Below are 139,795 nucleotides of genomic sequence, written 5' to 3' on the forward strand. Positions count from 1 at the left end.
CTATTACATTAATTAGATAGGCCTATAAGTGATGGGCATAGGTCACCAATCCCATCCCTGGACAGCCAAAGTGTGCAGGTTTTTGTTACTACCTAGCACTAAAACACCTAAATCAACTACTGGAGATATAACACAAGTAATAAATTAGTTCACTCAGGTGTTCCAGCGCTGTGCCGGAATACACCCCAGCAGCAGGGGTATCCCTAAGTACGCACGCACGCACACACGCACGCACGCACGCACGCACACACACACAGAGAGTGCTGTACAGGACCATAAGGGAGCACCAACCCCTCTCCCTGAACTCTAATATCAGACTTTCCTTCTACTCTACATCCCTGAATGTTCCTTTCTGCCCCCTTTCCCTTTACCCCTTAACCTCAGTTTAACACCCCAGTAGTTTCTCACTCCATCCCTCACTCCATCCCTCCCTCCCCTCCACTTTCGGGATTTATTTGCCTCCGTTCCAATATTTGTCGCCAGTGTGTTTTCTTCCCCTTGTCTAAATGTCACCCCTTCTTCTAAGACAATATAGAGAGGCAGAGAAAGAGCGAAGGAGAAGGCAAGATAGAGGAGGGGAGGGGGGGAACTCGTAAAAAGAGCAACAAAGTTTGGGAAGATTAAACATTAGGTAAGACACTTTCTCACATACATATATACACAAAAAGCTTAGTGTCGCAATTCCTGGACGAGGGTGGGTATAGTCATCTCTATTTCAAATCAAATGTTATTAGTCACATGTACCGAATACAACAGGTGCCTCTCTATAACCTTACAGTGAAATGCTGAATACAACAGGTGCCTCTCTATAACCTTACAGTGAAATGCTGAATACAACAGGTGCCTCTCTATAACCTTACAGTGAAATGCTGAATACAACAGGTGTCTCTCTATAACCTTACAGTGAAATGCTTACTTACAACCCCTTAACTAACAATGCCATTTTAAGAAAATACCCCCAAAAGTAAGAGATAAAAATAACAAATAATTAAGAAAGCAGAAAATAACAATAGGGGGCTATTTACAGGGGGTACCGGTACAGAGTCAATGTGGAGGCTATATACAGGGGGTACTGGTACAGAGTGTGCGGGGGCACCGGTGTCGAGGTAATTGAGGTAATTATGTACATGTAGGTAGAGTTATTAAAGTTGCTATGCATAGATAATAATAGAGAGACGCAGTAGCGTGGGGGGGGGGGCAATGCAAATAGTCTGGGTAGCCATTTCATTAGCTGTTGAGGAGTCTTATGGCTTGGGGGTAGAAGCAGTTTAGAAGCCTCTTGGACCTAGACTTGGCGCTCCGGTACTGCTTGCCTTGTGGTAGCAGAGAGAACAGTCTATGACTAGGGTGGATGGAGTCTTTCACAATTTTTAGGGCTTTCCTCTGACACCGCTTGGTATAGAAGTCCTGGATGGCAGGAAGCTTGGCCCCGATGATGTACTGGGCCGTATGCACTACCCTCTGTAGTGCCTTGCGGTCGGAGGCCGAGCAGTTGCCAAACCAGGCAGTGATGCAAACCGTCAGGATGCTCTCGATGGTGCAGCTGTAAAATCTTTTCAGTCTCCTGAGGGGGAATAGGTTTTATCGTGCCCTCTTCACGACTCTCTTTGTGTGCTTGGACCATGTTAGTTTGTTTGTGATGTGGACACCAAGTTGAAGCTCTCAACCTGCTCCACTACAGCCCCATCGATGAGAATGGGGGCGTGCTTGTTCCTCCTTTTCCTGTATTCCACAATCATCTCCTTTGTCTTGATCACGTTGAGGGAGAGGTTGTTGTCCTTGCACCACACGGCCAGGTCTCTGACCTCCTCCATATAGGGTGTCTCATCGTTGTCGGTGATCAGGCCTACCACTGTTGTGTCATCAGCAAACTTAATGAATATGGTGCTGGAGTCGGGCCTGGCCATGCAGTCATGAGTGAACAGGGAGTACAGGAGGGGACTGAGCACGCACCCCTGAGGGGCCCCCGTGTTGAGGATCAGCGTGGTGGATGTGTTGTTACCTACCATTACCACCTGGGGGCAGCCTGTCTGGAAGTCCAGGATCCAGTTGCAGAGGGAGGTGTTTAGTCCCAGGGTCCTTCATCTTCTGCTGGGTATTTCATACAGGCCACAGTAACCACTGCACGTTTCAGTCAAACACACAATGTGGCATCAGTGAGAACCTGTAGCTAGGGCCACTGAATGAACAGAGACATATTCTGACAGGTGCTTTTAAAGTTCTTGGAAACTGGTGCGCACGCACACGCGTACACACACACACGCACACGCGTACACACACACACACGCACATGCGTACACACACACACGCACATGCGTACACACACACACACACACACACACACCGCGCTCTAAATGAACCATTCAGCAGAATTCTGTTTAGCTCTCCCTCTCTCCGGTCTGGGTCACATATTATGTCTTGTGCTTAACATGCACAATGGAGCCCATGCCATTCATCAGTGTCAATGTTAATGTACTGTAGTGTAACCATTACACAGTGTCCCCTCCCTCTGACTCCCACCCTGCATCTCTTCTCTCTCTCTCTCTCTCCCTCTCTCTCCCTCACTCCCTCCCTCGCTCTCTCCCTCCTTTATAACCCATCACTCCCATCTCACCATTCTCACTCTTTCTTTCGGTCTTTTACGGGACTAGACACACATTCGTTTTCTTAACGAGGGGAAGCAACCAAAGGACAAACAGCAAAGAGGGAAAATGCTTTTTTACATATTTACCTATCAAAATTTTAGGGGCTTTTTTGGATGTTGAGTTTCCCTCACTTTTGTTCTTTGTGTTATAATATTAGTCTCTTTCTCTCTCTCAAACATTTTCTAGAGAGAGAGAGATAGAAAGAGAGAGAGAGAGAGAGAGAGAGAGAGATAGAAAGAAAGATAGAGGGGAATCAGACAAACAAAAAGTGTCATAATTTTGTGTCATAATTTTGAGTTTTATTTGGTCAAGAACTATACTATTTGGATATGACAATTTTATTTTTCTAATTTAGCTTTTTTAGACGTGTACCTGGATAACTTTACATGACAAGACCTTCCTATAGGCATGTTTCTGCTATCACACAGGTGGAAATTGTTCATATATAAGATTGATACCATTCACTGAGAAATTTGATTTGATTTTCAATCTGGTCAGACACATTTCCAAAGAGAAAAACTACTGGACAGTGCTGGACATGAACTGGTAAGAACCCACCTTTATTACTAAGCTGTACTCATCCAGAGAACTTGTTATGTATTATATATAGCATTTTTCATAGAAAATGAAATAGCACCCTGATCTACAGTCTTGATCACAGACCTGATGGTTGTGAATAAGTTGTAAGAGGGAGAGATGAGCTTCTCCGACAGAACACATTACTGAACTAACCAGGTCGACCTTCTCCTATCTGCAGATATGAGGGGATCATCCCCAAGCTCGGAACCAGAAACATAGAACTAACTGACACACTGACGGACAACGAGGCATAACCGTGGAAACGGGCAGACTGCCGCCCAAGGACACTCACTGACCCACGGAGACGGACAGACAGACAGTCTGATGCCAACTGTCTCCGCTGTCAATCTCACGGCACAACTCCTCCTGCTGTTGCTATGGGCAACCCACCCGACCATGGCAACCAACTGGCTGTAAGTCTGGCGTTCCAGGAGGGAGAGAAAGAGAGAGTTTGTTTGTCATGCTATAACTTTTAAAAGATGGTGACGTGCCTCTAAATCTCTTTCTGTCGCTCCCCTTTCTCTCTTTGTCTCTCCCTTGCTGACCTTTTCTCTCTTGTCCTCTCTCTCCCTCTCTCTCTCCCTCCCTCCCTTCACTGTGTCTTCTCTGTCCCTTTGGTCTGCTGGTCTTTCTCCATCCTTCTCTTTCTCTCTCTGAAACCCTGTCCCCTGTGTTCACTCCTCTTTCACCCATCATTCGCTCTTTCGCCCCTTCTCTTCCTCTCCCTCTATCCTTAATCTCACCCCTTCTCGCCATTTACCCCCTCGCTCTCCCTCAATCCCCATCTCCCCCACTTTCTCTTCCTCTATCTCCCCCTCTGCCCCTCCCCTCTCTCTCCTGCATCTTCATCTCTCCCTCTCTTTCTCTCTCTCAGCTCCCTGGCGAGGATGCCGCGCTCGCGGCCCGTGTCGGGTGCTGCCCCCTGTGGGCGGCTGAGGGGACTGTCCGTGGGGCAGGTGGGGGTGTGCAGGGCGCGGGGAGAGGTCATGGAGTCTGTGCGCAAGGCAGCCGAGATGGTCATAGAGGAGGTATGAGCCTGGGGCAGAACTGTCATCGGTTGTGTTACAAAAGTAGTGAAGTCCATGTGGAAGAGTCATCTTCCACACGATCTTCAATCAGCATCATCAGCGCTGTTGTTACAGTCATCTTCAACATCCTCATCACCAAAATAATCTTCTTCAACCGACATCCATATCAATCAGTGTGGAGAAGTGTCATCATTAACCTCCTCAATCATCCTCCTCATTTGTATTTATTATTATTATTATGATCATTTTCTTCTTCCTCTTTAACCAGCCTCATTAACATCCCCTCATCTGTACTCAGTAAAGTATTAAACAATTGCACCAGTTTTACCAAAGTTCACTCTCCTCAGCACCTATGTAAAATGTCTATCTGCCTGTCTATATGAACCCCGAACCCTTGGTCCCATTGGCTTGGCTGTTGGTCTGATCAGTGCCAGCACCAGTTTCGTAATCGCCGTTGGAACTGCTCCACCACCCCGCGTGGAGTCAACGTGTTCGGTAGAGTCATGAGCCAAGGTGAGGACAGCAGGGCCTCTCTAGTTACCACTGGAAATCTGGGGTTGTACCACAGTCATTAACATGCTGGTAACAGAGAAGCCGTTGATTCCACATGTGATGACATGGTAAATGACTCAATTGCTGTCTTGAACTCTTCTAAAAACCAGGCACGCGTGAGGCAGCCTTTGTGCACGCCCTGTCCTCGGCGGCGGTAGCGGTTGCAGTGACGCGAGGCTGCAGCCGGGGGGAGCTAGAGCGGTGTGGCTGCGACAGGAAGGTCAGAGGGGTCAGTCCCGAGGGTGAGTCTGGGGTGTGGGCCTCTGATCCTCTGTCTACGCTTGTGTCTAGACATCGGTCTATATGTCTGTCTCTCTTGCTGTCTGCACATAATTGGAAATGTGCAGATGCTGTCAACATCTTTCTGTCTGTCCTGCAGGATTCCAGTGGTCTGGGTGCAGTGATAACCTTTCATATGGTGTGGCCTTCTCCCAAACCTTCGTGGATGAGACAGAGCGTGCCAAGGGGATGTCGGCAGGGAGACCCCTCATGAATGTCCATAACAATGAGGCTGGACGGAAGGTTGGTGGCGGTGGGGCACTCTGATGACATCATCAATCTTCACTTCTATCATCTTTTTTCGTTGTTTCCTTTGACTTCCTGATTGTTCTTTTACATTCCTCCATCCCCAGGCTATCCTCCATAACATGCAGGTGGAGTGTAAGTGTCATGGTGTCTCGGGATCCTGTGAGCTGAGGACCTGCTGGAAAGTCATGCCCCCATTTCGGCGCGTCGGCGCGGTGCTGAAGGAACGCTTTGATGGAGCCACAGAGGTACAGCCATATATTTGGGATATAATCTTCATTATTCATTTAATAGGTGACAAACCATTGGAAATTTGTGTTTTTTACTGCTTCCAGTCTTTTCAAAATCTCTAACATTCAACAAATACCCCCACTCACCCAGGTGCGTCTGTCCCGTATCGGCTCCAGGACAGCCCTGCTGCCCCGGGACCCCCAGGTCAAACCTCCCGCCGCCAGGGACCTGGTGTACCTCGCTGTCTCTCCAGACTTCTGCCGTCTCGACCCCGACAATGGGATCCCCGGGACGGCGGGCCGACGCTGTAACGGTGAGATTCAGTAACATCAGCAGCACTGGGATAAAGCATTTACGTTTTATTAGGTGATCAGGCTGTTTTGTATGTTCACATCCTTATTTCCTTTCCTCTACCTCGTCTACATCCTCCCCTCCCAGGCACCTCCCGGCTGGCCCCAGATGGCTGTGAGCTGGTGTGTTGTGGGCCAGGGTACCGGGCAGGCCGGGCCGAGGTGGTGCAGCGCTGCTCCTGTAAGTTCTCCTGGTGCTGCTCGGTCCGCTGCCAGCAGTGCAAGAATACAGTGATGATCCACACCTGCCGAGAGTGAACCCAGTCTATGCAGAACCCAGAGCACTGAGCAGACACACAAGAACCTTACACCTGTCCAGACACTCTAGAACACAGCCCAGACACTCCAGAACACTACCCAGACACTCTAGAACACTACCCAGACACTCTAGAACACAGCCCAGACACTCCAGAACACTACCCAGACACTCCAGAACACTACCCAGACACTCCAGAACACTACCCAGACACAACACAGTCCAGACACTCTAGAACACAACACTACCCAGACATTCTGGAACACTACAACAACCAGACCAGTGGAGGCTGCTGAGGGGAGGACGGCTCATAATAACAGCTGGAACGAAGTAAATGGAATGGCATGTGTTTGATACTATTCCACTAATTCCGCTCCAGCCATTACCACGGGCCCGTCTTCCCCAATTAAGGTGCCAGCAACCTCCTGTGGACCAGACACTCTAGAACCAGGGTTCCCAACCTAGGAGGCGCCAATGTTTCTTTTGGGGGGGGGGGGGGGGGGGGGGGGGGGGGGGCAGGACCTTCCTTGACTTGAGGGGTATATTTTTTTTAATTGTTTATACCTATCTAAAACAACGCATAAATCTGTGAAGCTTTAGGCTAGAAACAAGCGGTAAAATGCCCGAGGAAGATGCGACTCTGAGAATATCTTTGGTTTGTCTCCATGACATTCAGAATCTGAGCTACGACCTAAAGTCAAGGAGTCAAAGAAATTGGACTTTGCTTGGGAAGTAATCTTATACAATGTGTGACTCTGTCGCTATCAATTGATCTATTCACTTTCTGTAAAATATAATATGTAGAATTAAATTGAGGTTGATATACATTTTAATAAAACATATTTGGTAGCAGAATAACATTGTGGGAAATCGGGTCAAGGCTTTATTTTCCTTATAGATTATTATTATAATCATTAAATAGCCCACCTAAAATCCTAGGTCCCTGAAATTAAACAAAGTTACATTTTTCAAATGTGAGAAGTGGGGCCCTGGGGGAAAGGTTGGGAACCCCTGCTGTGGAGCCCTGTACAGACATTGTAGAACAACACTTTGATGACATGTTCTACAAACTGACCTGATATACACTTTAAGACTCTGGCAAGAACCGTGTGGATAGTATAAGCCAGTGCATTCTGAGAGTGAGGACCTACGCATGACAGAAACCTCTGCAAGGGAAGGCAGAAAGAGTGGAATGACCTCTCCCATTACCTCTAATGCCAGAAAGTAGAGAGATATACTAACAAGCATGGAGAAAGGAAACTCACTGCACAGAGCAATATTAACACTCCCATGGAACATATTACACTCATGATGTACTCTTTCAACCTAAAAGGAACTATAATGCAGCATTGCAAGTCAGCGTCCTACACTGTGTAGGTGATTGTCTAGATCACAATGGCACACAGCCTACAGCGAGCACACACACATAATTAACTTAAACTGACAAAGCGTTTAAAGCCGAAATTAACCACAACTAACAGGGAAATTATTACAGCCCTTTTCTTAAATGCGTTTGACTTCAGTATAGTAGGTAGTTGCAATCTTTATACATTTACTGTATTTATGATTCTTGATTTCAGTGGCTGGTAGTTGGTCTTTATACATTTGCTGTATTTATGAGTCTTTTGATTTCAGTGTAGTAGGTAGCTGCAGTCTTTATACATTTACTGTATTTATGAGTATTTTGCCACTATTCTGTCTTTTATTTATTTGTACATCAATTATCCTGTGGCCCCTCCTCCTACCCCTCCTCAGATTCCACCAGTAAGAATACCTGTCCTCTCCCCCTAGTCCGTCTGCATCCATGTTGCTTTAGTCCAATGCTGATAAAACAATTGTGATGCATGTTGCTAGTGTTCTGCACAGTTGACTTGGTCAAATAAACTTGTTTTGACTACAGTTTCTTCTATGATGTGTGCTGTATACGTCACGTGAAACATGTATAGAAAAATAACAATTACACACCAACTATGTGTCAGTTAAACAATTTTATTACAAACATTCTGCAATTACAAACATCCAGAAGTTGACTAGGAAAAGGTTATAATCTCACCATCATTGTTATTATGAAGATTAAGATCAGCTATTCAAAATACTACAGCTTAATGTGTTATACTATCAACCAATCACAATCAAGTAGGTAGTCAAGCAAAAAAATAATGTTTTTTTAATTACTCCCAAAAGAATATAATATACGCTAAGAATTTCCCAAAAGAAAATCATAAAATTACTACATCATACATGACACAAAAAGAGATAAAAAATAATATAAATTCAGTTCTGTGTCGCCTTCAGAAGGCAGTAAAATCTGAGGCGAAAATGCACTTGGTCTGTCCCAAAAGGAAAAGTGACCATTCAAGCATGCTAGCCTGGTCGGGAGTGGAAACAAATCTTGTGTTCTCCCCCTCCCTCCTCAAAGTAGCAACAAAAGAAAACAATGTCAATTAAGTGTTTCCCCAAGGTATTTATTTCATTTAAGCTAGGCACAAAGGCAACATGACGGGCAGGTAGGAGAGCCCGCCCCACCGAAGTAATGTTAGGGTAAACACTGCAGATGTCTAAAGTGTATCTGGAGAAGGAGACTAGATGAAAGTTCTGTTGATTCCTTCCCCTCTTGTATTCTTTACTTGAAAGACCAAATTGCTTTCGCTCTCCTCTCCTTTTTTCAATACATATTAAGAAGGCACAGTGCATGAATGTATTGGAGTCTCGATGCCATTTCATCTTCCTTTTCACTCTTTTTTGTCCTTTTTCAAGCTGTTGATCTGCTTCTCTTATTTGTAACCAACTCGCCCATTCTGGACCCTGCCTCTCTACGGCTCCCTCTCTCCTCCTCCCTTTATAGCAGGACACAGCGTTTCTTGGGTTTAGTCTCAGGAGGTTCCAAAGCTGCCAGGATGGCCTCGTCAAACACGTTCTTCAGCCCCCTCTGAGAGAGAGAGAGAGAGGAGAGAGGGAGAGTTGGCATTGACTTTTCATTGTTTATAAATGTATTCTAACCTATTTTGTGAAGTAGAGCAATGTTTCAGCCACCATAGGTCCTTATCAGCCCCTTTTCCCTCTAACCATGAAACATTATCATAATCCTTGGCCCCTTACCTGTGTGAGGGCGGAGCACTCCACATATTTGACAGCCCGGAGGTCACGGGCCAGCTTGTCTCCGCTCTCAGGGGACAGGGGCCGCTGTTTGTTCTTGGCCAGCTTCTCCACAGTGTTGCTGTCGTCCCTCAGATCCACCTGGGTGCCCACCAACAGGAAGGGTGTACGAGGACAGTGATGGGAGATCTCTGGAACCCACTACAGGGGTCAAAGGATACACAGAGGTCAGAGTGTGTACAGAATCAGTTCATATGCTCAATTCAAAATCATTTTTACATTTTAGTTATTCAGCAGATGCTCTTATCCAGAGCGAGTTGCAGTTAGTGCATTCATCTTAAGAAAGCTAGGTGAGACAACCACATACCTCAGTCGTAGTAAGTACATTTTTCAGCAAAGTGAGGGCTAGTAGGAAAAGACAAGTGCAATGCTCTTTCTTTTTTCATATTTTTTTTTTAACCCTGAGCTAGCCCCTAGCCATTCTGTTTGCAGATATCAACAGAGATAGATGTAAGCCAGGAATGGGCAACTGGAGGGCCGCGGATCAATTTCCCAAAATTAGTTAAAAAATGATTTTTTAGGAACTCATTCGGGGTCTCAACTTACTGTTGAGAGTTACAATAGTATAATACAATTTGCAATTTTGAAACGTGGTTGTGAATCAGAAGTTTGTTGTGTTATGTTAGTCACTGAATTAGCTAAGAATTTTTAGATTGGTAAATTAGTCTAGGCATCTAAACTTGTAGTAATCATGGTCGAATTACCGACCAGGGGGCCCCCATTAAATTTTGTCACGCTCACTCACATATCATATTAAAAACTGCAAACATTTCTCGCCACACTATGCAGTGTGTAGAATTTAAGAACATTTGCTGTAAAACTACACGTTCTTCTCTCCACCCCATGGCAAAATTAGTAGAATTGCATGAAATGAGTTCTAAAATTATAAAATCTTCTCTCCGCCCCATGGCAAAATGTATAGAATTGAAGCAAACTTACTTTAAAACTGCAACATTTTCTCTACACTCCATAGCAAAATGTGTAGAATTGCAGGAAATTAACTAAAACTTCAATGTTTTGCTCGCAAGACAACTTAGGGCCCCCGAAAGGCTATGGCCGGCTCTGACTGCATGTGTGGGAATGGATGTGGGTACACAGATCCGTGTGCCACTGCAACCCAATCAAAGTTGCCCATTCCTGATGTAAGCAATATGAGGATGACTTCACATAGCCTTCCAATGGGCTTTGGGATATCTTCTGCCATAACAGAAGGTGAAGTGGCTAAGGAAAGTGTTCAGATCCATCCTCTATAAGTTTCTCTATGGGTAATAATACAAGGTAAAAAGTTGAGTTGTGGCGACTCAGAGACCAACACTGACCTTCTCGCGGACATTCTCAAAGGATGAGGGTGATACGCAGGAGAAACAGACGAGGAAGACGTCCGTCTGTGGGTAGCTGAGAGGTCGCAGCCTATCGTAATCCTCCTGACCTGAGACGACCAATCAGAGGAAGAGAACGCTGTGACAATGAAACTAATGTGATATTGAACAATTCAACTGGTTGAGTTGCATTTACAAGACATCATATGTTCTCAAAAATGAACAAAGGCAGACTAGGATTGAGTTGTAGTACACAGACTGCTTAACAGAAGGATGTACAGACATAAAAGCATAAATTGACAGGACAGACAGACAGAGACAGATTACCTGCTGTGTCAAAAAGCCCAAGTGTGTAGGGTTCCCCTCCGATCATCACCGTCACTGCATAATTATCAAACACCTGCACACGAGACACACAAAAGAATGAGTAAAAAAGTTCAAGGGATGTTACCCATCTTTAATTATTTAATGAAGCAAATGTAAATCAATAAGCTAAACGTTAAAAAAAGGTTCAAATCAAACATTACCCCAACTGGCAGGCTGGTTATGGTGTTCAAGCCCATTCTACCCTCCTACTCAGCTCTCTGGACATCCCCCCACTGACCTCCACAGTGTTTAGGGTGTGACTTGTCTTCCCCTACTTACCTTCTCCCCTGCCCACCTCTTACCGTAGGCACGTATTCTGAGGGGAACTTGTTGGTTGTGTAGGAGATAAGTAGACAGGTCTTTCCTACAGCTCCGTCCCCCACCACTACACACTTTATTGTCTGCATCTACTCAGAGAGAGACAGACACAGATAGACAGACAGGACACACATACACCAGTCATAACATAGTAGAGTTAATATCTTATGAAGGACATAATTGAGACCTTGCTTGTGACCTTGCTTGTAACTCCACACAATAACAATAACTGGGGAACTAAAAACAACATAACCAGAAAGAGTGGAGATGACAACAGCACCGCGATTAGCAATAACACTGTCTGCCTTGCCTGCAGTCTATTGATGTACAGACAGGTGATGTTCATGGTGTGTTAGGCTAATGCTCAAAACATGGGCATCTATTGATCATCAAACCACAAACGATGCTTGACCACATTGGAAACATGTTGATTGTCACTAATGGATCCTTTATGGGGGGCGGAACTTTAATAGTCAATGGAAGGAGGTAGAGACAGACAGGTAAACAGACAGGGGTCCAGGCAAATCAAAATATGCCTGGACTACACAAAAAAACTGTGTCTCTGTGACAAACTTGGTGTTATGTAATAAAAAAGCTATTTCCAGTTACTGCTAGACAGCGTTAACTTCCGCATACTTGCATTGCAAAGACATTGCAGGGAATGGGAAGCGATATGATGTACTCATTACGACTTCTTGCGTTTTGCCTGATTTAAGATTCTAATTTCAAATCGTTGCTTCTGCTGAATAAGTAGATTAACACATTAGAAACGGGTAGTCTATACCTAGCTGCTTTTAGCAACGCTAGTATTTCCACACTAGTGATGCTAGGAATTATCTTGCAAAAAAACGCTATAGTTTCCGGTCACAACTTGTAGACTAGTTTACGTGCGGTTTGTTGCTAACGTTTCTTTGCTACCTGCCAAATTTATGGCTTTTACTTTTTAATTATCGTTTTATATTTTTTCCTCGTTCAACTTTTTTCATTCAACTTTTTCACCCCGGACATGGTTCGTCAGGACCTCCAGCCGAAGCTAAGTAGTAACATTAACATGATGCCTTCTAATTGCAGTCGCTGTACTATTAATATACAGGAGAACAATCGCCTTATGGCGAGGATAGCTGTGCTGCAAGCCCAGCTTCAGACGCAACGTTAGGCAAGGGTCATTTAAGTGTAGGAAAGGATGAAACATCGTCTGTACCACCAATAAGTACAGATAGTTGTATAAATCCCCTCAAACAGTCCCCGCAGCCGGACAAATTTCTCATGGCTTCTGAAAGGAAATGCTGTAGGAATGTTCAACCGGTGTCTCTCATTCAGCCGACAGAAACGTTCAACCGGTTCTCCCCATTAAGCAACGGGTCAGAGGCCGAGCCTTCTCTGGTCTCTCCTCCTCCCGTTACGGGGTCTGAGCCGCCAAAGGCTCCCACCATTAGCTCTGACAAATTGAACACCCTAGTCATTGGCGACTCCATTACCCGCAGTATTAGACTTAATAAGTATCATCCAGCGATCGATCATACACTGTTTACCAGGGGGCAGGGCTACCGACGTAAAGGCTAATCTGAATCCTATAGAGCTCTAAAATGGTGCTGGCTAAGGCTTGAACTGGCGAGTGTATAGGGATATTGTTATCCACGTCGGCACCAACGATGTTAGGATGAAACAGTCAGAGGTCACCAAGCGCAATATAGCTTCAGCATGTAAATCAGCTAGAAAGATGTCGGCATCGAGTAATTGTCTCTGCCCCCCACCCAGTTAGGGGGAGTGATGAGCTCTATAGCAGCGTCTCAACTCAATCGCTGGTTGAAACCGTTTTCTGCCCCTCCCAAAATATAGAATTTGTAGATAATTGGCCCTCAATCTGGGACTCACCCACAAACAGGACCAAGCCTAGCCTGCTGAGGAGTTACGGACTCCATCCTAGCTGGAGGGGTGCTCTCATCTTATCTATGAACATAGACAGGGCTCTAACTCCACAATGAGATAGGGTGCAGGCCAGGCAGCAGGCTAGGCAGCAGGCTGTTTGCCACCCTGCCAGCTTACTGGAGTCTGCCACTAGCATAGTCAGTGTAGTAAGCTCAGCTATCCCCATTGAGACCGTGTCTGTGCCTTGATCTAGGGGGGGTTGGGCAAAACTAAACATGGCGGTGTTCACTTTAGCAATCTCACTGGAATAAACAACTCCTCCGTTCCTGTCATTATTGAAAGAGATTGTGATATCTCACATCTCAAAATAGGGCAACTTAATGTTAGATCACTCACTTCCAAGGCAGTTATAGTCAATGAACTAATCACTGATCATAATCTTGATGTGATTGGCCTGACTGAAACATGTCTCAAGCCTGATGAATTTACTGTGTTAAATGAGGCCTCTCCTCCTGGTTACACTAGTGACCATATCTGCCTTCCTGAAGACAAACAATGTATACGAAACGCTTCAGTCTGGTTTTAGACCCCATCATAGCATTGAGACTGCACAATTACTTTTTAATGGCGTCAGACCAAGGCTCTGCATCTGTCCTCGTGCTCCTAGACCTTAGTGCTGCTTTTGATACCATCAATCACCACATTCTTTTGAAGAGATTGGAAACCCAAATTGGTCTACACGGACAAGTTCTGACCTGGTTTAGATCTTATCTGTCGGAAAGATATCAATTTGTCTCTGTGGATGGTTTGTCTTCTGACAAATCAACTGTAAATTCCACTGTTCCTCAAGGTTCTGTTTTAGGACCACTTGTTTTCACTAATATATTAGAACACAAATTTACAGTTGATTTGTCAGAAGACAAACCATCCACAGATACATATATATATATATTTATTTTACCTCTTGGTGATGTCATTCGGAAACATAATATTAGCTTTCATTGCTATGCGGACGATACACAGCTGTACATTTCGATAAAACATGGTGAAGCCCCAAAATTGCCTTCCATGGAAGCCTGTGTTTCAGACATAAGGAAGTGGATGGCGGCAAATGTTTTACTTTTAAACTCGGACAAAACAGAGATGCTAGTTCTAGGTCCCAAGAAACAAAGAGATCTTCTTTTGGATCTGACAATTAATCTCGATGGTTCTACAGTCATCTCAAATAAAACCGTGAAGGACCTCGGCGTTAATCTGGACCCCGATCTCGCTTTTGACGAACATAAAGAATATTTAAAAGGACAGCTTTTCTCCATCTTCGTAACATTGCAAAAATCTGAAACTTTGTCAAAAAATGATGCAGAAAAATGTATCCATGCTTTTGTCACTTCTAGATTAGACTACTGCAATGCTCTACTTTCCGGCTACCCGGATAAAACACTAAATCAATGTAGTACTACACACGGCTGCTAGAATCTTGACAAGAACCAAAACATTTTATCATATTACTCCAGTGCTAGCCTCTCTACACTGGCTTCCTGTTAAGGCTAAGGCTGATTTCAAGATTTTACTGCTAACCTACAAAGCATTACATGGGCTTGCTCCTACCCATCTTTCCGATTTGGTCCTGCCGTACATACCTACACGTACGCTACAGTCACAAGACGCAGGCCTCCTTACTGTCCCTAGAATTTCTAAGCAAACAGCTGGAGGCAAGGCTTTCTCCTATAGAGCTCAATTTTTATGGAATGTGAGAGACGCAGACTCGGTCTCGACCTTTAAGTCTTACTGAAGACTCATCTCTTCAGTGGGTCCTATGATTGAGTGTAGTCTAGCCCAGGGGTGTAAAGGTGAACGGAAAGGCACTGGAGCGACGAACCGCCCTTGCTGTCTCTGCCTGGCCAGTTCCCCTCTCTCCATTGGGATTCTCTGCCTCTAACCCTATTACAGGGGGTCACTGGCTTACTGGTGCTCTTCCATGCCATCCCTAGGAGGGGTGCATCATTGACGTGATCTTCCTGTCCGGGTTGGCACCCCCCTCAGGTTCGTGGGCTATACTCGGCCTTGTCTCAGGGTAGTAGGTTGGTGGTTGAAGATATCCCTCTAGTGGTGTGGCGGCTGTGCCTTGGCAAAGTGGGTGGGGTTATATCCTGGCTGTTTGGCCCTGTCCGGGGGTATCGTCGTACAGGGCCACAGTGTCTCCCGACCCCTCCTGTCTCAGCCTCCAGTATTTATGCTGCAATAGTTTGTGTCGGGGGCCTAGGGTCAGACTGTTATATCTGGAGTATTTCTCATGTCTTATCCGGTGTACTGTGTGAATTTAAATGTGCTCCCTCTAATTCTCTCCTCTCGGAGGACCTGAGCCCGAGGACCATGCCTCAGGACTACCTGGCCTTTTGACTCCTTGCTGTCCCCAGTCCACCTGGTCATTCTGCTGCTCCAGTTTCAACTGTTCTGCCTGTGGCTATGGAACCCTGACCTGTTCACTGGACGTGCTACCTTGTCCCGGACCTGCTGTTTTGGACTCTCTCTCTACCGCACCTGCTGTCTCTACCTCTGAATGCTCTGCTATGAAAAGCCAACTGACATTTACTCCTGAGGTGCTGACCTGTTGCACTGTGATTATGATTATCTGACCCTGCTGGTCATCTATTAACATTTTAACATCTTGGCCATGTTCTGTTATATTCTCCACCTGGCACAGCCAGAAGAGGACTGGCCACTCCTCGGAGCCTGGTTCCTCTAGGTTTCTTCCTAGGTTCTGGCCTTTCTAGGGAGTTTTTCCGAGCCACCGTGCTTCTACATCTGCATTGCTTGCTGTTTGGGGTTTTAGGCTGGGTTTCTGTACAGCACTTTGTGACATCAGCTGATGTAAAAAGGGCTTTATAAATACATTTGATTGATAGTCCGCTGGCAGCCAGAGGTTAAATAAAATTATATTTAAACTTACACTGCCGATAGTCCTTAGGGTTAAACCTTATGCTGGGGGAAATTGAGAAAAAACATCTAACAGAACAAATTAAACATACTTTCCAAAAGTGGGCCTGTTGTAGACCCACTTTCTCTGTGGTTACTTCATCCTCTGCGCTTAATTCATGTCAAAATAAAAGTCCTGCACATGTGCCATACATGCACAAAAAAACAAGATCTTGTTGGGGATTTTTATTTTGACATGTAAGCAGAGAGTAACTGACCTCGCTGAGGAACTGCATGGGTCTATAACAGACCCACGTTTGGAAATGCTGGTTAATTATACGTTGCAATAGATGTTTTTTTCTCTTTCACAAATTCACCCCCTGCATAAGGACCAAGACTACAGACAATCGACAGAGTAAATTGAAATTAATTGTACTTATCTTCTGGTGGACTAGTCAGGTTTTTTGCAAGCTAGTTGCTAAAAGCAGCTAGTCTATACCTAAACATGTGAAATGAAATGGCATCGCTTATGAATAAACAATCGGCTCTACAGTTATGGCTTAACTAAATTCGGCAGACAGCAAGTGAACTGGAATGGGGGGCACCGGACATAGGCTGCGCTTAGACAGGCTGACTAATTCTGTTATTTTGATCAATCAGATTAGCTAAGAAGAAAAAAAAATCTGATATGATTTGTCAAACGACCAATTAGTAGAGGAAAAAGTGGACCTGCTTGTCTAAATGCACTCATTTTTCAGATAAATGCAAGCATGCCATTGCATAGCTACAGATTGTTACACCAGATAATGTGATTTAACCAGATTTTGGGGATCCATTACTGGGAGTTACAGGTTAGGTACTGTTTGGCGTAGCACAGAGAATTTTCGACCAACCTTAATTTGGCAACACTAAGATGGCGCCATACACATTATTTTAATAACTGAGCATTTTCTAAATTCAAACGCACCATCTGCAACTGGACACAGGCATTTTAGAATTTACATGTTTGGCCGAATTGACAACGAAGTTTGTAAAGATTATATCATTAAGGTTGGTCAAATGCTCTGTGCTAACGTTACATCATACAGTAACCTGTAACTCCCAGAAATGGATACCAACAATATTTGGTTTCACACATTATCTGGTGTAACAATCTGTAGCTAGCCATTAAAGTCTCAGTCAGTCTAAAAATGAATGTGAAAGTTAAACCTTACAATTTGCTCTACACTATGAAGTGTCAGGCAAAAATGTAACAATACTTTCACGTGAGCTACCGGCTATTCGGGAGACACTAACGTGAAGCATATAGCTAGCCAAATAATTTTGGGTAAAGTTAGATTGTCATAAAACATTGCCGATAGTTGGTTATTTTGTACAGTCCAAAACATTCGAGACTGGCCGCATATCATGAAACTTTTCAAAGTTATGACAATGTGGGTTGGTGGCAAGCATTGCCCCTCAGTTAGCCTGTGATTGCTAATTTCCTGAAAAGTCGCTTATGGTCGTTAACGACAATATAACAATTCAACGTCTCTTACGTGAGTAGGCACTAATATATAACGATGGGCGAATCTATACTACAACTGTCTTCACATTTATTCAACTAAAACAAATTCATTATGCTCGTTTTCAGAAAAGTACTCACCGTTTTTCTCCGGCAATTAGGCGTTGGTTACATCCGGGTTTAACTAGACCACTTCTGCGCAACTGCGAGCGAGGATTTTTTTCTTCGGTTTTTTCCCCAGGTCCTTGTGACAGTACTGCCATCTACCGACACAATATAGTAATACATACAATAAAATCTAATTGTATGGTCGCATACACATATTTAGCAGGTGTTATTGCAGGTATAGTGAAATGCTTATGTTCCTAGCTCCAACAGTGAAGTAGTGTCTAACAATTCACAACAATACACACAAATCTAAAAGTAAAATAATGGAATTATATAAATACTAGGACGAGCAATGTCGGAGTGACATTGACTAGAAAACAGTACAAAACAATATATACATATGAAATGAGTAGAACAATATTCTAAACATATGTCTATGTACATAAGGCAGCAGCCTCTAAGGTGCAGGATTGAGTGACCGGGTGGTAGCCGGCATCTAGCCAGTAGTATGTATGACAGTGACTTGTACACATAATATCAACAACAAATAAATCAACTTCATAAACGTGACTTAATCCAATGGGTGGAATGGACTGGAGTGAAAACTGAACCACGTGAGGATAGGAGTACAGTGGAAATGCACACCATCTAAAACCACAAAAAAGTACTACAGCTGCACCATTGAGAGCATCTTGACTGGCTGCATCACCGCTTGGTATGGCAACAGCACCACCCTCGATCGCATGGTGCTACAGAGGGTGGTGCGGACAGCCCAGTACATCACTGGGTCCGAGCTCTATATCATCCGGTGTGAAAGGAAGGCCCGGGAAATCGTTAGACTCCAGCCACATAAGCCATAGACCTTTCTCTCTGCTTCCGCACGGCAAGTGGTACCAGTGCATCACGGCTGACACCAACAGGCTCCTGAACAGCTTCTATCTCCAAGCCATAAGACTACTAAATAGCTAACAGAATGGCTGCACGGACTATCTGAGTTGAACCTTGTATTTAAAAAAATAGTTTTGCACTGTCTCTATGCACAGTCACAGTATTCTACACGCTAACTGACACTCCAACACACACACAACATGCACACACATTTATACTGACTTTAGACAGTCTTGATACCTATTCACCTTACCCCAATTCATACAGTGCATTCGGAAAGTATTCAGACCCCTTCACTTTTTGCCCATTATGTTACGTTACAGCCTTATTCTAAAATGGATAAATAAAACATCTTCCTCATCAATCTACACACAATACCCCATAATGAAAAAAACGAAAATAGGTTTTGATGAAAAATGAAAATGTAAATACCTTATTTACATAAGTATTCAGACCCTTTGCTATGAGACTCAAAATTGAGCTCAGGTGCCTCCTGTTTCCATTGATCATCTTTGAGATGTTTCTACAACTTGTAGTAAATTCAGTTGATTGGACATGAATTGTAAAGGCACACACCTGTCTATATAAGGTCCCACAGTTGACAGTGCATCTCAGAGCAAAAACCAAGCCATGAGGTTGAAGGAATTGTCAGTAGAGGTCTAAGACAGGATTGTGTCGAGGCTCAGATCTGGGGAAGGGTACCAAAACATTTCTGCAGCATTGAAGATCCCCAAGAACACAGTGGCCTCCATCTTTCTTAAATGGAAGAAGTTTGGAACCACCAAGACTCTTCTTAGAGCTGGCCGCCCGGCAAAACAGAGCAATCGGGGGATAAGGGCCTTGGTCTTGGAGGTGACCAAGAACCCGATGGTCACTCTGACAGAGCTCCAGAATTCCTCTTTGGAGATGGGAGAACCTTCTAGAAGGACAACCATCTCTGCAGCACTCCACAAAGGCCTTTATGGTTGTATTGCTAGACAGAAACCAATCCTTTGTAAAAGGCACATGACGGCCCGCTTGGAGTTTGCCAAAAGGCACCCAAAAGAACTCTCAGACCATGAGAAACAAGATGCTCTGGTCTGATGAAACCAAGATTGAACTCTTTGGCCTGAATGGCAAGCGTCACGTCTGGAGGAAACCTGGCACCATCCCTACGGTGACGCATGCTGGTGGCAGCATCATGCTGTGGGGATGTTTTTCAGCAGCAGGGACTAGAAGACTAGTGAAGATTTATTATTCAGATTTTTTTATCCATATTAGAATAAGGCTGTAATGTAACAAAATGTTGAAAAAGTCAAGGGGTCTGAATACTTTCCGAATGTACTGTGTCTACCTCTATCACTCCAGTATCCCTGCACATTGTAAATATGGTATTGGAACTGACCCTGTGTATAGCTTATTACCTTGTGTTCTTATTTTTATTTCTCATGTGTTTTTGTTCTAGCTTGTGTTATCTTTAGTGCTACTTTGATATTGATCACTGCATTGTTGGGTTTGGAGCTGCAAGAAGGCATTTCACTATACTTGTGCATGTGACATTAAAACGTAACTTCAAAAACATATTTGACCGTTGGCACAACGTTTGAGCATGCATGCATGCATGCAATAGCAGTTTGATCCTCAAAAGCAAGGCCTGTAGAGAGCAGTGTTCTCACATTTCTGTAACTTCTGGCAATATTTTGATTCCTAAAGTTGTTTCTGAGTCTTGTTTTAAAATGTTCTGTTTTACAGTCATATCAAGACAAAGCTATAGAAAAAAAGATAGTTGATTATGATTTTAAGCTCTATATAACTTATGTCACCCAGTGACATAATGACACTCTGTCACCAGCTATTTTTAGTGTCATTAAATACAAAAAAATATTTTTTATGTAAATAGATACCAAAGAAGTGATATTGGTTGACAGATATTACACATTAGCAAGGGTAAGGCATGTTGCCCCTTCTGCATTCTATCCTCATTGACGACGAGCCTGCGTCATTTCCGGATGTTGCCTCCCCCCCCCCTTTTTTTATTGACATTTCGCTTAATTCTAGCTTGCGGGCTACAGGCGTTTTGCAGGGTCATTTGTTTTTTATTCGGTGACATTTAGCACCACGGCTTCTTAACGGATAGGTGCATGTTTTGCACAAAACATAGGCGTTTGTAGGTGTCAGGTTGTTGGAAAATTGTGGAGACATCAATATCTTTCTTCCTTTGGATTCCTGACGTTTTGGCTTCCTTTGTCAGCTTGACTTCCGTTTTCATGTGCAATCAACAGTGGAAAAATAGCTAGCTAGCTATCTTGCTAGGAAAACCCTAGCCAATGTTTTACGTTGTACTTAGGCGTGAGCAATATAATACTTTCTATCTGCAAATAAGTCTGTTTTAAGGGGCTAATTTCCTACGTTGGTTTGCAAGCTAGTTTTCAGGCTAGTTTCCTTACACGGATGCTAGGTGGCTAGCAAGTATAGCTAGCTTGCTAACAATACTGCTGCACATTTCTCACTGTTGTCCATCGGTACGCTGTGCTTGTGCTAGAAGTGTCGAAATACCTGAATGAGAGGTCGTACATTTACTGTCCTCTTACATTATTTTTTGTATTGAGGCCCCAAGAAACTACGTGTTTAGCTAGCCCCAGCTAGCATAATTAGCTAACCAAAACACCATGTTTCGATATTTAAATGACGTGGATGACAACCCTTACATGATGTGAGTATCGCATTGCCTTTTATCCAAGCGAACTGCATGTCTTGCCTTTATACCCACTTGAATGAATAAACCCAGTCGTTGTCGTTTGTTCTGAGATTTAAAGGCCCAATCTCCTGCCACCATGTGTAGGCAGGCTGCCAGAATATATTAGATAACTACATACACCACATAGTTAACCATGATCCATCCAAGCCGTGATATAGTTCTCTAGCTTATTCTTTTTTTTTTTTTTTTACATAAGTATGTGGTTACCCCTTATTCTCATTCCATGATGTGTAACCATGGTCAAGAGTACACCTGGAAACAGGTGGATTTCTCACCTGAGTTTGCATAATGTCAGCAATCCCTTTCCTTATTCACTGCTGTGTGTTTTTTTTCATGGTCTGTATCCTGAGATAAATTGTTTCTGTTTTGCAGGGATCCATTTGCAGCCCAGAGGCAACAGATGAGGAGTCTGTTTGGGTCGTTTGGTTACGAACCTTTCCCCCTCAGCCCTCAGATTCAACCTCCCCGTGCACCCCACCTTCAGGTGTGTGTGTGTGTATGAATGAGAGAGAGAGTGTCACTACTCTGAGTATCTCTAGTAAGTGTGTGATGTTGGGTTCAATTCCATTTCAAATTTAGGAAGTACACTACAATTCAAATTCTCTTCAATGAGTAAACATTGGAATTTGAATTGGATAACTTTTGAATTGACTAATAAAAATGGAATCGACCCAACCCTGGTATGTATACAGCACAACACACCATAGCTATTTCCCCTTTGATTATATTTAGTGTAGACTCTAATTTTATAGTACTTCATGCCACACTGCATTGTTACTGCATATTTGTTGTCTGTTGTTAAATAACCTCCTCCTGCTTTTCAGGCTGGAGCCCTGCAGCCGTTTGGAATGATGGGAATGGTGAGTCCTTGTCCCTGCGTGTTAAGATGTTATCTCTGCCTCTTAGAGCACAGAAAAGCACCCAAGGCCCTGTTCCAATACGTTCAAAACTAATTCTCAATTCCAGAATCAGATAACTGACTTCCTCATGTGTTCCTTCCCCAGGGGGGAGGCTTCATGGACATGTTTGGGATGATGGGAGGAATGATGGAGAACATGGTGAGTATTTCCAGAGATATTCCTGGTATTCCCTCACCTGTTTTCCCAAATCCAGATCAAACATGTTTCTGAGCTAAAAAACACCCTCAATGGAGATTCTCTGCGTCCAGAAAAAAACACATTTTAGAGTTAACGTTTTGTGACCCAGCAACAACTCTGTCTTAAGCAAAGACCCAACATGAGTTCAGTGATTGAAACTTAACACATCTTGTCTAGCTGGATTATGTTTATCTTCTTTCCCTTTAGGACAGAATGTCGGGTTCGCCAAACTGTCAGACGTTTTCTTCCTCCACAGTCATCTCCTACTCCTCCTCAGACATGGGAGCCCCTAAAGTCTACCAGCAGACCAGCGAACTGAGGACTGCACCTGGAGGGGTAAGAGAGCAGGCCAAATTACATTTACTGCTGTGATTGCATGTACATTTTTCAGTAGGGGTTTACAATGCCAATCCTCCAGAGCTACTGGCCTCTACTACCAGCTCCCTGCTGAACACTACCTCCTCCCCTCAGATTCGTGAGACGCGCCAATCGATGCGTGACAGCGAGAGCGGCTTGGAGCGCCTGGCCATTGGCCACCACATCTGGGACCGCGGTCATGTGATGGAACGCTCCCGAAACCGCCACACCGGCGACCGCGAAGAACGGCAGGACTACATCAACCTGGAGGAGAGTAAGTCATGGAGCTACATGTGCTACTCACTACGGTTCTCCAGAATCAGTATGACCATACCCACCTTCCTAACCCCCAAGTAATAATAAACCATTTGCCTTGGGTAAAAAAAGCACATGGATGCTTAATGGCTGTATTTGCAACTGTTTGTTTCCATTGCTAGACTTGCCTGGTTAGAGTTAGGTCTGGCCAGGTTTCTGACCCACCCCCTCCCTTGTCCCTCTCAGGTGAGGCTGCTGCCTTCGATGAGGAGTGGAGGAGCACAGCCGGAAGGTACCCTCCCCCAAACGCACGGGGGATAGACTACGGCCGGGACAGGAGGGCAGGGGGCCAACAGCTGGCCCTTGCCGCCCCACCCAGCTCCTCGTCTCCGCCCGCCCCTCGCCATGAGTCTCCCAGACACCTCCCACCCGCAACTCGCCCCCGCTACGACTGGTGAGAGGTAGGAGGAGCATGACCTGTGTATGTCTGTGTGTTTGTAAAAGTGTGTGTACTGTGGACAGCACGACACAGTTCCAAATCAATTCCTGTACCCTTTGTTGATCTGAAAGTAGTGGATAGGCATCAACCCTGATATAGGGTCTTTGCTTACGCCAATCCCGATCCAGTCCTTTCAAATCCACTAGGTGAGTCAATAAGGTCCAGGGAACAGAGATCAGTCTGGAACTGGGCCTGTCCCAGTTGTTAGCCTGTCTGGGGTCAATGGGTGTATCTCAATAGTCTACAGTGGTTTACGTTACACCACTCCTCCATCTGCTCTGACATTAAACAAGTGGACATGCAAAAACTCAGTCCCAGTAAGAGTCCTCCATATTGCTTTTGACATAGCCAGTGTTTTCAGATCAGTGTAGGAGAGGAGACAAGAAGCTACTATGACAGTCGAGATCCACATCACCCACTGAGGATGTCATGTTCTCTCCTGCCAGGGGTCAAGGGTGAAAGGTGAGCAGAAGGATGGAGGAGAGGATACCGAGGGGATCTGCCTGATGCTGTGAACGAAGAAGGGAGGAGAGGGTCACGACTGACCGTGAAGATATTTGATATGATGGGACTGTCTATATATAAACTATACATTTAACACACACACACACACACACATCAGAACCCAAGACACTCAATACCCGCAATTATGGTTCAACCTCTCTGCTGTTACCGTTCACATACACACATGCGGACACACTTGTACACACATGATTACACACACTCAAGTTGTAAATAGAGCCACCCTCCAACTTTACATGCGTTAATTGCCCACCTCACTATATAAATATATATAAATTGCCACACTACATACTACACGTGCTGTACAGTCCATATATGTTTGTGTAGACACTAGTGTGTCTGTGAATTGAATTGTATACTGTTGACTAATTAAACAAATTAATGAAAACAAACATTAAATATTGTTAGATAATTGCACACTGTGTTGTGGTTTGTTATGGAATAGTGAGTGGATAGGTTATGTTTTTAGAACAGGTTTTGACCTGACAAGGACTGACATTACTAAAGGTGGTACAGGAGAAATGGAGTTTGCTGGTGTTTTTCTGTCTTTATACAGTCACTTCTCTGACATCCCATTTCCATGTAGGGAAGTAAACTGACATTCCAATACACATTGTTGTTGTTGAAAAGCCATGAGGATTGGAATTTCAGTTTACTTCCTGAATTGGCACAATTGAAGTGGAATTGATCCCAACCCTGGTGCATGTGAAAATGTTACTTAGTTGTATTTTTGTTTTGCTGTTGAATCTGTTTAATATTCATCATGCCTTTCCATCCCAACACTTTGTTGATATTATAAATGCTACAGTAAATAGTGTGTCCTATGGCACAGTCCATCCCTTCATACATACTCCCTCACAAATAAACACATTCACATCCCTACACACTCACTCTCTCGTGTGTGTAAACTCGTGCTCTCACTATCTAGTGTCAGAATAGCTGCAGATGGTCATATGACATCCAGCTGGAACACACCAGAGAAGAAGCCAATCAAAATCCTCCCTGCCCTCTGCCCATTCCCGTGGCACATTCCCTCTGGATATCTCTCCCCCCTCTCTCCCATAATTGTCACCTTCATCGCTGAGGTTCCCTCTGTATTTTATAGCTGACTTGTGTGATTTATTGTTCGTTCTCTATCTTTCATCTCTGTATTCTGTTAAATGCTACCCATCACTAGTTAGCTGGCCCTGGCCTTCATTCACATACAGTGCCTTGCAAAATTATTCAGAGCTTTTGGATTGCTTCACATTTTATTGTTACAAAGTGGAATTAGAATTGATTGATTTAATTGTCTTTTTTTTGTCAATCTACTCAAAATACTCTGTAATGTCAAAGTGGAAGAAAAATTCAAACATTTTTTAAAGATTAATAAAAATGTGATAACTAAAATATGTCCGTTGCGTAAGTATTCAGCCTATTTGTTTAGGCAAGCCTAAATTAGTTCAGGAGTAAAATGTTGCTTAATGAATCACATAAGTTACATGGACTCACTCTGTGTGAAATACTATTGGTTGACATGATTTTTTAATGACTAACCCTTCTGTTCCCCGTGCATACAATATCTGTAAGGTCCCTCAATCAAATATTGAATTACAAGCACAGATTCAACTACAAAGACCAGGGATCTTTTTGAAAGCCTCAATGAAGGGTAGTGATTGGTTGATGGATAACAATAACAAATCAGACATTGAATATCTCTTTAAGCATGGTCAAGTTAATAATTATGCTGTGGATTATGTATTAAACCACCCAGACAAGATAGACATCCTTCTGAACTGAGGTGCAGGAGAGGAATTAAACTTCTCACTGATGTAACCATGAGGCCATTGTTGATTTTAAAGCAGTTACAGAGTTCAATGGATGTGATGGGAGAAAACTGAGGATGGATCAACAACATTGTAGTGACTCCACAATAATGACTTTAAGTGAAAAGAAGAATACAAATACACAGAATAAAAATATTCCAAAACATCCATCTTGTATGCAACAAGGCACTAAAGTAATACACTTTTTGGCCTAAATGCAAAGTCTTATGTTTCAGACAAATCCAACATAACACTTCACTGAGTAACTGCCTCCTTATTTTCATGCATGGTGGTGGCTGCATCAAGGTATGGGTATGCTTGACATCTGAGCATACTGGGGAGTTTTTCAGGATAAAAAGAAACAGGATGGAGCTAATCACAGGCAAAAGGAAAACCTGGTTCAGTCTATTTTCCAACAGACACTGGGAGAGGAATTCACCTTTCAGCAGGACAATAACCTATAACACAAGGCCAAATCTACACTGGAGTTGCTTACCAATAAGACAATGAATGTTTCTGAGTGGCCAAGTCACAGTTTTGACTTAAATCTGCTTGAAAATGTATGGCAAGAAAATTGCTGTCTAGCCATGACCCCCAACATCTTGACAGAGCTTGAAGAATTATGAAATTCAATATTGCACAATCCAGGTGTGAAAAGCCCTTAGAGACTTATCCAAGAAGGCTCACAGGTGTAATCACTGCCAAATGTGTTTCTAACATGTCTTGACTCAGGGAGCTGAATATTTATGCAACAACTATATTATTCCATTTCTAACAATCTTCAATTTTAAATTTTTTTTATTCTTCCACTTTGACATTACAGAGTATTTTGTGTAGATTGTTGACAAAAAAAAGTACAATTAAATCCAGTTTAATGCCACTTTGTAGCACAATAAAATGTGAAGGAATCCAAGGGGTATGAATACTTTTGAAAGGCACTGTATCTATTCCATATGGCCATCTAACCTGGAATACAGGGAGTTCAATGTCTCCCCTCCTATACTGTGCATGCTAAGGCTAAGCCAAATACAACCTACAGTTTGGTCACAACAGTCTATACAAGGCCAATCCACATGCTGTATCTATACAAAGCTGATAGCCATACTAACAGATTTCTGCAGCCAGCAGTATGTCTTAGAAGATTAATGCCAATGCTAACTAAGTGAATGCATCCTCCAGTATGTTCTAGCTCGCAGATACACACAGCAAGCTAAGCCCATGCATCCCACAATATGTCCCAGTATACACTCCTGCCAAACATGCCGTCTGTTTCTGCCTGTTCTCTGTGTATGTGAGCTTATCAGGGCTTACATCACTACTGACTAGTACTCATGACATATGCGGAAATATTGTTCCAGCAAATGTATGCATAAATGAATGTGTAATTGTTGTGTTTGCCAATATACTGAGCGTCAGTGCCTGGGGCTGTAGCTCTGTTGCTGTGGTGCAGTGTGTTGACTGTGTCATCATGGGATGGGACAGGGGGGTTGTGGGGGATTGTGTTTTGTATTCCATGTTGTGTTCTCTCCTATTCTATTTTCTGACGTTTCTCTGGGCTCAAACCAAAAATCAAACACACACAACCCCTCTTCTTCGGTGCCTACTGCTGCTATGCTGAATCCTTCTCTCCTCTCCTCTTTCTGTCTCCTTGACCCAGTCTCGCTCCCTCCCCTTTCCTCTGCATCTTCCAATAACTTGCGCGTTCCCCCTCCCCCGTCTGTCGCACGTTCTCACCCCCTCCTCTTTTTTACCTCCTCCCTGTGCCCCTCTCTCGCTCTCCTCTCTCATTTGCTCACATTCTCTCACTTTCCCTACCAGGCTTCACACACACTGCAGGTAATGGAAAACAATATACATCTATCCCTTCCTTCCTCTCATCCTTCTTAGTCTCCTCTCCTCTGTCTCTCTGCTCTCTTCTCTCACCATTTCATCCCTCCGCCGGCTCATATCTTCTGATTAGTCCTTGACCTCACAGCACAGGTACCATTGCATCAGCTTATGTGTCTAAACTCACTGACGGTGTGTGTGTCAAGGAATGACAGCGCATTGAACGTGTGTCCTACTAGTCCATGGTTCGATGTTGAATGTGTTTGATGGTTGGCCTGTCAATTGCGGTGTGGTGTGTGTGGCTGTATGTGCTTAGAGTGCATCTGCTTCACAGCATTTACTTCCTGACTATGCGTCAGTGTGTGCCAGTTTGCTGTGTGTGTGTGTGTGTGTGTCTGTGTCTGTGTCTGTGTGTGTGTGTGTGTGTGTGTGTGTGTGTGTGTGTGTGTGTGTGTGTGTGTGTGTGTGTGTGTGTGTGTGTGTGTGTGTGTGTGTGTGTGTGTGTGTGTGTGTGTGTGTGTGTGTGAGAGAGAGAGAGAGAGAGTGAGTTGAAGTCTGCCTGTTAGTCTCTATATTTTCTGTTTATGTCTCCGGCAAAGACATTTAAGAGGTCATTTTTATCTCTCACTCTGTGAATATCACTCACCCCATCTCAGAATATTCATCATTTCTGGCCAAAGGGGGATTTAATCATTTTAGAATCTCTACCACCGTTCCCTTGCTCCTCTCATCTTTCACCCCTTCTTCTAAAGCTTGTTTTGATAATGCAGAAATCCCTCTGCTGTGTTAGAACAAGGTTGTGTTAGAACATGGCTGAGTTAGAACATGGCTGTGTTAGAACATGGCTGTGTTAGAACAAGGCTGTGTTAGAACATGGCTGAGTTAGAACATGGCTGTGTTAGAACATGGCTGTGTTAGAACAAGGCTGTGTTAGAACATGGCTGTGTTAAAACAAGGTTGTGTTAGAACATGGCTGAGTTAGAACATGGCTGTGTTAGAACATGGCTGTGTTAGAACAAGGCTGTGTTAGATCATGGCTGTGTTAGAACAAGGCTGTGTTAGAACATGGCTGTGTTAGAACATGGCTGAGTTAGAACATGGCTGTGTTAGACCATGGCTGTGTTAGAACATGGCTGTGTTAGAACATGGCTGAGTTATAACATGGCCGTGTTAGAACAAGGCTGTGTTAGAACATGGTTGTGTTAGAACATGGCTGTGTTAGAACAAGGCTGTGTTAGAACAAGGCTGTGTTAGACCATGGCTGTGTTAAAACATGGCTGAGTTAGAACATGGCTGTGTTAGAACAAGGCTGTGTTAGAACATGGCTGTGTTAGAACATGGCTGTGTTAGAACATGGCTGTGTTAGAACAAGGTTGTGTTAGAACATGGCTGTGTTAGAACATGGCTGTGTTAGAACAAGGCTGTGTTAGAACATGGCCGTGTTAGAACACGGCCATGTTTCTCCTCTGTGTGCTGAGTTAGAACATGGCTGTGTTAGAACGAAGGCTGTGTTAGAACATGGCTGTGTTAGAACATGGCTGTGTTAGAACATGGCTGTGTTAGAACAAGGCCTGTGTTAGAACATGGCTGTGTTAGAACATGGCTGTGTTAGAACATGGCTGAGTTAGAACATGGCTGTGTTAGAACAAGGTTGTGTTAGAACATGGCTGTGTTAGAACAAGGCTGTGTTAGAACATGGCTGTGTTAGAACATGGCTGTGTTAGAACATGGCTGTGTTAGAACAAGGCCTGTGTTAGAACATGGCTGTGTTAGAACATGGCTGTGTTAGAACATGGCTGAGTTAGAACATGGCTGTTTTAGAACAAGGTTGTGTTAGAACATGGCTGTGTTAGAACAAGGCTGTGTTAGAACATGGCTGTGTTAGAACAAGGCTGTGTTAGAACGAAGGCTGTGTTAGAACATGGCTGTGTTAGAACATGGCTGAGTTAGAACAAGGCTGTGTTAGACCATGGCTGTGTTAGAACATGGCTGTGTTAGAACAAGGCTGTGTTAGAAGGAGGGTTGGTGCGTGTACTGTATGTGCTCGAAGAGAGGATGAAAGGTGCTTTGTGTGTGTGTATATGTGTGTGTGTTCGTGTGTGTGTACATTTGTGTGCGTGCCTGTTAGAGGTGAGAATTAATTGTGTCTGTATTATATTTGCCTCTGACTGTGCATGTGTGTATGTGTGTGTGTGTGTGTGTTCCCCACAGGATGTCGATAGTGATCATTGTTGCCAGGGAGATCCTGGACTCCAGGGGAAACCCCACAGTGGAAGTGGACCTGCACACTGACAAAGGTGAGAGACTGGTATTTTTCATCATCACTACATGGTGTAATTATTTGAGATATTCCATTATCAACTGGTTAATGGGTATTTTCCTTTCTCCTCTATCCTTCACCACTCCATTCCCTCAAATCTCTCCCTCCTCCTTCCAGGTGTCTTCAGGGCAGCTGTGCCTAGCGGAGCGTCTACAGGCATCTATGAAGCCCTGGAGCTGAGAGACGGAGACAAGAGCCGCTACAAGGGCAAAGGTGAGGGCTGAGGAAGGTGTGTGTGTGTGTGTGTGTGTGTGTGTGTGTGTGTGTGTGTGTGTGTGTGTGTGTGTGTGTGTGTGTGTGTGTGTGTGTGTGTGTGTGTGTGATCGTTTGTGAGTGTGTGTCTGTGAGTGGGGGGGGGGGGGGGGGTAGAGAAATGTGCTAGGAGATGGATGGGTACTAGGGGAGGTATGAGCAGTAAGCCATATTGACTTATGGTATCACTATGATGAGGAAAATGAAGATGACTACACTGAGTGAGGTGCAGAATGAACTACTTTTCTGTGTCCTTTTCTTCATTCTTATGTCCTGTCTCTGTATCGTCCTCCTCCTCCACCACCTCTTCTTCATCCTGTTTCTTCTCATCCTTCGCTACATCCCTCCTTCTCCTAGGTGTGCTTAAGGCTGTTGGTCACATCAATGACACCATCGGTCCTGCCCTCATCCAGTCGGTGAGTACGGTCGTGAGCGTGTGTGTGCGTGTGTGTGGGTTGTGTCCTGTGTTGCAGTGTGTTTGTTTGGGCGTATGTGTAACTGAGAGAAAGAGAGAAAGACGTCTCATCAGCTCTCTAAGATGTGTTGTGTTGCAGGGGGTCAGTGTGGTGGAACAGGAGAAACTGGACAAGATGATGATAGAGATGGACGGCACTGAGAACAAGTGTAAGTAACAACCTGTATGAATCACATATGAGACACCAGCTTGGACCAGTCCTGGTCTCAAGAGCTGGCGTGTGAACGTTTTATTCTAACCAGTGCTTTTTCAATTTGATCTTTCCCTTAATTCATACCTATTCGTTCTGCTCCCTTCAGCTCAGTTCGGGGCCAATGCTATTCTGGGTGTGTCCTTGGCCATATGCAAAGCTGGTGCCGCAGAGAAAGGTTTCCCCCTGTACCGTCACATTGCAGACCTGGCAGGAAACACAGAGCTAGTGCTTCCAGTTCCTGTGAGTTCATTACCGTTACATTTTCACCTGTATTCAGTTGACTGTCATAGAATACATTTGACCAAAAACCATAACCTACTCTGTACAAAAGATAAGATGAAGGCTTCAGACAGTTATCTCTGTCATTGAATGAATGAATGAATGAATGAATGAATAAAGGAATGAAGGAACAACTAGATGAAGGAATGAAGGAACAACTGGATAAAGGAATGAAGGAACTACTGGATAAAGGAATGAAGGAACAACTGGATAAAGGAATGAAGGAACAACTGGATGAAGGAACTAAGGAACAACTGGATAAAGGAATGAAGGAACAACTGGATAAAGGAATGAAGGAACAACTGGATAAAGGAATGAAGGAACAACTGGATAAAGGAATGAAGGAACTACTGGATAAAGGAATGAAGGAACAACTGGATAAAGGAATGAAGGAACAACTGGATAAAGGAATGAAGGAACAACTGGATAAAGGAATGAAGGAACAACTGGATAAAGGAACAACTGGATAAAGGAATGAAGGAACAACTGGATAAAGGAATGAAGGAACAACTGGATAAAGGAATGAAGGAACAACTGGATAAAGGAATGAAGGAACAACTGGGATAAAAGGAATGAAGGAACAACTGGATAAGGAATGAAGGAACAACTGGATGAAGGAATGAAGGAACAACTGGATAAAGGAATGAAGGAACAACTGGATAAAGGAATGAAGGAACAACTGGATAAAGGAATGAAGGAACAACTGGATAAAGGAATGAAGGAACAACTGGATGAAGGAACTAAGGAACAACTGGATAAAGGAATGAAGGAACAACTGGATAAAGGAATGAAGGAACAACTGGATAAAGGAATGAAGGAACAACTGGATAAAGGAATGAAGGAACAACTAGATAAAGGAATGAAGGAACAACTGGATAAAGGAATGAAGGAACAACTGGATAAAGGAATGAAGGAACTACTGGATAAAGGAATGAAGGAACAACTGGATAAAGGAATGAAGGAACAACTGGATGAAGGAACTAAGGAACAACTGGATAAAGGAATGAAGGAACAACTGGATAAAGGAATGAAGGAACAACTGGATAAAGGAATGAAGGAACAACTGGATAAAGGAATGAAGGGACAACTGGATAAAGGAATGAAGGAACAACTGGATAAAGGAATGAAGGAACAACTGGATAAAGGAATGAAGGAACAACTGGATAAAGGAATGAAGGAACAACTGGATAAAGGAATGAAGGAACAACTGGATAAAGGAATGAAGGAAACTACTGGATAAGGAACTAAGGAACAACTGGATAAAGGAATGAGGACACTATAGATGAGACACGGAATAGAACTAAGGAACAACTGGATAAAGGAATGAAGGAACAACTGGATTAAAGGAATGAAGGACAACTGGATAAAGGAATGAAGGAACAACTGGATAAAGGAATGAAGGAACAACTGGATAAAGGAATGAAGGAACAACTGGATAAAGGAATGAAGGAACAACTGGATAAAGGAATGAAGGAACAACTGGATAAAGGAATGAAGGAACAACTGGATAAAGGAATGAAGGAACAACTGGATAAAGGAATGAAGGAACAACTAGATAAAGGAATGAAGGAACAACTGGATAAAGGAATGAAGGAACAACTGGATAAAGGAATGAAGGAACAACTGGATAAAGGAATGAAGGAACAACTGGATAAAGGAATGAAGGAACAACTGGATAAAGGAATGAAGGAACTACTGGATGAAGGAACTAAGGAACAACTGGATAAAGGAATGAAGGAACAACTAGATAAAGGAATGAAGGAACAACTGGATAAAGGAATGAAGGAACAACTGGATAAAGGAATGAAGGAACTACTGGATAAAGGAATGAAGGAACAACTGGATAAAGGAATGAAGGAACAACTAGATAAAGGAATGAAGGAACAACTGGATAAAGGAATGAAGGAACAACTGGATAAAGGAATGAAGGAACTACTGGATAAAGGAATGAAGGAACAACTGGATAAAGGAATGAAGGAACAACTAGATAAAGGAATGAATAAATACTGTAAATTGACAAATACTGATGTATGTCTCCCTCTCCTCTCCTCCCCTGGTCCCCCTCTCCCTCAGGCCTTTAACGTTATCAACGGGGGCTCTCATGCGGGCAACAAGCTGGCCATGCAGGAGTTCATGGTACTTCCTGTAGGGGCGGAGTCTTTCAGGGACGCTGTGCGTGTGGGGGCGGAGCTGTACCAGACGCTAAGGGAAGTGATCAAGGAGAAGTATGGCCAAGACGCCACCAACGTGGGGGACGAGGGGGGGTTCGCCCCAAACATACTGGAGAACACTGAAGGTGAGAGACAGGAGGAAAGACATATCAAAGACACTACTGCATAGTCCGAAAACAACTTCTGTAGACCCTCAGCTTTCTGGGTTTTCAGATGTGAAGGAAACAGCCTTCCAATGGGTTTATATTGCCTTCAGAAAGTATTCACACCCCTTGACTTTTTCCACATTTTATTGTGTTACATCCTGGCCTACACACAATACCCCATAATGTCAAAGTTTTTAGAAATGTTAACATGTCTTGAGTCAACAAGTATTCAACCCCTTTGTTATGGCAAGCCTAAATTAGTTCAGGAGTAAACATTTGCTTAACAAGTCACATAATAAGTTGCATGGACTCAATCTGTCTGCAATAAGGCACTAAAGTAAAACTGCAAAAAATGTGGCAAAGAAATGAACTTGAATACAAAGCATTATGTTTGGGGCAAATCCAACACAACACATCACTGAGTATCACTCTTCATATTTTCAAGCATGGTGGTGGCTGCATCATGTTATGGGTATGATTGTCGTTGGCAAGGACTAGGGAGTTAATTATATAAAAAATAAACGAAATAGAGCTAAGCACAGGCAAAATCCTCGAGGAAACCTGGTTCAGTCTGCTTTTCCACCAGACACTGGGAGACAAATGTACCTTCCAGCAGGACAATAACCTAAAACACAAGGCCAAATATACACTGGAGTTGCTTACCAAGACAACATTGAAGTTACAGTTTTGACTTAATCGGCTTGAAAATCTATGGCAAGACTTGAAAATGGCTGTCTAGCAATGATCAACAACCAACCTGATGGAGCTTGAATAGCTTAAAAAGAATAAAGTGCAAATATTGTACAATCCAGGTGTGCAAAGCTCTTAGAGACTTACCCAGAAAGACTCTGTAATTGCTGCGAAAGGTGCGAAAGGTGATTCTAACATGTATTGACTCAATACATTTGCAAAAATGTTTAAAAACATGTTTTCACTTTGTCGTTCTGGGGGTATTGTGTGCCGATGAATGTGAACAAAAATCTATTTAATCCATTTTGAATTCAGGCTGTAATATAACAAAATGAGGAATAAGTCAAGGGGTATGAATACTTTCTGAATGCACTGTAGGCAAGATTCACGAATATTGCTGCAAATACAGAAGGGGTGGGAGCCCGTGGTTGTTTTTGAACTGGGTTCATAAATAAACACAGCACATTGTCTTTCAGAGACAAAGCAAGACAAGCACAATACCCCGCATTGGATTTATCACTCACTGTTTTATAACAACCCCCTCTCCCTGCTCACCTTTCTTGTCACTCCCTTTCCCTGTCCCTCTGTCCTGTCCCTCTGTCTTGTGCAGCCCTGGAGCTGATCAAGACAGCCATTGAGAAGGCAGGTTTCACAGACAAGGTGGTGATCGGGATGGACGTGGCAGCCTCTGAGTTCTACAAAGAGGGCAAGTACGACCTGGACTTCAAGTCTCCACCCAACGCAGACCGCCACATCAGCGCCCAAGAGCTCTGCGACATGTACAAGGGCTTCATCAATGACTACCCAGGTGTGTGTGTGTGTGTGTGTGTGTGTGTGTGTGTGTGTGTGTGTGTGTGTGTGTGTGTGTGTGTGTGTGTGTGTGTGTGTGTGTGTGTGTGTGTGTGTGTGTGTGTGTGTGTGTGTGTGTGTGTATATACCTGTCACCCTAACATGGTTAACTGTTCCATGATATGATTGATTAGGCTACTCCCCTCCCGACGATAACCCTCTCTCTCTCTCTCTCTCTCACACACACACACACACACACACACACACACACACACACACACACACACACACACACACACACACACACACACACACACACACACACAGCCATAGAGACATGGATAAGCACCAGTAATGGGAGGCAGGGCTACATCAGTGCAGCTCCCACCTTGCCAAATGTGCACTGTAGCGCATAATTAAAACCTCCTTAACTGGTGTCAGGAAATGAGGGGAGGCTGTCCAAGCTCTCTCTCTCTCTCTCCCCCCTCTCTCTCTCTCTCTCGCTCTCTCTCTCGCTCTCTCTCTCTCTCTCTCTCTCTCTCTCTCTCTCTCTCTCTCTCTCTCTCTCTCTCTCTCTCTCTCTTTCTCTTTCTCTCACTTGCAGTGCATGCTGGGAGTTTTTTGGAGTTTGAGTGTTTGGTGTGGAGGGCTCTGTCCTAACTTATTTTCTTGATTCTGTCCTTGGTCTTTTCTTTCAATTTTTATTTTCTATGGTGAAGGGTTAATGCACTATATGTTTTAGCGGTATCCACAGGTTTTTCAAAGTTAGGGTGGAAGAGGACAGAGTAAGTTTCCTGGGGTTTGGAAGGTGTGGTGTGCGCGATGGCTTCTCAGCCTAGCGCAGAGGAGACGCTGTCGATATGGCATGGATTCAGGTGTGTTCCTGAGAATGGAGTTAAAGTGGAGGGGGATCTGTTTGCAGTCGGTGAACAGGTAGGAGCTAAATTTATACATTCTGCTTCCAGAATGAACAAAGCTGTGGTTGTGTTCATGAAAATAGCAAATTTGGTTGGTAGGCTAATTGCTAGTGGAATATTTGTAAGGGGTGTGTTGGTACCAATTTCGCCTCTTTCTACCCCTTCGACAAGGGTGGTAGTTGCAAATTTGCCTCCGTTTATTACGGATGATCAAATCAGGAAAGAGCTGAGTCATTTTGGTAAGTTTGCTAGCGGTTTTCGTGTACTGTTGGCAGGTTTTCAGGCAGAGATCAATGTGCAGGGGGCAATGAGACACAGACAGCAGAGGCTGGGCCTAGTCATACTATGGAGGGTGGTGTAGATGAGGCTGGGCCTAGTCAGGCTAGAGATGGTGGGGTAGATGAGGCTGGGCCTAGTCATACTATGGAGGGTGGTGTAGATGAGGCTGGGTCTAGTCAGGTTATGCTAGTGGATGAGGGAAGTGTAAGAGACTAGGGTGGGAGGAGGAGGGTGTCAAGTGGAAAAGGGAAAAGGGGAGAAGAAATGAGGTGGGAGGGTCTAAGGCACCAAGGAACCTTTGCCTGGTGCTGGGGGGAGACCCTGACCAGAGAGGAAGGGCAGGTGGTCAGGATGGGAGATGGAGATGAGGAGGAAAGTGAGTCTGAGGTAGACGTTTTTTCAGAATCCACTTCAATGGGTCCGGAAAGTTTGTAAGATCAGTACAACATGCTATGAAAAATGAGGGGCATGGTGTCCTCTCACACAGGAAACAGTTTAGGTTGAGGAAGTGGGTCACAACAGTGCGTAAGGGTTTACCTTCAGACGCTGTTTAGATGTATCGTTTTTTTCTGGCACTGGGGCTTTTTGAGCTTTGCTATTGGTCTCTTTCTTTTTGCTGGCTTTTCTCCCATTTCTTATGGAGACTCTTTGGGTAGGCTCGCTTAATATAAATGGCACCAGAAATGCAGGAAAGAGGAGTGTGTTGGGTGAATATGTAAAACAAAAAAAAAGTACAGGTGTTGTTTCTGCAGGAGATGCATAGTGATGTGGTGAATGAAGTTGATTGGGGGCTCTGGTGGAAAGGGGCAAGTGTGTTGAGCCATGGGACAAATCTTAGTGCAGGGGTGGCATTCCTTTTTGCACCGGGTCTGTCTGTAAAAATTTGCTCCTCAAATGAGGTGTGTAGGGGGAGGCTGCTTGTTGTAAAAGGCAGAAATGAACAACATGGGTTTTGTCTTCATAAATGTTTATGTGCCTAACACAGGGAGAGAGAGGGGGGTGCTATTTGGGTATCTTAGACAGGAACTCTCAGGTAGCGCCTGAGGAGATGCTGGTGGTCAGCGGGGACTGGAACTGTACAATGGATCTTACGAAAGACAGCAATGGGGAAGAGCCTCATTCAGTGTCAGTAGGAGTGTTAAGGGACATCATTAATCAGTTCGACCTAGTGGATATTTGGAGAACTAAACATCCCAACACAAGGCAGTATATATGGGTGAAGGTTTTTGGGGATAGGGTGAGTGCAGCACGACTGGATCGGTTTTACATGTCTAGGAATCGGAGCAATAGGCTGTTGGGCGCTACCATTCTCCCGGTGGGGTTTTCCGATCATCACATAACCATGGCTCGGCAGTCTATTTCACCAGGGCCCCGGCAGGCATCCTATTGGAAGTTCAATGTAAAGCTCTTATAAGATGCCACTTTTTGCTCAGGTTTCCAGATTTTTTTGGGAAAGGTGGAGGCAACAAAGAGAGGAATATGAGTCTCTGAGTCAATGGTGGGATGTGGGGAAAGTCCAAATTTGGCTTTTCTGTCAACAGTACACAGCTCTCTCATCCTCAAAGGCTAGGAGAGTACTGGGGGAACTCAAGCGTAGTATTAGTGAGATGGAGGTAGAGATGGTGGGGCAAGGCAATGTAGGCCTCCAGGCTAATTTAGCTGAATTACGGAGGGACCTGGGTAGTTTTTTCCAGGTTAAAGCAAAGGGAGCACTTGTAAGAGCTAGGTTCTCCATGCTCAAGGAGATGGATGCTCCCAGCTCCTCCTTCTTTGGTTTGGAAAGACAGAGCGGTGAAGCCAAGGGTATGCATTTGTCTATGGCTGTCTGATGGGCAGGTGACCTCTGTGGTGGGGGAGATGCGGGAGCGAAATGTGGAGTTTTATACTGAATTGTATAGGGCAGAAGTGTGTGATCCTATGTGTGCTCAGGTCTTGTTCGCAGGACTCCCTAAGCTCTCTCTGGCACAGAGGGATGAAATGGACATTCCTCTGTTGTCCCATGAACTGGCAGAGGCCGTAACCCAGATGTCCCCCGGTTGTGCACCGGGGGTTGATGGACTCCCAGTGGAGTTTTATAAATAAATTCTGGGGAATAATTGGACAGGACTTCTTTTGCATGTTGCGTGAATGCGTTGGGGTAGGAGAGTTGCCGATGAGCTGCCGTCTGGCGGCTCTGACTCTCCTGCCCAGAAAAGGGGACTTGTGTGAACTTAAGAACTGGAGGCCTGTGGCATTGCTCTGTGCGGACTTCAAGATATTTGCCAAGGACCTCTCTAACAGACTGAAGTCCCATTTGGACTCGATAGTACATAAGAACCAAACATATTGTGTACCGGGACGCTCAATCATGGACAACTTGTTCTTAATCAGGGACATGCTGGACTTGTCGAGAGGTTCTAATGTGAACTTTGGACTGGTCTCTTTAGATCAAGAGAAGGCTTTTGATAGAGTGGACCATGAGTACCTGTTTAATGTGATGTCTGTGTTTGGGTTTGGGGAAAGGCTTTTGGCCTGTGTGAAGATGATGTATGCTGGGGCGTCATGTATGGTCAAGGTGGGAGGGGGGCTCAGTAGAACAGTCTGAGTGAGACGAGGAATTAGACAAAGATGCCCTCTATCGGGGCAGTTATATACACTAGCCATTGAGCATTTTTTAGGCCTGCTACACAGGAGACTGCAGGGAGTGTGTGGACAGACATGGGTGTGGTGAAAGGCATGGCAGTGTCAGCGTATGCAGATGACGTTTCTGTGATGGTCAGGGATGGTCAGGATATGCAGGCACTAGAGACCAGTCTGAAGGTGTAGGAGGGAGCTTCGTCAGCTAAGGTAAACTGGGGCAAGAGCAAAGCTCTGTTATGTGGGGCATGGGGGGATATGGCCCCTCTGCTTCCAGTGGGTTTGCAGTAGGGTTGTGAAGGGATTAAAATGTTGGGGGTGTACCCGGGCCAGGAAGAACTGGGAGGGGCTGTCACAGGCAGTGGTGTCAAGACTGGCCAGGTGGAGGTGGCTCCTGTCCCAAGTGTCATATAGACGGATGGTGCTGATAATCAACAACCTGGTGGCATCTTCCCTGTGGCATAAACTGGCTGTCCTCAACAGATTTTTGCTCTGCAGTGCTATGAGCCTGGCAGCTGCTAAGGCCCACACGAGAAGGGGGTGTGGAGCCTGGGCTGTGGGTGTGGGAGGAGCCCATCTTCAACAACCCAGCCATCCCTTTGAGATCGGTTCAGTCGGCCAAAGGCTGGGTGACCTGAGACTGCTGGGAGAGGAGGGGTAGAAAAGCCCGGAAGTCCTGGCACAACAAACAGGAATAATATCTCTTGGGGGGGGGGGGGGGGTGCTGTTTGTATAGCCGGGGAAGATGTTTTGGATATACGGTTATAGTTTGGTTATTGTGATGTTTTGTATCGTGGGGTACAGGGCATTGTGAGTATGGTACATTTATGCAGTACAGGATATATTTTGGGGTTTTATTTTAAGGGGGGGGGGTTAATGAAATGAGAATGTTTCATAAAAGAAAGACCAAAAGTGTCTCTCTGTCTCTCTGAGGAGTATGGAGTGTAATGGGAGATAGTATAGCGTGTCCAGTCAGAGGCAGTAATTGAAATCCCCATTAAGACTGACAGTCTGTACCTATGAGCCCATCCACGTTGGGCCATGAGTGGGTCTTGAGTTAATCAACCAACTCCCATCACACACCCCTTAATACGCTAGAGTAGGCACACACATATACACACACATACACACTCCTTAACATGCTAGAGTAGGCACACACATATACACACACATACACACTCCTTAACATGCTAGAGTAGGCACACACATATACACACTCCTTAACATGCAGAGTAGGCACACACATATACACACACATACACACCCCTTAATACGCTAGAGTAGGCACACACATATACACACACATACACACTCCTTAACACGCTAGAGTAGGCACACACACATACACACTCCTTAATACGCTAGAGTAGGCACACACATATACACACACATACACACTCCTTAACATGCTAGAGTAGGCACACACATATACACACACATACACACATACACACATACACACCCCTTAATACGCTAGAGTAGGCACACACATAGACACACACATACACACTCCTTAACATGGTAGAGTCATTTCCTTCACTCTAGGTAGATATTTCCTTTAGGGACAGATCTAGGAATATCTACTGCTCAGAAATGGTAACATTAACCATTAGGGGTTTAAATACAAAACTGTCCTTAGATCAGTGTCTAGAGGCATGGCCCCAGGTCACCCTTAGCCTACCCTCATTCTCCCCCTGTCCTTATTCTCAATTATGGCTGCAGCACACACAAACACTCACTAACATTCCTCCTGGCCCTCTCTCCTCCAGTGGTGTCCATTGAGGATCCGTTTGACCAGGATGACTGGCCGGCCTGGTCCCAGATGACAGCCTCTGTGGGGATCCAGGTGGTGGGGGACGACCTGACCGTCACCAACCCCAAGAGGATAGAGCGCGCCCTGGAGGAGAGGGCCTGCAACTGCCTGCTGCTCAAAGTCAACCAGATCGGCTCTGTCACCGAAGCCATCCAGGCGTGAGTCAGGGAGGGGAGTGTGGAGCTGATTCGCATTTTAGACTGTGTCCAAAATGGCACCCTTTTCCTGATATAGTACTATATGGGCCCTGTACAAAAGTAGTGCACTATAGGTGAGAACTCACCTCATCCACCAGGCTCCCTCTCTCTCTCTCTCTCTCTCTCTCCCCCCCCGCTCTCTCTCTCTCGCTCTCTCTCTCTCGCTCTCTCTCTCTGTCTGCCTCTCTGTGTATCTCTCCCTCTCTCTCTCTTTGTGTATCTCTCCCTCTCTCCATCTCTGTATCTGTCACTGTCTCTCTCTCCCTCTCTGTCTGTCTCTCTGTGTATGTCTCTCTGTCTGTCCTCCAGGTGTAAGTTGGCTCAGGAGAATGGCTGGGGGGTGATGGTGAGCCACCGCTCAGGTGAGACAGAGGACACCTTCATTGCTGATCTGGTGGTGGGCCTCTGCACTGGACAAATCAAGACTGGAGCTCCCTGTCGATCAGAGCGGCTGGCCAAATACAATCAACTCATGAGGTTGGTACCCTACTCACGGTGTGGTTGTTGCTGTATGACTCTGTATAACTGTCTGTCTGTCTGGTCTGGTCTTGTCTGTCCCTCTCTGAATTATTCTCTTTTGTTCACTTTCTCTTTTTGTCTTTATCCTCTCTTAGGATTGAGGAGGAGTTAGGGGACCAGGCTCGCTTCGCAGGGCACAACTTCCGGAACCCCGCCGCCCTCTAAGACTCCTCTGGGCTGACGGACACTGACACAGAATCACAGACACACATTACTGCAGGGCACAGACGGACTGACAGATGTCCACAGACAGATATACATAACTACCTACAATGAATCCTTCAGACAGATAGGTCAGACAGACATATGTTTGGAAGGACAGAGAGACAGACAGACTGAATAAGACTTTATTTTTCATCCCTCTCTTTTCTCCTCCCCTTTACCTCAAAGAGTTTTCTCATCTCAATTTCCTCAATTGCCCAAACCTTCCCCTTTCCTCCCGTCCTTCCATGTTAGGCAACCTTTCAGTTACCACTTCATCTAAAAGCCTGCCACATAATTGTCTGTTAACACCTACATGTAAAGGCTTACCACAGAAACCCTCCAATCAATAAAGATATGAACACTTATGATGTAAACATCCGCCACAATTGTGTCTGCGTGTTTTGTATGGGATATATTTTTAAAATGTTTAATTGATTTCACCTTTATTTAACCAGGTAGGCAAGTTGAGAACAAGTTCTCATTTACAATTGCGACCTGGCCAAGATGAAGCAAAGCAGTTTGACACATACAACAACACAGAGTTACACATGGAGTAAAACAAACATACAGTCAATAATATAGTAGAAAAATAAGTCTATATACAAAGTGAGCAAATGAGGTGAGAATAGAGGATATATGTATATTGTTTTAATCATTCAAATGAAAGCTCCACTTTAGGCTGGCTATATTGGCTACTGCATCTTCTCTATGTCACTACTTTTACATGGGGCACATTCAATGGGATGGAAGGTTTAGAACTTTGCAGGTAGAAATGCATTGGGCTGCCACATTTACCCATTCTTAATTAAATATATAATTTTGTTCAATATCTGAAAGCTCTGTAAAATTGCATCCTCCGAAATAAGCCCCTGGCGTGGCTGACATGTGTAATGCGCACTGTATGCAGTGACAAGCTGCATCACATTAACAATGTATCAACTGTAACTACATTGTTATATAAATTGTTGCAGGTATATCCATTGCATGTTCTAAATGTAGCAGCAGAGGGAGCGCGAGACGTGGCCTTTTTATGTGAAGGTAAAAGGCGCGCAAGCGCAGTAGATCGCTCCTCCACATGGTTACTATGGTTACTACACAATAGGAGACGGGACAGGGGGCTGTGTGAAGGGGGGAAGAAAAAACGAAAGGAGAGAGTAGGGAGGTGGTTTGCAGAACCGCTTGACTGGACACACTGTAGCTCCCCCGACACTGTGCAGAGTAAAAGAGAGAGGTAGACCGAGAGAGGGAGAGGGAGAGGGAGAGAGAGGTGGAAGGAGAAGAAACGGGGTAGGCCTAGGTTTTAGGGGAAAGGTTTATACACTCAAAGAAGAACCCCGTTCTAGGCATGAATAGCAAGGACACGGAAACTTTGAGAATGCACTATTATCTAGGCTATAATGGCATGATGCAGTTCGATGCTGTTTGACTACACGTTGGGCTGCATGCTGTAGCCATGTGCCTATCAATACAATGATGGGGAGAAGTTTTAGAACAAAGGGAGAAAAGGTAAGATTCTGTAAGTTTAGAAATTGTGTGTATAAAGGATCCATGCAAAGTAGCCTATAGTGGGCTAATGCACAGTTAAAAGGTGGAAAAGTAGCCTATAGTAGGCGAATGCACAGTTAAGGTGATCCTACATTGGAGTGGGGGATGAGAAAACTGAAAAAGGGACTTCTCTCCTTCCCTCCCCTCCCTCTGAGTGTTGGCCCTCTCTGCGCCTCTTCGTTCTCCCTGCCTCCCTTTCTTCTTGCTCCCCCATTCCTTAAGAATATGCAAATCACGCCCTCTCCCTCTCTTTCTCTTCCTCGAAGTGCATCCCTTGCTCGCCCTCAGTAGATTTTGTGACTACCGACGGCAAAAAGTGCAAGTCGTCTTGACGGAGGAAGGGGGAGAAAGAGAAGGGGGTGGGGAAGAGGCAAACGTACGCATCAATACAGTCTTCAGCGGCACCCCGTTTTTTCCTGCAACGATTTGGGAAGGAGAGAGAAAATTCTGCATTATTTGCGGAACCGTTGCAATATGATCCAGCAGCCTCTGTTTATAGGTGCGCGTGCTGCTCCTATGTGTGCATGTCAACGTACAGTATAAACCGAGAGAGACGGTTAAAGAAAGGGAGAGTGAAAGGGGACACGCATCGCTGGATATCATAGGTAAGGAGAAGGGAAAATGGATGCTTATATATTTTTGCTATTCTTGTTGGCCACGTTTGTGTCTTCCCTCCCCTTTCTTTGTGCGTTAACGATCATGCGTTATGTGTAATTCATGCCCGGGTAAAATGTGTGTTAGGTTACAACGCACAACAGACGCACTCACATTCCAACGATAAAAGGCGTCTCGGTGAAGAATGCCATTCGCCATTCTATTCCGAATTATTTTTTCAAGACATGAAGAAAAAAAACCAGTACGCTATGGGAGAAACACAACAGGCATAGACACAGGACCCATTCTATTCTGCATTATCAGTGTTAGTCAATATGTGCTATTACACATAGCGTCTACATCGTCGGTCTAGTCTATTCTGATGTAGCTCGCTTGTTGTACAGAATAGCAGAGCCGGTCGCGCATCTGCATGTGTATCAATAACAGTAGCGGGAGAAGAAAGAAAGAGAACCGTTGCGGTGCCTGCTTGTCGGTGCCTGCTTGTCGGTGTCTGTCGGTGATGTGAGCTGTGTAACTGCATACTTACACGGGCTGCGATGCATCACATATTTCATTTTAATGCATTCATGTGTGTGAGAGAGAAACAGTTCATGTGCACATATGTGTGTGTCTGTGTTTGACCATTGCTGTACATTGTGTGATTATTATAAGCTATGGTAAATGCTGTGTTTGCTTTTAGTGTTGATGGACCACAGCCAGGGACCAGCAAATGAATCCATGAATAGTAGCAGCCCAGCCACCTGTGACTAAGATATACACTGACTGTATACAGTATCTGTGTGTCATTGGGATCCATAGACTCCCTCCTCTGCTTTACATTGGGCCCATAGGCCTACACTCCCCAAATATTGATTCTATAGCACAAGTGATGGCTCAATGTTTATCATTGAGTGTGTGTGGAATTGTGAATTCTTTAACTACTGCAATATAGTAGACAACAAGTCTATGGGAAAAGTCACTATAGCGCTATGCACATTGCACATGTAAAGGAGGTGGTTCTGTGAACCAAGATAGCTTGATGACTGACCAGTAGCCTAGTCTGAGACTTGGACTTGTGTTCGCTCTCCTAGGCCTAATGCCTAGGCTTTAGCTCAGCAGGATAACACAGTCTTGTGGAGCTTAGTCCAGGTTCAAAGCCAGTTGGTGACACACACTCGCCGATGTTGAATTCATGCCAAGTGACTATACACTACTATACACTGTGTGTGTGTGTGTGTGAATCTGTAACTAACAGCTGTAACTGTTAGTATACAGTGTGTGAGTGTATGAATAAGTCAACATATGCCGTATGCACTAATAATTAATATATATAGTAGTGGTGCCACCATCAGATTTACTGTACCTGTGATAATTCAAACACACACACACACACACACACACACACACACTGAATCGGTGTGTTTACTGCTCGATGGGTTGAACACAAGGGCCTCCATTGGCAGTGCTAACTACCTGGATAAATATATCCCTTCATTTCACCCAGTGTGTCACTATTTATACCCTCATTCAGTATACATGAGCTTGACTGGGTGAATGGGTGAATGAGTTGGACATGTAAAACCTGTGTCATATTTCATAGTCTACTACCCTAATGAATGAAGGGGTGAATGAGTTGGACATGTAAAACCTGTGTCATATTTCATAGTCTACTACCCTAATGAATGAAGGGGTGAATGAGTTGGACTTGTAAAACCTGTGTCATATTTCATAGTCTACTACCCTAATGAATGAAGGGGTGAATGAGTTGGACGTGTAAAACCTGTGTCATATTTCATAGTCTACTACCCTAATGAATGAAGGGGTGAATGAGTTGGACTTGTAAAACCTGTGTCATATTTCATAGTCTACTACCCTAATGAATGAAGGGGTGAATGAGTTGGACTTGTAAAACCTGTGTCATATTTCATAGTCTACTACCCTAATGAATGAAGGGGTGAATGAGTTGGACGTGTAAAACCTGTGTCATATTTCATAGTCTACTACCCTAATGAATGAAGGGGTGAATGAGTTGGACGTGTAAAACCTGTGTCATATTTCATAGTCTACTACCCTAATGAATGAAGGGGTGAATGAGTTGGACGTGTAAAACCTGTGTCATATTTCATAGTCTACTACCCTAATGAATGAAGGGGTGAATGAGTTGGACGTGTAAAACCTGTGTCATATTTCATAGTCTACTACCCTAATGAATGAAGGGGTGAATGAGTTGGACGTGTAAAACCTGTGTCATATTTCATAGTCTACTACCCTAATGAATGAAGGGGTGAATGAGTTGGACGTGTAAAACCTGTGTCATATTTCATAGTCTACTACCCTAATGAATGAATGGGTGAATGAGTTGGACATATATGTTGCATGTCATGGTCAATTACCTGTATCTATTAGTGATGGGGGGGAAATCAGTTACATATTGGGATATTATTTTTGATGATATATTGTATCACATCGTTTTGACAATATTGCAATATTATTTTCCCATGACGGGTCAAAAGTCGTTTTCTCATGCTCTCTTGTCTCTTTGCAGTAGAGATATGGTGAGCAATATTTTCTGAACATCAAATCGCAATAAAATCACAGTATCAATACACAAAACATAGAATTGTGAGAATCCCAATACATATTGTATTGGCACATAAGTATCATGATAATATTGTATAGTGAGGTCCCTGGCAATTCCCAGCCCTAGATCTATGTTTGAATGAATTATCAGACTGTTAACCCCATGCAGGTTTGGGTCTGGGCTCTTTTTAACCCCATGCAGGTTTGGGGCTGGGCTCTTTTTAACCCCGTGCAGGTTTGGGTCTGGGGCTGGGCTCTTTTTAACCCCATGCAGGTTTGGGTCTGGGGCTGGGCTCTTTTTAACCCCATGCAGGTTTGGGTGTGGGGCTGGGCTCTTTTTAACCCCATGCAGGTTTGGGTGTGGGGCTGGGCTCTTTTTAACCCCGTGCAGGTTTGGGTCTGGGGCTGGGCTCTTTTTAACCCTGTGCAGGTTTGGGTCTGGGGCTGGGCTCTTTTTAACCCCATGCAGGTTTGGGTGTGGGGCTGGGCTCCTGTAGGGTAGGTAAGGGGCTAATGTGGCTCTGGTATAGCCCCGGAGATGGCTATAACAGCTTAAACTCTTTCTGACCCAGGTTTAAACAACACCTTAGTGGATTCTGATAGGCTGATAAAGACTAGAACACATACATGCATCCAATTGCTTTGGGAAGGTGCAGTACAGTATCCAATGTTCATCAGCATAAGGGAATAATCTGTGCACACAATATTTTCTTCCAAATGTGTTTATTGTCATACACAACAGTATCTATACATCTGTGTACAGATTCCATGTCCTTAAAGGAAAACTCCACCCAAAACTATATTTTGGTATTTTTTTCAGTAGTCCATTGTTGAATTGGCGGTATGAAACAAAATGGGACTATATCAACAATGGACTGATGAAACAAATACCAAAATATCGTTTTCGGGTGGAGTTGACCTTTAACCATGATTCTTCTGAATGAACTGAACTGCAGTTTATTACTCATCAATTCATCCATTCAGTATTGAAGTGTGATATGAGTCAGATATCGGTTTTCCTGTAGCATCGCTGTGTTGAGGATCCTCGACTTGTACCTGCACTCAACGCCATGCCTAGTTAATCAGTCCACCATTGCAATGAAATCCCTAGAACTGTAGTTGTAATGTTGATGTTATTGTTCGATATTGATTGTTCAATATTTATCCTTCAATATGTGTACAGCATTTGTTATTATGATTGATGGTGCACTGTAATGTGTCCTGTAAAGTAATGTGTTGTTTTATGGTTGTTGTATCGTTGTATTTTATTTGTATGGGGTTTTCTGATGCTACCTAATTCAATGGGACTGGCCTGGTTAGGTAGAGAATTCATCATTGTGGTGTTTCTTCCAGGTTGTAGAAGCTCAGATGGTGGTGAGGTGATTTTCAGTCCTACAGAGAAAGACAAGGACACCACTTCATTCACCGCTATGGCCTGTGGGGAGGGGTGGACATCATAAAGGAGTAACGATGAAAACTCGAACTCACAAAGAATCGGTATGAAGTGTTTCAATGGCTTCCTTCATCTCAACCTTGTTCAGCTGTGTAGCTGAGTGTGCATGTGTGGGTCAGATTGCAGATGTGTTTATTGTTAATATGTTGTATTATATTGCACAGAGATGGATTGTGATGTTATATTTGACATCATTTAAGATGAATAAGACTTTTGAAGTTAAGATATTCTGTGTGTATATTCGGTGTGTATATTCTGTGTGTATATTCTGTGTGTATATTCTGTGTGTGTATTCTGTGTGGGCATTGATGTCATAATTATTCCTCTCTCTGTTCTCTTCTCACCTCCTCGTTCTTTCCGCTTTCTACCCTCCCAATTCCTCTTCTCTCTCCTTTCCCTCCTCATGCTCTTACCCACCCCCACCCATCACTGATCCTCTCTCCTTTCCCTCCTCATGCTCTTACCCACCCCCCACCCATCACTGATCCTCTCTCCTTTCCCTCCTCATGCTCTTACCCACCCCCACCCATCACTGATCCTCTCTCCTTTCCCTCCTCATGCTCTTACCCACCCCCACCCATCACTGATCCTCTCTCCTTTCCCTCCTCATGCTCTTACCCACCCCCACCCATCACTGATCCTCTCTCCTTTCCCTCCTCATGCTCTTACCCACCTCCACCCATCACTGATCCTCTCTCCTTTCCCTCCTCATGCTCTTACCCACCCCCACCCATCACTGATCCTCTCTCCTTTCCCTCCTCATGCTCTTACCCACCCCCACCCATCACTGATCCTCTCTCCTTTCCCTCCTCATGCTCTTACCCACCCCCACCCATCACTGATCCTCTCTCCTTTCCCTCCTCATGCTCTTACCCACCCCCACCCATCACTGATCCTCTCTCCTTTCCCTCCTCATGCTCTTACCCACCCCCACCCATCACTGATCCTCTCTCCTTTCCCTCCTCATGCTCTTACCCACCCCCACCCATCACTGATCCTCTCTCCTTTCTCCCTCATTCCTGCCCCCTCCATATTTCATCATCCTTCGTTCCCCCTTACCCTTCCCTGATCCCCTCTCCCCTCCTTTCTGCCCCCTCTATCCCTCACTTTTTTCTTTCCCCCTCTCCCCTCCTCCTCCTTGGTTTTGTCCTCTACTGTTCTCTTTACTTATTGTTTTGACCCCTTTACCTCCCTCTACACCCCTCAACACCCCTTTACCTCCCTCTACCCATCTTTACCCACCTCTACCCCCTTTACCCACCTCTACCCCTTTTACCCCCTTCATACCACATTTCCCCTTCTCTCTCTTCATTTGTTCCTCCTCTCTCCTCTTCTCCGCCTCCTTCTTGCCCCTTCCACCCCTGGCGGTTCAGATGCCAATGCGCAGTGGGCGGAGGCGGGGGGGAAGCAACGAGGAGAGGAGGGGTAGACGCCCGCATCCCAGCCCTTCTCGTGCAGAACGAAACGACAGGCAGACGGTGAGAGCCTATCATGTTTTATGTCTGTTCTTTCCCGTGTTCTCCCTAAGTAACTCTTGTTATGTTGACCCTCTCCGTCTCTAGTAATGGCAGTCTCTGTCTCCTTATGGCTTTGTTTGTCATGTGGTCTTTCCATCTATATTTGTCTATAGGAAAGTGTGTGTGTGTGTGTGGATGTGTTTAACTATTCTTCTGGGGACCAACTGAGGACAAATGCTATTTCTAGGGGGTTTAGGGTTAAGGTTAGAATTATTGTTAGGGTTAGAATTACGTTAAGGGTTAGGAGCTAGGTTTAGGGTTAAGGTTAGGTTTTTGGGTTAAGGTTAGGGTTAAGGGTAGGGTAAGAGTACGGGTCAGGGTTTAGGGAAAATAGGATTTTGAAGGTTACTGAATTGTGTGGCCCCACAAGGTTAGCTGTACAGTTGTGGCCAAAAGTTTTGAGAATGATACAAATATTAATTTTCACAAAGTCTGCTGCCTCAGTGTCTATAGATATTTTTGTCAGATGTTACTATGGAATACTGAAGTATAATTATAAGCATTTTATACGTGTCAAAGGCTTTTATTGACAATTACATGAAGTTGATGCAAAGAGTCAATATTTGCAGTGTTGACCCTTCTTTTTCAAGACCTCTGCAATCTGCCCTGGCATGCTGTCAATTAACTTCTGGGCCACATCCTGACTGATGGCAGCCCATTCTTGCATAATCAATGCTTGGAGTTTGTCAGAATTTGTGGGTTTTTGTTTGTCCACCCGCCTCTTGAGGATTGACCACAAGTTCTCAATGGGATTAAGGTCTGGGGAGTTTCCTGGCCATGGACCCAAAATATTGATGTTTTGTTCCACGAGCCACTTAGTTATCACTTTTTCCTTATGGCAAGGTGCTCCATCATGCTGGAAAAGGCATTGTTCATCACCAAACTGTTCCTGGATGGTTTGGAGAAGTTTCTCTCGGAGGATGTGTTGGTACCATTCCTTATTCATGGCTGTGTTCTTAGGCAAAATTGTGAGTGAGCCCACTCCCTTGGCTGAGAAGCAACCCCACACATGAATGGTCTCAGGATGCTTTACTGTTGGCATGACACAGGACTGATGGTAGCGCTCACCTTGTCTTCTCCGGACAAACTTTTTTCCAGATGCCCCAAACAATCGGAAAGGGGATTCATCAGAGAAAATGACTTTACCCCAGTCCTCAGCAGTCCAATCCCTGTACCTTTTGCAGAATATCAGTCTGTCCCTGGTGTTTTTCCTGGAGAGAAGTGGCTTCTTTGCTGCCCTTCTTGACACCAGGCCATCCTCGAAAAGTCTTCGCCTCACTGTGCGTGCAGATGCACTCACACCTGCCTGCTGCCATTCCTGAGCAAGCTCTGTACTGGTGGTGCCCCGATCCCGCAGCTGAATCAACTTTAGGAGATGGTCCTGGCGCTTGCTGGACTTTCTTGGGCACCCTGAAGTCTTCTTCACAACAATTGAACCGCTCTCCTTGAAGTTCTTGATGATCCGATAAATGGTTGATTTAGGTGCAATCTTACTGGCAGCAGTATCCTTGCCTGTGAAGCCCTTTTTGTGCAAAGCAATGATGACGGCACCTGTTTCCTTGCAGGTAACCATGGTTGAAAGAGGAAGAACAATGATTCCAAGCACCACCCTCCTTTTGAAGCTTCCAGTCTGTTATTTGAACTCTATCAGCATGATCGAGTGATCTCCAGCCTTGTCTTCGTCAACACACACCTGTGTTAACGAGAGAATCACTGACATGATGTCAGCTATTCCTTTTGTGGCAGGGCTGAAATGCAGTGGAAATGTTTTTTGGGGGATTCAGTTCATTTACATGGCAAAGAGGGACTTTGCAATTAATTGCAATTCATCTGATCACTCTTCATAACATTCTGGAGTATATGCAAATTGCCATCATACAAACTGAGGCAGCAGACTTTGTGAAAATTTGTATTTGTTTTCATTCTCAAAACTTTTGGCCACGACTGTACAAGAGTGGAGTGTGTGTGTGTGTGTGTGAGTGTGTGTGTGAGTGAGTGAGAGAAGAGGCTGTCAGTTATTAGATATTGATCTACATGTAAGCCTTAATGAAGCCATGTGTGTGCGTACCTGTATGAGTCATCACCACCACGATTGCCTTATATGTACAATTGTAGTGCCAATGTGGTGTATTTTATACTGCTTTACCTGCAGTGTTATCTCTCTGTGCGTTTGTCTTTCTTACTTAAAAAAATGATATACATGGCATATTCTGTATCGTAGCAAAGAGCTGCTGGCGAGGAATTGGCTGTCAGTCGCTTCAATCACAGATCGCAAGGCCATGATTCGTCAGAGAGTGAAGGGGAGGAACTTGTGCCTCCACCAAAGAGGCAGAAAGTCCAGGTTAGTGTAACGTGATGTTGAACTGCACCACTAGGTTGAATTAGGATGTTAAAATGTCAACATTTAATTAATATATATTTTCCTCATATTCACCTTATGTCATCAGGATTCTTCCTCTGCCACCAACCCACCGACTTCAACTCATTCAACTGACAGTACTCCCCCCACTATACCGCCCCCACCCTCGGCTCCCAGACAGTCACGTGACAGTGACAACGAGGATGGCCAATCCCAGGGCAGCAGGAGCTCAGTTGTAGGGAGCTTGGCCAATAGTCTGAGCAGTGGGCGGGACATCGACCAGGACAATCGATCTTCCTCCCCGAGTCTCTCTGCCTCCCCTCCAGCCAGTTTAGACTCTGACTCTGATGGTCCAGACTCACCAAAGCAAGGAGAGGGGGAACGGGAGAAAAGGAAAGAGGGAGGAGTGGGGAAGACAGGAGGAGAGGAAAGGAGAGCAGCCAGAGAGGGGAGAGGGGATGAGTCTTGCGGAGATGGAGAAAGGAAGGATGGAGGAATGGAGGACAGCCCTTCTCTGAAGCTGCCATCCTCCTCCATCTCTTCCTCTGCTCCTGTTCCCTCTCTCAGCGGAGCAGGGGATTCAGCCAATGACAGCAATAGTGGCAGGAAGTCCTATTTCTCACAGGACTCAAAGCTGGTGAGCAAGATGGAGTATGGACCGGCCAGCGCTGACACTGTGCACAGTGGCAATCGAATGAACTCCAAAGCTAAAGCGCAGTGCGTGACCAAGGCAACTGTCGCCGGGGGAGACTATCCCCACGGCAACCCCAACATTCCACACCCCCCTCCACCGCCCCTTCCTCCTCCACCAGCGCTGAAACCCTTAGAACTAGGGGGGCAGAACCTACCCTCAGAAGTCAAGGTAGAGAGAGAGAAAATGGAGAAAGGTGAGAAACTGATGGACAACAAGACGGGTCCTCCCTCTCTGTTACCCCAAACCAGCCCCTTACCCCCCTCCCAGCCCCCGCCCCACCCCCACCACTACAGCCCCACCGGATGGCAGGGAGGCACAGCAACCGGTTGCCAGGGGAGCTGGGGCTACACCCGTTACTCTGGTAACCACCACGCTCACCAGCCGCAGCACCAACCCCCAGTGCAGCAGCAGCAACTGCCATCCGTCTACAACCCCCCTTCCTCCCGTCATTCATCCTCCTCCCACCCCCCTTACCTCCCCCACCCCCACAAGGAGTACCTCCCCAGGTACGCTTCCGGGGGAGGGGAAAGGGAGAGGGGGGCGGCCGGCGAGAGGGAGAGGGGGGGAGTGAGGGTGGAGTATGGGGGGAGGGAGATAGGTAGAGATTTCTCAGCTAGTAGTGGTGGTAACAGCAGCACTTCTGGTGGGATGGGGGGTCCTAATGGGGTCCAAGGGAGGGAGTTTGGGGGTCAGAACCGGGAGTACCCAGGCCTGGGACCTCAGGGCTCTGTGAGAGACCCCCCCATGGGTCCTGGGGGAAGAGAATTTGGACAAGGGGGGTTCAGAGAAAGAGAAAGGGATAGAGAGAGGGAGAGGGAGGGAGAGAGGGATGTAGGAGGAAGTGGGTTCCCTTTACTGAATCGTAATGAGAATCAGAACAGAGAGTTTGGACCCACCGGTGCTGGGGGAGGAAGGGGGCACCCCAGAGACAAAGAGCGGGGGCGGTGGGGCGAGTTTGGGGGTCAGATGAGAGAGGTGGGAGGCAATGGTAACCCCAATAATAACCCCCTCCCTCTAGGAAACCCCCCAAGCTCGACCAGTGGGTTACCTGCAGCCCCCATGCTAAACCGCGACCCCCCTTCCTCACCCCAAAACAACCCCAGCCACCCTACCCTACCCCCCCACCCACATCCTCAAAGCGCCTCCAAACGAGACTACCCCCCATCGATGGACCAGGCACAGACAAGGCACAGTCCCCCCTCTGGACCAGAACACTTCCACAGAGAGTACCCTCCTGGGGCCAAGGACTATCCCCCTGGTGGCCCACCCTCCACTGGCCCGGTCCGTGAGTACCCCAGCCCTCCCGGAATGACTCCAAACCTGGGCCGAGACTACCCAGGTGGACCTCAGATCCCCCACCTGCCCCACCCCCACTTTCCAGCCCAGCAGCCCAGAGACAGGGACCGAGAGAGGGACACCAACCAGCGAGAGTCGTCTCTCTACCAAAACCGTGGCGGTCCCCCCCAAACCCCGTCCCTTTCTCCCTCCTCTTCCTCCTCTACTCCTCATGGACACCCTCCGAATGCTCCTTACCCTCCTCCTCCACCTCCTCCCCCTCTCCCCCCTCCCCAATCCTCCCTCGCTCAGCCCCAACCCCCCTCCGGCCTGGGACCCAATCACGTTCGTCCGGGAAATTATTCTTCCTCCAATCAGACTCCTGCAACACCCCTCTCTCCATTATTAAGCCCCTCGACCAATCAGATGGGAGGGTTTCCTTCCTACCCGCCAGGCTCCTCCTCCGGGGCTAACATGTCACTTCCTGGTTCAGGTGTGTCACCTGGCTGTCGGCCCTCACCTTTTCACAGCACTTTGAACAGCCACGCCCCCTTCAGCGGCCCCTACCACCCCAATGGGAACAGTGGGAACAACCTGGTCCCGACTAACAGCAATAGTAACAGTAGCAGTGGCAGCAGCCATACCAACTCTCTCTCTCAGTCCCTCTCACCTCAAAACGCCTCAAAAGGACCCCCACCTCTTAGTAACCCCGGCAACAACAATGGCACTTCGGCCCCTGGCTGTAGCTCCTCACTTCCTAGAGATGGGCATTCTGATTCGTCCACAGGTCCACCTCCCCCACCTGTCATCAAGGAGGAACCAATAGAGGAGAGGGAGGAGAGTGAAAGCCCACCTCCTGTTTTGAGAAGCCCCTCCCCTGAGCCCAAGCCGGTGGACATTCCGATCCACGCCAGCCAATCAGCACGGTGAGATGGGATAGGCGTCATAGCAACAGAAGGGCTCCATCATATGTCACTCTAACAACAAGTTCTAACAACTGATTTATGTGGTTTTATCTCTGTTTTTGTCACTGGCACTTATCATAATATGTCAGCTATTATTTCTAGATAAAGGGGCTGAGAAATGTATTCCTGTCACAGAAGATGTTTTGTCGATAGGCCTACAGTATATCAAGAAAACAACACCTATCATAGAATATGTTTTGTAGATAGGGAGATACCTAGTCAGTTGTACAACTGAATGCATTCAACTGAAATGTGTCTTCCGCATTTAATCCATAATTGACATACACGGCACAGTGGGTTAACTGCTTTGTTCAGGAGCAGAATGACAGATTTTTACCTTGTCAGCTCGGGGATTCGATCCAGCGACCTTTTGGTTACTGGCCCAACACTCTAACCACTAGGCTACCTGCCGCCAGTATATCAAAGACAACAACACCTATCACAGAAGACATTGCCAGATAATAAAGATAGTATCATCATATGGGAATAAAATCCGATGCATAAATTGGTTATATTTTGCTGATGTGGTTCTAGGTTCCACAGGGTTCTAGATCGGGGCAGTGGAAACTCCTGCGCCCGCAGCGACGTTCTCTTCGTCCCCCTGGACGGCTCCAAACTGTGGAAGAAGAGGAACGAGGTGATCGAGAGAGCCCGGAGAGAGGTGGAGCAGAGGGCCAGAGACCTGAGGGAGAAGGAGCGGGAACGAGAGAGGGAGAGAGAGAGGGAGCGGGACCTGGAGAGGCATCTACAAGTGAGTATAATAGGGCAGGGGGGGAGGCGATGAGGGAGGGAGGGAGGGAGGGGGACACAATGCTCAATTTCCTTCTCCTTTTTGTCTCTTTAAATGCTCCCTCTCTCTCTGCAGCAACAGAAGGACAATAACAATGCAAATATACAACGCCAGGGATCCTCTCTCTTCTTCCCCTCCTCCTCCTCCATCCTCCTCGACCCTAACTCCTCTTCTAACCCTGGGTCTCACCCTCAACCTCACCCCCAGCAGCACCACTCCCACCCACACCCCCACGCTCACCTCCACCCCTCCCACCTCCACCCCTCCCTCTCTCAACACATCCCACACTCCCTCCTCATGCAATCAATGGGGGGTTCAACGGTGGTTGGCCCACAGGGGGCTCTGGGGATCGGGTTAGGAGGGCCGTACCTGGGCCCTGACACCCCCGCACTGCGGACCCTGAGCGAGTATGCCCGGCCCCACGCTATGTCCCCCCTCGGGGCTAGTCGCCAACACCAACACCCGCATGTCCACCATCATGGCCACCCTCATGGCCACCCCCATGTCCACCCCTCCTTCTTCCTCCCCCAGTTCCAGAACCATGCTCTGGCCCACCCACATCACATGCCTGCTGATGCAGCCACAGCGGCAGCCATCTTGGGTTTCCTCTATGGGGGCAGTATGGAGGGAGGGCCAGGGGGGCATGGAGGAGGACATGGGGGGATGGGGGGTGCAGGGTTAGGGGGGATGGGGTTTCCCCATGCAGTGGCAGCCCACCGTGAGCGCATGAAGCCGGGGTTTGAGTTTAAGAGTGAGGACAGGGTGTACCAGCCGGGCTCCTTGGGAGATCCTACGGCTCTCGCCCTCGCCCACTCCCACTCGCATGCCCACGCTCACGCTCATGCACATGCTCACTCCCTACTGCTGGGGGGAGGGGGTGGAGGTGAGGTGTCCATTTACGGCACCCCCCCTCCCCAGGCTCCTCCACCCCCACCACCGCCCCTCCAGAACCCAGCGTTAGCCCCAGTGAGTCGCCTCCCTAACCCTCCTCCCGCCCCTCAGTCCCTCTCCAACCCTCCCCCCTTCTCCCTGCTTCCTCCCTCGCTCCCCTCTCACCCTGCACCTGCACCAGCCCCTCCACCCCCGGCCCCCGCAGCTGCACCTCTGCCCGCTCCTCCTCCACCCTCCTCCAACCCTGTTTCATCCCTCCATCACCCCGCACCGCACTCCTTTCCCAGCTCCCTCCCCCCATCTCACCCCCCACCTGCCCCCGCCTCGGTGACCGCCCCTTCCGAGACCTACCCCCCTCCCACTCGCTCCCCCACCACCTCTGAGAGAGAGAGGAGTGGAGAGAGGGAGAGAGAAAGAGAGCGAGACAGAGCGGGGCTGCCAGCCGGTGGAGAGAGGGGACGAGAGAGGGAGAGGGAGCGAGAGAGAGAAAGAGAAAGAGGGGGAAGCAATGGAAGTGGAGGAAGTGGTGGAAGTGGCGGAGGAGGAACAGGAGGAGGAGAGATTCCGGGGCGTCTTCAGATGTTGAACGTCACGCCTCATCATCACCAGCACTCACACATCCACTCCCACCTGCACCTGCACCAGCAAGACACAGGTACCCACTGCTGCTAACACTACCACAGTTGTGATCTTGTACTATGATCTACACACTACTATTTAGTGCTCTTTTGAGCTGGGCCTGAGAAAGCTCATCCTGTCTGTTACAGATGTTGATGTTAACGTGGTAGTTGATGCTGTGACTCTTATTAAATATCTCCTTGTGTTTCCTGTTACATCATTGGCCCCTAGCGGCGGGCGGGGTGCACCCCCTGATGGACCCGTTGGCGTCGGGGTCTCCCCTGGCCCGCCTGCCCTACCCAGGGGCAACGCTGGGCACCCCCATCCTGGCACACCCCCTCACTGAAAGCGAGGTGCTACGACAACAGCTCTTCGGTGAGGAAAGGCTTGTTTTTTCAGTCTGTTTGTTTATTTTTCTGTCTGTCTGTGTTGTATCATGAATATCATGCCTACTGTAACTATCTTTCTGTCACTGTCTACCCCACCTGTCTCTCCTTTCTCCACTCCTTCTCTCACCTGTCTCTCTCTTCTCCACTCCTCCTCTCACCTGTCTCTCTCTTCTCCACTCCTCCTCTCACCTGTATATCTCCTTCTCCACTCCTCCTCTCACCTCTCTCCTCTTCTCCACTCCTCCTCTCACCTGTATATCTCCTTCTCCACTCACCTGTCTATCTCCTTCTCCACTCCTCCTCTCACCTGTCTCTCCTCTTCTCCACTCCTCCTCTCATCTGTCTATCTCCTTCTCCACTCCTCCTCTCACCTGTCTCTCCCTTCTCCACTCCTCCTCTCACCTGTCTCTCCCTTCTCCACTCCTCCTCTCATCTGTCTCTCCTCTTTTCCACTCCTCCTCTCATCTGTCTCTCCTCTTTTCCACTCCTCCTCTCATCTGTCTATCTCCTTCTCCACTCCTCCTCTCACCTGTCTCTCCCTTCTCCACTCCTTCTCTCACCTGTCTCTCTCTTCTCCACTCCTCCTCTCACCTGTCTCTCTCTTCTCCACTCCTCCTCTCACCTGTATATCTCCTTCTCCACTCCTCCTCTCACCTCTCTCCTCTTCTCCACTCCTCCTCTCACCTGTATATCTCCTTCTCCACTCACCTGTCTATCTCCTTCTCCACTCCTCCTCTCACCTGTCTCTCCTCTTCTCCACTCCTCCTCTCATCTGTCTATCTCCTTCTCCACTCCTCCTCTCACCTGTCTCTCCCTTCTCCACTCCTCTCATCTGTCTCTCCTCTTTTCCACTCCTCCTCTCACCTGTCTCTCCTTTTCTCCACTCCTCCTCTCACCTGTCTCTCCTTTTCTCCACTCCTCCTCTCACCTGTCTCTCCTCTTCTCCCTTTCCTCTTCCCTTTTCCTTCCCCCTCCAGGCGCTCCGTTCCGTGAGCTGCCCCAGCCCTCCTCTCTGACAGGTTCCATGTCAGCGGCCCACCAGCTCCAGGCCATGCAGCAGGCCCAGAGCGCAGAGCTGCAGATCCAGAGACTGGCCCTGGAACAGCAGTGGATCCACCACCACCACTCCCTCACCCAGGACGAGTACTACAGGTAGCCTACTAATGGGACCAGGGGAGTTGGGTGGGGTGTGGGGAGACTGTGTCAGCTGGAGGTGTGGGAGAGAGAGAGAGTGTGTGTGTGTGTGTGTGTGTGTGTGTGTGTGTGTGTGTGTGTGTGTGTGTGTGTGTGTGTGTGTGTGTGTGTGTGTGTGTGCACATCATCCCTGACCCTGTCTCATACAGTCTCTTCTCTCTTCCTCAGCCACTTAAAGAAGGAAAGCGACAAGACCCTGTAAGGGAGGAAAAGAGAGGGGGAACAAGCCCACGGATGACAAACCCAAAGGAGGAAGAAAGGAGAGAAATATCTGCAAAGGAAGAAGAAAACAACAAAACGGAAGCACTAAAAACAATGAAGGAAGAGTCAAATGAAACCATAGACTGGACACACATCATACCATAGGAACCTGAGGAGAAATGAACTGATTGAGAAACCAGATGAAAAAAGGGAGAGATGGATGAGAGGAGTGAAAACGTTGCTCACAGTCTGTGTTGTCTATACTATACCATAGCCCCAGACTCTGTGACAGTCTGTGTTGTCTGTACTATACCATAGCCCCAGACTCTGTGACAGTCTGTGTTGTCTGTACTATACCATAGCCCCAGACTCTGGGCGCATCACAGCGTATGTTGTTCAACTCCAGTCAGTTTTGTATTGTGCCCTGTACAGTATACTAGGTGGGAGCAGCAATATAATACAGTACAGTCTGGTGTAAATGACCTTGTGCCAGGAAGAATGTGTACATGAGGCTCTCTTTTATGTCATTGCATGTAGCTAGGCGCTTATTGTGAACTGGTTGAACTCCTGGTTCTATTTTTAGTAATCGCCCTCTCTTTCCTAACGGATGGGTGGTGTGTGAGTATGCATGAGATCAGCAATTAAGAAGTGTCATATTATGTTAACGATTAATAGTATTGTTATTATTATTCATGTCTGTTTGTTGATAATTCTATAATTCTATATACATATTATTTGTATTGTTATTTTATTACATTTTCATGGTATGGCGGTTTCTTTCGTTTTTTATTGTGAAATGAGATGCAAATGAAGGAAAAAGACGGAAGATAAACTACATCATTTTTGGGGGAAAATATATGGGTCTCTGATGTGGTTGTGTACAGTATGTTCTCTCCTCTCTCTCTCTACACGAACACGTGCATCTCTGTCTTGGTGTTTATATAAAACACACATAAAGCATACAGTACCAGTCAAAAGTTTGGACTCACCTACTCATTCAAGGGTTTTTCTTAATTTTTACTATTTTCTACATTGTAGAAAAGTAGTGAAGACATCAAAACTATGAAATAACACATATGGAATCATGTTTTAACCAAAAAAGTGTTAAACAAATCAAAATATATTTTATATTGGAGATTCTTCAAAGTAGCCACTCTTTGCCTTGATGACAGCTTTGCACACTCTTGGCATTCTCTCAACCAGCTTCATGAGGTAGTTACCTGGAATGCATTTCAATTAACAGGTGTGCCTTGTTAAAAGGTAATTTGTGGAATTTCATTCCTTCTTAATGCATTTGAGCCAATCAGTTGTGTTGTGACAAGGTAGGGAGGGTATACAGAAGATAGCCCTATTTGGTAAAATGCCAAGTCCATATTATAGTAAGAACAGCTCAAATAAGCTAAGAAAAATGACAGTCCATCATTACTTTAAGACATGAAGGTCAGTCAATCCAAAAAATGTCAAGAACTTTGAAAGTTTCTTCAAGTGCAGTCATAAAAACTATCAAGCACTATGATGAAACTGGCTCTCATGAGGACCGCCACAGGAAAGGAAGACCCAGAGTTACCTCTGCTGCAGAGAATAAGTTCATAGAGCTAACTGCACCTTTGATTGCAGCCCAAATAAATGTTTCACAGAGTTCAAGTAAAAGACATCTCAACATGAACTGTTCAGAGACTGCGTGAATCAGGCTGTCATGGTCGAATTGCTGCAAGGAAACTAATACTAAAGGACACCAATAAGAAGAAGAGACTTTCTTGTGCTAAGAAACACGAGCAATTGACATTAGACCAATGGAAATCTTTCCAAACTTGTGATTTTTGGTTTCAACCACTGTGTCTTTGTGAGACGCAGAGTAGGTGAACGGATGATCTCGTGTGGTTTCCACCGTGAAGCATGGAGGAGGTGGTGTAATGGTGCCTTGCTTGTGACACTGTCAGTGATTTATTTAGAATTCAAGGCACACTTAACCAGCATGGCTACCACAGCATTCTGCAGCGATACGCCATCCCATCTGGTTTGCGCTTAGTGGGACTATCATTTGTTTTTCAACAGGACAATGACCCAAAACACACCTCCAGGCTGTGTAAGGGCTATTTCACCAAGAAGGAGAGTGATGGAGTGCTGCATCAGATGACCACTATCACCCGACCTCAACCCAATTGAGATGGTTTGGGGATGAGTTGGACCGCAGAGTGAAGGAAAAGCAGCCAACAAGTGCTCAGCATATATTTTTATTTATTTATTTAATTTATTTATTTCACCTTTATTTAACCAGGTAGGCAAGTTGAGAACAAGTTCTCATTTACAATTGCGACCTGGCCAAGATAAAGCAAAGCAGTTCGACAACATACAACAACACAGAGTTACACATGGAGTAAACAACATACAGTCAATAATACAGTAGAAAAAAATAAGACTATATACAATGTGAGCAAATGATGTGAGATAAGGGAGGTAAAGGCAAAAAAATGCCATGGTGGCAAAGTAAATAAAGTATAGCAAGAAAAACACTGGAATGGTAGATTTGTAGTTTGAAGAAAGTTCAAAGTTCAAATCTAAATAATATGGTGCAAAGGAGCAAAATAAATAAAATAAATAAATACAGTAGGGGAAGAGGTAGTAGTTTGGGCTAAATTATAGATGGGCTATGTACAGGTGCAGTGATCTGTGAGCTGCTCTGACAGCTGGTGCTTAAAGCTAGTGAGGGAGATAAGTGTTTCCAGTTTCAGAGATTTTTGTAGTTCGTTCCAGTCATTGGCAGCAGAGAACTGGAAGGAGAGACGACCAAAGGAGGAGTTGGCTTTAGGGGTGACCAGAGAGATATACCTGCTGGAGCGTGTGCTACAGGTGGGTGCTGCTATGGTGACCAGTGAGCGGAGATAAGGGGGGACTTTACCTAGCAGGGTCTTGTAGATGACCTGGAGCCAATGTGTTTGGCGACGATTATGAAGTGAAGGCCAGCCAACGAGAGCATACAGGTCGCAGTGGTGGGTTGTATATGGGGCTTTGGTGACAAAACGGATGGCACTGTGATAGACTGCATCCAGCTTGTTGAGTAGGGTATTGGAGGCTATTTTGTAAACTTCTTTAAGACTGTTGGCAAAGCATTCCAAATGAAGCTGGTTGAGAGAATGCCAAGAGTGTGTAAAGCAGTCATCAAGGCAAAGGGTGGCTACTTTGTAGAAATCTAAAATATATTTTGATTTGTTTAACACTTTTTTGGTTACTACATGATTCCATATGTGTTATTTCATAGTTTTGATGTCTTCACTATTTTTCGACAGTGTAGAAAATATTTAAAAAATTAAGAAAAAACTCTTGAATGAGTAGGTGTGTTCAAACTTTTGACTGGTACTGTATATCGAATTCCTCTCTTCTCCCTCACCCAACTGTCTCACTCCCTCTCTCTCCCTTCTCTCCCCCTCCCTCTCTCCTTCCCTCTCACCCCACCTTTCCCTCCCTCCCTCTCTCCTTCCCTCTCCTCTCTCCCTCCCTCCTTCCCCTCTCCCCCTCCCTCTCTCCTCCCTTCTTTCCCTCCCCTCTCTCCTTCCTTCTCATCTCTCCTTCCCTCCCCCCTCTCCCCCTCTCCTCCTCTCCTCCTGCCCTCTTCCCCTCTCCCTCTCTCCCCCTCCCTCTCTCTGGGCGAGTGTAGCTAATAGGAGAAATATGTATGGGATGAGTGTGAGACATGAAGGTTGTGTAACACCAGAGAGCACCAGCCCTGTACAGCCAACATTCCAGACCACACTGTAAAAGAAAGAAGGAAACTGATAGGAGGAGCTGGAACCGTGTGATTTACCGATGCTGTTAGAAGCTCAGGGCTGACTGTGTTCTAGGCTAAATGTGACAAATGCCTCTGTGCTGTTAAGAATAAATGCTCCTATAGTTTGTATTAATAATGTTTCAACCACAAAGCGGCAACTTCATCCTCTTCATACAGTACATGTGATGGTGTGACTTAAGATTCCCTCTTTATACCAAGTGAAGTTAAAACCATGCAATATTTACATGGTAATTGCATATGCAGCTGGACTGTATGTTAACATGCTACGGTCTGACTATGAACATAAAACTGTTTTACTTTGATCTCTATTTACAGATAGGAACTGACAGGGTAGGTCTTTGCCTTATATTCTGTTTATAGTGCTGTATAGTCAGCCATGTTACCATTCAGAAAAGCTACTGTACTCTGTATTAACCATAGGAATAACATGCATTCAACAAGAGTTCATTAGTAGTAAAGAAGTAAACAGAGGTATATTAGTGTCACACAGTGTTTAACTGGCAAGTGCTATTAGCCTTCTCCTGCCCTCATGTTGAGCTGAGATATTCCATGGTAAGTTGGTTGTGTGGCGTTTAAAGTCACCTTAGATAAGTATGATGGCAGCATTCCGTATTGTAGCATCTACAGGACGATCCTGACATTCCATTCTGATGACATCAGGGAGATATTCTTAGAGCCATCCTTCACCAGGGCGAGTGAGAAGGATGACGTCAAAGACATAGAAATAGGTTGCATAGAGTAAATAGATGTCATTTTACATGGCCTGTCCATCATTGCAGCTTGGGTAACACACATAAGTTCTGCCAAACAAATTGTTACAGTGTAATTACCATTTTATCACGTCATTTCTAAGAAAATTGTTATTTCTGTACCAGGCTTCCCTCGGCTTTCACTCAGGCAAGACTTTCTGTCAATGGTGCTGTCTGTTCTACCGGTAAGTGAACTACTTCTGTGATCACAGAGCCATGGACTGACTGACAGGCTGCCTTGATTATATACTAATTGGAGTCACAGGCGTTTCAATGTTTCTTGTTTTTGAAGTATTCTCAGTGTCAGTCAAAGGGGGAGGGCTCAGGCTGCACGACACTGAAATCTAATAACTACTCCCTTAGTCGTATGAAAACACACATATAAACCCTCACTCATTAACTCACTCATCCACTCACAAGCTGAGAAATATGCTGACATGGTGCTCCATGTAATTTAGAACACAGACTCACTTGCACGTGCGCACACATAAAAACAAACACACACACAAACACACACACACACACACACACACACACACACACACACACACACACACACACACACACACACACACACACACACACACACACACACACACACACACACACAGAGCCCTTTGTGTCAGAGAACCCGGAAGGCGACCAACACTACCTCCCAGACTAGCGACAGACACACATACCAGCGACAGGCAGACAGACCAGTGACAGACACACATACCAGCGACAGGCAGACAGACCAGTAACAGACACACATACCAGCGACAGGCAGACAGACCAGCGACAGACACACATACCAGCGACAGGCAGACAGCCCAGCGACAGACACACATACCAGCGACAGGCAGACAGACCAGCAACAGACACACATACCAGCGACAGACACACATACCAGCAACAGACACACATACCAGCGACAGGCAGACAGACCAGCGACAGACACACATACCAGCAGCAGGCAGACAAACCAGTGAGCTGTGTTGACAGAGAAACCGCCTCACAGATACCAGTGACAGACACACATACCAGCAACAGGCAAACAGACCAGCGACAAACACACATACCAGTGACAGGCAGACAGACCAGCAACAGACACACATACCAGCAACAGACAGACATACCAGCAACAGACAGACAAACCAGTGAGCTGTGTTGACAGAGAAACCGCCTCACAGATACCAGTGCGCATCCAGGGGCGAAAATCTGATATCAACTTTGGAGGGGACAATTACATGACATTTTCTCAAGAGCAATTCCTGAGGGGGACACCAAAAGTAGTGCTGTAACACATAGCCTACATTGTAATATGATAAATGTATATTGAGGAACCAAAGAAATAAGGTGTTTGCCGTACTCTTAACTACCGGTACCCAAAACTACACAACTAATCACAACAGCAATACCATTGCCTTTAACAAATCTTAGTTCAGTCACCAGTTTAAGTTGAGAGTGGGGGTATCCATGGCATTTTCCAATTATGTTCCTATTTTACAAGTCAAAAAAATGGAGAACCTTTCATAATGTTGCCAAACAAAGACTCAACAAACTTACCTGAGACTCCCTGTCTCTGCCAGTCTGTCCCTGCATATCTGTCCCCAACTCTGCTGTCTGTGTGCCATCTGTTGCCTGCTCTGCCTAATGGCATCATTGTGAAACATTTCCATTAGAATTTCATTTCTTTCTTATGAACATTTTATCAACTAGTCTTTGAGATATTAGGCTACTAGGGTTCTTACTTTGCGTTTTGGTGTACTGAAAAATACTCTGATGTCCGTCTTTTATTTTTCTGCCATTTTTCTACCTGGCTGGCTGGCTACACACACACACAGTGTGTAGGTTATTTACAGTAGGAGATGGGCTTCTATCATCTTATCTTTTATCATTCTATTTGGGCTTCGATCTAAAAGGTAGCTAGCAAATGTGAAACGGATTAAAATGACAAGAGTTGACAGCTGTATGAGTTCACCATTTACACAACATATGCTGCAACCTTTTGTAATTTTAATAGTTTGTTTCATATTGGCTGGCTTCCAACAATAGCTGAATTTGCAAAGCTAGCGAGCATCAATTCCGTTTCAGTGGTGTTTCCCGGGTTAAATAAAGGTGAAATAAAATAAATAAATAAAAGTTCCCTTGCAACAATTTAGCTTTTGCAACGAGACCATTAAATATATTTAAGACAATGGTAGAAGATAGTGTAGTTCTGTTCAGTTTGGACTTTATCGCTAACCTTATCACAGGGACTTTGAAGCACTAACTTACATCATCTGCATGCTGATCTTGGAATAAATTGACGATAGCAAAGATTCCCTCTTTGACGAGGCCACATAAATGGAATAGGTACTAGCTAGCTTAATAGTTAATATTTGCGCGCTAGCTCTGCATATTCAGCTAGTGTGTGTGCGCGATTGACTGGATTAACCTCACGTCAGTTACGTTCATTGAGTGCCTTTCAGACAGTGGATACGACCCCTCTGTTACCTTGCCAACTAAGGAACTGGCAGTGGATCAAATCTTTTGAAACTTAAAAACACGCTATTAAGTGTCTATAATCAGCACAATTGCTTTCATTGCGTATTATTAATATTATTTAAATTACATAGTTATGTTTCAGTGATATATTGGGGGGGACAAATCATATTTTTCCCAGGATAGGGGGGTCGTGTCCCCCCCGGGATTTCCGCCCCTGTGCGCATCGAGTTGACATGGAGCTGTGCCGGAGTCAGACGGAACACACACAGATGTCATCTCTAACACACATCACACACCCTCACAGACTGGCTGTGTCCACAATCAACTGCACCAAGGTAAGAATCCCCCTGCTGCCTCACTCTCCATTGAGTGTTAAGAACAAACATGCTGGGACCTTTTCAAATGTTCTGCTTGTAACCCTGGACTGATGGACATAATGGCACAGTTGCGTTGATCAGTGTGATTTTGACAGTTGTATGAAGGGTATTATCTGTGTTACATCGTTATGCTATGTGAAGGCTATAGTCTTCCATCATAATACATCCTATATGAAGTTATGTATGGTCTATGAAGGCTATATGAAGTCTTTATGTATGGTCTATGAAGGGTATATGAAGTCTTAATGTATGGTCTATGAAGGCTATATGAAGTCCATATGTATGCTCTGTGAAGGCTATAGGAAGTCTGTATGTATGCTCTGTGAGGGCTATATGTAGTGTATTATGTGTATTCTCCTTGCAGGGCTCAGTGGCAGATGGCGCTCCAGTTCTCCTACATTGAGACCAGCTATGGTGATGTGGTGATGTGGTATGCCCTCCTACTGACTGCCATCACAGCCCTGGCTCTCTACTGTTTGCATTACTACAAATCAAAATCAAATCTAAGTTTATTGGTCACATACACAGATTTTAATATGGTATCAAAGGTGCAGCGAAATGCTTGTGTTTCTAGCTCCAACAGTGCAATAATATCTAGCAATTTAAAAAAAAATGTTTGAAACTACATAGGATGCGAGTGTACAAAACATGAATAACACGTGCTCTTTCCATGACAGACTGACCAGGTGAAAGCTACGATCCCCTATTGTCACTTGTTAAATCCACTTCAATCAGCGTAGATGAAGGGGAGGAGACAGGTTAAAGAAGTTTGAGTGTGTCAAGCACTGCAACGCTGCTGGGTTTTTCCCGCTCAACAGTTTCCTGTGTGTATCAAGAATAGTCCATCACCTAATTGACATCGTGCCAACTGTGGGACACATTGGAGTCAACATGGGCCAGCATCCCTGTGAAACGCTTTGACACCTTGTAGAGTCCATGCCCCGACAAATTGAGGCTGTTCTGAGTGCAAAAGTGGGTGCAACTCAATATTGTACACTCAGTGTATATTCAGTGTGTTGGAACAGTTAAGACATAGTCCTGTGTCTTGGTGAGCATTTAGAATTCACATAGAAGGCCAGGATCACGCAACACTGCCAGAGAAGATAGACAATAGCAGGTAAAGACAATAGCAGGTAAAGACACTTTAATAAACATTTTATCAACATTTATTTTTATGACAGTTGGAATGTCTGCAAAGGTGAAATCTTCTAGAATACATTTGGGGGTTTTCTGCAGCTGTATAAAAAGGTAGAGAACTAGGTAGTAGATCTACTGTATGTGGCAAGTTAATGTGCTGACTGACCTGTGTCTTCTTTGCACATAAAAGGGTTATAAGTTAATTGAAATACAATATCAAATCCATTACCTTCACAAAAAGGTACAAAAATATAAAAAGTACACTAAACAAAAATAACCATTGTTTTCAAACCATTCACTCGGCACATAGGAGGTCACTGAAAGTAAAATTCCATCTCATCACTACAGATTTAGGCCAACAGTTAATTTTTCAGCGCTAGCAGCTTGGGCTTCAGCTTTCCATCGTCGAGGTTCAGGAAGACTTTCTGCATGAACTCAGAGGTGCTGCCCAGGGCTTTGGGGTAGTTCAGATGGAGTAGAGTAACCCAAAAACAACCACGAGAGCGTCTGGCCAGGAGCGGGAGTTAGTCATGACGATCTTATCCTCAAGGACAACGGATACATGGGCCGGTCTGATGGGTATACCACCCACCACCTCATGGTGCTGGCCCACCACTGAGAGAATGGAAACTCCATCCAGAATACCAGGGTTGCTGAGTTCTCCCACCTTAATGACAGAAGAAAAAACTAAGTTTAAAAAACACAATATGAAAGAATGCGTTGATAATGGTACAGGCTGTAAAACCAGGTGAGTACCTCACAGATTCTGAAGACATCAGAACTATCCTCTCGTAACAACAAAGGGAGACCAGACAGGACTGCAGAACGGGCCACGGTGATGCTCTTTTCTCCCTGTGAAGTGAACTAAAGAGAGCACATTTCACAATGTCATTTAAATAATCCAGCAAATTGAGCTCAACCCCAACATAGTAGTAATCTAATCTGGTTCCAGTCACAGCTAATAGTTGAAGCACATATCCATATAGGGCATGGGTGGCCAATCTTGGTGGCCAATCTTGTGCACAAAAAGCAGGTGTGGGTGCAGGCTTTTGTTCCAACCAAGCAGTAAACAAAGTCTTGGTTGAAGATTAGTTGATCAAGTTGAATCAGGTGCATCACTGCTTGGTTGAAACAGTCTGCAGCCACACCAAGATTGTCCATCCCTGATCAAGTGAATCCACTGACCTGCTCTTTGTACACTCTCAGGATGCTTGAGAACTTCCCTCCATGGGTGGTGGACTTTCCCTCCTTCTCCCTGAACAGGGTCAGCAGGCGGGGCGTGTGGTGGTCCAAGGCAGTGTAGAACGTCTGCTGCAGGCTCTGGTTGGTGATTCTCTGAAACTCAGCATGTACCTAAAGCAAAAGACAAAGCACACAGAACACACCAATTTATGGCAGTCAGGCAAGTTGAGCCTTCCCTGAGAATTTTGTTACTGATAACCATGATTTGTGAGTACAACCAGAAGCCCATGTGACATGCATCAAAAAAGGTCTGAATTGCAATGGAAATGTAGATTGTTATGAGCACATGAATGGACAAAGACAACTTTTCTTAGTCTGCTTAACCTGGGCTTCAAGGAAGAGTGCTGGCCAGCGTGTTCTGAGATGCTCTACCGAGGGACTGGATTTAACTATTTCTTGGCGTCGGAGAGCAAATGTCTTCTGCATGTGTTGATTGATGAGTGGCAGGTCTTGGTTTTCTTTCGTCATCTCGTGGACAATCTCCAGCCTCTGTTTCTCCAAGCTGGCCTCGTCTTCTCCTTGAGGGAAGTTGGGCAGGAAGTTCACCTCTGCCCGGCGTGCTCGTTTAATGTTGCTCCGAGCGTGCTCATTGTCAGGACGATGCTTGCTCCTCCTCCCCCCGTTCACAGCAACCTCTGGGAACCCAACACGGCGTAACTTCTGCCTGTAGTTTCCCATTTTGAATTTCAGGCTGTTCTTCCAGCCATCACAGCCTGTTTTTGAGCCGGACTCTTTCAAACACGGGTGCTTGGTTACAAGGGCCTCAGCTGCCTTGGCAAAATGCCTGTCACTTGGGTACGCTTTGAAATTGAAGATTGTCCAAGCCATCCTATCAAGAATGTTGTGTTTTTGATTCCTTGTTATTTTCAGCACCATTTCATGGTTTCAGATATGCACAATTGCCCTCTCTCAGAGCAAACTCAACTTCCATCAAGAAAGTGGGTATGACAAATACTTCAGGCCACCTGCCTAACCGCTCTGGTGGAGCATCCTGTAACTCGCTGGCTGAGACTCCGGTTAAACCGAGGTCTGTATCACGTCGTATTCGCAAAACTTTCACCGTAGCCCTAGGAGAAGGCAAGTCTTCAATGGTCTCTAAGTTGAAGAGCTCATTGTTGAAATCAGGGTCTTCATAAAGAAGACGAAAATCTAAATTCAGATGCAGTTTCTCCTTGAGCGTTGATATCAGCTCATTCAGTGAGTCAGGTTGAGAGGGCAGAATCACTTTCTCTATTCTGTTGTCGTTGAGGATAACTTTCAGTTTGATGGCTTCATTTACAGACCCTTCTGTCTCCATTTGGAATGTGAAATCTGTGGAACAGAAAGGACACAGCGTCACCGGGGCTTAAAGCCACAGACTGAACTATTTCCATATAATTTCCACTAATAAAATGCCCCTTGATTTCGAAGAGTATTACCTATAAATACAACTAACAACAACAGCACGACTGTGTTATAATAAATTATTTGCTGAAAGGGATAGCTATATGCCCACTGACCAACGCTATGGCTTGGTGATATGTGTTGAGAGCTGGTCAGTGAACCCACCTTCAGAAGTGGATACTTGGTCTGGATCTTTAGGATCAGACTCCAGCCTTTGAATGTGCTCTTCAACCTCACTGATCCAGTGGGTATCCTCTTCCTGTTTACAATGTGCCACTGTGGGCTCTGGGTCCTCCTGTCTTAGACGGAGGCCCCACTCTTGAGTACATAACTGCTGCTGCTCAGGGGCAACCTGCACCAAAGTGATAGTAGCTTCAGCCTGCTGCTGGCAGTCTGACTCTGGAGGGAAGGAGAAACAGTTGCACATGTAGATCTGTTAAAGTTGGAATCCGTTTTGGTAAAACTGCCACAACAAAGATGTCACTTCACACACCGAACAATGTTTTATTCCCTCAGACATCATTGCATGCATAATAGAACAGCACTCTATGTAGCTACTACAATTTTTTTTTATTACTTTGCTAAGCCTGGTCTCAGACTAGACGTAACATAGTAAAAGTAAATACTGGATGCTCAAATGAGTATCATTTTTATTTCACCTTTATTTAACCAGGTAGGCCAGTTGAGAACAAGTTCTCATTTACATCTGCGACCTGGCCAAGATAAATCAAAGCAGTGCGACGCAAACAACAACACAGAGTTACACATGGAATAAACAAACATACAGTCAATAACACAATAGAAAAGTCTATATACAGTGTGTGCAAATGAAGTAAGATAAAGGAGGTAAGGCAATAAATAGGCCATAGTGGCGAAATAATTACAATTTAGCAATTAAACACTGGAGTGATAGATGTGCTGAAGATCAATGTGCAAGTAGAGATACTGAGGTGCAAAGGAGCAAAAAAATATGGGTCTCCGCTTTAGTGATTTTTGCAATTCGTTCCAGTCATTGGCAGCCGAGAACTGGAAGGCAAGGCGGCCAAAGGAGGAATTGGCTTTGGGGGTGACCAGTGAAATATACCTGCTGGAGCGTGTGCTACGGGTGGGTGCCTCTATGGTGACCAGTGAGCTGACCATATGATTCCAAGATGGCGTAGCAGTCTTTGTCCTCGTCGTGTCCCATGTATATATATTTTTTCTTCGTATATCTTTTTATATTTTTCTAAACCTCAACTTCAAAATACTCTCCTGCAACCCGCCTCACCCAACGTGGTGTGGATTTGCTTTTTTCTAAAGTATTTGTCTTTACTTCGGAATCGGGACCCCCAACAGAAGCTAGCCAGCTGACTAGCTACTAGTCAGCTATCCACTGCTAGCGGTCATCAGCTAACCTTTAGCTCAGAAAACTCTCGCCAGTTTGCACAACGCGATTCTAACCAGAGCATACCGGACCCATTTTCTCTCCATATCCCCGGATTCCCACCACAAGCTCTGAACCTTTTCACCTGGATCATCGCAGCTAGCTAGCTGCAATCCAAGTGTCTACTCCTGGCTAACGTCTCTGTCCCGAAGCAAGCACCAATTAGCCTGGAGCTAGCCCATGCTAGGCCCATCTCCCGGCTAGCTGAAGAGTTCCATCAGCCACTCCTGGGCAACAATACCTATTTTGCCAATTGGCCTGGACCCATTTTACTGCCAGTGCGGAGCCCCGTCGGTCCTTCACGACTGGACTACCAACGTAATCTGCCCGAGGGGGTTATTCAACTGGCCCCTCCGTCGCGACGTCCCCTGAATGACGCAGCCCGCTAGCTGTCTAGAGCATATCAGCTCATAGCTGAATAGGTCCATCGGACAATTTCTTGGGCCACTATACCTATTTTTACCAATTGGACTGGTCCCCTTTATCACACGGAACCTTACTAATCCATCATGACTGGTCTACCGACGTAAACGCACGAGGAGGCTATAAACATACTTCCTCTGTCGCGACGTCCCTCTGAGGCCCTTCTGCTAGCTGTCTGAATCGCAGTGTCTCCAACCAGCCTCACTACTCACTGGACCCGTATGATCACTCGGCTACACATGCCTCTCCTTAATGTCAATATGCCTTGTCCATTGCTGTTCTGGTTAGTGATTGTCTTATTTCACTGTAGAGCCTCTAGCCCTGCTCAATATACCTTATCCAACCCTTTAGTTCCACCTCCCACATGTGATGACATCACCTGGTTTAAATGATGTTTCCAGAGACAATATCTCTCTCATCATCACTCAATGCCTAGTTTCATGCATGTTAACATTAGAAGACTCCTCCCTAAGTTTGTTTTATTCACTGCTTTAGCACACTCTGCCAACCCGGATGTCCTAGCCGTGTCAGAATCATGGCTTAGGAAGACCACCAAAACCCCTGAAATTTCCATCCCTAACTAAAACATTTTCCGACAAGATAGAACTGCCAAAGGGGGCGGTGTTGCAATCTACTGCAGAGATAGCCTTCAAAGTTCTGTCTTAATATCCAGGTCTGTACCCAAACAATTCGAGCTTCTACTTTTAAAAATCCACCTTTCCAGAAACAAGTCTCTCACCGTTGCCTTTTGATATAGACCACCCTCTGCCCCCAGCTGTGCTCTGGACAACATATGTGAACTGATTGCCCCCCCATCTGTCTTCAGAGCTCATGCTGCTAGGTGACCTAAACTGGGACATGCTTAACACCCCAGCCATCCTACATTCTAAGCTTGATGCCCTCAATCTCACACAAATGATCAATGAACCTACCAGGTACAACCCCAAAGCTGTAAACACAGGCACCCTCATAGATATCATCCTAACCAACTTGCCCTCCAAATACACCTCTGCTGTTTTCAACCAAGATCTCAGCGATCACTGCCTCATTGCCTGCATCCGTAAAGGGTCTGCGGCCAAACGACCACCCCTCAGCACTGTCAAACGCTCCCTAAAACACTTCAGCGAGCAGGCCTTTCTAATCGACCTGGCCCGGGTATCCTGGAAGGATATTGACCTCATCCCGTCAGTAGAGGATGCCTGGTTATTCTTTAAAAGTGCCTTCCTCACCATCTTAAATAAGCATGCCCCACTCAAAAAATGTAGAACCAGGAACAGATATAGCCCTTGGTTCTCTCCAGACCTGACTGCCCTTGACCAGCACAAAAACATCCTGTGGCGTTCTGCATTAGCATCGAATAGCCCCTGTGATATGCAACTTTTCAGGGAAGTTAGGAACCAATATACACAGGGAGTTAGTTAGGAAAGCTAAGGCTAGCTTTTCAAGCAGTAATTTGCATCCTGTAGCACAAACTCAAAAGGTTTTGGGACACTAAAGTCCATGGAGAATAAGAGCACCTCCTTCCAGCTGCCCACTGCACTGAGGCTAGGAAACACTGTCACCACCGATCAATCCACTATAATTGAGAATTTCAATAAGCATTTTTCTACGGCTGACCATGTTTTCCACCTGGCTACCCCTACCCCGGTCAACAGCCCTGCAACCCCCACAGCAACTCGCCCAAGCCTCCCCCATTTCTCCTTCACCCAAATCCAGATAGCTGATGTTCTGAAAGAGCTGCAAAATCTGGACCCATACAAATCAGCTGCGCTAGACAATCTGGACCCTCTCTTTCTAAAATTATCTGCCAAAATTGTTGCAACTCCTAATACTAGCCTGTTCAACCTCTTTCGTATCGTCTGAGATTCCCAAAGATTGGAAAGCAGCTGCGGTCATCCCCCTCTTCAAAAGGAGGAGACACTCTAGACCCAAACTGCTACAGACCTATATCTATCCTACCCTGCCTTTCTAAGGTGTTCGAAAGCCAAGTACACAAACACATTACCAACCATTTCGAATCCCACCGTACCTTCTCCGCTATGCAATCTGGTTTCAGAGCTGGTCATGGGTGCACCTCAGCCACACTCAAGGTCCTAAACGATATCATAACCGCCATCGATAAAAGACAATACTGTGCAGTATTTCATCGACCTGGCCAAGGCTTTCGACTCTGTCAATCACCACATTCTTATCGGCAGACTCAACAGCCTTGGTTTCTGAAATGACTGTCTCGCCTAGTTCACCAACTACTTCTCTGATAGAGTTCAGTGTGTCAAATCGGAGGGCCTGTTGTTCGGACCTCTGGCAGTCTCTATGGGGGTGCCACAGGGTTCAATTCTCGGGCCGACTCTCTTCTCTGTGTACATCAATGATGTCGCTCTTGCTGCTGGTGATTCTCTGATCAACCTCTACGCAGACAACACCATTCTGTATACTTCTGGCCCTTCTTTGGACACTGTTAACTAACCTCCAGACGACATACAACTCTCCTTCCGTGGCCTCCAACTGCTCTTAAATGCAAGTAAAACTAAATGCATGCTCTTCAACTGATCGCTGCCCACACCTGCCCGCCCGTCCAGCATCACTGCTCTGGACCTAGGTATTTGTAGTTGTCCACATATTCTAAGTCAGAACCGTCCAGAGTAGTGATGCTGGACGGGCGGGCAGGTGCGGGCAGCGATCAGTTGAAGAGCATGCATTTAGTTTTACTTGCATTTAAGAGCAGTTGGAGGCCACGGAAGGAGAGTTGTATGGCATTGAAGCTCGTCTTGAGGTCAGTGAACACAGTGTCCAAAGAAGGGCCAGAAGTATACAGAATGGTGTTGTCTGGGTAGAGGTTGATCAGAGAATCATCAGCAGCAAGAGCGACATCATTGATGTATACAGGTAAAAAAGTGTCGGCCTGAGAATTGAACCCTGTGGCACCCCCATAGAGACTGCCAGAGGTCCGGACAACAGGCCCTCCGATTTGACACACTGAACTCTGTCTGAGAAGTAGTTGGTGAACCAGGCGAGACAGTCATTTGAGAAACCAAGGCTGTTGAGTCTGCCGATAAGAATACGGTGATTGACAGAGTTGAAAGTCTTGGCCAGGTCGATGAATACAGCTGTACAGTATCACGTCGTATATGTTAAGTTTGGTATGGTTACATAAGACAGAAGGTTACTTAAGGCAACAAATTAAAGGGGGGTGGTTGGTCGGGGTGGATTGATGGGCGTATAATGCGAACATCTAGTAACCCAAAGATAGTGCGTTGTAATCTCATCACAGACAACTTCAGCATTTTAGCAACTTTTCAACTACTTACTACTTTGCAACTACTTAGCTAACACTTCCCCTAACCTTAACCCTTTAGCCTAACTCTTAACCCTAACCCCTATCCTAGCTAATGTTAGCCAGCTAGCTAAAATGTGTTAGCCACCTAGCAACCTAGCTAACTTTAGCCACAACAAATTGTAATTCGTAACGTTTTGCAAATTCCTAACATATTGTACATTTAGCAAATTTCTAACATATCACACAAATTGTAATTCGTGACATATAGAAAATTGATTATGGACATCCACAAATTAATACATACCATATAAATCGGAACATATATTAAATGGAATGTTAGAGTTACGAACAGAATAATACGAAATGTTGAGACCAGGTTGCTTTGCAGGATGCGCGTCTCCTACTTTTCAAAAACAGAAACAAATGCAGTGGCGCTGCTTCACACTGCGGATCTCAGCTTTAAGGCCAGTTCCCCGGGCTTCACTATCAATTAAGGTTTTGTAACTGGCACTTTCAATGAAGATTCGCCATTGACAAACATTTTGAGTCTGGGTAGAAAGCTTGCTAACGTTATTAGATAGACACCCGTGTAGTTACCCCTCCCCGTTTGTATCATAAGGTGAATGCACCAATTTGTAAGTCGCTCTGGATAAGAGCGTCTGCTAAATGACGTAAATGGTTAGACGCTACAAACAATTGACTGTATGAAGCTACATACCTCCTCTATGCAACATCAACAGCCCACGAAGACGTTCGTTCTCCTCTTTCGTACGAAAAACGTCTACCTGGTACTCTGCTATCGTTTTTTCAACGACCCCAAATATCTCCTCTGCAGCCGCTGTTAATTTCTGGTTTAGAAACACTCTCAACAACTCTATTTTAGACATTTTATATTGTTTATTTTCCTCCATGCAAAATTAGCCTGCACTTCTGCAGAAGATAAACACAAAAGAGCATGCCCCTCTGTGTAAGGCATAAGAAATGATGCAGTATCGCCCTCTGCTGGAGTGGAGTGCGACATCGTATTCTTCTTCTATGATATCATGGCGGTCCGCAAACAAACGTTTAAAGTGCATGTCGCCACCTACTGTGCTGGAGAATGCGATAAATCATGGTCTGCCTAATTCTTTACTACCAAGCAAATTAAATAAAACAATAAATCCCTACTAACTTCTACCCCCCCAAAAAAAACTGCCACGCCACCACAACCCATTAAACTTGATCTATATCATGCTGAAACTATCCACCCTTAAGATTATTCAGCATGTCTACAACCATTTCAACAGTAACATCTGTTACCCCCAATAACACTTTTGCCATATCCACAATAACCTTCAATTTGGCATTTCTGCTTTTCACAACCTGAGTCGTGTTGATAACCTTACCAATGAAAGCTATGAAGTGAAATTTATTCACTATCAAAGTGTCCTTTGACACAGCACATTTATGAGCACAAGATTTCTGAACAGGTCTCGAAACCATGCCAGATCCAGTAGAACCAACCCGCCATTAGGTCCACTTAGTACAGTAGCGGCCATGGAAGCTCCACCATGGAAGCTCCACCATGAAAGCCCCATCATGGAAGCTCCACCATGGAAGCTCCACCATGGAAGCGCCATCATTCCGCATTATAGTTCCACCAATCTGTCTTACTGCCTCTGCATACGATACATCATGACTGATTCTATACCTCTGAGCCTCTCTCTGCACCTGGGATCCACCGAATGCTGCACTATGTCCCCCCTTCACATTGCTCTCACGTTTACCCTAATCATGTTCCCCACATCTTTTCTGTCCTTTACACTGAGCAGCTACATGTCTTCTGGATTTAAAACACAGCATTGGGGATGGGACAAATTCTCTGACATTGAAACTGATTAATCATTTCTGTACTTTCACTTCTTTGACCCTCTTTCCTACTGATCAACCTTTTGGCCTCAATCACTCTGCTTCCTGTCACATTTCTGTAATATCATCTATGGACATAGATATTGGGACCCCATTGATGACTCCTCTCTACCTAGCATAAGCACCAGGGATATTACTTCTAGTATTCTTTCCATTAAGCTTTTCCATCAGGCTACCACAAAATATGAGCAATCTACCATTTCCAATGAACTGGGCTAATCTCTTTCTCTAATGCATTGGTTAGTTGGAGCGGCTGTAAATGAGGCCCTGTGGTCTCATCAAACACCATCACCACTTTCCACTCCCACACATTATTACTCTTGCTTCTTACCTTGGCCCTCTTTATGCTTTCTTTACTAGACCATCCACTGCTTTCAGTGTCATTATCTTTATTCTTCCTGTCTTTCCACTACCAACCATTCCTTGACCCTCATCCTCCTGCTCCAGACCATCAGAACTGACACCCATTCTGTTCACATCCAAGAACAGCTGTTGCTTCTCCAACCTTTTCTCCATTTCGTCCACACTACCTCCATTTTGGCTGTCAGACTTCCAAACTTCTCATGCATCAACAACTCATTCACCCAGTTGACTCCACACAGTTCTCCAGGCACGGAGTCATTCAAACAAACCTCAAATCTTGTGCATCACAACACAACCTCCAAGCGAGCGCGTCCTCCTCTAGCTGACCGAACTCCTCTTTGGACGGCCCTACCCCACTCCTCTTCGTGCAACAGGGTCTGTGTCCACACCAGTATAACTCACTAAATGATTAGTGTGTAGATGCAGCCATTTGATAGACAGCTCAGAGATATTTCCACTGCCTTTACAGAGAATTAAAATAGCTTTTATTTAAAGATTGGAGCCTGTGCCCTTTTCCTAACACTTGTAATGATTTCATCAGATAATGGTTGCATGGTTGGTGTTCCCAACATGATTCTGCAACGCTACCAGAGAAGAGCAAAGCTGAAAAAAAGACACTTCAATGAACACATTATCAGCCATTTATTCTGTAGTACTTTATGGATGTCTGGGAATATACAATATCTGGGTTGGTTGAAAGAAGAAGCTCTCATTTCAGGTGGTATATTTAGTTCCCATTGAACATAGTGTAACTGTATCATACCAATTCTCTATACATGTAAATACACATGAAATTATTATTATTTTTTTCTTCCTTCGTGCATTTTGGCATTAGGCTCAGAGGTAAGTACGACATTTGGTGTACGGAAGATCTTGCTACATTAAACAGAAGGGAACAAACATTCTGAAAACTAGGCTGTTTGCAACATCAGGGCAGATGTATTGTGACATATTACTCTCAAGACCAATGCAAGGTTTATATACAGACAGAGAACAGTGGATCACATCATGTCCTCTGATTCTCCTCTCACAAGTCTCTGTCTGCTGTCCGATTCATTCCCCCCACACAGGGAACAGTCATGTGTTCTCCTCCTTGTAAACCCTCTTCATGTGGCTCCGTATGGTCTGAATCCATTGTGGCATTGGCCACATTCATGACACCTATATGTTTGTGAGCTGTCTGATGCTTCTTCAACATACTTGATGTGGTAAAGCATTTTCTACACACAGGACACATGTATGGCTTCTCCCCTGTGTGAGTCCTCATATGCACTATCAGAGACGTATTCTGGCTGAAACATTTGCCACAATCCTGGCATTGATGTGGTTTCTCCCCTGTGTGGCTCCTCATATGTAAGTTTAGGTGTCCGCGCTGAGTAAATCCTTTCCCACAATCTTGACAGTGAAATGGCTTCTCCCCTGTATGACTCCTCAAATGCCTTTTCAGGAAAGTATCCCAAGCAAAATATTTACCACAAATATGACAACACTTTGCTCCGATGTGAGTTTGTAGGTGATCCATCATACTTTCTGTGGACTGACAGAATTTTCCACACACACCACAAATATGTTCTTTATCCTGTGTGTGTGTTTGCACATGATTTAATAAAGAAGCCATGGAGTCAAATTGCTTTCCACATACCTTACAACTAGGAGCAGCATCCCAACTTACACTGGGTCTCGAGTGTGATTTTAGATGGTTCAATTTCCTGTCCTTAACACTATGAGAACTTTGTCCTTTTACTGTCTTTGTTCTCTTTGATTTGAGTGGCTTTAACGTTAGACCTGACAGAGGTCCTCCACTCTCCATCCTGTCAATATGTCCTCTGTTTTCACTCTGAGCTGCAGAAAACACTGTACCTACTGCAGAAAAGGGCTGGGGCTCTCTGGTTGGTTCTGATACACCATAGTCTTCTACATAAGGTTCTGTTTTGATCTGTTCAGTTGAGGTGCTGGGTAGAGAGTATCTCTCTCCATGTGAGGACTGAGTTGGGTTCTGATAATAGCCACTTGATACACAGCCGTAAGAATTGATAAACTCATTGAAATGATTCTCATCCTCCTGACTGGTCCTTGGTTCATTCTGTTCATCTTTAATCTGTGTGGGTTCTTGGTCCTTCTGCCCCAGACTGGGGCTCCACTCCTGCTGCTCAGGGGAAAACACCTCATCAGACACGGTGACAGTGAGCTGCTGGAGGTCTGGAGAGAATGGAGAGAAAAAAACTCAAAAGCTGACTTGAGACGTAGCTAGCCTTACAATAATTACCTTTTTACAGACCTTGGTTTTGTAAATACACTCTACAAAATTAATTAAATTGAAAGCTAATCGTAAGTCATATGAAATTAACGTTATTAAAAACACCTGCTCGTCTATGTAACTTGATCTGTGGCTTAGTGCGGACATCGAGCATGCTCCGTAGACGCCTGTTCTCCTCCTTTGTGTGAGAAACCTCTTCCTGGTACTCTGCTATCGTTTCTTCAACGACACCAAATATCTCTTCAGCTGCCGCTATTAATTTCTGGTTGAGAAACACTCTCAAGAAATCCATTTTAGACATTTTATAAGAAAAAAAGCTGTCTAGCTAGCTAAGTTAGCCAACTAGCTACCAACGTAAACAAAGTCAAGAAGACAAAGAGCGCTGTCAGTCTTTGTGCGTGCACGGCATAGTACATTTTGCATTGTCGCCCCCTACTGGAGCGGAAGACGCAGGTCGTGGCGATCCTGCCGATTGAATAAGTATTTCCCAATCTATTCTTGGAGGTTCTCCAGTGTCTGTATATTTTTATTCTAGCCGAGCACATAGACCATAGACCCTTATTCTAGCCGAGCACATAGACCATAGACCCTTATTCTAGCCGAGCACATAGACCATAGACCCTTATTCTAGCCGAGCACATAGACCATAGACCCTTATTCTAGCCGAGCACATAGACCATAGACCCTTATTCTAGCCGAGCACATAGACCCTTATTCTAGCCGAGCACATAGACCATAGACCCTTATTCTAGCCGAGCACATAGACCTACCTACCTGTATTAGGTTGCTTCTTGTGTAAATATTTTCCGTCTGGATTTTAATGATTTGTATGGAATGGTCTGCCTACCCATGTGAGAGATGCAGACTCAGTCTCAACCTTTAAGTCTTTACTGAAGACTCATCTCTTCAGTGGGTCCTATGATTGAGTGTAGTCTAGCCCAGGAGTGTGAAGGTGAACGGAAAGGCTCTGGAGCAACGAACCGCCCTTGCTGTCTCTGCCTGGCTGGTTCCCCTCTCTCCACTGGGATTCTCTGCCTCTAACCCTATTACAGGGGCTGAGTCACTGGCTTATTGGTGTTCTTCCATGCCGTCCCTAGGAGGGTTGAGTCACTGACGTGGTCTTCCTGTCTGGGTTGGCGCCCCCCCCTTGGGTTGTGCCATGGCGGAGATCTTTGTGGGCTATACTCGGCCTTGTCTCAGGATGGTAAGTTGGTGGTTGAAGAAATCCCTCTCGTGGTGTGGGGGCTGTGCTTTGGCAAAGTGGGTGGGGTTATATCCTTCCTGTTTGGCCCTGTCCGGGGGTATCGTCGGATGGGGCCACAGTGTCTCCTGACCCCTCCTGTCTCAGCCTCCAGTATTTATGCTGCAGCAGTTTATGTGTCGGGGGGGCTAGGGTCAGTCTGTTATATCTGGAGTATTTCTCCTGTCTTATCCGGTGTCCTGTGTGAATTTAAGTATGCTCTCTCTAATTCTCTCTTTCTTTCTTTCTCTCTCTCGGAGGACCTGAGCCCTAGGACCATGCCTCAGGACTACCTGGCATGATGACTCCTTGCTGTCCCCAGTCCACCTGGAAGTGCTGCTGCTCCAGTTTCAACTGTTCTGCCTGCGGCTATGGAACCCTGACCTGTTCACCGGACGTGCTACCTGTCCCAGACCTGCTGTTTTCAACTCTCTAGAGACAGCAGGAGCGGTAGAGATACTCTCAATGATCGGCTATGAAAAGCCAACTGACATTTACTCTTGAGGTGCTGACTTGTTGCACTCTCGACAACTGTGATTATTATTATTTGACCATGCTGGTCATTTATGAACATTTGAACATCTTGGCCATGTTCTGTTACAATCTCCACCCGGCACAGCCAGAAGAGGACTGGCCACCCCTCATAGCCTGGTTCCTCTCTAGGTTTCTTCCTAGGTTTTGGCCTTTCTAGGGAGTTTTTCCTAGTCACCGTGCTTCTACACCTGCATTGCTTGCTGTTTGGGGTTTTAGGCTGGGTTTCTGTACAGCACTTTGAGATATCAGCTGATGTAAGAAGGGCTATATAAATACATTTGATTTGATTTGATTAGTAGACTGCAGAACTGGTGGCGCTGCTACAGCACTACTGGTGCAAATCTGAAGTTTAGATCAATCAATGCCTCCCTAGATCACTAAAGTACACCAAAAATAGAATACACCATACTGCTATCACTAATCCAACATTCTCATGTCTGCAATTAAAGGAAGAGGAGAGTGAGTAGTGATGTACAATGCCTTCAGAAAGTATTCATACCCTTGACTTATTCCACATTTTGTTGTTAGCCTGAATTCAAAATGTATATCTCACCCATCTACACACAGTACCTCATAATGACAAAGTGAAAATGTTTTTAGAAATACATAAATATATAATTTAAATAAGTATTCACACCACTGAGTCAATACTTTGTAGAAGCACCTTTGGAGGCGATTACAGATTTTAGTTGTCTTGGGTATATCTAACAGCTTTGCACATCTGGATTTGGGGATTTTCTCAAGCTCTGTTAAGTTAGATGGGGAGCGGCGATGAACAGCAATCTTCAATTCTTTCCACAGATTTTCAATGGGATTCAAGTTTGGGCTTTGGCTGGGCGACTCAATAACTTATATTGTTCTGAAGCCATTCCTATGTTGTTTTGGCTGTATGCTAAGGGTCACTGTCCTGTTGCAATGCAAATATTCACCCCAGTCCAAGGTCATTTGCACTCTGAAGCAGGTTTTCATTAAGTATTTGCCTCTATTCATTGTTCCCTCTATCCTTACCAGTCTTCCAGTCCCTGCTGCTGAAAAGCATCCCCATAGCATGATGCTGCCTCCACCATGCTTCACGGTAGGGATGGTTTTTGACGGGTGATGAGCTGTGCCTAGTTTTCTCCAGGCAAAGCGCTTTGCATTCAGGCCAAAGTGTTACATTTCTCTCATCAGACCACATAATCTTTTGCCTTATGATCTCAGTCTTTCACATGCCTTTTTGCAAACTCCAGGCATGCCGTCATGTGCCTTTATCTCAGGAGTGGCTTCCGTCTGGCCACTCTCCCATAAATCCCAGATTGGTGAAGTGCTGTAGAGACCGTTGTATTTTTGGCAGGTTCTCCCATCACAGCCAAGGAACTCAGTGTTCATTGCGTTCTTGGTCACCTCCCTGACGAAGGTCCTTCTTGCCCGGTTGCTCAGTTTGGTTGGATGGCAAGCTCTAGGCAGAGGCTGGGTAGTTCCACATTTTTTCAATTTCCCAATGATGGAGGCCACTGAGCTCTCGGAAACTTTCAACACTCTAGACATTGTTTTATACCCTTCCCCAGCTATATGCCTCATCACAATTTTATCTCAGAGATCTAGTGAGTTCCTTGGACTTCATGGTATAGATTCTGCTCTGACATGCACTTCTACTTTAAGTTTTTATTGGCGAATCGCAACCAACTGGCAGGTGCATACACCACCACCTACTGTTCTGGAGTGTGAGGCCGGTCACGACCAAAATATACCACTATATTCTCTCAACTCACCCTGAATTTCTAATAAAATAAAATAATTCCCTACAAACCTCACTACTCCCGTCATCCCCACATAAAATACCACCTACTCCCCATTTCCGTCCAACCTCTCTGACCCTGTTAAACAACATCTCCCTTTCTACATCACACATTTAAAAAAATAATAGCATGTTCCGTTTCCTCTACCATACAGCCATTACACATTCCAGTATCATGTTTCCCTATCAATTTCGACGAGGAATTAAATCCCGTATGCCCTAATCTCATCCTACACAACATAACTTTATCCATTCTGTTCCCATTATAAACACTATTTCCAGTACAGATTTCCTTGTACTATAAAAATGCCTGCCCTTACTAATTTCATCACATTGTCTCTGTCAGCAATCTAACCCATTTTCCAAATCAATGTTTTCATTTCCTCTCTACCCAACTGCACCTGTATATCCACAATATTATTTTTCACAGCTTTTTCTGCTATTATATCTACTATATCATTTCCATTAACTCCTTTATGAGCTGGAATCCAACAGAACTGAATTTCAATACCATTTTTTTGTAAGCCCAACAGCAGCATTTTTCTACCCATAAATCCTCATGTTCTGACTTTCAAAACAAAATCTAATTTTATTTGTCACATGCACGTTTAGCACATGTTACTGCAGGTATAGCGAAATGCTTTTCAGATCTGAAACTACACAAAACTGATGCAGAGTCCGAACATATTGCTATTCTTCCTGGTTGCACCTCCTCTATTCATTGCAATCCAACAATTATCACAACCATTTCTGTTGAATCTACAGATAAATCACTTGTTAGTCTCTTGCATAGATTAACATCGAACTCAGGAATAAATGCACCTGCTGCTGTCTTCCCATTCATGGGATCCTTTGAACCATCTGTATGCACTACAAGACAATAATAAAACTGATTTGTAATATATTGATCCACTATTGTTGCTACATGATCTTGTTCACACCACGGGTTCTTCGATCAGGCTAAAATCGACATGTGGTCTTGTATAAAACCAGTGACACATTTCCTATTTCCACAGATGGACTCAGGGACCTTATAGGACCATCTTCATAAACCCCTCTTCCAAATCTCTCTCTTGATATCTTTCATATTCCCAGCAGTCTTCCAATACTGTCAGTGTAGGATGATCTACCATACTACCCTTCAGTCTTGTCCAGTACGCCAGGGATAGCTTAACTCATCTAAGGGACAGTGGCATTTCTCCAGTATCTACTTGTAAAAGCCCCAACAAATGTAGTTTTAAATGCACCATCGCACATCCTGAGTGCCCTCGCTTGCATCCTATCAAGGGGCAAAAGCGATATAAAAGCCGCAGAACCATATACAAAGCACCCATAATCTATGGACAATCTCATCAAAGTACAATAAATATTCAGTAAAGATTGCCTATCTGCCCCCCCTGACATACACTGTCAACTGTGGGACCTTATATAGACAGGTGTGTTTTTAAATCATGTCTGAACAATTGAATTGGCCACAGGTGGACTCCAATCAAGTCTAGCGTCATCTCAAGGATGATCAAAGGAAATTGGATGCACCTTGTAACGGTTTTGACTTGAGGTTATTGTTTATAGGGATGCCAGGTAGGTTGTGCCTACCAGAGAAAATATTGGTTTCTCCTTTTGGTTTGGGAGGGAATGAGTCCCATCTGGTCCGTCAAGTCTACACCAATACAAAGGACTCATGTAAAAGTCAGGATGGATATACACTTTTCATAAACCCTTAAAACATTGGAAATAACTTGAAAACAACTGTTCTTCTGCGTGGTTGTATTACCAACATAAATGATCACACACATATAATAATATAACAAATAATGAGTTCTGGTTCCTCCAGAAAAGTCCTGTACCTCGGGCCTAAAAGACTCCATCCCGGTAAATGAGTTCAGGGAACTCAAGTGACCTTAGTCACGCAATGTTGGTCCGTTCATACAAGTGTAGCGTAAACCCAGTCTCAATCAATCAAAATAACAATTATTTTACCACACAACAATAAAGCGTATCAAATCTTAATAAGTCCTCAACTACAACTAACTACATAAATCATCACTGTATACATCACACCAAAACAAATGAAATACCGTATACAAAAAGGTTGTAGCCAGTCGGTCAGTCAGAGAAGCCAATCCGCTAACAGATCTCCAGCGGAGGAAGGCCATGTAGAACAACGGAGAAGTGTAGTCCAACGGAAGCAAAGAGTGGATCCGATCCTGGGTAAACTTGCTATTAGGCTACAAAAGCACACTTTTAAAGGCAACAAAAGAAACGGAATAGAGAGCTTCGTAACTGATGGGTGACCACATCCTCGTTCGTGTCTCCATCACAACCCCACTTTTGCACAGCTGAGGCTGGCTATTTAATTGGTAATTAAAGGGGAAGCGCCCTATTGGAAGGAGAAGCACTGAGACGGTTCAGACAAATTCAGGGCCTCACAACCTGAGCTAAGGAGTGTGATTATGTCAATGAGATTTCTCTATTTCATTTTCAATACATTTCTAAAAACATGTTTTCACTTTGTCATTATGGGGTATTGTGTGTAGATGGGTGTGAAAAAATGAATCCATTTTGAGTACAGGCAGTAACACAACAAAATGTGGAATAAGTCCAGGGGTATGAATACTTTCTGAAGGCACAGTATTTTATAGAAATAAAAACAGTAGATTGAGAGAACGACATGTTTTAATGCACCTCTTGTATTGTCTGAAACACTCCCTACACAGGAAACTACTGCCATGTTGTCAGGAGGATTTACATCAGGTTGTCATTATGTTTTGTCCCTCTTGTGAATGTTCTCGTACCTTCTAGGGGACTTCATCCTCTTGAAGCATTTAGCAACAATCAAATCAATTTTCTTTTTGTGACATGTTTTGTAAGCAACAGGTGTAGACTAACAGTGAAACATAATTGCACTGTCTTACCCAGATCAACTTAGTCAGTACATTCAAAACAGGTAAAACAACCACATATCAAGTCACTGCAAGAAAAATATTTTCTCAAAGCGGCTGAGTGAAACATGTATCATAAACAAGGTCTACAGGCAGTATTTTCTACACTAACCTATTCTGTGCATTGTCATTATGTCTTCCCAAACTTCCAGTCTATGCAAAGCCTCTGCCAGTCTTGGCAGTGACGCCTTCTCTTCCATGTGAAATCTCATGCCAGGTTGACTGGGTGCTAGTGCTGAAATACAGGTCACAAAGATGGCAATGATATGGTTTTTCCCATGTGGATCTTCATGTGTAGTTTCCGGTGATAATTCTGCTTGAATTATTGGCCACAACACTGCCCTTATATGGTTTCACCCCTGTATGAGTCCTCATGTGGACTGTCAGATCAGGGTTTCTGCTGAAACATTTGCCACAAACAGGGCAGCGATGTGGTTTCTCCCCAGAGTGGCTCTTCATATGCACAGCCAGGTTTCCACTCTGACTGAATCCTTTGCCACAATCCTGGCATTGATGTGGTTTCTCCCCTGTGTGGCTCCTCATATGTAAGTTTAGGTGTCCGCGCTGAGTAAATCCTTTCCCACAATCTTGACAGTGAAATGGCTTCTCCCCTGTATGACTCCTCAAATGCCTTTTCAGGAAAGTATCCCAAGCAAAATATTTACCACAAATATGACAACACTTTGCTCCGATGTGAGTTTGTAGGTGATCCATCATACTTTCTGTGGACTGACAGAATTTTCCACACACACCACAAATATGTTCTTTATCCTGTGTGTGCGTTTGCACATGATTTAATAAAGAAGCCATGGAGTCAAATTGCTTTCCACATACCTTACAACTAGGAGCAGCATCCCAACTTACACTGGGTCTCGAGTGTGATTTTAGATGGTTCAATTTCCTGTCCTTAACACTATGAGAACTTTGTCCTTTTACTGTCTTTGTTCTCTTTGATTTGAGTGGCTTTAACGTTAGACCTGACAGAGGTCCTCCACTCTCCATCCTGTCAATATGTCCTCTGTTTTCACTCTGAGCTGCAGAAAACACTGTACCTACTGCAGAAAAGGGCTGGGGCTCTCTGGTTGGTTCTGATACACCATAGTCTTCTACATAAGGTTCTGTTTTGATCTGTTCAGTTGAGGTGCTGGGTAGAGAGTATCTCTCTCCATGTGAGGACTGAGTTGGGTTCTGATAATAGCCACTTGATACACAGCCGTAAGAATTGATAAACTCATTGAAATGATTCTCATCCTCCTGACTGGTCCTTGGTTCCTCCTGTTCATCTTTAATCTGTGTGGGTTCTGGGTCCTTCTGCCCCAGACTGGGGCTCCACTCCTGCTGCTCAGGGGAAAACACCTCATCAGACACGGTGACAGTGAGCTGCTGGAGGTCTGGAGAGGAGAGAGGGATGAAATAGAAAACTCATGAGCTGACGACGTAATTAGCGAGGCTTACAATAATAATCTTCTTACAGACACTGGTTTTGTAACTAGCTACACTCTCAAACAGTAAATACAAATTGATAGCTTAACATGTTTCATATTAAATTAATGTTGAAAAAACAAACACACACCTGCTCGACTATGTGACTTGATCTGTGGCTTAGTGCGGACATCGAGCATGCTCCGTAGATGCCTGTTTTCCTCCTTTGTGCGATAAACCTCTTCCTGGTACTCTGCTATCGTTTCTTCGACGACACCAAATATCTCCTCAGCAGCCGCTATCAATTTCTGGTTAAGAAACACTCTCAAGTTCTCTATTTTAGACATTTTTTTATAAGGAAAGCTGTCTAACTAGCTTAGTTAGCCAGCTAGCTACCAACTAAGTCAAGAAGACAAAGAGCGCTGTCAGTCTCTGCGTGGACGGCATAATACATGTTGCACTGTCGCCCCCTGCTGGAGCGGAAGACGCAGGTCGTGGTGATCCTGCAGGTGGCGCCAGAGTCTGCTGCTTTTGAGAAGAGGACACTGATTACTGGGCAAAATGAATTCATATCTCGTCCTTCATACTACTAATTACTGATCAGATTGAATAAGTATTTCCCAATCTATTCTTGGAGGTCCTCCAGTGTCTGTATAGTTGTATTCTAGCACAGAAAATAGACCTAAATGTAATAGACTGCAGAGCTGGTGGCGCTGCTACAGCACTACTGGTGCAAATCTGAAGTTTAGATCAATCAATGCCTCCCTTGATCACTAAAGTACGCAAATAATATAATACACAATACTGCTATCACTAATCCAACATTCTCATGTCTGCAATTAATTAAAGAGGGACATATTTCCTAGAAATAAAGAATGACAGTAGATTTAGGGAATGAGATGTTTTAATGCACTTCTTGTATTTTCTGAAAGACTCCCTAAATGGGATGACTGCCATGTTGCCATGAGGTTTTTTGTCGGGTTGTCATTATGTTTTCTCCCTCTTGTGAATGTTCTTCTCGTATCTTCTAGGGGAGTTCATCCATTTTAAGCATTTAGCAGCAATCATTGCCTTATGTATGTTTTTATAAAACAACGACAAGGTTTCTCTCCTGTGTCAATTGAATTTCTTGCATTTACATTTTGGTCACTTAGTTGACACTCTTACCCAGAGTGACTTACAGTCAGTGGATTCAAAACTGGTAAAACAACCACATATTAACAGTCACTGCAAGTAAAAACTTTCCTCAATAAAGCGGCTAAGTGAAAAATGTATCATAGACAAGGTCTACAGGCAGTATTTTCTACACTGAAGTATTGTGTGCATTGTCATTATGCCTTGCCAAACTTCCAGTCTATGCAAAGCCTCTGCCAGTCTTGGCAGTGACGCCTTCTCTTCCATGTGAAATCTCATGCCAGGTTGACTGGGTGCTAGTGCTGAAATACATGTCACAAAGATGGCAATGATATGGTTTTTCCCATGTGGATCTTCATGTGTAGTTTCCGGTGATAATTCTGCTTGAAGCCTTGGCCACAATATTGGCACTTATATGGTTTCACCCCTGTATGAGTCCTCATGTGGACTGTCAAATCAGGGTTTCTTATGAAACATTTTCTGCATACACGACAGCAAAACGGCCTCTCCCCTGTGTGAATCTTCATGTGTGTGTTCATATAAGATTTACTGCTGAAACATTTCCCACAAACAGGGCAGCAATGTGGTTTCTCCCCAGAGTGGCTCTTCATATGCACAGCCAGGTTTCCACTCTGACTGAATCCTTTGCCACAAAACTGGCAGCGGTACGGTCTCTCCCCTGTATGAATCCTCTTGTGCGCTGTGAGATCTGGATTTTTTCTGAAACATTTGCCACAATCAGGACAGCGAAACGATTTCTCCCCTGGGTGAACCTTCATATGATCATTCAGCTCAGCACTCCCAGGGAAAAATGTACCACAAACATGACAAACTCTAGCTCCAACGTGGGTTTCTAGATGATCTAACATACTTTCTGTGGACTCTAAGTGTATTCCACAAACACCACATAGACATTCTTTGTCCTGTGCATGCTTTCTTGCATGATTCACTAAAGAAGCTAAGTAGGAGAAATACATTCCACAACATTTACAGTGAATATAGGCACTTTGTTTTCTTACTGTCTGTGATCTCTTTGATTTAAGTGGCTTTGAATCTGACAGAGGTCTACTCTCTACCCCTTTGACACATTTCATGTTTTTACTGGGAGCTGCAGAAGACTCTGTATCGTCTGCAAAGAGGGGCTGAGACTCACGGGATGGTTCTGATACTCCATTGTCTTCTGCATTAAGTTCTGGTTTGATCTGTATCATGTTCTGTTCAGTGGAGGTGTTGGGTAGAGAGTAGCTGCTCTGCTCAGTTAAGGTGCTGTGTAGAGAGTAGTTCCTCTGTGCAGCTGAGGTGCTGGGAAGACAGTACGTCTCTTCGTAGTCTTCACTTTGGGTTTCATAAAGTAGCGAGGACTGAGTCAGCGAGGACTGAGTCAGCGAGGACTGAGTCAGCGAGGACTGAGTCAGCGAGGACTGAGTCAGCGAGGACTGAGTCAGGTCCTGGTGGTTGTAGTCATTTTTCAAAGATGACTCTAGTTCCTCCGGTTCCTCTTTTATCTGTATGTAATGTGGGTCTTCCTGCCCCAGACTGGGGCTCCACTCCTGCTCACAGTGTTGCTGCCCAGGGAGAACCTCCTTTTCAGATACAGGGTGAGTGGGCTGTTGGATGTCTGGAGGGAAGGATAGAGAATTAAATAAAACGTCTAAAATGTTGACATGAATAGTATTCTAGTTAGATAGCTAGCTAAGTATTTAGATAGATACTAACATAGCTAGCTAGCTACATTGTCATTGACCACTTGACACATGCAAAGAACGTTTAAAATATAACAGCTAGCAGCCTCAGTCACACACCTATTCTATGTAATAGTATATCTGGTTTAATAACGATATCCAGCATGCTACGTAGACGGCTGTTCTCTTCCTGGTACTCTGCTATCGTTTCTTCAACGACGCCAAATATCTCCTCAGCTGCCATTGTCAATCTCTGGTTGAGAAACACTCTCAATAACTCTATTTTAGACATTTTTAGAGGAGAAAAGTTGAACAGCTTGCTAGCGGATAATCACAGGTACATTTGCAACAACATAGCGTAGACACCGTATGCGGTAAACAAAGGAGGGCGTTCCTTTGAGCACGGCAGCAAACACTATCGCCACCTGCTGGAACGGAACGCGACTTCCGTCTTTCAAATTCTTGTATTTATTTATCGTCCAAAAAGCTTATCTGGGAAGGGGAAACAGTCAGTTGTATGGGGTCAATTTCACACCATATGATTCTAAATAAAATAAAACCTGAACATGAAAAATAAAGTTGAGAATGTAAATATTATATTTTCGAGGACGGGTGATATAATGGATGTTGAAATCAAAAACCAAACAATTGAAAGCAAAATGTATAGAATTGTAAACTAAAATAAGACATCAAAAGCTAAACCCCAAAACGTATAAGCAAATAATTTTAAAGCGAGAGCAAAACTCTATGACAAATGATTAAAAACATTTTTTTAAACGAATGCAAACATCGTTTTTGGTTAAACTTTCCCAGCAACCAATCCTATTGAACATTTTGCCAACGCTCTTGCCTGCATGTACTACCTTTTGGTTACGCTACTCTATATTTGCTTTCGATGTCTGTTTCTTTGATTTCACTGCCAGTCTTTTCGATTGCGAGTTTTGGCATTACTTTCCGTGAAGGGCGGGTTTTAGAGGGAGGCGTAGACAATGAGTCTCCATTGGTCCGTTAGTTTTGGAGTGACGGTTGGTCTTAACCCAATCAATGAACATGATAGACAGGCTTTTTTCTATTGCCCACTTAAGTAGACGGTCTGACGTCACCTCGTTTTAGGGTTTTAGCTAACGTATTTCAAAATTGTCAGTCACGGGTCAATAATGTACGGATATTAGAAGCATGTCTATCTAATACATTTAATAACAACCAGGTAAACATATGAATTACCTGTTGCACAACGTTCGGCGCAGATGTAGGTAACAGGTTCGCCGTAGACCTGCGCCGAACGTTGTCCATGTTCATTGATTGGGTTAAGACGAACCGTCACTCCAAAACTAGCGGACCAATGGAGACTCATTGTCTACGCCTCCCTCTAAAACCCGCCCTTCACGGAAAGTAATGCCAAAACTCGCAAACGAAAAGACTGGCAGTGAAATCAAAGAAACGGACATCGAAAGCAAATATACAGTAGCGTAACCAAAAGGTAGTACATGCAGGCAAGAGCGTTGGCAAAATGTTCAATAGGATTGGTTGCTGGGAAAGTTTAACCAAAAACGATTTTTGCATTCGTTTTCAAATATTATTTTTGTAATCATTTGTCATAGAGTTTTGCTCTCGCTTTACAATTATTTGCTTACAAGTTTTGGGGTTTTGCTTTTGATGTCTTATTTTTGTTTACAATTCTATACATTTTGCTTTCAATTGTTTGGTTTTTGATTTCACCAGTCCTCGAAAGTATAATGTTTACATTCTCAACTTTATTTTTCATGTTCACGATTTATTTTATTTTGAATTCAAAACATATGGCGTGAAATTGACCCCATACAGTTGCACATTTGAATGCATTGAACCGAAATGGGTCTTCCCCATTTAACCCAACCCCTCTGAATCAGAGAGGTGCGAGGGACTGCCTTAATCGACATCCACGTCATCGACACCCGGCCCTTACGAAAAAAGATTGCAGTCAGAGTGCAGTATACTGCAAATACTGCGTCCAAAATAACAGATTTTTTTTACTTCAGAAATGTTGCAGTGTAATTGCAGTTAGAGTGCTGTATAACTACAGTTCAACTGCAGTACACTGCAGTTATTCTGCATCCAAAATACCACAGTGAACTGCAGTTACTGCACTTTAAAAACGGCAATAATTTTTTGTAAATGGGGAGCAGTTGTTGGGGGTTAATTGCCTTTCTCAAGGGCCCGCCACAAGGAGTTGCTAGAGCGCGATGAGCCAAGTAAAGCCCCCCCGGCCAAACCCTCTTCCAACCCGGATGACACTGGGGCAATTGTGCGCCACTCTATGGGATTCCCGATCGAACCCGGGTCTGTAGTGATCCCTCAAGCCCCTGGATACTGCTTGTGTCAATCCTAACCATCTCAGGTCTATGATCACAGGAGGACACAATAGGCATATTCTTCATAACATCCTTATGGGCCTTGGCCACTCCAGAGCCATGTATTTAGAATATCTAAATACATGGCTCTGGGCCACACTATAACCTTAAAGGCAGCATATACTAAAACAATCTGCTATACACTAATTGTTAACACTCACACTTTGTGTCCATCTCACCAGATTACACAGCTTCTCTCAGTTGCACCTTACTGGTGGCATAATTTCAGCTTCTGAGGGACAACTACGACACTGTCCTCACAGCCAAGAACCAGCTCTGGAGCCAAAATTATGCTTTGACTTCAACTCAAGCTGAGCTACAGAAAATGAACAGCTATGTGGCTGTGGTTAAGGACCAACTGGAGAGAGACTACATGTAACTTGTCACGTCCAAGTACCAGTCAGAGAGGCAACACAGAGACCTTGCTGCAAAGAGAGTATGAAGGCCTACTGACATCCAACAACCAATTGCAAAAAAACGATATAGACCTGACGGCATCTAAAAACCAACAACAGAGAGAGATAAAAGATCTCACATTAACCAGGGAATGGTCACAGAGACAACACCTGAACATCAGTGCAGCTTAATGCCTCGATCCCACCGACGCGTCATTGCATTTTGGTACACCAGAAGTACATTCATTTCCAATGGAATGCTGCATTTGCCTTCCAGCATTGCAGAGGCAGTTGCAGTGCGTTCTGTGTGGTACATACGTTGGATTTATCCAATACATGCATCAAACTGTATGCCTAGACGGCTCGACAGAAATGGTAGAAGGTTAATGTTGAACTTTTGTTGCAAACATATCCAGATGATGCTGCATACCATTTTGCACAAAGATGCTGTTGGTGTGAATGTGTCAAAGTGTTATGACCAGTTGAGGTGAGAGCATGTGAGGGTCGCAGATACTAAAAACCAACTTCAGTTAGATCTCATAAGTCTCTCTGAAACTGAGGCGATTTTGAAGAGACTTTGTTGTCACGGTGAGGGATAGGGATTCCCTTCAGAAGATGCCTATAGAGCTGGTCAACTTCCTGCCTGTGGACCGACACTGTCCACTCAGAGACCAGATCACCCAAGGTCAGCAGTGTCTTGATTTATCTGTCCTTCTTCTATATCTATGCACTATATACTGTGTGTTTGTGCAATGTGCATGAATATGTTCTTATGTGTGTATGTGTGTTTCTGTATGTTTGTGCACGTGTGTGTGCAATGTGCATGAATGTGTTCTTATGTGTGTGTGTCTGTGAGTGTTTGTGTACATCATCGCCTCACACACCTTGTCTTAAGGGCTGGAAGATTTTATCCTCCAGGTGTTACTTCTTCTCCACTGAGAGGAGGAGCTGGAGCAGTGGTCGGGTCGACTGTGTTCAACAGGGCGGAGATCTGGTGGTCATTGACAGTCCAGAGGAACAGGTGAGCGACATTGTATTGGAGATGCACCATAGATCTAACCCACCTCTGCGCAAGGTGGTTGGGCCCCAAGACAATCTTTACTCTGGTAGTAATACGGGATATAATACGCATAGATTATGGGCATTGGATGTATAGAAAATCAGTGTATCTCTGTGGACTCCCCCAGTTAGAAAGACTGCTGTGAGTGTGAGGGGAGACAGTGTGTGCCTCCACCCTCAGAGAGACCAACCCTTCTCGGAGCTGGAGAGAAGAGACCTGCAGCATCATGTCCGGATGGATCTGTGAGAGCCTAGCGCTCATACGGTCAGAATTTTTATTTTAGAATTTTTTATTTCACCTTTATTTAACCTGGTAGGCCAGTTGAGAACAAGTTCTCATTTACAACGGCGACCTGGCCAAGTTAAAGCAAAGCAGTGCGACACAAACAACACAGTTACAAATAAACAAACATACAGTCAATAACACAATAGAACAAATCTATATACAGTGTGTGCAAATGAGGTAAGATTAGGGAGGTAAGGCAATAAATAGGCGGTTGTGGCAAAGTAATGTCTATTTAGCAATTAAACACAGGAGTGATAGATGTGCAGAAGATTAATGTGCAAGTAGAGATACTGGTGTGCAAAGGAGCAACAAAGAAAAAAATAACAATATGGGGATGAGGTAGTTGGATGGGCTATTTACAGATGGGCTATCTACAGGTACAATGATCTGTGAGCTGCTCTGACAGCTGATGCTTAAAGTTAGTGAAGGAGATATGAGTCTCCAGCTTTAGTGATTTTTGCAATTTGTTCCAGTCATTGGCAGCAGAGAACTGGAAGGAAAGGCAGCCAAAGGAGGAATAGGCTTTGGGGGTGGCCAGTGAGATATACCTGCTGGAGCGCGTGCTACAGGTGGGTGCTGCTATGGTGACCAGTGAGCTGAGATAAAGCGGGGCTTTACCTAGCAAAGACTTATAGATGACCTGGAGCCAGTGGGTTTGGCCACGAATATGAAGCGAGGGCCAGCCAACGAGAGCATCCAGGTCGCAGTGGTGGGTAGTATATGGGGCTTTGGTGACAAAACGGATGGCACTGTGATAGACTGCATCCAATTTGCTGAGTAGAGTTTTGGAGGCCATGTTATAAATGACATCGCCGAAGTCAAGGATCGGTAGGATAGTCAGTTTTACAAGGGTATGTTTGGCAGCATGAGTGAAGGATGCTTTGTTTGCGAAATAGGAAGCCGATTCTAGATTTAATTTTGGATTAGAGATGCTTAATGTGAGTCTGGAAGGAGAGTTTAGTCTAACCAGACACCTAGGTATTTGTAATTGTCCACATATTCTAAGTCAGAACCGTCCAGAGTAGTGATGCTGGACGGGCGGGCAGGCGCGGGCAGCGATCGGTTGAAGAGCATGCATTTAGTTTTACTTGCATTTAAGAGCAGTTGGAGGCCACGGAAGGAGAGTTGTATGGCATTGAAGCTCATCTGGAGGTTAGTTAACACAGTGTGCAAAGAAGGGCCAGAAGTATACAGAATGGTGTCGTCTGCGTAGAGGTGGATCAGAGAATCACCAGCAGCAAGAGCGACATCATTGATGTATACAGAGAAAAGAGTCGCCCCGAGAATTGAACCCTGTGGCACCCCCATAGAGACTGCCAGAGGTCCGGACAACAGGCCCTCCGATTTGACACACTGAACTCTATCAGAGAAGTAGTTGGTGAACCAGGCGAGACAGTCATTTCAGAAACCAAGGCTGCTGAGTCTGCCGATAAGAATGTGGTGATTGACAGAGTCGAAAGCCTTGGCCAGGTCGATGAAATACTGCACAGTATTGTCTTTTATCGACGGCGGTTATGATATCGTTTAGGACCTTGAGCGTGGCTGAGGTGCACCCATGACCAGCTCGGAAACCAGATTGCATAGCTGAGAAGGTACGGTGGGATTCGAAATGGTCGGTGATCTGTTTGTTAACTTGGCTTTCGAAGACCTTAGAAAGGCAGGGTAGGATATATATAGGTCTGTAACCGTTTGGGTCTAGAGTATCTCCCCCTTTGAAGAGGGGGATGACCGTGGCAAATTTTGCCATATAGACACACAGAACACATTTATATGTAGCCTTAAAATCTTCCAATAAAATAAAACATTAATTCACGATGGGGCGTGATTTCTTGTGGCAATAGCATAGCGGTGATAGTACAAGGTGAAAACAACAGGATATTTATTAGATATTCCGGGAAAAATTATCTGATAGGTCACTATACTGTCATGAATCAGCAATACTGCCTCATTCACATTGTTCGTGTATAAAATGAGTAGGTCTGACTACAACATCTTCGTCTCTTCGCTACCTACCCACTGTTGCCCTCCTCATCATGGCGATAGATCACTGCCAACACGTCTTAAAAAAGTAAGTGGTTGGGCCGTGATTGGTTACTGCCTGTTGTTGTTCTCCTGCCAACTCTGCGTGCGAGACGAGGCGTATTCATTAGTGGATTCAGTTGCAACACGTTTTGCAACGAAAATGAGTTTCTATTGGACACATTTAGGCAGGTCCCTCCCCGCTTCGTTCCTGTTCCATTTTTTCTGTTTGCTTCCGTTTGGTTCCTAGAGTAAACGGTTTCCGTTTTGCAACAGACAAAACGTTTTAGAACCGAATCTGACTAATGAATACACCCCAGCTGTGTTGACAACATTAACCATCTTCGAACAACGAAGGCGAGTTTCACAAAATAACACATTATTTAGCTTGTTGCAACGATTAAAAATATTATATTGACAATGAATTACCGCCTTTAGTCTTTACATGTATTTGAACGTCTTGATTCAGCTTCATGGTTATTGTCAGCTGTTGTTGTTGCTAGCTAGCGATAATTTCGTAGCTAACGCTAGCTATCTAGCTACCCAAATGGTTCCTCCAGCTGCAACTAATTATGTTGATGTTTCCATCTAGCTTGCTATCAAATCGAGACAAATGTAGCTATGTATGAGGAACCATCTCTATTTTGGACCGTTTTCAAGGGTTGTCAATCTAAATTTAAAGTGCAGATTTCTTCTTCCAGTGGAACGTCTGTTACATAACGTAATTTGTTGCACTTTCAACACAGTTTGTACTTGCAAGGTATGGTGGCTCAGCGAGATCTCGAGCTCTGTAACGTTGCCACAACGAAAACGAAGTAGCTTTGTATTTCACACTTCCACATCGTTTATAATTAGACAGTTGCTTGCATTTTAAAGCCTGTAACTGTCCATGCCAATATCGTATGGTCCATTCGCGCTGTGGCTACTATCTGGCTTGTTATTTCATAACCTGATAAACCTAGCCAGTCCTCCTGTTGTTTAGTTTGACATTTTGAGTCGTTACTTCATTGCTACTCACATTGTCTAATTAACTTTATTCTTATCACATAGAAACGTCTGGCCAAGGTGCATTGGGAAAGGATAGCCAACTAGCTTGTTAACAATGGCAACCATGCGTCGACCAAGGTACTCTCTCCGAGACTCTCTGTACTGGGATGAGACTGAGTGCCTGACGTACTATGGGATGCTCTCTCTACACGAGATGTTTGAAGTTGTCGGTTCTCAACTGACCGAGACAGACGTTGAGGTGCTGTCATTCCTCTTGGATGAGACCTATCCGGCTGGAGGGCACCCCTTGGACCCAGCTGGCTGGACCAGCGAGCCCGGTGAGGAGGACCCTGAGGCCAGTAAAGGAGTCTCCCCCAGCCCAGTGCTCCTGGAGGCCTGGCGGCGGTTACAGCCCAAGGGTCCTGCCTTGGCCTGCCCTACCGCTGCCCGCCACAAGCCCAAGAGTGGGCTAGAACTGTTGCTGGAGCTGGAGAGACGTGGGTACCTCAGTGAGGGTAACCTGGAGCCCCTGTTGCAGCTGCTGCGAGTCCTGACGCGACATGACCTCCTGCCTTTGGTGTCCCGCAAGAAAAGGAGGACAGGTAAGGGACTGTAACAGAGTGCTGTTCATAACTGGAAGCCAACACGCAGTAATAGAGATAATGTTGTCATAATCACCTGTAGGCCTACTTCTCCCAGCTGTGTGTTATCTGCCTGTCTGTCTGCACTCTGCTGTGTCAGTGTCTGACTTTAATCTACCTCTCAGTATCACCAGAACGTTTCAGAGTGGACTACGGGACAGAGGACAGAAGACAGGTTTGCACATCTGGACTGACTGACCCCTGTGCACAGACAGAATCACATGACGAACACGCCACACAGCAATGGAGGGGGGGTAAGCTACACTCCGGCACAATCTGTGCATGCCTGAACTTGTCTCTAAGAAATGTCAGTAACTGTTTCTGAAATTGTCTGGATTTGCACCAGTTAAGCATTGCTGATTGGCTGGTTTTTGTGTCTGTCCAATAGGTGTTGACTCTGCCAGGCCAACGCCCGCCCCCCTACGGAAGAAGAGGGGTAAAGGCCGCCGCTGGACCAGCAAGCCCACCGCCCACAGGAGAAGAGTGGGCATCCCCGAAACGCCTCCCCCACCTATACCTGAGAAAGTGACCTGCGGTAAGACCAGCCTCCATGGCTTTCTCTTTTTCTCTAGTTTCCCTTCCATCTCTCTTTCTCTATTTTCTTTCCATCTCTCTCTTTAACCCACTTGCTCATTCACCACACTCTCTCTGGGTTCCTCTCTTGCCATTATACATGTGTCTGAGTCTCTCTCTCTGGCTTACATCCATTTTCTATCTCACTTCTAATGAGAAGCTGTAAGCACCATCACCCCAACAGCCCTTAATAACAGTGATGATACAAAAAATCTCTGCCATATCAGAATGTCCCAGTCACCACCTTGTCTCACCAGTAAGTTTGAACTTAAAATGTCCATATCAAGCAACCTTGAATCCATGTCAGCCAGTGCCGTGTTCATGTCCTCACATAAGATAACGACTTCAGTTTGCTCCCTCTGCTCAGCTTATACCCTGACCATAAGCTGACTGTCCCACCCTTGCTGGTTTGAGAATGGTTTGCATGGGCCTTCTGGGAGATCAATACTACCCTGCAGGCATGTTGGACTGAGTGGGCTGTGCTGTAACAATACTGTGAGAGCAGAGCATGTGTGAATGAGTGACCGCTCATCAGTAAATACAACCCATACTACCTGGCTGTGTTTGACCTGGCTTAACCCCTCAACCTGGTCATCATATGCTCTCTGTGGTGGTAAAACTGTCTCACACTCAAACATTATCCCCAGGGTTTCAGACAGCGTTTTACACACTCCCGGGGTCTTTGATTGTGTGCTCCCTGCCACATTAACATCCTCACAATGGAGGGATTCTGTAGACGTCCACACAAGGATAGTCTGCTTGCACGGCCAAGCAGAAAACAACAACCTGAAACTGAATGAAATGAAATCTATCTGGTCTGTTGTTTTGTGATGACCGTAGCACAGAGGGGAATTGGGTTGGCTCGCCTACAACTCCCATCTATCAAATATACTAGTCCTATGTCAGCGATTATCTTCACCATTACCCTCTCAAACTAAATAAGCATCCAGCCTTAATACTTGCCTTTTACCTATCCTGGCCATTCAGATAATGTGGAGGAAACAATGGAAGGAAGCCTCTTTAGGCTATTGAGATGCACTCTGAGAGGAATTCACATACCCAATGCACAGCTGTGTGAGTCAGCATTTCTGTCTGAGCTCCACATAGCACAGCTGTGTGAGTCAGCGTTTCTGTCTGAGCTCCACACAGCACAGCACAGCAGTGCGAGTCAGCGTTTCTGTCTGAGCTCCACACAGCACAGCAGTGCGAGTCAGCGTTTCTGTCTGAGCTCCACACAGCACAGCAGTGCGAGTCAGCGTTTCTGTCTGAGCTCCACACAGCACAGCTGTGCGAGTCAGCGTTTCTGTCTGAGCTCCACACAGCACAGCAGTGCGAGTCAGCGTTTCTGTCTGAGCTCCACACAGCACAGCTGTGCGAGTCAGCGTTTCTGTCTGAGCTCCACACAGCACAGCTGTGCGAGTCAGCGTTTCTGTCTGAGCTCCACACAGCACAGCAGTGCGAGTCAGCGTTTCTGTCTGAGCTCCGCACAGCACTGCGAGTCAGCGTTTCTGTCTGAGCTCCACACAGCACAGCAGTGCGAGTCAGCGTTTCTGTCTGAGCTCCACACAGCACAGCAGTGCGAGTCAGCGTTTCTGTCTGAGCTCCACACAGCACAGCAGTGCGAGTCAGCGTTTCTGTCTGAGCTCCACACAGCAGGCTTAGTGTAGTAGTAGGACATGGCATTTCAATGTGGCATTCAACCTTAAACTCACAAGCGTGTTATGTTTCAATGGGACATTTCGGCGTCAACCCACAAGCTCGTTAAACGGAACAATTTAGTCTGTTCTGTGCAGACCAACATAATGTTAAGCTGCCAATACTTGTGGGAAAAATGTATGATTTATACCTACATACCATAGCTGCCACACATGGTTGGAATGCTGCCTCGTAATAACTAGCCTGTGGTCCAGACTGAGGCCCAGGGGAAGGACAGTTAGGTGGTTTACGGTCTTCTACACTCGGTCTTTCACTTTATACGTCCACTATACGCTTGTCAGCCGAGCTTGTCTTTCTTCTTCATATAGCATAACTACTAGCCTGGTCCCAGATCTGCTTGTGGGATCATGCCACTCCTTGTCACTCATTTGGCATGACAAGGAGTGGAATGATATCTCAAACCGACTGGTACCCAGGCTACATAACTACTGCTTGTGCTATCCCTTTCTCCATTTCCCTTCTCTCACTTTTCATCTCCCCCGACATATCTCCCTCTCTTACCCAGTTTTTTTCAGCTCCTGTTCTTAAGAACCCTGCCTGGTAGGTCTCCTGTCTCTTATGTTGGTAGTAATGTCTTGTCTTCTCCTATCCCTAACAAAGTTTAGAGAAAGTCCCGCTGAATTTCTGAATGTGTACTGAACATATAAGTTTAATTGATAGCCTCACACTTGCTGACATCTTCCCAGACCAGGGCCCGGTTTCTCAAAAGCATCTTAAAGCTAAGTTTGTTAGAACCTTCGTAGGAGCATTATTACATCTCAGAGCTGTTTCCCAAAACCATCGTTATTAACGTCACACTTGTAATCTAACGCCTGTCTCAGAACACTCATAGAACAGCTAAGTGGTTCGTTAGATGCTTTTCCCCTCCCGCGTCACTTTATACACAGAAGAGCTCTGCTAAACATGGTTAATCCGCCGGTTTATCCGCTGATAACTTCCAAACAAAGTTGACTACAAACACAAAGTTGACAATGTCTTTGCAATTTATACAAACAAGCAGCGTATACAAATTTTGGTGAAATTAAAACCTGAGATGTCTACATTAAAATATATATATATATATCTCATGCCTAATGTGTGCAATGATGTGCCAAATCTTGATTATCAAATGTTTTATGTAACTAGGCAAGTCAGTTAAGAACAAATTCTTATTTACAATGACGGCCTTGTTCAGGGGCAGAACGACAGATTTTTACCTTGTCATTTGTCATCTAGGGGATTCGATCCAGCAACCTTAGTTACTGGCCCAACACTCGAACCACTAGGCTACCTGCCGCCCCTAATGTTAAGGTAAGATTTGAATGGAGAAAGCTGATCTGAGAGCAGCGTTGCCTTTCTTTCAATACTATCAGTATCGACACAAGCCTCAACGACGCACTTGGCGAACGTTCTCTCTGCGCGGTGTTTTTGGAACCACATGTTACATCTTTGGCCGTTATAGGAAATATGCATCGTTAAAACACTCGTAAGCCTAAGTTCAATCGGGAAACTGGGCCCAGGTCAATAGGCCCTTAGCTCTTCCAGTTCTGTTGCTGTACCTAGTCTACCTGACAGCCAACTAACCCCTCGTACTGTGGCTATCCCAGACACAGCCACTCCCACAGCCTGACACTTACTGATGAGTGATACTGCTTATTTATCAACATGATCTGATTTTAACAACTTTTTGCAATCCATGAAGTCTCTTCTTCAGGGAGACAAATATGTTTATGATTTTACACTGGCTTCGTAGTGCTCAAACATAACACTGCAACCCTTTCAAATGTGCCATTTTGTCCCCATCGATCAGAACAGCCTTCTGTAAATCAGCTGCACTAAGTGCCCTGTGATCAAACCCAAAACAATCTACTGAAGGATACCTGCCCCTTGCCCTCTGCAGTAGCCTAGCCCTCACAGTCCCAGCCATGTACCATACACAGTGTTGTTGCTTTGCCTCTGAACATGCTGCTGTCTTGACTCCGCATTTGATCCCCACCAGGTTGACTCAGGATTGTGACTCAGATCGAGTAACCTAGAGAGCGGACCTAGAGAGCGGAGAGAAAGGCTGGACAAAAAAAAAAAGTCTGGTCTGGCCTTTCACTCTGTCCGTATGATCTGCAGTGTGTGCTCACCTCAGTCGCTCGCTCTCTCGTCAGTCTGGCCCGATGCCCAAGGTAAAGAGGCTCTCCCCCTCAGAACGAGGGGGGGCTGCCACTATGCTCTGTGTTCAATGCCTGTGTATTATTCTAGCTATCCTGTTCCTCCTTACCCCATTCAGAAAAAACAGTATGCTCTCCACAAAGTGTTCTGGAATGTTCCATGATTTGTCTATTACTCTAAAGAGGGATGTTGGCCTCAGTGTTTCACAGAACTGACCAAAGAGTCCTTGGAAATATGCGTAGAATATTCCAGAAGTTTCTTAATCACCGTAATGCGACCTTGAACCAGACCCCTCTTCTGAATACCATGCTCTGATTCTCCAAATGACTCAAAGCTCAAACTGACCTGAAAAAAAATGTTCTTGAAGAGGTAGTTCACTTCAAAGCCAAAGTTTGACAGATGTTTTCCTCAAAAGTGATAACTGAGTGCATATTCCACACTGTCTAGTCTAGTGTATATCCCACTACATGCAGAATGAAAACATCTGATTAACTTTAGTTTTGGGGTGAACTACTCTTCTAAAGCAGCCATCAAAATGGAGCCTTTTAACTGAGTCCCAATGGTTCTTGTGGCATCAACTTCAGTAGATACCTCTGGTCAGTGATCACAAATACCTTTCTCAGAATTCAAACAACCCAACTGATTCTGGTTTACTAAAACAAAAAGAGACTAAACCCATTCTGGAATCTCAATTAAAAAATGTCAAACTGGTCTCAGAGATCCATTGATCTCAGTCCTCTTGTCAGTGTGAACTCGAATTATATCCTTATATGAACATAAAATGGCCGCCGACAGCTTCTCTGGAACCTTTGCTCGAGCAGTTCTGAGGAAAATGACCCAACAGTGTTGTGTTAAGGGCTGTGTAACCGCATGCTGTATCTCATCTCTGACCCCTGAATGAGCTCCCAGTGTGGGGAGCAGAGATAGATGGGGCAGTTCAGTCCAATGCTGCCTCACAGCATTCAGACCAAACCCATTATTACCTCTATCTTACCAGTCAGTTTGTTTTCACATAATCAGTTCCTTTTCTCAGTTCAAGCATTTCAGTTACAGTATTTCAGTTATTTGTGGTTACAATTTCTTATACCAAACTGTAACCTACGATTAGAAGCGACGTAAAACTGTCCACCAAAACGGTAATGTTAAACAGTGGACTTGGAGGCTTCAAAAACAATTCAAACTCCAAATGATTGCCTTTGAACCAGTGTTAAGCTTGCCTGCTTGATCTTGAGAAACAACCAAATTGACAGATATCCAATCCAACTGTGCTTGTCTCTTTCTCTCTCTTTCTCTTCTTTCTCTATGTTCGCAGTTCAAAACAGACCGACTCGTGTGTCAGGAAAAAACATCCTCTCACACACACTGAGAGGGAGAGAACGAACACTAAACGCTCAAACCACACAAACCAAAAAAAGAAAGAGAGCTTTGGTCAAAGGGGAATAGAGAGAGGTCTATCTACCTGTCTCTCTCTACCCCGACCTCTCTCTCTCCCTACCTCTCTTGGTCTGTCGTTCAGCAGAAAAACGGATCAATAAAGAGTTGAAGCTCTTCGCACCAAGTGACTCCTCGTAAATGGGTACTTTTCTGTGGGGTGAATGGAGAATCTAACCAACTCCTTGTTTTTAAAGGGAGAAAATGAAAGTTGTGCCTCCTAATGTTCTGTCTAAATGGATCTATCTGTCTCTGATGAAGCGTAAAGTACTCTGTAACCTTAACAAAATCACTGTTCTCATTGTTTTTAAGGGCCTTCCTTTCCTGGTGCTCTCAGCAAGTCCATTTTTCACAAGTAGGTAGGAAGGAGCAGTCATTTAGAAGTATGGGGACATTGTGTAGTAGGTGTTGATGTCACAGTCCCCACACAGTATGTGATCCATGTCGCTAGACTTGTACATTGATTGCAAAAGTGCACAATTGTTACAGTTTTACTCAGTTTATTATTTATCTGACATGTTTTACCATATCGACAATTGACAGGGGTATTATGCAGTCCTGGTAACTTTCAGATGTTATTAGTTTGAAGCTGACTTTCAGTGTCAGTTTCCTCTCAGAGCAGTACTGTGCCTTGTCAGCTGCACATCCTGTTTTAGCTGATTTGACACCTTGCTGGCAGGGAGAGATAAATGTATCCCCTAGAGCAGGGTTTCCCAAACTGGGTCCTGGGGCCCCCCCCTGGGTGCACATTTAGGTTTCTGCCCTAGCACTACACAGCTGATTCTATTAATCAACTAATCATCCAGTTTTGATTATTTGTATCAGCTGTATAGTGCTTGGTCAAAAACCAAAATGTGCACCCCTTAGGGTCCCCTGGATCGAGTTTGGAAACACTGCCTTAGGGACAAGCCATGTATTTTCTGATGCGAAATGCCCCCAAATTGACAATGTATTTCCTGAAATGGTCCATGATTTTACATGCAGAAACATCTCCCCAGAGTAACAATGTGGAGATGTTGGTGAGACATTGGAGTAGTGATGAGGGAAGGCAATCCTTCAACTATTTTTCACAGCATGTCAGATTATGGGGCTGTGTGCATTTAGTCTTATTTTCGGGACTGTATGCGTCTTACTGTTCTCTATCATTGACAAATGTCCTACGAGCTGCTGTATCAATAGAGACAGAAATGTTCCTTGTACCATAACTTTGCCTCCTGGAAGAAAAAAATAATAATTCCAAACACCTTCTGTATCCAATTTCTTTGTGTGCAAACTAACAGTTGAACTTCATGAAATATGATCATGATTATCATATTTGGCCTGATGGGATATAAGACATATTTTAGTGATCTACAAATCTACTTGCAGTTGATCTTAAGATACACTGTGTTTTACATCAGAGCATGTTTTCAATGTTGGCAGTAAATGTAAGAGATCTGTCTAACCTCCCTGATGGTCCAAGTAGTACGTGTTTGTATCGCCTCATTAGAACCTTATAAAGAAAAGAAAGAAGGAACCAGTGTTTGGTTTTCTCTCTTACAAATGTTAAGAAATTCATAATCAATTCAACATTTGCATTTCTAATGTTGGCTTTTTCCAAAGCTGCCCCCTCCAGAGGCTGTCCCCCATGGCCCTGAACAATAATGTGGATGGAGACAAAGAACTCAAATGAATCACATATTCTAAGGCACAGTCATGTCCCTGGTTCATTTGGTACAACATTCCAGTTTAAATTGTCTGGTTCTATTTCTTGTGTCCTCGTTAGAGGAAGCAACTATTTGTCAGTTTCTCCTTTACCCAACCCTGTCTCAGTGTCTTCAGAGACCAAGGTATGGGTAGGTACCCAGTTCTCCTTTACCCAACCCTGTCTCAGTGTCTTCAGAGACCAAGGTATGGGTAGGTACCCAGTTCTCCTTTACCCAACCCTGTCTCAGTGTCTTCAGAGACCAAGGTATGGGTAGGTACCCAGTTCTCCTTTACCCAACCCTGTCTCAGTGTCTTCAGAGACCACGGTATGGGTAGGTACCCAGTTCTCCTTTACCCAACCCTGTCTGTGTCTTCAGAGACCAAGGTATGGGTAGGTACCCAGTTCTCCTTTACCCAAACCTGTCTCAGTGTCTTCAGAGACCACGGTATGGGTAGGTACCCAGTTCTCCTTTACCCAACCCTGTCTCAGTGTCTTCAGAGACCAAGGTATGGGTAGGTACCCAGTTCTCCTTTACCCAACCCTGTCTCAGTGTCTTCAGAGACCAAGGTATGGGTAGGTACCCAGTTCTCCTTTACCCAGCCCTGTCTCAGTGTCTTCAGAGACCAAGGTATGGGTAGGTACCCAGTTCTCCTTTACCCAACCCTGTCTCAGTGTCTTCAGAGACCAAGGTATGGGTAGGTACCCAGTTCCCTGTGTATGGTACTACACATAGCTTTCACTCTTATTCACATCCACAGGTGTTTTGAGATCGAAGACTGGTCAAATTTTCAATGTGAGTTTTTGGACCTCTGGTCCCCCATCCTTTCCTTTCTGTCCTTTCCGTTCCATATTCCTTCTCTCTCACACTTTTTAAATCCAGTTCTACTCTTTATCGTTCCTCCATTTTCTGTTACATGAAGTTTGGGAGGGCAAGATGGGTGGGGTAAATCCAGATACACAGTTTGACAAACTATCCTCCATGTTGGCAACAAACATTCTTTCACAAGAATATTCTAATTTGAATAATTGTTGTCTTGGAACGTTTGTTGCTAACATGTATCTATTTACATCTCTGGTGGGGTAGTGTGGGACTTGGAAGGATTGGATTTTTTGTTGCAGCAAAGTCGGAAGGCCGCTGGTTCTGCTGGGCGCTTGGTGAATAATGGCAGTAGAGGAGGATGAGACAGAGATCTGCTTGCCTTTGCTCAGTACAGTATGTATCTCCTGACCCATCTCACTGTGCTGTTGCTGCATGACCGCTAATTCTCCTGTTGCTGAATCAGAACAAAAACATGTCACTGAAAGGTTGCTATCCATCCCAAGGGCTGTTTACAGTGTTAGAGTGACCTAACAAAATCCTACAACCCTGACAACAAGTAGCATTTTGTCTATGCCTGTTTTGTGCCACCTATAACTCATTATTACTGTAAGTACAGTGTAACAAGCTTTGTAATTACTCAGAGAAATGGATTACATAGTTATAGCTCTAGCTTTCAGTGTGTAGATTACAGTGCCTGGCTGAAATCTCCTGGGTGAATAATGATGGGGGGTGGACTATTAGAACTGCACAGTGTGGTGTGGTAGTGGGCTTCCCTGATGAATATGCTTGTTATCCGTCCTCTGATTTTACTCTAGTACTACAACAACAGCTCTTGGTAGTGGGCGTTGTGAAAAATAGATCTGGTTAGTCATACAGTAAATCCTCAGTGATGCTCTTCTTGACCCGACCAGGTCATTTTTGTTCCCACTGTCAGGTTAGTGATGGTAGACGGCCTGGTTGGTATTACATTCACCTCTGTGCTCCACAGCTGTCTTCAGTTCTGCCTTGCCTCACCTGTATCCCTCTTAAAGACAGACTTTTGTTATCAACTGCAGTTAATGACACAGCAGTGTCCAACACCAAATCAAACTTTATTTGTCACATGTACCAAATACAACAAGTGTAGACTTTACCGTGAAATGCTTACTTACAAAACCGTAACCAACAGTGCAGTTCAAGAAGAGTTAAGAAAATATAATACCAGTAAGTATTTCTATGTGGTATCCTACACTAATCACTAGTTTAATGTCAGATACAGTCCTGTTGAATGTAGTATGCTCCCCTTAAATATTCTTTACTTTGGTACTTGTCTATCAACCCTCCCATAGCCTGTTCTTGACAATTTTTCGGATAATATTCTGTGATTACGGCTTTATTTGAAACGTTTTCTTATCATTTTCTTTTGTGTTTTTGTCCCTCTATCTCTCTCTTCCCTTTGTTCTGACTCAATGATCCCACCCTCCTTCTCCTATTTGATTTTCACTCTCACGTGTACATATATCTCATCCCGCTCAATCTCCTGCTTCTACCATTTCCCTCTGTCCCTTTTTGATTGTTTCACCTCTCCTGTCCCTCCTCTTCTCTCCTCCCCTACACCTTCCCCTCCACCACTCTCCCTCCCTCTTTTACCCGTTCCTCTTCTTTCTCTCGCTCTCCCTCCCCTTTCCTCCCTCCATCTCCTCTCCTCACCCTCCCCCCTCCCTGCAGACATTCGTCTGCGTGTGCGAGCAGAATACTGGGAGCATGAGTCGGCTCTGCGCGGCGGCGTCTCCTCGGACAAGCAGCAGCCCCCGGAGCGGCAGTTTGAGCTGTTCAGTCGTGCCACCTCCGTGCTGCGCGCCCGCGACCTGGGCTCCATCATATGCGACATCAAGTTCTCTGAGCTGGACAACCTGGAGGCCTTCTGGGGGGACTATCTGAGTGGAGCGCTGCTAGAGGCCCTGAAGGGGGTGTTCATCACAGACTCTCTGCGGAGGGCGGCGGGGAGAGAGGGGGTTCGGCTGCTGATCAGTGTGGACCAGGATGACTACGAGGAGGGTCGCAGACTGCTGCTGGACGCACAGGAACAACAGGCCGGCTGCTGGGGACAAGACAGGTGAGCATCACTGCTCTCTCCATTCTGGTTCTGTTATACTGTGTTAGTAAGCTGGTTTCTTAAAGTACTTATCTGTTGTGTGGTATGTACTGGGGCCATGCTGACCGCTACAGGGGGTGGGGGTCATAGATGTGGACTTGACTGGTGGTCATGAATTGGAATGGCTATGTAATGCAACCAATAACCACTAGATGGCAAACTTTGCCCACAGGCATCAGAGCCATATACACTTCCTGGTCTCACTAGTCTCACGTTGTCATACTTCCTAGACCCAACCTGAGAAAGCTGGTTATGGACGTTCGGCTCTGACAGACAGACAGGCAGCTGTGCGAGGTTGTGTTAATCATTTTTGGCTCACGACAGTTCACACAACAGTTCTAGAATCCTCAGAGACAATGAATAATAGTTGTAATTCTAACCACCGTCCTCCACTATGTTCCCTCTGCAGGTCATGAGCCCAAGGATAGAGGAATGAAAAGGAGAATAAAATATGAAGAGGAACATTTTTATTTTTTCTTTCCTTTTTAAGTCTGTCATGCTGAGAACAGAGGATACAGCCACTCCTAGGTCAGGGGAATAGTCCCCAGGGAAAACAGCCAAACTTGAAGTGAAGGCAAACTGGACTAAAAGACTTGACACACTGTTCTATTTGGAATTGATAACACAAGTTGCACTGAGCCTAGATACCCTCGGGGCACTGAGGAAGAGACTGCCTCTGAGAGACACACACACACACACAGAGAGAGAGAAACTAAACTTCCGCTGTAACACACACAAACTACCACTGTATCAAACATATATGCTCTGTAAAATCATCCATACGATAAACCATCAGCACTTCCTGTGAGACTCATTGAAGCCAAGAGACATTTCTTGCTAACAGTGACAGCCCAGATACCAGCTAGACTGTGCGCTAATGTTGAACATCTCTGGTTATGTTTGAGGAGCGTGTGAGATGCCCTGCAAGGCGAACATCACCCGCCTCAATATTAGTTGTCGTTTCCATTGAAATGTATGATTTTGAAAAGATGAGCGAGACTGCAGCTCTCAGACACCGAGGGAGAGATGATGGGGAAATGACTAAAGCATGAGATTATGTTTAGACCTTTTGGGAGAGAATTTGAAATAGATGGCGAAGGGAAGACTACCTGAGGACAGTGTAGTGGACAAATCGCTGGTCCTTCGAGAATTCATCCACACACACACACCATGATCACAAGCCACTGGTAGTCCCATCACTGTGTGTCATGCTAACCCAGGGCCTGATAGCTGTGGTCAGTGGCCATCTCATCTCAGATGCCAGGAGATGATAGGAGTGATTACCTCTCAACCTCAGCCAACCATGGAGAACTCATCACATCCCCACAAGTTGTTGAACAGCAGCTGGGATAACACGACTAGGCTGTGCTCACCCCGGCTTCCAGCAAGGCAAGGCCACTGCCTTTCCCATTGGAACTGAAGCACAGGACAGTGCTTCAGTCAATAAAACTGATGAGGAGGAGATCAAAATCAGAAGGATACATCCTAGTTCCACTCAGCCCTGCCTTGTAGGCCCCACTAGAGTGGCTCACAGAGCGCTGTCTGTCTCTAGTCTAGTCACCCTGGTGGAACTAATGCCTGAACTCCTCTGAGTGTGATCAATAACCCACTCTGTCTCGCCACCACCACCATGGGAGGAGAAGGAGGAAGGGGAAAGAGAGGAGAGGAAGGGGAAAGAGAGGAGAGGAAGGGGAAAGAGAGGAGAGGAAGTAGAAGGGGAAAGAGAGGAGAGGAAGGGGAAGGGGAAAGAGAGGAGAGGTAGTAGAAGGGGAAAGAGAGGAGAGGTAGTAGAAGGGGAAAGAGAGGAGAGGTAGTAGAAGGGGAAAGAGAGGAGGGGAGGAAGGGGAAAGAGAGGAGAGGTAGGAGAAGGGGAAAGAGAGGAGAGGTAGGAGAAGGGGAAAGAGAGGAGAGGAAGGGGAAAGAGAGGAGAGGAAGGGGAAAGAGAGGAGAGGAAGGGGAAAGAGAGGAGGGGAGGAAGGGGAAAGAGAGGAGGGGAAGGGAAAGAGAGGAGGGGAGGAAGGGGAAAGAGAGGAGAGGAAGGGGAAAGAGAGGAGGAGAGGAAGGGGAAAGAGAGGAGAGGAAGGGGAAAGAGAGGAGAGGAAGGGGAAAGAGAGGAGGGGAAGGGGAAAGAGAGGAGGGGAGGAAGGGGAAAGAGAGGAGAGGAAGGGGAAAGAGAGGAGGAGAGGAAGGGGAAAGAGAGGAGGGGAGGAAGGGGAAAGAGAGGAGGGGAGGAAGGGGAAAGAGAGGAGGGGAGGAAGGGGAAAGAGAGGAGGGGAGGAAGGGGAAAAGAGAGGAGGAGAGGAAGGGGAAAGAGAGGAGAGGAAGGGGAAAGAGAGGAGAGGAAGGGGAAAGAGAGGAGAGGAAGGGGAAAGAGAGGAGGGGAAGGGGAAAGAGAGGAGGGGAGGAAGGGGAAAGAGAGGAGAGGAAGGGGAAAGAGAGGAGAGGAAGGAGAGGAAGGGGGAAAGAGAGGAGAGGAAGGGGAAAGAGAGGAGAGGAAGGGGAAAGAGAGGAGGGGAAGGGGAAAGAGAGGAGAGGAAGGGGAAAGAGAGGAGAGGAAGGGGAAAGAGAGGAGGGGAAGGGGAAAGAGAGGAGGGGAGGAAGGGGAAAGAGAGGAGAGGAAGGGGAAAGAGAGGAGAGGAAGGAGAGGAAGGGGAAAGAGAGGAGAGGAAGGGGAAAGAGAGGAGAGGAAGGGGAAAGAGAGGAGGGGAAGGGGAAAGAGAGGAGGGGAAGGGGAAAGAGGAGAGGAAGGGGAAAGAGAGGAGGGGAGGAAGGGGAAAGAGAGGAGGGGAGGAAGGGGAAAGAGAGGAGGGGAGGAAGGGGAAAGAGAGGAGGGGAGGAAGGGGAAAGAGAGGAGGAGAGGAAGGGGAAAGAGAGGAGAGGAAGGGGAAAGAGAGGAGAGGAAGGGGAAAGAGAGGAGAGGAAGGGGAAAGAGAGGAGGGGAAGGGGAAAGAGAGGAGGGGAGGAAGGGGAAAGAGAGGAGAGGAAGGGGAAAGAGAGGAGAGGAAGGAGAGGAAGGGGAAAGAGAGGAGAGGAAGGGGAAAGAGAGGAGAGGAAGGGGAAAGAGAGGAGGGGAAGGGGAAAGAGAGGAGGGGAAGGGGAAAGAGAGGAGGGGAAGGGGAAGGGGAAAGAGAGGAGGGGAAGGGGAAAGAGGAGAGGAAGGGGAAAGAGAGGAGGGGAGGAAGGGGAAAGAGAGGAGAGGAAGGGGAAAGAGAGGAGAGGTAGTAGAAGGGGAAAGAGAGGAGAGGAAGGGGAAAGAGAGGAGAGGTAGGAGAAGGGGAAAGAGAGGAGAGGAAGGGGAAAGAGAGGAGAGGTAGGAGAAGGGGAAAGAGGAGAAGTAGGAGCAGGGGAAAGAGGAGAAGTAGGAGCAGGGGAAAGAGGAGAGGTAGTAGAAGGGGAAAGAGAGGAGAGGTAGTAGAAGGGGAAAGAGAGGAGAGGAAGGAGAAGGGGAAAGAGAGGAGAGGTAGTAGAAGGGGAAAGAGAGGAGAGGTAGTAGAAGGGGAAAGAGAGGAGAGGTAGGAGAAGGGGAAAGAGAGGAGAGGTAGGAGAAGGGGAAAGAGAGGAGAGGTAGGAGAAGGGGAAAGAGAGGAGAGGTAGGAGAAGGGGAAAGAGAGGAGGGGAGGAGAAAGAGAGGAGAGGAAGGGGAAAGAGAGGAGAGGAAGGGGAAAGAGAGGAGAGGAGGAAGGGGAAAGAGAGGAGAGGAAGGGGAAAGAGAGGAGGGGAGGAAGGGGAAAGAGAGGAGGGGAGGAAGGGGAAAGAGAGGAGGAGAGGAAGGGGAAAGAGAGGAGAGGAAGGGGAAAGAGAGGAGAGGAAGGGGAAAGAGAGGAGAGGAAGGGGAAAGAGAGGAGGGGAAGGGGAAAGAGAGGAGGGGAAGGGGAAGGGGAAAGAGAGGAGGGGAAGGGGAAAGAGGAGAGGAAGGGGAAAGAGAGGAGGGGAGGAAGGGGAAAGAGAGGAGAGGAAGGGGAAAGAGAGGAGGGGAGGAAGGGGAAAGAGAGGAGAGGAAGGGGAAAGAGAGGAGAGGTAGGAGAAGGGGAAAGAGAGGAGAGGAAGGGGAAAGAGAGGAGAGGAAGGGGAAAGAGAGGAGAGGTAGGAGAAGGGGAAAGAGGAGAAGTAGGAGCAGGGGAAAGAGGAGAGGTAGTAGAAGGGGAAAGAGAGGAGAGGTAGTAGAAGGGGAAAGAGAGGAGAGGAAGGAGAAGGGGAAAGAGAGGAGAGGTAGTAGAAGGGGAAAGAGAGGAGAGGTAGTAGAAGGGGAAAGAGAGGAGAGGTAGGAGAAGGGGAAAGAGGAGAAGTAGGAGCAGGGGAAAGAGGAGAGGTAGTAGAAGGGGAAAGAGAGGAGAGGTAGTAGAAGGGGAAAGAGAGGAGAGGTAGTAGAAGGGGAAAGAGAGGAGAGGTAGTAGAAGGGGAAAGAGAGGAGAGGTAGTAGAAGGGGAAAGAGAGGAGAGGTAGGAGAAGGGGAAAGAGAGGAGAGGTAGGAGAAGGGGAAAGAGAGGAGAGGTAGGAGAAGGGGAAAGAGAGGAGGGGAGGAGAAAGAGAGGAGAGGAAGGGGAAAGAGAGGAGAGGAAGGGGAAAGAGAGGAGAGGAGGAAGGGGAAAGAGAGGAGGGGAGGAAGGGAAAGAGAGGAGGGGAGGAAGGGGAAAGAGAGGAGGGGAGGAAGGGGAAAGAGAGGAGGAGAGGAAGGGGAAAGAGAGGAGAGGAAGGGGAAAGAGAGGAGGAGAGGAAGGGGAAAGAGAGGAGGGGAGGAAGGGGAAAGAGAGGAGGGGAGGAAGGGGAAAGAGAGGAGAGGAAGGGGAAAGAGAGGAGGAGAGGAAGGGGAAAGAGAGGAGAGGAAGGGGAAAGAGAGGAAGGGGAAAGAGAGGAGAGGTAGGAGCAGGGGCCCTGTGTCTGGTTCACACAGCCCTGCGTCTGGTTCACACAGCCCTGTGTCTGGTTCACACAGCCCTGTATCTGGTTCACACAGCCCTATGTCTGGTTCACACAGCCCTGTGTCTGGTTCACACAGCCTTGTGTCTGGTTCACACAGCCTTGTCTGGTTCACACGGCCTTGTGTCTGGTTCACACGGCCCTGTATCTGGTTCACACAGCCCTGTGTCTGGTTCACACAGCCCTGTGTCTGGTTCACACAGCCCTGTGTCTGGTTCACACAGCCTTGTGTCTGGTTCACACAGCCTTGTCTGGTTCACACGGCCTTGTGTCTGGTTCACACGGCCTTGTGTCTGGTTCACACGGCCTTGTGTCTGGTTCACACGGCCTTGTGTCTGGTTCACACGGCCCTGTGTTCACACGGCCCTGTGTTCACACGGCCCTGTGTGTCTGGTTCACACGGCCCTGTGTGTCTGGTTCACACGGCCCTGTGTGTCTGGTTCACACGGCCCTGTGTGTCTGGTTCACACGGCCCTGTGTGTCTGGTTCACACGGCCCTGTGTGTCTGGTTCACACGGCCCGGTGTGTCTGGTTCACACGGCCCGGTGTGTCTGGTTCACACGGCCCTGTGTGTCTGGTTCACACGGCCCTGTGTGTCTGGTTCACACGGCCCTGTGTGTCTGGTTCACACGGCCCTGTGTGTCTGGTTCACACGGCCCTGTGTGTCTGGTTCACACGGCCCTGTGTGTCTGGTTCACACGGCCCTGTGTGTCTGGTCACACGGCCCTGTGTGTCTGTCACACGGCCCTGTGTGTCTGGTTCACACGGCCCTGTGTGTCACACGGCCCCTGTGTGTCTACACGGCCCTGTGTGTCTACACGGCCCTGTGTGTCTACACGGCCCTGTGTGTCTGGTTCACACGGCCCTGTGTGTCTGGTTCACACGGCCCTGTGTGTCTACACGGCCCTGTGTGTCTGGTTCACACGGCCCTGTGTGTCTACACGGCCCTGTGTGTCTGGTTCACACGGCCCTGTGTGTCTGGTTCACACGGCCCTGTGTGTCTACACGGCCCTGTGTGTCTACACGGCCCTGTGTGTCTACACGGCCCTGTGTGTCTACACGGCCCTGTGTGTCTGGTTCACACGGCCCTGTGTGTCTGGTTCACACGGCCCTGTGTGTCTGGTTCACACGGCTTCAACACAGCCCTATGGGACCAGGGATGGAGGACTAAGGAGGCACTCAGGAAAACCTTAGTGTTTTGCTTTTTCTGTGTTTTGGTAATGGATTCGTTAGTATAGCTTTGTATTGTTCATAAGAGAAAATAACAAAAATACTGTGTGTTCTAGTTCATTAACTTAGGGTGAACTTTTGTTTGAGTAGCTGGATATTTTTATTTAGGCACTGCAAAGGTGCTGTATATTAGTTTAATATATCAGTGGAAAGTTGGAATTATTTCAAATAAAAATAAATGATTTATCAAAGGTTTCTTGTCTATGATGTAACCGTGCCTTCAGAACATATTCACACCCCTTGACTTTTTCCATATGTTGTTGTTACAGCCTGAATGTTGTTGTTACAGCCTGAATATGTTGTTGTTACAGCCTGAATATGTTGTTGTTACAGCCTGAATATGTTGTTGTTACAGCCTGAATATGTTGTTGTTACAGCCTGAATATGTTGTTACAGCCTGAATATGTTGTTGTTACAGCCTGAATATTTTGTTGTTACAGCCTGAATATTTTGTTGTTACAGCCTGAATATTTTGTTGTTACAGCCTGAATTTTAAATGTATTAAATTGAGATGTCACTGGCCTACACACAATACCCCATAATGTCCAAGTGGGATAATGTTTTTACAAATGTATTAAAAATGAAAAGCTGAAATGTCTTGTCCATAAGAATTCAACCCCTTTATTATGGCAGACCTAAATAAGTTCAGGAGTTAAACAATAACAAATTATTGTGAAATGTTACATGTTTAACATGACTGTTGAATGACCACCACACACATACAATTATCTGTAAGGTCCCTCAGTCGAGCAGAGATTCAACCACAAAGACCAGGGAGGTTTCCAATTGGTAGATGGGTAAAAAAGAAAAAAAGCAGACATTGAATATCCCTTTGAGCATGATGAAGTTATTAATTACACTTTGGACAGTGTATCAATACACCCAGTCACTACAAAGATACGTGTCCTTCCTAACTCAGTTGCCAGAGAGGAAGGAAACTGCTCAGGGATTTCACCATGAGGCCAATGGTGACATTGAAACAGTTACATAGTTTAATTGCTGTGATAGAACTGGGGATGGATCAACAACATTGTAGTTACTCCACAATACTAACCTAAATTACAGCGTGTAAAGAAGGAAGCCTGTACAGAATACAAATATTCCAAAACATGCATCCTGTTTGCAATAAGGCACAAGTAAAAATGGCAACAAAATACATTTTGTCCTGAATACAAAGCGTTATATTTGGGGCAAATCCAACACATCACGGAGTACCACTTAACATATTTTCAAGCATGGTGGTGGCTGCATCATGTTATGGGAATGCTTTTCATCAGGAAGAACTAGCAAGTTTTTACTTATAAAAATAAAATGAATAGAGCGAAGCACATGCAAAATGATAGAGGAAAACCTGGTTCGGTCTGCTTTCCAACAAACACTGGGAGACATATTCACCTTTCAGCAGGACAATAACTTTAAACACAAGGCCAAATATACACTGGAGTTGCTTACCAAGACAACATTGAATGATCCTGAGTGGCCTAGTTAGTTTAAACTTAAATCAGCTTGAAAATCTATGGCAAGATTGAAATGGCTGTCTAGCAATGATCAACAATCAACCTAACAGATCTTGAAGAATTTACTAAAGAATAATGTGCAAATATTGTACAATCCACATGTGCAAAGCCCTTAGACTTACCCAGAAAGTCTCACAGCTGTAATCGCTGCCAAAGGTGATTCTAACATGTATTGACTCAGGGGTCTGAATACTTATATAAAATTATTTAACCAGGCAAGTCAGTTAAGAACAACATTTACCCTTTGTCATTATAGGGCATTGTGTGTAGATGGGTGAGAAAAATCGATTTAATACAGTTTGAATTCAGGCTGTAACAACAAAATGTGGAATAAGTCAAGGGGTATGAATACTTTCTGAAGGCACTGTGCATGGTTGTTTTTGGGTTCATCTGTCTTTGTAAGTAGCATTGAAAGATACTGTTTGGACCAGTTATTTGTAAGAACAAGAACTGTAAAGTAATGTACAAAGTGCACACATGTGAAAGAGGCATATTTGTTTTTTAACAATGCATTTAATATGTCAACTTAAACAACATGAGGAAAGGGGCTTTTAAGAAAATGTAGCAAACTTTTAAACTTCCTTTTCTTGCAAAAACACCCACAAAGGAAATATTTCTTATTTAATGCATGTATACCTGAATTCTACTTAAACTATATGAACTAGGAACTGAAAGTGGGCTTTTTTGACCACAATCCACTAACATCTCATGCTGAGGCTCCAGACCCAGATATTTGACAACATTTAAGAAAACAGACTGAAGATGACTTCCTCGTTCCACTTGTGAGTCTTGTGCCAGGCCCTGAAGCAGTTTCTGCCCGGTATGAGACAGAGGGCCACCTGGCAGGCCTCACACTGCCAGATGGTCTTCCTCCGCTCTTTCTCCTGTTTACACCACACACAGGCCTTCCTGCCCTGGGTGGCCCTCTGCGACCGACAGACAGACAAGGGGTTGTTCAGTGGGACAGGGCAGCACCTCGCCCTCTTCTTCATCTTCCTCTCAGGGGGGGTAGGAACGGCCACACCACTGCACCTGGCCCTCTTCCCGTTCTTCTTCCTCATCTTCTTCCTCTCAGGGGATGTGGAAAAGGCTTCACCGCTAGATGGGGATGTGGCTACACCTGACTTCAAGGTAGGGCTTGTCGCTACCTTAGATCTCAAGGTAAATGTAGTTACACCTATCTCACAGGTAGGAGGTGTGGCTGTAGGTGGCCTACGTCTAATCTCCACTAGGTTAGGGGTCCAGGGGCTGGGAGGACATCTGGATCTCTTCACTTGCTGAGTGGCAGGTGGGCCAGGGATTATTTTCTTCTTTGACTTCCTGGTGTCTGGAGGTTCAGAGAGAGGGGGTGGAGCTGGCTCCAACTTCCTGAGGTAGAACATGATAGAACAGACACAAATCTTATAACAAAAAACAATGTGGACAATAGAATCTGAAAAAAAGAAACTGAGATTCAACTGACTACATAATAGTGTGACTATAATATGAGAACTAGAGAGTGACCTGGTCCTCTTCGGTCTCTTTGTGGCAGGTGGACCTGGGATCTCCAATTCCTTTGACTTCATGCTCTCTGCTGGCTCAGAGAGAAGGCCCGGGGCTGGCTCCAACTTTCTGAGGTAGAATTGACACAAAAGAAAATCTTAGAACAGAAAAAAATATTGACAATGTGGAATTAGAAATTGGGATTCAACTAACTAATGGCGTGAATATAGTATGAAATGACTATGACTAAAGTGTAACCTGACCTGGTCCTCTTCAGTCGCTTTGTGGCAGGTGGGTTGAAGATTCCCGCCTTCTGCTGTGGCTCGATGGTCTCTGAGAGAGGGACTGGGTCTGGCTCAGAGAGAGGGACTGGGTCTGGCTCAGAGAGAGGGACTGGGTCTGGCTCAGACTTCCTGAAGGAGGTGGTCAAATGTGCAGTTACACACAAATCATGAATTGTTCATTTCATTGAATCGTGTAACTCTGTTACTCACAGGGTTGGGAAAAGGCACCTTCTCTTTGGGATGGTATTGGAGCTAAAACAATGGAAATGGGTTGAGATGCATGTCAGGTGTGTTAATTCGAGTTTTTATAACAAAAAACGAGAACTGAGCATTTAGAATGTTTGATACTTGCCGACTGGTGTCAGTTGGGCCATCATGAAACTTCTCTGCATCCTGTGTGACAGGTGGTCTGGGGAAAGTCTTCTTCTTTGACATCCTGGTCTCTGGTGGTTCTCTGGTGGAGTCAGACACAGGGACCGGAGCTGCATCCTCCTCCCTGAGAGAGGAAATGTATTACAAAAACTGAGTTAAAGGTAGACTCAGCGATATGACGTAGATGCAGAAAGTAAACAGCATAGTAGGTCAATTTCCACAACAACTAAGCGTTGAAGCGCAAGGCTCAACTTCTTCTGCTGTTTTGGTCCACTGGCTACCACGCTGGAACAGTGTGAAGCAAACCTGTGCACATGCGCAGATACTGTGTGTGACTGTGTGCGTGTGAAGCCAAGTGCTCTGCTGGTCAGCTACTGCATAGCAACCTAGCGGTGCCAAAACCCCTGGTCTGCCTTTGAATGCCTATATAAATTATGATAGCTAGAATGGCCAAATATTTTTTTTTTAAACAGCTGGTTTTCGCTCTAAAATTTGTTTACTATGATCAAGTTCGATCCCACAGTGAATTATTTTAAAATTCGCTACAAATTGATATATGAAATTAAATACTGATCCATTTTGACTACTAGTCCTCACACAGGACCATGTTTAAATAAATAAACAATATTTAACTAGGCAAGTCAGTTAAGAACAAATTATTATTTACAATGACGGCCTACACGAGCCAAACCCGGACGACGCTGTGCCAATTGTGCGCCACCCTATGGGACTCCCAATCACGGCCGGTTGTGATACAGCCTGGATTCAAACCAGGGTGTCTGTAGTGACGCCTCTAATTAGACCGCTGCGCCACTCATGCGTCCTCATGCACGCTCTTTGCACGTGTCTCTCAGGCAGGATGAAAACGACTACATCGAACCAGTGGCAGTTCTAGACTATTTCAACTGGGGGGGCCAAGCTGGGGCCAGTTGTACTGTTAGAAGGGCCAGTTACATTAGACCTTATTGTTGTCATATCGTTTTCTTCACTGCATTGCAGGCATTAGCAGGCAAAACACCATGTTCATAATCATCATCGTTGCCACTGTCTAATAATGGATGTAAAAAAAGAATGATAGCAAAAATTAGTTATGTAAAAGTTATTTCATACTCCACATTTAGGGGGGCCACAAGGGGGTCCAAAATTGTTGTCACAGGGGCATTGCCCCCCCCCCCCCCCCCCCCCCAGCCCCCCAGAACCGCTAGTGCTTCGAACATGATCCTTTGCTAATTTTGGCCACTATCTCGATGATCCTTAGCAATGTTGGTGCCATTCAGCCCAATGGGGCGGCAGGTAGCCTAGTGGTTAGAGTGTTGGGCCAGTAACTGAAAGGTTGCTGGATTGAATCCCTGAGCTGACAAGGTACAAATATGTCGTTCTGCACCTGAACAAGGCAGTTAACCCACTGTTCCCTGGTAGGCCGTCATTGTAAATAAGAATTTGTTCTTAACTGACTTGCCTAGTTAAATAAAGGTTACATATAGGCAGGTCGTGACTAGAAGGGATCCAGCTTTTGACAAATTAACATCAGATTTTACTTCGTTGCAGGTTAGGAAAAATTACAAAGCAGGTTAGGATAATTAACAGCTGGTTAGGATAATTAGGTTAAAGTAAGGTTAGGAAACGGGTTAGAGTTATCTAAAATCCAAAAAGATTCAACTTTTGATGTTAATTTGACAAAAGCTGGATACCATCTAGCCTTGACCAGCAATATGAGGCGTTTCAAATTCAAATATTTCCGACTTCATGAGCCATCGAGATTTTTCCACAGGGATACGAGGATGACGTCGGTGCTATCTAATGGTTTTAATGTCTGTTGTGCTGCTTGTGGCAAGGTCATTTAGCCGAGTCTACCTTTGATATAGAAAACAGTACAGGCACGTGTAGCCTATTCATTCACACTTACTCACAGGTCAAGAGGTGGGAAAAGCCAAAGACACCTTTTCAGTCGTCTGGTGACTTTTGGACTAAAACAAAGTAAATAGATTTAGATGCATGTGTAGAGTATACCTAAAGTTGAAGGTCTTTAATCATAACTCATTTAGTTAAAACAGAAAGTCTTTAGTGCCAAGGCATCCGCTGTTTGATGAGATATCGTCGGCATCGTCAAAGCATCCAGAGCACCTGTGTCCAAACGTCTTCTTAAAAAGCAGATGTGCTTAAAACGTGAATGTTGGCAGCAATTTCCTACAAACACGGCATTTTCTAAGTTCTAATTTCATACCCAACCTTTAACTGAAATGGAAGTGTTGCTCTTTTATTTAATCAGTTCTGGACATGTTTGGTCCGAGCCGAGACGCATGCAAATTGGAGCTAACAGGTTTACAATGCATAAAAAAGGATAAGCTAAACATAAATGTATATTTCATAACTCACCTCTTGGTTTTATTCTGGACATTAAGCTTGGTCTGTCCACCCTGGTCCCTCCTTTTCATCTCCAGAAAGGACGTGGGCTTTTTCAGCCCGCGCTCACAATTGTTGGGGTTAAGGTTTTCGACTGGTGCCAGCAGGAATAATATCAGCTGCTCAACAACTATACCATTAATCCGCCCGCTGACTCACTGATGTTGGTCAATTAGTTCCCCGGCGTTTCTAATGTTCAACATAGGCTAATATCTAAAGTTAGAAAGACTAAAATAATATTGCAGCATTCTTAACTCAAGGTACTGAAATCTTTATTATGCACAGTTCAAATACAAACAACCTAGGTTCAAATATAAACTACCCATCTCTTCCAGGTGGGCCTGTGGTCATTGTGCGAGTGACTAGTGAATTTGAAAAGGTAGGAAGATCCATCCATTTTGTGTGTAAACTTACTGTACAAAAAAATATGTTGTGTAAATTTGGTTACATATAAATAGAGACCCAAAGCTCCTGATTTTGCCTAAAACCACCTTTCTATGTGCCTGTTCCAAAGTAGCATTTAGTTATAGTATGAACCTACGAAAATAGCCTAGTCTACCACATTAACATTTATTCTGTCAATTTGGGTAACAGGTAGGCTATGTTGTGTGTGCTCTGCAGCGGTGAAAACATGAATTATTTTCCTATTCTCTCAATTTCCGCCATGACGGTAAAAGTCTTAGATCCGTGAAACACATTATTACGTGTTTCGCGGTTCAGTTATGATGACTACCTTGATTTAGTGTGGATCACAACGTTGATGTAACAATGTTATGGGTAATAATGTTGCGTTCTGACCACGCCCACCCTTAATAAAGCTTAGGAATTTTCAAATGTCTTCATAGTTTGATCAGCAGACATGGAGAACAGCAAGGGGGACCAACCCCCAGAGAAAAATCTGATTGGGCCTTCACTGCCTTTCTCAGAGGCTGTATTATTCGATGGCCAGCCAGAATGCCAGATGTATCCCTTGATGAACAGAGAGATGTTTGGAGGCCTGTCCTTCTCAACACCAAGCCAGGAACCAGGGACACCCAGGCTCATGCGCACCAACTCTGACTTCTGCAGAGAACGGAAGGGTCAACTGAAAGGCTGCTTTGATGGTCCATCTCTGAGCAGTGACTTCCTCAATGAAGACCCTGTCTCTCTAAAAAATGATTTTTTCAAAGAGTTATGGGATAAAGGCCTGGAGAACTCTGGGGCAACATGTTCAACCATGGAGGAGCCCCAGCCTGCTGTGACCAACACCATGCTCCTGGAGACCATCACCCCAGAGCCTGGCTCTCCAAGCCAACCGCCAACTGTCTTCCCTGTGGACCTGGCCGCTGAGACTGCTCCTTCCCTTCAGGAGCTCTTCCAGCCACAGATGTTCCCTGAAGTGTTCGGACCAGGCTGTGGTATAAGTAGCACTGCCCTGCTGCTGCCTACCAGAACACCCCCTGCTGGTTACTCACCAGCCTGTGGATCCACCCAGGGTGATGATGGACTCAACGGGGGCTCTATGAACAACCTCAGTCTGGACCCGAACTCAGCCCCGACAACACCGCTACTATCCCAGCATGCCCTGCCACAGGTGGAACAGGCTCAGTGCTCTCAGCAATACCGTGACTCCATCTTTGAGCCAGGGTTTAGTCCAGCCCACCCCTGGCCCCAGGTGGTGAAGTTTGATGCTACCCCCCAGGCTCCCACCACCGCGCATCTTTCTGACCCCATGGAACCCACTGACACCACCACTCTGCTCTCCCAGCCCAGCAGCCCTCTGCCAATGAGCACCAGGGACGCCGGCCAGATCCACATCCATGTCACCGGGGTCAATGAGATGGTTGTCAGGGTGACAGAGGGGGAAGGAGAGGAGGTGGAGGAGCTTCAGAGCCTGATGACCATGGCGCCCCAGTCGTCGTGCTGCCATCTGGTGATGGAACAGCCAGAGAATGCAGTGAGAGAGGAAGAGGGGGGTGAGAAGAAGAAGGAGAAGCCTGGACGCTGCTGGAGTGGAGGGTGCTGTTTCTTCTCTTGCATGTCGAGCAAAACAGAGCAATGAATAAAAAGCAGCATTCGTTTTTTAATTACATTTCTATCTGTTGTGTGTTTTTATACTGTATGATTTACACTGAGTGTACAGAATATTAGGAACACCTTCCTAATATTGAGTTGCACCCCCTTTTGCCCTCAGAACAGCCTCAATTCTTCAGGGCATGGACTCTACAAGGTGTTGAAAGCGTTCCACAGGGATGCTGGCCCATGTAGACTCCAATACTTGCCAAACTTGTGTCAAGGTGGCTGGATGTCCTTTGGGTGGTGGACTATTCTTGATACACACAGGAAACTGTTGAGTGGGAAAAACCCAGCAGCGTTGCAGTTGGTGACACAAACCGGTGCATCTGGCACCTACCACCATACCCCGTTCAAAGGCACTTAAATCTTTGTCTTGCCCATTCACCCTCTGAATGGCATACATACACAATCCATGTCTCAGTTGTCTCAAGGCTTAAAAACTATTCGTTAATCTGTCACCTCCCCTTAATCTACACTGATTGAAGTGGATTTAACAGGTGACATCAATAAAGGATCATAGCTTTCATCTGGATTCACCTGGTCAGTAATGTCATGGAATCAGCAGGTGTTCCTAATGTTTTGTACGCTCAATGTACTGAGACAGTTGACTATACTGTATCTCCATGGCCCATGAGATAGAGTTCATTCTTAAAAATATTATTTAGTTATACATTTTTTGTATTGTATTTGTTGACTCATTGATAAATTGGTTGAAAATAATTGTATTTTGTTTGTATATAGTTGTGCAAGTTACAAACAATCACAAAAGGTCTGTTTGATGAGACATTGTCGGCATCATCAAAGGATCCAGAACACCCGAGTCCAAACATCTTCATAAAAAGCAGACATGCTTAAAAACATGAATGTGGGCTACAATTTCCAAAAACTTGGCATTTTCAAAGTTCTATATAATTTCAAATGAGGCAAACTTGAACTGAAATGGAAGCATTGCTCTGTTCTTTCATCAGTTCTGGACATGTTTGATCCGAGCCTAGATGCATGCAAATTGGAGCCAACAGGCCTGGTAGCTACCTCCACCATAGGCTTACAATGCATAAAAAAGGATAAGGATAAGCTAAACATAAACATACATTTATATGCATATTTCACAACTGACCTCTTGGTCTTATTCTGGACATTTTGCTTGGTCTGTCCACCCTGGTCCCTCCTTTTCATCTCTGGAAAGGACAGGTGTGCTTTTTCACACCGCGCTCACAATTGTTGGGGTCTAGGTCTTGGACGGTCTAAAGATAATAGAGCTGGAGCTCTCTGGGGAAGGAATTACACTATGTCCACTTGAAGCAGGCTAGGCCGTCTCCCATCCAGTTTGTGTGGTCAATTCTGCTGTGTCTATGTTCATGCACACAGATGTCTACCATTATTATCAAGGAAAATGTTACACAAAAATAAGTAAATCCACCAAAAACAAGGTTCTTATCCATTCCTTTTTTCTGTTAAATAACGCTGTTTCTGGCCTGCAGATGGCAGCATGAGGTGAATAGTCCATTTGAAGAGAGCTGCATATAGAAAAAGCCCCAATGAATATCCAGAGGTAGGCCTATATGTTCGGTATAGGAACTGTGGATCTAACTTCTGTTCCAGGTCATTGCGTTCTAGGAATTGATAGACCCTGAATATTGACAATTTAATGTTAATTGATTGCTAGGCTATTAATATTATCTATTAATTAATCAGCTTTTAAGCGCCACTGGCCCTTCAAAATGATCTGTGACAACAAATGTGTCACCTCTCATAACATGTCAGGAAACCTGTTATTCTATATGCCGTCTTTATACTGTATGAAATCATACTATTCCGCAGAATACAGAACACAGCCAACACTGATGATTTTACTGGGTGTTATTACCATATTATCAAATGTTCATTTTGAATTAGATTTTTTAGAAATTTGGAAATCTGTCCTCACATTCTCTTAAATGACAATCTCTGCCTCTCTCCCTCTCTCACACACTATCCCTCTTGCTGTCCCGGTCTCACATGCACGCGCCTCTTTCTCCTCAGCAGCAGCACCACAAACACCACGTCGCCATGGAAACCGCTGAGAGACGTCGAGAGTGAAAGATGGGAAGCGAACGCGAGCTGTGGAGAGAGAGCGAGAGAGGAGAGTAGAGGAGAGAGGGAGACACAATTAGGACAGCAAGGGAGACATGAAAGGTTAGGGTGTTACCTACCATACAGGGCGGGCGCGTGCTCCCAACCCCCGCACCCCAAAACCCAGCCTTCACCTCTAACCTTCCCCCAATTTCTAATTCACAGCCCCCACCCCAGATTGTGTTCCCCTTATGCCCTTCCTTCCTTCCTCCCTTTTTCCCTGGCCCCCCATACACACACCTCTCCCCATCTTTGCACTCCATCCCTCTCGTGTTCAGACAGGCAGCTCGCATGGCGGGGATAGAGACGTTCACCGATGGAAGCACTGGTAAATTTTCACCTCCAAAAAAAGATAAAGATTTCATATAAGGGCTCAACTTTGCATAGTGATAACTTATCTTTGCATTCTGCTTCCCATGTTTCCCCTCTGCCTCTTCTCATCCTCTCTAAACCCTCCACCTCCTTCTCAAGTATATTGCTTTTCTGTTTCAATTCACAACCAGAAAGACTTTAGTCCAATTTCGAGGCCAACTTGCCTGTGTCATAGAGAGGGAGAGAGAGAAGGAGATGGACAGAAAAATAACGGCCTTAATGATTTCTTGCGCGGGCAGGGATTTTCTTTTTATTGATTAGAAAATAAATAAATTCATGTGGGCAACCCTTTCCCTCTGTCCCTCTCATACCCCCGCTCTCCTTCTCTCGGTGGGCGAATGGCGCTGTCATTCCCCTGCTCTGCATGCTGTATTTCTGGCTGTGAATCGCGCGAATATTTGATTTTGAATATGAGTTCGCTCTACATTATGTATGCACGCGCATCATGTGCCTGTCTGCGCTTGCATTAGTTGAATGCGAACATTGCACACAGATGAGTCATTTGATTCAGATGTTCAGCCGGAACGTTGCATAACCATGAGTGGTTATTTAAAGTCGTTTTTGAAATAGGCTACAACCCGGATTCCGTGGAATCCCTTGATGCCGCTATGAGCCTTTTGTTGTTTAATTGTGTATAGTCTTCAAATGTCTGTCATGAGAGAAAAGCCGATATGTTCACCCACTCAGTGGACACGAATAGGCTATTATATTTGCCCTTGACTGTGACAGTATAAAGACTATGTGTATTTAGTGTTATTGGGTGGGATTGTTAATCAATGTGGTCGATATTTGTTCGGCAGTTTCCCGATCGCCGCAGATAATAGGCTACCTACCACAATAACACGGCCCCTACACGGCCAGTAGGAGTGGTAGTGCCGTTGTAGGGCAGATAGACCGCAGAAGGGAAATCGATGGACAGAGTGAGTTAATTATGAGAAAATCAATTAAGAGGAGGGGATTGAGCCTTTATAAGGCCGAGCACTGAAACAGAGCACCCGCAGAGGAAGAGAGCTGGGGACGGCGGACACACTCAGCCTGCAGGGCTGGCGGAGGTTCATCCTCTGTCCGCCCGGCTCTGCTCTACCATCTCGCTCCTGACTCTAGCAAACTGAGCGTTCTATGGGATGTAATTGAACAAAGGCAGTGTGATCTTATCTCTTTTAACCGAAATCTATTCATGAAATATAGTGTTGATCACTGTGTTGAAATGATGATTGTCACGTAGGCTAGTTGTGTTTTGTGTTTTTATGTAATGTAATATTAAGAATTGCATCATCCTGGGAGTCGTTGCTATTTGAAACACAGTCTTCTCACACATAACTGCAACTGGGCAGCAGTGTGTGCCTACAACACACACCACACCTCTGCTGCCCGGTTGCTATGTGTGTGCGTGCATGTGCAAGTGTCCATATATTACTGGTGTTGGCCCGCTAACGTTCCGAGAACCTATTGCCATTTAGAGGTCATTATGTGGCTCCACGTGCAGTGGTTGATCCACGGACAACGTGCGGTGTAAATAGAGGGACCAAGGACTTGGAGGGACAGACAGACAGACACGAGAGAAAAAACACACAGGAAGATATGATACACGAAATATTCCCCCCCAAACCGTAGTCCACTGGTTAATGAGCAACAGACACTGGTCAGTGGTCAGAGACGGATGTTTCAGACAGGGTTTGAGCTGAGACAGAGAGAGAAGCGTTATCATATTATTAGTTATGGCCATTGATAGGCCTAATTGTCAACCACGCAAACACACGTTTAATCAGATATTGGGTGATAGTTTGTTAGCTGGAATATAATGTTTAAATATAAACGATCTTGCTTCTATGGGCTATATTTCGGTAAAGTCCACACAATACATAGGTGTACAGTCCAGTGTAGGGTATTATAATATTATGGGCTTATATTGCCTACAGAGGCCTCCAATATTATCTAATAATGTGGTTTAAAATATATAGAATGTTCGTGTGTAGTGCCGTGCGTATTAATTATTTGGAAAAAATGGAGAAAGAATTGTGTGCACCTAAAGTATTCCAATTAGATTTAATACATTCCACATAAAGTAGGCCTAAACTGTATAGCTCTCTCATTTTTTACATCTCAAAGTCGTGATGGTGATGAGCTTTACAAGTATTCAGTTAGCCTGCAGATACAGAGGCTATGTATTCAATAAGCATATGAAGCAAGTCTGGTTCGCGTTATTCCCCGATCTCTTTTAAGTTCGGTAAAGGAAAGCCCGCTCGGCTCTGTTGTTAATCCAGTCAATGGACTAACGATGATCATTTGAGGGTTGGTTGTTTGATTAGGCTATAAATCTCCCTTTAACTAGTAAGAATACAATATGTCAAGTTTAAACGTCAAGCGAAACACGGTGGTGTGTGTGTGTGTGTGTGTGTGTGTGTGTGTGTGTGTGTGTGTGTGTGTGTGTGTGTGTGTGTTAAAGCACTTGAATATGTGCACTAGAATGCAAATAAACACGATTTGCTGAATATGGTTATGTAATAGTATATGCATATTTGCATTCAAAATTCAGTTGATAATTAAAAAAAAACGAAAGGAAAGTCTTACAATTGCACTACCCTATAATAATAATAATAATAATATTTTAATGCAGAATTCCATGCTCTTAATACGATAGGCCTATTTGAACACAAATCAGAGATAAGACAAGGAAAGTCATTGAATGTAATATAGTTTCACTGACTAATTTTCAGAATGTCCATAGTATTGTGGTTTTAGGAAAGTCATAGGAACAAAGTAGGCCTCTCTAAAATGACGACCAGAAAACGTTAGGATTTCCTTATCATGCTTTATAATAGGCTGTATTTCCTAATGCAAACATGTCAAATACCCATGTATCTGTGAATATGGAACGATATTGCGTTTTAAAAAGCCCTCCTTTTCGCTGGAAAACTAAATGTTCCTCATAGCATGTCTTCAAATGCATAGGCAATGTGATTCAATTCCCTGATTCCAACCACAGTATGGCTGTTCTGAGTTTCAGTGTTTTTATGCCTATTTCTGGAATATTTAAAAACCATGAAACAAGGCTTTAACGATGTTATTGCTGTCAGGTGAAATATATATTCCGTAGCATTAGCTATGTAGGCCTATATTCATTTTGTATATGTATGTCTTCTTGTGCACTAGGCTACATTGCGTTTCATTCTGCTTATTCATTTGCGTTGTGTAACTTTGACACTATCTGCAAGAAGGTGTTTGCGCCATGTGTTGGTGTGCATTCTTTCGCACGTGTTCAAAGAGATTGGACTTCTCTTAAAAAAACCAGATTGTTCACATAGGCTACCCTATAATTATAAAGTTTAGCCTGCATGACGTAAATTATCGCATGAAGCCCAGATGCTGCAAAAAGCCTATAACGTGTGAAAAAGCCTATAACGTGTGAAAATAACACGTCGGAAGGAATCTGTATTAGTTTAGCATTATGACACAGGAGAGGTATTTCAAAGAAAATATTTTTGGAGGATGAATGGAGAATTGTTAATACATAATATTCAAATCTACATATATATATTTTTTAAATGCTTTCATTTTATATTGCCCACTTGCAAATTCATGGGGACATTTACAGAGGCTGTACTTATTTATTGTTGCTCGAATATCAAGATATACACCATGCATAACGGAACAACGTTAAAACACTTTGCAATGAAACTTGCATATATAAAATAAAACAAATAAAAAACATTCAGAAGGAATATCAGAGAGTCTTCATTCTCTTAGTCAATCGATCTAAATAAATCTCTGAGATTATGAGGAGTTTTAAATTAAACACAAACTCCGTATACCTCAAATATGAACTAAAATGTGTTGATAAGTCGTTTACAATAGATGCTATCGGACCAAATGTCTTTGAACTTGAACTAATGATCAGAATTAAATAAACTACGATATTATAATTCCAATAAGCAAAAACTGTGTAGCCTACAAGTCGACATGAAATATTCAATAAAACTGATGTGAAACAAACTGTTGTTCATCTATTTTCCTGGACTGTTCTTTTGTAAATTCGTTCTCTAGGCTTACTGTATGTCAGAGAATACTTCGGCTACCTATCCAAATATAGGGTAAACGTAGCCTGTTGTGTTAGAGGTTACTAATGTTTTTAAAACAGTCTTTCCATTGTATAAGTTATTTTTGATGTTGCAAAACGAAACCCTCAATTGATCTAAACCGGTGGTTATGGTTGGTCAGTTGTCTATATAGGATATTTTTATGCAACCGAACAGGCTAAAAGGATTGGGCCATGCAATGTAGCCTAATATCTGAAACCAAGTACTACATCGTTTCTTGGGACCGTATAGATTAGAGCTCAGTTGGCAGGTGTACTTCACAAATCCTCATTGGTTTATTGCGCCAACTATTTTCAGTGTCTCAACTTTACAAGTTATAGGCTAAGATAACTTATAAAACGAGGATACATTGTCTATAGATTTTTCGTTATAGTTCCAATCATGATCAGCACCACAGGCCGTTTAAAATGAATCCGTTTTCTGCGCACGATTCTCCCCCCAAATGGTGTTGGGTCTCTCCGCGGCCCGGAGCACAATGCAGTAATGACCCGCGGGTCAAAGGCCGCTTGGCCAGTCCCTCAATTAAAGCGGACAAATTGCAATTGCACGCTGCAGCCTTTCTGCGACAAGAAGGGACCATATTTCGGGATATGTGCCAATTTGCTGTACGTTTTTTTCCACCATACTTCTCCACATTGTTCGACTTAAAAATGCGTTATAACATGGGTTAAATCAATTAGTTTTGTTGGATTGTATTTAACATATAGAGCCCATATTTTACAATAAAGTAATTTAGCAATATAAAATGTCTGCAGTAGGCCTATTTAGAGAGGCATATATATATATATTAGAAGTTGTAGGCTATGTCTTTAGAAAAGCTGCTACATACCCTAGTCAGTAGGCTATGGTTGTTTTTAGTTGGAAATATTTTTCGGGAAATATTAAATAGGTAAAGTGGATGAATGAATAACAGTGGAAATATTACGCACATTTTTTGGGGGAATGTAAGCTATATGCCTATTGTAATATATGTTAATGTAATTGATCGTGGTGATTTTGTTTTTGTGATAATTTGATGCTGCGGTTGTTCAAGATATCGCTTGTTATTTTCTACTCCACACCACGTGATAGAAATGTCATGAACCCTCCAGCGTCAGTGGCTATTGAATAGTATCCGATTCCTATCTAATTCATGACTAAATCACGATCATTGCTCGATCGATTGGCTTGACAAATCCTTGTAATCACTCGAAATTTTCGCATTGGCAAAAGCGTTGACTTTCTTGCCAAACGAGCTTTTTCTGCCAATAGGTTTTCAGTAAGTGACAGGAAATAAGTGATAAATTGATCAACAATGACCACAATGAAAAGGCTCTTGTGAGGACACACATGCCCTTTCTGTGAGTGTGTCTGTGGTCTGTGTGTGGTTAGAATATGATCAAGCCTGGGGTCAGAGTTCAGGATCATCCCAGACAGACACGACCCTGGGAGATAGAGTGACCTCTGCGTTTAAACTGGGGTGGGGGAGGAGAGAGGAACAGGAGGAGGAGGAAAGGGTAGGAGACCGAGGGACAGGGTGAAGGAGATGAGGAGAGATGGACAGGGGAAGGAGAGATGGACAGGAGGAGGAGGAAAGGGTAGGAGACCGAGGGACAGGGTGAAGGAGATGAGGAGAGAGAGGACAACAGGGAAGGAGAGAGGAACAGGAGGAGGAGGAAAGGGTAGGAGACCGAGGGACAGGGTGAAGGAGATGAGGAGAGATGGGGAAGAAGGAGTGAGATAGGGACTGAAAGGTGGCGAGAGAGGGAGGAAGAAGTGAGATGGGAAGTAGAAGGGGAGAGGTGAGAGAGAGAGAGACAGACAGATCCACCCACAGGGATGATCATTGAATATAACTTGGTTTGTCCATGTATGTTCCAGCAGCGGTCTGGTCTGGATGTGGTCCCTCCTGCTCCTGCTGCTAGATGCAGTGAATTAACTTCTGACCCCACTCCCCTTCCCACTGCTACACACAGCTACCCCCAGCAGCAGCAAATGTGTGTTATCTAGCCTGGACACACACACACACACACACACACACACACACACACACACACACACACACACACACACACACACACACACACACACACACACACACACACACACACACACACACACACACACACACAATGTAGTGAATTATATAGTGAATATATATGAGGAAGTGGATTGAGAAGATGTTCTCTTTACACACAACCCCCCAATCCTGCTTTCTAATCCCACAGTCACAACCCCCCAATCCTGCTTTCTAATCCCACAGTCACAACCTCCCGATCCTGCTTTCTAATCCCACAGTCACAACCTCCCGATCCTGCTTTCTAATCCCACAGTCACAACCTCCCGATCCTGCTTTCTAATCCCACAGTCACAACCCCCCGATCCTGCTTTCTAATCCCACAGTCACAACCTCCCGATCCTGCTTTCTAATCCCACAGTCACAACCTCCCGATCCTGCTTTCTAATCCCACAGTCACAACCTCCCGATCCTACTTTCTAATCCCACAGTCACAACCCCCCGACCCTGCTTTCTAATCCCACAGTCACAACCTCCCGATCCTGCTTTCTAATCCCACAGTCACAACCTCCCGATCCTGCTTTCTAATCCCACAGTCACAACCCCCCAACCCTGCTTTCTAATCCCACAGTCACAACCCCCAGATCCTGCTTTCTAATCCCACAGTCACAACCTCCCGATCCTGCCTTCTAATCCCACAGTCACAACCTCCCGATCCTGCCTTCTAATCCCACAGTCACAACCCCCCAACCCTGCTTTCTAATCCCACAGTCACAACCTCCCGATCCTGCCTTCTAATCCCACAGTCACAACCCCCCGATCCTGCCTTTTAATCCCACAGTCACAACCCCCCAATCCTGCCTTCTAATCCCACAGTCACAACCCCCAATCCTGCTTTCTAATCCCACAGTCACAACCCCCCGATCCTGCTTTCTAATCCCACAGTCACAACCCCCAGATCCTGCTTTCTAATCCCACAGTCACAACCCCCCGATCCTGCTTTCTAATCCCACAGTCACAACCCCCAGATCCTGCTTTCTAATCCCACAGTCACAACCCCCCGATCCTGCCTTCTAATCCCACAGTCACAACCCCCCGATCCTGCCTTCTAATCCCACAGTCACAACCCCCAGATCCTGCTTTCTAATCCCACAGTCACAACCCCCAGATCCTGCTTTCTAATCCCACAGTCACAACCCCCAGATCCTGCTTTCTAATCCCACAGTCACAACCCCCAGATCCTGCCTTCTAATCCCACAGTCACAACCCCCAGATCCTGCCTTCTAATCCCACAGTTACAATCCTGAGAGATCTCAGTCTCAGTGTCACTGTCTTAGACTATAATGACCATGAAATAATAGTCTTATCTCCACGCAACTCCACCAAGTCCCGTTCCTTGCTCTAGCCCTGGGTCCAATATGCCCTTGCTCCAACCCCAGCCCCAGCCCAGTCTCCTAACCTCATTGTCTTCAGTTGGACGGATGGTTACACTGTGTGAGAAACGGTCCAATGGTCCCTCGGTCATTACAAAGTACAGTACCGGCCTCTGGCCTGTGAGTGGCAGTAGAGAGCAGGTGGTCTGGCTCGGTTAGGTTTCCTAACGATCTTCCCAGTTAGACAGAGGAGGAAGGGAGTAAAGAGGTAGGGAGCAGCGCAGAGGAGAGGAAGGAAAACAGATGAAGCAGAACAATACCTATTTTTATCCCTGCCCTCTCCGTCAAAGCTCTTTGTCTGTCTCTTCCTTCACTCCTCCTCTCACTTTGTCCTTCTCTCTCCCACTCCCCTAATCCTCGTCTTTTCCTCGCACTTGTTCCTTAATCCCAAATATATCTCTCTCACCACCCCTCTCTCAATTGTTCTGATTCTACCTCTCTCTACTCCTCCTCTATCACTCCCAAACATGCCACCTCTCAGTAGAACCCCTTTTAAACACTTCAGATATAGTGATGCTGATGATTGGATAGTACAAGTACTGCATATATGTTATTATGATGTTTTTTTGTGTGGTAGTTGTACTAGTAGTGTAGCAGCAGTTAATGTTGCTGTACTAAACTAATTTGTCTATTTTTGACATATTTCTTTATTTTTCTTTCTCTCTCTCTCCTACCGTCTACTCCTTTCAGTCTTTCATTCTTTGTCATCATCCATCCATATTGTTTTGGTCTCTTCTCACCCGCTGCTTACCTCTCGTATTCTTCTGTTTCTCTATGTGTAGTTCATATTACTCTGTTAGGCTGTGACAAATTGCCACAATCACCATTGACTCAGTTGCTATTTAAGTGAATTAAATCAAACCAATTATAACATTTATAAATTATTGTAGAGTTTGTTACCACAGTCTGAACCTCATTCTCTTCAGTGTACCTGCTAGGGGAGAGTGTTCTTGTCTTGGTGTGGCAATATCGAGCTCACACCCATTTTAGACACTGCAGCCATTTTGTAGGATGTGTTCAATTTTCTGTGATTTGGCTGCAGTCGTCAGTCTCTCCAGTTGGCCAGTGTTGCTTTCTATTGTGTTTGGGTTCTGTTGTGGTACAAAGATACATAACTATTGATATTACAGTGTTCTTACCTTTATATAATCAATTATGTGAATGTAAGTGATGTATCATTGGGATTAAATGTCTATACTCTTCTAAATGGCCACTTCAAAAGGGTTAGGGTTATGGTTATGGTTATGGTTAGGGTTATGGTTATGGTTAGGGTTATGGTTAGGGTTAGGGTTATGGTTATGGTTAGGGTTATGGTTAGGGTTATGGTTATGGTTAGGGTTATGGTTAGGGTTATGGTTAGGGTTATGGTTATGGTTATGGTTAGGGTTAGGGTTATGGTTATGGTTATGGTTATGGTTAGGGTTATGGTTAGGGTTATGGTTAGGGTTATGGTTAGGGTTATGGTTATGGTTATGGTTATGGTTATGGTTAGGGTTATGGTTATGGTTAGGGTTATGGTTAGGGTTAGGGTTATGGTTAGGGTTATGGTTAGGGTTATGGTTAGGGTTATGGTTATGGTTATGGTTAGGGTTAGGGTTATGGTTATGGTTATGGTTATGGTTAGGGTTATGGTTAGGGTTATGGTTAGGGTTATGGTAATGGTTAGGGTTAGGGTTAGGGTTAGGGTTATGGTTAGGGTTATGGTTAGGGTTAGGGTTATGGTTAGGGTTATGGTTAGGGTTATGGTTATGGTTAGGGTTAGGGTTATGGTTAGGGTTATGGTTATGGTTAGGGTTAGGGTTAGGGTTATGGTTATGGTTAGTGACAATACACTGTACACCTCAGCTCTTTTTAAATTGATTCGGTGGGATCCGTGGCTCTGTCAGTCGGTTATCAAATCAAATGGAATGTTGTTTTTAAAATCTTTCAATGGTTTCAATAGTGCAGCATTTCATTGTGTAAAGCAAGCAATGAAAGACTCGAGACGAAAGAGCTTCGGAGAAAGACGCTTAAGGGGAATATATCTCTGAGCGGGATGAGAGAGCCAAATACTGAGTCTGGATCATTTCCCCATATCCTCCTACTTTGTATGGTGCAGATATTGGACCTAAAGCGAGAAATTTGGATTCCGTTTCCTTATAATGGCAACATGTGTCTGTCAGACTGAAATAGGTCTGTTATACAGAACCAATGCATCTAGACTACTCTACCCTTCCTCTCAGTAGGCCCTTTTTCCATCTCTCTTTCTCTCCATTTCTCTGCCTCCCCACCCTTTCTCCCTCTCTCCCCTGCCTGTCTCCTTTCTCTCTCCTTCTTCCCTTTTCCCTGACGTCTCCTTCCCCATCATAGCCATGGCAGCGTAGAGGGAAGGGTTATGATTAGGCTGTAAAGCAGAATCATGTTTGCTATGCCCTGGCTGCATGCTGTCCATGATGGACCTATGCTGGATAGACAACAGCATGGAAGTATATCTGACTGGAAAATAAATCCAGTTCAATTCATACGCCTCTCACTTTCATTTTCCCTGTGTGTTAAACGTGTGAAAAGGGATTGGTGAAAAGGATGTCGGAAAGAAAGAGAGAGAGAGTTATGTTGAGTGCTTTGCCTGAGCTGTCACAGAGCAATGTTTATGGATGATTATCAAATTCCAAACACATGCACAGATCCTATTGCGTTTTGGAGATATCATGTTTTAATATGATTTATGTTTGTCTTTATCATGAATATCAATGTTATTTGACGGATCTGTAGAAAATCTATTTCCAAACATGCATGAATCCTACTTAGCTTTGAAGATATGACTTGTATGATGTATATCATGCAGTAGCTTGAAACTAATTCATAAATGAACCCTGTTTATCTGGAGATAGCTAGCCTTTTGAATACCATGCATATGAATATGATTGAGCTTTTTAAATATCATGCACCTCAATATTGAGATTTTTTTAAATATCATGCACCTCAATATTGAGATTTTTTTAAATATCATGCACCTCAATATTGAGATTTTTTTAAATATCATGCACCTCAATATTGAGATTTTTAAATATAATGTATATGAGTATGATTTAGGGCTGTACTGTTAGATGTAGCCTGTAACTGTCTGTCAGAGCGCTCTCACTGATGTACTGCGGCTAGCTGCTGTGTTTGTTATAACTCATCCTATTTTCAGCCTTTCATTTTTTACACAAGGGGAAAATGAGGAAGAGAACAAAAGCAACATATGAAAACTAAAACATGACAGAGAGGAGAGAAAGAGAGAGGGAGGAGAGGAAGGAGAGGAAGAGGAACAGAGGAAGGAGAGGCAATCTATAAAAACAAGAGGGCTTTCAAAGTAAAGGATGAAAGCTAGTCCGGCTGTTCTTTTTGACAAATGATTCTTGTGTGGTGCAGCCCTAAAGAGGTAGTGGTACATAATGTTTTGTTACTTGAGAAGACTCTGGCTAGTTTTGTCTGAAGACTGAATAACACAGTAGTAACACATTTGAAACATGCTATTTTTCCAGTTTTGCAGAGCAATTTGTATGTCATGACCATCATTTCTATCAGTTTGATTAAAATATAGGTCTATGTGGTATGATGGTCAATGGCAATTACATAATTCATGTCTAAATATCTATTTCAGTGGTAAAAGTAGTCTACGTGAATTCCCATTGGTAGAGTTACTACCATAGAACTGTAACCCATGGATATCTATTTATGTTTTGAGAAGACATTTACGCTCCACACTCACTCCCCTTAATGCAGGCCAGTGCACCAATCAGAGACACCTGCATTAGAGTGAAACTGCCATCTACTCACAGCCATTTTGAGTCCCCTCCCTGACCCTGCAGTCTAGCTCCAAAGGTACCATCCATGCTATCCTGTCTCTGACTAGAGAGACAATGAGGCCTGAATACAGAGCACCGCTGTGGGGGGGGGTTGGAGACATACATTAGATTTACTTTAACATCTCAGTCATTTAGCTGACGTTCTTATCCAGAACAACGTGCAGTGGTGAGTGCATACATTTTCTTACTTCCCCCCCATACTGGTCCCCCGTGGGAATCAAACCCACGACACTGGTGTTGCAAACACCATGCTCTACCAACTGAGCCACATGGGACCTGTATTAAAGATGCACTCCAGATATTTTGGAACTTTTCTTGTTGAAAGACACTATCTCACGTGTAACTACTGATGTACACACACCCAGGGGTGAAAAATAGTGTTGAGCAAAGAAAGTGGTAACTTTATGGATTAGGCCATTCAAGGAGTTTGTCTGATGAAGCTCTCTGATGTCATCAGCCTCCCCCCTTTCTTGAGGAATAATAGAGGAACAATAGAGAACAAGAGAGGAAAGCCCCCCCCCACACTTGTACCATGTCATGACTTACCTGGACCACCTATTGAGATGTGCCTTTTGTTAAGTAGATCAGGTGTTAAATGAGCTGAAAAGGAGACTGGAGTGCCACTTTAAACTAAACTATAGTATGAAGTTCTCTTACAGGGAATCAGAGTCTGACAGAATGTCAATCTGTGGTGGAATGTGTGTGTCAGTGTTGGCGCATCCGTGTATTTTCAACTGGCGTCTCCTGGCGTATCAATAGGTTAATAGCCGCGGTGTCAGTTTCACAGACTGCCTGATTAGTTGTGTGTTCACTAATCTAGACCCAGCCTGGGAACTATTGGCTTCCCTATTGATTTTAGCACGGTGAGCAGCCACAAGATAGAGGGAGGCCAGCTCTATTGATTGACCCCAAATTACCCCCCACCCCCCCATCAACGTCTCCTCGCTCAATTCCTGCCTCCTTATTGGACGTCTGGCCTGAAAAACACTCAATCTGATTGGACGGTTCAGTGAGGTAGATTTTCTTGGTTGGATCTTCCAGATTTGTAAAGAGTTGGTTGTTTTTGGAGGTGAGTCAGGTGTTGTTGATGGATTGTGTCATGGGGTTCAGTGTGTTGTTGTGTTGGATTAAAGACAGTGGGAATTTCTGGATTTCCTGGAAGATTGACTCAACAGAATGATGGTCAGATTTGTCTGTATGTCAGAATCCAACCAGGTGTGTGTTGTTGCCTTCCTCCACTCTGACTGTAGTTGATGACTTGGGGGATCAGGTTGTGATCTGATTTAGGAATCAAACCATTTGATAAGAGAATCATCCCATTGATGTCACTGTAGAGCCCTGTGCTTGGTTCTCACTACACCACAGTTGTGGGTTTGTGTCTGACATTGGCCACATACAGTATTCTGGATATTTGCTTTGGATAAAAGCATCAGATTTTATGATCATATTTTTATTTTTAGGTTTCCTCTAGAATTACACGAGAATTAGAAAAATCCAAGAAGATACATTTATCATGAATTCATCGTAAAAGACTGATACTTGATGCATGCCAGAACCCAGTTGTCTGATGTGACCACCTCATCTGTTCCCTGTTGACTTCTGTTTATTCCCATCCCTCACTCCCAGCCTCCCCATCCCTCACTCCTCCAGCCTCGCTCCACCATCCCTCACTCCTCCCAGCCTCGCTCCACCATCCCTCACTCCTCCAGCCTCGCTCCACCATCCCTCACTCCTCCCAGCCTCGCTCCACCCTCCCTCACTCCTCCCAGCCTCGCTCCACCATCCCTCACTCCTCCCAGCCTCGCTCCACCATCCCTCACTCCTCCCAGCCTCGCTCCACCATCCCTCACTCCTCCAGCCTCGCTCCACCATCCCTCACTCCTCCCAGCCTCGCTCCACCATCCCTCACTCCTCCCAGCCTCGCTCCACCATCCCTCACTCCTCCCAGCCTCGCTCCACCATCCCTCACTCCTCCCAGCCTCGCTCCACCATCCCTCACTCCTCCCAGCCTCGCTCCACCATCCCTCACTCCTCCCAGCCTCGCTCCACCATCCCTCACTCCTCCCAGCCTCGCTCCACCATCCTCACTCCTCCCAGCCTCGCTCACCATCCCTCACTCCTCCCAGCCTCGCTCCACCATCCCTCACTCCTCCCAGCCTCGCTCCACCATCCCTCACTCCTCCCAGCCTCGCTCCAACCATCCCTCACTCCTCCCAGCCTCGCTCCACCATCCCTCACTCCTCCCAGCCTCGCTCCACCATCCCTCACTCCTCCCAGCCCTCGCTCCACCATCCCTCACTCCTCCCAGCCTCGCTCCACCATCCCTCACTCCTCCCAGCCTCGCTCCACCATCCCTCACTCCTCCCAGCCTCGCTCCACCATCCCTCACTCCTCCCAGCCTCGCTCCACCATCCCTCACTCCTCCCAGCCTCGCTCCACCATCCCTCACTCCTCCCAGCCTCGCTCCACCATCCCTCACTCCTCCCAGCCTCGCTCCACCATCCCTCACTCCTCCCAGCCTCGCTCCACCATCCCTCACTCCTCCCAGCCTCGCTCCACCATCCCTCACTCCTCCCAGCCTCGCTCCACCATCCCTCACTCCTCCCAGCCTCGCTCCACCATCCCTCACTCCTCCCAGCCTCGCTCCACCATCCCTCACTCCTCCCAGCCTCGCTCCACCATCCCTCACTCCTCCCAGCCTCGCTCCACCATCCCTCACTCCTCCCAGCCTCGCTCCACCATCCCTCACTCCTCCCAGCCTCGCTCCACCATCCTTCACTCCTCCCAGCCTCGCTTCACCATCCCTCACTCCTCCCAGCCTCGCTCCACCATCCCTCACTCCTCCCAGCCTCGCTCCACCATCCCTCACTCCTCCCAGCCTCGCTCCACCATCCCTCACTCCTCCCAGCCTCGCTCCACCATCCCTCACTCCTCCCAGCCTCGCTCCACCATCCCTCTCTTCCCCCAGACTAAGCTTGGGGCTCTCCCTCCTGATCCTTTCCTTCCCATCTATCACTTCATCTCATCCCTCTCTGTCTGCCTCTGATATCCCCTCCCTCCATCCCTCTCTTCCTGCCTCTGTGTGTAAGCAAGAGAGAGGAGGTTGTTAAACATTTTTCTTCCCCCTAATTGTTTTGACTGTGCTGATTGGCATCCCGATTAGTCCCATTGATTTCCTGGCACTAAGTGCATTGATTTTTACATTTCTTATTGATCCCCGCTCTAAATCTCCAGCACACTCACTCACACACAGCCTGG

The 139,795-nt window shown here is 45.1% G+C and overlaps 12 protein-coding genes across 20 annotated transcripts; 6 read left to right on the forward strand and 6 right to left on the reverse strand.

Annotated features, from left to right (window-relative positions):
* The first annotated feature begins 2,642 nt into the window (after positions 1-2,642).
* On the forward strand, positions 2,643-6,637 carry LOC115177195 (protein Wnt-4). The gene is made up of 9 exons (XM_029737760.1): positions 2,643-3,191; positions 3,403-3,637; positions 4,099-4,252; positions 4,681-4,765; positions 4,915-5,046; positions 5,184-5,326; positions 5,437-5,577; positions 5,711-5,873; positions 5,999-6,637. Exons 2-9 carry the CDS (start codon positions 3,549-3,551, stop codon positions 6,166-6,168), a joined length of 1,077 nt encoding a protein of 358 aa, XP_029593620.1. The 5' UTR covers positions 2,643-3,191; positions 3,403-3,548; the 3' UTR covers positions 6,169-6,637.
* A 1,500-nt stretch (positions 6,638-8,137) lies between these two features.
* Positions 8,138-17,849, reverse strand: LOC115177487 (cell division control protein 42 homolog). Its single transcript, XM_029738300.1, has 6 exons — positions 17,756-17,849; positions 11,310-11,414; positions 10,969-11,041; positions 10,642-10,751; positions 9,266-9,463; positions 8,138-9,095 (listed from the first exon to the last, which is right to left on the reverse strand). Exons 2-6 carry the CDS (start codon positions 11,412-11,414, stop codon positions 9,006-9,008), a joined length of 576 nt encoding a protein of 191 aa, XP_029594160.1. The 5' UTR covers positions 17,756-17,849; the 3' UTR covers positions 8,138-9,005.
* A 2,759-nt stretch (positions 17,850-20,608) lies between these two features.
* On the forward strand, positions 20,609-24,494 carry LOC115176549 (myeloid leukemia factor 2-like). Of its 2 annotated transcripts, none has more exons than XM_029736601.1 (8): positions 20,609-21,302; positions 21,720-21,831; positions 22,172-22,207; positions 22,352-22,405; positions 22,652-22,780; positions 22,916-23,075; positions 23,303-23,510; positions 24,002-24,494. In XM_029736601.1, exons 1-8 carry the CDS (start codon positions 21,259-21,261, stop codon positions 24,012-24,014), a joined length of 756 nt encoding a protein of 251 aa, XP_029592461.1. In that variant the 5' UTR covers positions 20,609-21,258; the 3' UTR covers positions 24,015-24,494. The 2 variants fall into 2 exon arrangements, with proteins under 2 accessions (XP_029592461.1, XP_029592462.1); XM_029736602.1 differs by having other exon boundaries at positions 20,610-21,302; positions 23,303-23,517.
* A 3,157-nt stretch (positions 24,495-27,651) lies between these two features.
* Positions 27,652-41,952, forward strand: LOC115176655 (gamma-enolase). Of its 2 annotated transcripts, none has more exons than XM_029736800.1 (11): positions 27,652-27,718; positions 29,921-30,006; positions 30,147-30,242; positions 30,639-30,697; positions 30,836-30,905; positions 31,056-31,189; positions 33,302-33,524; positions 34,846-35,043; positions 40,606-40,807; positions 41,156-41,323; positions 41,461-41,952. In XM_029736800.1, exons 2-11 carry the CDS (start codon positions 29,922-29,924, stop codon positions 41,528-41,530), a joined length of 1,305 nt encoding a protein of 434 aa, XP_029592660.1. In that variant the 5' UTR covers positions 27,652-27,718; position 29,921; the 3' UTR covers positions 41,531-41,952. The 2 variants fall into 2 exon arrangements, with proteins under 2 accessions (XP_029592660.1, XP_029592661.1); XM_029736801.1 differs by lacking the exon at positions 27,652-27,718 and adding an exon at positions 27,841-27,862.
* Positions 41,953-56,013: 14,061 nt separating this feature from the next.
* Positions 56,014-59,611, forward strand: LOC115176656 (atrophin-1). The gene is made up of 4 exons (XM_029736802.1): positions 56,014-56,887; positions 57,082-57,225; positions 58,217-58,391; positions 58,602-59,611. Exons 1-4 carry the CDS (start codon positions 56,029-56,031, stop codon positions 58,633-58,635), a joined length of 1,212 nt encoding a protein of 403 aa, XP_029592662.1. The 5' UTR covers positions 56,014-56,028; the 3' UTR covers positions 58,636-59,611.
* Positions 59,612-67,145: 7,534 nt separating this feature from the next.
* LOC115176898 (uncharacterized) lies at positions 67,146-75,849 on the reverse strand. The gene is made up of 6 exons (XM_029737260.1): positions 75,620-75,849; positions 69,944-70,177; positions 68,720-69,706; positions 68,339-68,506; positions 67,910-68,017; positions 67,146-67,820 (listed from the first exon to the last, which is right to left on the reverse strand). Exons 3-6 carry the CDS (start codon positions 69,269-69,271, stop codon positions 67,620-67,622), a joined length of 1,029 nt encoding a protein of 342 aa, XP_029593120.1. The 5' UTR covers positions 69,272-69,706; positions 69,944-70,177; positions 75,620-75,849; the 3' UTR covers positions 67,146-67,619.
* Positions 75,850-77,795: 1,946 nt separating this feature from the next.
* On the reverse strand, positions 77,796-79,804 carry LOC115176403 (zinc finger protein 33B-like). Its single transcript, XM_029736429.1, has 2 exons — positions 79,535-79,804; positions 77,796-79,371 (listed from the first exon to the last, which is right to left on the reverse strand). Exons 1-2 carry the CDS (start codon positions 79,728-79,730, stop codon positions 78,200-78,202), a joined length of 1,368 nt encoding a protein of 455 aa, XP_029592289.1. The 5' UTR covers positions 79,731-79,804; the 3' UTR covers positions 77,796-78,199.
* Positions 79,805-85,601: 5,797 nt separating this feature from the next.
* LOC115176404 (zinc finger protein 45-like) lies at positions 85,602-87,805 on the reverse strand. Its single transcript, XM_029736430.1, has 2 exons — positions 87,496-87,805; positions 85,602-87,313 (listed from the first exon to the last, which is right to left on the reverse strand). The coding sequence occupies exons 1-2, from the start codon at positions 87,689-87,691 to the stop codon at positions 86,211-86,213; spliced, it is 1,299 nt and encodes a 432-aa protein (XP_029592290.1). The 5' UTR covers positions 87,692-87,805; the 3' UTR covers positions 85,602-86,210.
* A 425-nt stretch (positions 87,806-88,230) lies between these two features.
* On the reverse strand, positions 88,231-90,563 carry LOC115176406 (zinc finger protein 391-like). The gene is made up of 2 exons (XM_029736431.1): positions 90,281-90,563; positions 88,231-90,096 (listed from the first exon to the last, which is right to left on the reverse strand). The coding sequence occupies exons 1-2, from the start codon at positions 90,450-90,452 to the stop codon at positions 88,793-88,795; spliced, it is 1,476 nt and encodes a 491-aa protein (XP_029592291.1). The 5' UTR covers positions 90,453-90,563; the 3' UTR covers positions 88,231-88,792.
* A 1,000-nt stretch (positions 90,564-91,563) lies between these two features.
* LOC115177493 (DNA-binding death effector domain-containing protein 2-like) lies at positions 91,564-109,514 on the forward strand. 5 transcript variants are annotated; one of them, XM_029738312.1, is made up of 10 exons: positions 91,564-91,640; positions 92,733-93,630; positions 93,841-93,966; positions 94,133-94,269; positions 97,360-97,898; positions 98,063-98,191; positions 98,326-98,472; positions 108,011-108,398; positions 108,668-108,731; positions 108,847-109,514. In XM_029738312.1, the coding sequence occupies exons 5-9, from the start codon at positions 97,412-97,414 to the stop codon at positions 108,705-108,707; spliced, it is 1,191 nt and encodes a 396-aa protein (XP_029594172.1). In that variant the 5' UTR covers positions 91,564-91,640; positions 92,733-93,630; positions 93,841-93,966; positions 94,133-94,269; positions 97,360-97,411; the 3' UTR covers positions 108,708-108,731; positions 108,847-109,514. The 5 variants fall into 5 exon arrangements, with proteins under 5 accessions (XP_029594172.1, XP_029594171.1, XP_029594170.1 ...); XM_029738311.1 differs by having other exon boundaries at positions 93,864-93,966; XM_029738310.1 differs by lacking the exons at positions 91,564-91,640; positions 92,733-93,630; positions 93,841-93,966; positions 94,133-94,269 and adding an exon at positions 96,398-96,666.
* On the forward strand, positions 109,334-114,778 carry LOC115176462 (uncharacterized). Its single transcript, XM_029736501.1, has 3 exons — positions 109,334-109,348; positions 113,299-114,058; positions 114,325-114,778. The coding sequence occupies exons 1-3, from the start codon at positions 109,334-109,336 to the stop codon at positions 114,546-114,548; spliced, it is 999 nt and encodes a 332-aa protein (XP_029592361.1). The 3' UTR covers positions 114,549-114,778.
* A 1,816-nt stretch (positions 114,779-116,594) lies between these two features.
* Positions 116,595-120,886, reverse strand: LOC115176869 (pollen-specific leucine-rich repeat extensin-like protein 1). Of its 3 annotated transcripts, XM_029737220.1 has the most exons (7): positions 120,616-120,886; positions 120,150-120,206; positions 118,220-118,363; positions 118,078-118,119; positions 117,847-117,996; positions 117,605-117,712; positions 116,595-117,469 (listed from the first exon to the last, which is right to left on the reverse strand). In XM_029737220.1, the coding sequence occupies exons 1-7, from the start codon at positions 120,672-120,674 to the stop codon at positions 116,845-116,847; spliced, it is 1,185 nt and encodes a 394-aa protein (XP_029593080.1). In that variant the 5' UTR covers positions 120,675-120,886; the 3' UTR covers positions 116,595-116,844. The 3 variants fall into 3 exon arrangements, with proteins under 3 accessions (XP_029593080.1, XP_029593081.1, XP_029593082.1); XM_029737221.1 differs by lacking the exon at positions 120,150-120,206; XM_029737222.1 differs by lacking the exon at positions 120,150-120,206 and having other exon boundaries at positions 118,074-118,119.
* Positions 120,887-139,795: the final 18,909 nt, after the last annotated feature.

This window comes from Salmo trutta, chromosome 37, assembly GCF_901001165.1.
Source record: "Salmo trutta chromosome 37, fSalTru1.1, whole genome shotgun sequence".
NCBI lineage: Eukaryota > Metazoa > Chordata > Actinopteri > Salmoniformes > Salmonidae > Salmo > Salmo trutta.

Bases quoted from the DNA above. Each gene is read 5' to 3' on its own strand.
- LOC115177195 (XM_029737760.1), top strand. From the start codon at position 3,549: ATGCCAACTGTCTCCGCTGTCAATCTCACGGCACAACTCCTCCTGCTG. The intron at 3,638-4,098 runs GTAAGTCTGGCG...TCTCTCTCTCAG, and splicing joins ACCATGGCAACCAACTGGCT to CTCCCTGGCGAGGATGCCGC. The intron at 5,047-5,183 runs GTGAGTCTGGGG...TCTGTCCTGCAG, and splicing joins CAGAGGGGTCAGTCCCGAGG to GATTCCAGTGGTCTGGGTGC.
- LOC115177487 (XM_029738300.1), bottom strand. From the start codon at position 11,414: ATGCAGACAATAAAGTGTGTAGTGGTGGGGGACGGAGCTGTAGGAAAG. The intron at 11,042-11,309 runs GTAAGAGGTGGG...TCTCGTGTGCAG, and splicing joins CCTCAGAATACGTGCCTACG to GTGTTTGATAATTATGCAGT. The intron at 9,464-10,641 runs GTCAGTGTTGGT...TGACCCCTGTAG, and splicing joins TTGAGAATGTCCGCGAGAAG to TGGGTTCCAGAGATCTCCCA.
- LOC115176549 (XM_029736601.1), top strand. From the start codon at position 21,259: ATGTTTCGATATTTAAATGACGTGGATGACAACCCTTACATGAT. The intron at 22,208-22,351 runs GTGAGTCCTTGT...TTCCTTCCCCAG, and splicing joins CGTTTGGAATGATGGGAATG to GGGGGAGGCTTCATGGACAT. The intron at 23,076-23,302 runs GTAAGTCATGGA...TGTCCCTCTCAG, and splicing joins CTACATCAACCTGGAGGAGA to GTGAGGCTGCTGCCTTCGAT.
- LOC115176655 (XM_029736800.1), top strand. From the start codon at position 29,922: ATGTCGATAGTGATCATTGTTGCCAGGGAGATCCTGGACTCCAGGGGA. The intron at 30,698-30,835 runs GTGAGTACGGTC...GTTGTGTTGCAG, and splicing joins GTCCTGCCCTCATCCAGTCG to GGGGTCAGTGTGGTGGAACA. The intron at 33,525-34,845 runs GTGAGAGACAGG...TGTCTTGTGCAG, and splicing joins CATACTGGAGAACACTGAAG to CCCTGGAGCTGATCAAGACA.
- LOC115176656 (XM_029736802.1), top strand. From the start codon at position 56,029: ATGGGGTTTCCCCATGCAGTGGCAGCCCACCGTGAGCGCATGAAGCCG. The intron at 56,888-57,081 runs GTACCCACTGCT...ATTGGCCCCTAG, and splicing joins CCTGCACCAGCAAGACACAG to CGGCGGGCGGGGTGCACCCC. The intron at 58,392-58,601 runs GTAGCCTACTAA...TCTCTTCCTCAG, and splicing joins ACCCAGGACGAGTACTACAG to CCACTTAAAGAAGGAAAGCG.
- LOC115176898 (XM_029737260.1), bottom strand. From the start codon at position 69,271: ATGGTGCTGAAAATAACAAGGAATCAAAAACACAACATTCTTGATAGG. The intron at 68,018-68,338 runs GTCAGTGGATTC...TGCTCTCTTTAG, and splicing joins TGAGAGTGTACAAAGAGCAG to TTCACTTCACAGGGAGAAAA. The intron at 67,821-67,909 runs GTACTCACCTGG...TCTGTCATTAAG, and splicing joins ATGTCTTCAGAATCTGTGAG to GTGGGAGAACTCAGCAACCC.
- LOC115176403 (XM_029736429.1), bottom strand. From the start codon at position 79,730: ATGTCTAAAATGGATTTCTTGAGAGTGTTTCTCAACCAGAAATTAATA. The intron at 79,372-79,534 runs GTGTTTTTAATA...CATTCTCTCCAG, and splicing joins CAAGTTACATAGACGAGCAG to ACCTCCAGCAGCTCACTGTC.
- LOC115176404 (XM_029736430.1), bottom strand. From the start codon at position 87,691: ATGTCTAAAATAGAGAACTTGAGAGTGTTTCTTAACCAGAAATTGATA. The intron at 87,314-87,495 runs GTGTGTGTTTGT...TCTCCTCTCCAG, and splicing joins CAAGTCACATAGTCGAGCAG to ACCTCCAGCAGCTCACTGTC.
- LOC115176406 (XM_029736431.1), bottom strand. From the start codon at position 90,452: ATGTCTAAAATAGAGTTATTGAGAGTGTTTCTCAACCAGAGATTGACA. The intron at 90,097-90,280 runs GTGTGTGACTGA...CCTTCCCTCCAG, and splicing joins TATACTATTACATAGAATAG to ACATCCAACAGCCCACTCAC.
- LOC115177493 (XM_029738312.1), top strand. From the start codon at position 97,412: ATGGCAACCATGCGTCGACCAAGGTACTCTCTCCGAGACTCTCTGTAC. The intron at 97,899-98,062 runs GTAAGGGACTGT...TCTACCTCTCAG, and splicing joins CCGCAAGAAAAGGAGGACAG to TATCACCAGAACGTTTCAGA. The intron at 108,399-108,667 runs GTGAGCATCACT...CATACTTCCTAG, and splicing joins GGCTGCTGGGGACAAGACAG to ACCCAACCTGAGAAAGCTGG.
- LOC115176462 (XM_029736501.1), top strand. The intron at 114,059-114,324 runs CTGTGTGTCTGG...GTTCACACGGCC, and splicing joins TGTGTCTGGTTCACACGGCC to CTGTGTGTCTGGTTCACACG.
- LOC115176869 (XM_029737220.1), bottom strand. From the start codon at position 120,674: ATGAAAAGGAGGGACCAGGGTGGACAGACCAAGCTTAATGTCCAGAAT. The intron at 120,207-120,615 runs GTGAGTTATGAA...ACTTTGTTTTAG, and splicing joins GTCCAGAATAAAACCAAGAG to TCCAAAAGTCACCAGACGAC. The intron at 118,364-120,149 runs GTGAGTAAGTGT...TTCCTCTCTCAG, and splicing joins CTTTTCCCACCTCTTGACCT to GGAGGAGGATGCAGCTCCGG.